Consider the following 144,179-nt stretch of genomic DNA (forward strand, 5'->3'; position numbering starts at 1 on the left):
GTCTCACTGTTGCATCTCTCATGGTACAACGCAACTCTTTTGTACAAAGAGACCAAACCCAAGCACACAGAGGGCTAAATGCCTATTACCTGAAACAGCCTGTGCTTCCAACAGATCCTATTTCAAGGTAAATAAAGTCCCATTTAGCAGGACTGGCTTTTAGTTAGCTGTACAATTTACCTTGCTGCAGGTCAAAGCTTACAAGTTGTCACAGAATGATAGCTTGCATGGGCTGTTTACTTCTTAATACAATATATTACACTGAACAAAGACAAAGCTACTTCTTCCTCAAGGTGTCTAGCAACTGCAAAAATATCATTAACACGCGATACCACATGGCTTTCAGAACAGTCTCATGGGTGCATCCCAGAGCTCTGCTGCTGCACAGGCTGACAAAAGGTCTGGCTACCAAAAAAACTTTATGTAACAGCTTGATAACAGAAGATATAGAGCACTGCAGGGGAAGTCTGCATGGAATAGCTATTGATTGAGGCTGCAACCAAAAATGGGAGAGTCTTGAATTTATTTCTTCCTTTTGCTACTGCTTGGTTTTGAAATGTCATGGAAATCTCTTTTGCATCTCCCTGGCTGGGAGGAGCGACTCCTCCAGTGCTTGTGCAGTACCTGACAGGAGGGCTGAGAACAATGAGTAATTTACTCCTTGAGTAGCAGCAGTTATATCCCGGTGGAGCAAACTCATGGGATGCACATATCTGCAAAGAGCTGGATTCCTTCCTCAGCCACTGTATGCCAGAACTTACAATTCTGCAATAATTTTTTGTCATTCAGCAGCTCAGCCATCAAGACTGTCACCAGCAGCACCCGGTGGGGCACAGTCACCTCTACTAAGCAGCACTGAGAAAAAAAGTGAGCTCTTGGCAGAAGGACAAAGCACAAGGGTGCTGCTCACCAGTTCAGCTGGTCCCAGGGAAAATGCCGGCACACAGCTGGGTGCTGAGCTAACAGCACATCACCAGCAGAGGAACATGCAGCTTGTGCTGTTCTTAGGGAGTTGGGGAAGCACTGCAGACTCAAAGTCTCCTAGGCACAGGAGACAGAAGATTCCCTGAATGTCTCCACATGACACGTTCATCTTTCATGGCTCGCTGGGCGCATGCAATTGGATTCCTTCTGAAGGGGCTAAACCAGCAGCTTTCCTCTAAAGCATCCCAGAGTAAGGCTGGCTAGCATTGTCAGCCACTGTGTGCCTTTTCTCTTCCAAAACTCTCAAGCAATATGTTCATGTGGTGACAGTGGGACAGGGGTGACAGCAATCAGAATAAACACTTGTATCACATAAAATAAAGACACACATAGTCCCAGCAATAACTGACTTGATGTATTTACAATACTGATATGAAGTGCCTAATGTAAACAAAACCACACTTCCACTAACTTCAAACTGTGCTACATGGCAAATTCTGGGGCTCTGTGGCTATTTCAAAATTTGGCATCATTGGAGTAACAACAAAAGATGTAGAAGTAATTAATGAGAGTACTTTTTTCCTAAATTGCTCTGATTATTTCAGAGGAGTACTAGGTAACAAATGCAAAAAAAAAAAAAAAAAAAGTATTATTCAGAAATGAGTGGAAAATTCCCATTTGAGTCAAGTACCGGGATCCTGCTTAGGTGGAACACATTTTGTTTAAGATAGTGACATTTTCTACTCAGGAGAACCAGTTTCAAACTGAAGTCCTTAACTACTAACTTCTGGGTTTAAATCAAGTTATGAGTGACAGCCATTCCTTATGTGCCTTTCTCTTCTGAATATTTTTTCAATGACTAATCTTTAAAGATTTCACAAAGACTGTTTTCTTCTTTTATAGTATTTTTTGATTATCATTATTCTTTGTAAAACTTCTTGTTGTTCAGAGGCATTGTTTGGTCTAAAAGTTCCAGATTGCTGTAATTTGCCTTGCTGGGACATTCTAATTTTCTATTCCTTCTGCAGACATCCAGGACCTGACTCCCATTTAATTCCCACCAATTGTTACTGTGGTTAACCAGTTCTAAAGAACTCTGTCATAGTTTATAGAGTGGAATTCTGCACTGCTGCATCCATGAACTCACTGTAATTGCTCCCAAGCTGTTGGCTGGAATTTTGGGACTGCAGTTAGAGGGATGTCCTTCTAAGGACAGCAGGGAGAGGCACTGCCCAGAACATGCTGAATCACTGCTCACCCAATGCGTGAGTAACACTGACAAAAACAAAGGCTTCAAATTGAAAGGCTAGGAAAAATTAAACAGCAATAGAGACCTTCAGATGGAGATCAGAGAGGTATTTCTATGACTGAATTTTATGAAAGATGTGAAATATTCCTAAAGTGAACACTTGAAACTAACAGGAAATTTCTACTCAGAAACATGAGTCCCTTTGCCATCAACCCCCTTCCTGACAATTTAGCATCACATTTCCTGTTATTTTAGGCAGACATTGATGTAATAATGCAAAGCAATTTTTACTTCATAAATTAGGGCCTTACCTATGGGTCTGTATTATAAATAAGGAATATGTGAGCTTGCATATTGCTTTCTTGATCCCTATCCACTGAATCACTTAGAAATAAATTTCCAGGGGAATTTATCTATACCCTAAGTCATTCCTTGGACAAGCAGTGAACAGTCTAAAGGTTAAAACCTGCTGACTGCATAAAAAATTCATTGAATAGCAAACACAGCCTCTAAAACAGCAGCATGCTCACAGGCTATTCTTAGCCAAGACAAAGGGTAGGTTTACAACTAGGACAAAGCCAACTGGGCACCACAGCTTGTTCAAGCAGTTGTGCAACAAAGGGCCAGTGCAGTGACTGTTTTCACTATTTCACCAGTAAATAAAACATTTCCTGTACAGACACAAGACACAAGAATCCCCGGGTCAATGTCTCAGGTACTTTTGCAGTGGTCTGTATTTGCTTTATAATGAAACAAAATGCAAATTGAAAATAAGAAGCCCAGAATGTAAGGAAATGAGAATTACCCTCTCTGCAGTTAGGACCGCATAAGTACCATGTCCAGTTTGGTTTTGCAAAGTCATTGTGAATTCCACTGCTTGAAGATGCACAATCCAGGTATGCTTCTAATACAATATTCCTGAATTAAGTTAATGTGTATTTACACATTTTAGATATCTTAGTCCCTAACACTAAAGTTAAATGGTCGAGGAGTTTGAGGTTGATAGAACACATATTTTCCTCTATCACTTTTGTGTTATCTACATTAATGCTAGTCCCCAGATGGCTGAACAAGACTACAGAAACACTTAATTCAAGAATAAAAATCTTTACGTAGAATCTCTAAGTTTAGTGTCAATAACAAGACAGAATGACTGGCTGTGTACTTGTGTTTATGTGTTTAGTGAATATTTGAAGGGTCTTAGCAAAGGATCACACATGTGTGTTCATTCAAGGAAGAAAAGACATTCCACCTTCTTTCTGGCACACTAATGGACCATGGAGGAATCCATCCATTTGTCATTCACAACAGAGTATGACAGAGAGGAACTTGCATCATCTTTCCAACAAGAGCCAGAGTGTTCCCAAAGTCCCAACTAAATACACCAACCAAAGAGTGTGAAAGGAAAATCCTAGCAATTCCCAATGTTGATGTAGTAGCACTGAAATGCTAATCTGGACATTAATTAATGCTAAATTAGTTACAGTGGAATGAAATTACATCAACATGAAAATCAAAGGAGCTAAGTGTAATTTGCCGCATAAGATAAATATTTCTACTTTACATGGGAATTGTAACAAATGATTTTTATGTCAAATTAGTTGATGCCAAATAACAGTGAAATTCCCTTGGAAGTGAATATTCATTCACATTACTTTCAATAAAAATCCTAATTGCATCGTACGCAGTTAACATAAGAATAAGATTCCCACAGCCTGTACATGGAAACTCAAAATATCATATCATACATTGAGGGTAAAGCCATATACCACCACTGTCCAGAAATAGGGTGAAATAGGAATTTTAAAAGCTCAGCCTATATTTTAGTTGTCAAACTACCTGCCATCCTAAGGGGAGGTTTTCATCTTGCTGAAAAATTTATATTAGCTTAAAGCACCTAGAAATATTCTTGGCAGTTCATGCTTGCTTTGATTTAAAGAATCTACTGAAATGGGTATTGGGGTAAAACAATCTCTCACTGCTACAATATTTTGACTTCAAGTGGTAATTATTAAAACCATATTCTAGCTAATATCAAAATGAAGAACTGTAATCAAGGGAGATAAGCATTTTAAAATAGTCTAAATCCTTAACAGCACGTATATAACCTGCTGTTATATACGTGCTGTTATTCAGTATTCTGAATAAGACATTGACCTACCATTCCAGCTAGGTTTTTCCCTTTAGTTTTATTCCACTTAGTAAGTTACTCCTTTCTAGAAATCTCCTCTTACCTGGAAATACGATAATAAGAGCTTGAAACCAGATGTGATTAGCATATTCTGTTGAAAATTCTATCATAATGATCAGAAAAACCATTCTTGAGTCAGATTTTTATCAACCTAGCATATAACTAAAATACATTTGAATGATACCATTTTTTAGAATAAACCTCACTGGAGGTCATTTTCAAGTCAGTACAGTCACTTATCCTACATCCCTTTCTTATAAATTAAATATGCTTTTGAAAAATGAAACCAATATTTTGGACATTAAAATATACACTTCTCTTTAGTCAGCAGGCTTCTTTTACTTAAACTTTTGGACTAGAAAGTATTACAGGAAGTACACAATAGGTACAGTTTTCAACAGTTTATGGCACAAAAATGGACCTTTGCACCCATCTGTCTATAAGAGATTGGATTGGGCACCTGCAGAATATTTTCAAAGGGAAGTACAAGCAGAGTTTGCTGTATAATTTTACTACACAAGCATGAAGATTGCCACATAAATCACAGATTATCTTTCAATCTCTACATAATTGTGCTTTGAAAATCTACAACCCTGCTTTTACAAACAAAACGGAGGGCCATATTTTTTTCCTTTATTCCCACTACTTCACGTCATTCTAGACCTGCAGAAGAGCTATAAACTGGGATTAACAGGTTGGTTGGACAGGTTTATAGCTGCTTTATATCCTTGCAATAGTAGATATCAAGCAAAACATAGTCAAATTTGAGCCTGAGGCTCTAAACATTATTCCAGATACAGAGCTAACCTTTTAAATGTGGCACGTGTAGCATGTCTGCCTAAGGCTGCAGAAAAAGCTTGAAACAGTCATGTGGCAAGGTATATATTATTTCTTTCATCTCAATGCAGTATTAATTCATACAACTCATCTGGCTGGATGTTAGCCGGTTAACTCTAAGTGCTGATGGTTTCCTTTTCTGTATTATTTATCTACCAAAAACATAAAAGTAATGAGGAAAATCTTTGTAGTTTCTAACTAATTGGAACAGTTAAGCACCTGAGTAGGTGCATAAAGTCCCAAAATTCAAGGTAAGGTGGCAATAAAACAAGTGTTTTCTGCTTGAAAGCACTCATGGCTCCTCTGTATTCACGGCATGATGTTCCAATTCCAAACCCTTAGTTCTCTCAGGTGGCGTAAATATGTGGATGACATAAATTTTTCCTACTGCCAAGTCAAAACCTGTTATCTGAAAAAATACATGCCTGAATTCTTGTTAGTGCCATTCAAGTCCCTTGCTTTCCTTCTGCATAGAAAAGCACCTGGGAGGGCCTTTCCTACCTCACAGCTGACCTAATAACTACAATATCCACTGCATTACCTTTCTTATCTGCCTTGTTCAATAGCAAAATAAATAATTTATGATCACTGATCCTACAAGTAAGACTGCTAATTATAGATGGATTATTTAAACCTACCTTATTTTAGGACCATCTTTCTCATTTATTTACAGGTCAAAGTTGAAGTCCTTGAAAATGGGTTTGGAAATCCTGTGGACTACCCCACATGGATTTAAAAATCCCATTCAGCATAAGGCTGAGACAGTATTGGTTTGAAAATCAGACTTGTTGGAAATATTTTATGACTCTATTCTTACTTTCTTCCAACTCAAAGATTTTTCCAACAAAGTACTTCAAATTTTAAGCTGTTTTTTCATCCATCAAATACAACAGAAGTGTAACCAAGTAAATAAAATTAAACAAATATTAAGAGAAGATCTTAGAAACTTGACCTTAAACTGTGCTAAGTTGATGGCTGTACACTTACCATAATGCACTGTGAGATCTTAAAAGGTGCAAGAGCTAGAAAGTTACAGAATAGGTGAATATGAAGGTGGTGTTTCTCTAAAACCAAACACAACTCCCCTGTGAGGGAAGAATCTGGGTGTTTTTCAGTGTGCCAAACCAACCCTGTTAAAAGCTCCACGCTTGCAGTGCCTTTGTCAGATCAAACGAGCAGATTCTCACACCACCCTGAGACTGATCTGTACTCTGCAGAAAAGGGCTCTAAATGGTATCTGATTCAGCACTCATCCCCACTGAGCAAGGGATTTGGGCACTGCAGAAAGCCAGCCGTGATTAAATCGGGGTTGTGCACCACTGATCACACTTAAACAAGGCTTTTACGCACACTTACACAATGCAGAGCTTCTGAGATCGCTCCAAAAGGAAAACCGCTAAAACTTTGCAGCTGTAGAATTCATGTAATAAACTATAGCTCCAAGAATGGTTGCCAAATTTCCAGCTAGACTTTCAGGGCAGGATTTGATTGGCTGTTTAAATAATAAAAATGGTCATGCGGTATCTATGAGAAAGCCTTAATTCCTCTGAAAATAATTATGCTTGTGCTTTAGCAAAGTACTGAGGATGGGACCCCAAGCATGGATCTTTAGATAGCCTAACATATGCTTTAAGAATATTTTAGATGTCCTAAATCTAAAACTAAGTCACAAAACCCAAGGACTAACTTCTGTACACACCTTTTTGGCAGAAATCCAACTCATGGATCCAAAGCCCTGTTCTTCCTTACACAAAATTTTCTTTGGTGATTTAAAATAAACTTCTATGCACACCTTAAAAATAGAGACAGTGAACCACCGCCATTTTGTCCCCGGTAAAACGTTGTCTACCCTTGTCGTACCTAAAATACATGCATCCTGATTTTTTTACAGTCTTTAAGCTTTTAATATCCCTCCAGATCTGAAAATTTAATTTTGGAAATGCACAGAGAAACTCAATTCTGGCAAACTTCATGCAGGATTTCAGTGCCCATTTTGTCCTTAAGCTGATAAATGTTCACCTACTACTCCTGTTCAGACTGTAAATAAATCACACCTACACAGTCACACAAATGCAACCTTCTTTAAAATGGATTAAAAACCCCAAACAACCAAAGACCAAACTTCTTGTGTAATAGTCTGGGGTTTGCAGTAAACTTTGGAAAGAGTAATCAAAGCGCCTACCTACATTTTGCCCAAGGCTGCTCAGATTCCTGCCTCTCTGGTGAGGACTTGGACCAAATATCTTGGGGCTAATTTAACATGGGAGGCAAAGAAAGGCTTTCTCTGGCCCTCATGCTCAAACTCTGCTAAAACAGGTATTACAGCAGGTACAGAAATATATAAAAACTAAGAACAAGAGTGAAAAAGGAGAGGGGATGAAAGCACTAGAGCAATATTTCTGTCAACTTATCCAGCTGCAGCCTAATTAAATTTTAAAAGTGATCTTACTTTAAATTCTCTGACTGAATAACACCAAAAGGATTGCTAAGCATTGCAACAGGCTGCCCATGGAAGGGGCTGAGCCATTGTCCCTGGTGGTATTTAAAAGTAGGTGTGGTACATAGCAACATGGTTTAGGGACACGCTTGGCAGTGGTACTGGACAGTTGGACTGTCTCAAAGGTCTTTTCCAACATAAACAATTCTATGATCCTCTATTCCAAGAGGATAATTCAAGCTTTACAGAATTGCTGTTTTTAGGTCTGTGTTACACTGAGACATGATCATAACATCTCTTCAAGGCCAGGCCAACAAGAGTTCAGCATTAGACTGATGAGGTAATTTTTAAATTCAGGGCATAAAATACATCACAGTAAATGGGAGGCTTCTGGAACTCACTGCAAATACCAAGTCATGTCTCATGGTGTATTCGGTACTTAATGCATGGGAGAAAAATGCTGAACACTCAGACAGTGCTCTGACGTAATTCATATTTAACAGGAAAACAAAATCCTAGCACAAAAAACTAATACTAACCACAGCAATAAAAGAAGTGAAAACCTCAGCAGCACTAATATCACTTACATGCAATGATCCCCAGCTACAGTTCCCAAAGCAATTACCTCCCAGGGCCATAATTAGGTGTGCTATGAGCACAGCATGCTTCTGTCTCTGGAGTGCCCAACATTGCCTCGTGACAAGAGAGAGGATACCAGTCATGACCATCTCTTATTCTTAGGAAATGGATATGGAATCTTCCCGACATTATGTGGGAGGTACCCAGAAATATATAGGCATGAAATAACCCATAATACAACTCAGTGATTATCATGTGCAATACATTTTACATGATGTAAACAAAACCAAAGTAAAAAACAACATAACAAGCAGCGAAAACTCATTTGGTAAACAAGATCCTTCAAAAGGCAGCATATGCTGTCCTCAGAAAGAGCACACCAATTTGAAGCAGATAAGTAAGGACCATTATCAAAGGGATAATAACCATCTCATACTTATGCATGCAGCATAATGAACAGAGAAGCACAATAATGCAGATATGTTAGATTAGCATAATTTTATTCCACTATTCAAATGTCTAAGTTGGAAATGGGTTTTGTTTCAATTACTGCTTTCCTCCATGGGTTTTAAACATTTTATTCAAAACCCAGACTGTTTTATTTTGGTTTTAGCCCATTATCTGCTATTACCATCAACCTTGCCTCTCTTTTACCAATGAATACAGCTTTTCAACTATCCCAAAAGTCTTAGGAGTATAATAGACCATTAGTTAAATTGTCTAGTAATATCTTCATGACATTTCAGATAGACTTGGTAAAATGTTTCTCCGATTTCTTTATTTGATTATATATTTAGCTTCTTCCTATGACTAAACATTCCCTCTGTCAGAAATACAGTATTTAAAATCTTTAACTTTTATTTCAGAATATTTTACTCCTGTTAGACCTGTGTTCTTTAACAATTTATATCCATTGAAGTAGGCAATTGCATTTAACTTAAAAGCAGGAATCAATAAGTAATTACTGCACATGAAAGTCTAACCTACTGTATACTAAAAACTACCTTATTTAATTAGTTTACTTATATTCAGATTATCAAATTGTTCCTAAAGGAAAGCAATCATCCAAAGATGAGTACTTCAAATTTTATCTAAAAGAGAAGATAGCAATGCCCTCAGGGAATTTTTGCAAAGGCTAATCACCAACACCATTACAGACAACAATAACACCGAAACCTTGTACGGCTTTTTGTTTGACTTCAAGTACTGACAATTGTGGCATTTTCTTGCAGACAGAGTTACAGGGTATTTTTACTACCTCTTACCCTGCTGCTGCAAGAAAAGAAAATATAGCATCTGAAAGGCAAGTCTCACATGAGGCGTTCTATCTATCTAGAAAATAATTCCAGAAGCAGCATTTTTGGACTGTTCAACTTTTTCTATACCTTTCTCAAGCACACCAGAACTGCACACATGGTACATGCACGCATGCACACAAAAGGCTAACTGCTGTCATCTAGAGAAATAAAATTACTTCTGTAGACTCTCACACTCATCTGCTTTCACAGTTAAAGTTGAGACAACCCTTTTTGGCCATGATACAACTCCGCATTTACTGGTTTAGAACATGAGTGTTTAACTCTGTTAAATCTTCTTGAGCCCCAACATCAGCACACAAAGCAGATTTTGACCGCAAATGTAAGCACAACCTTCACAACTTTTCTAGTCAGTGGTGTTGGGCTCCAGGGAAGACACAGAGGTACTGGAATGAATTAAGAGAAGGGCAATGGAGCTGGGGAGTGACTTGGAGCATGAGTCTGATGAGGAGCGGCTGAGGGACATGCGGGTGTTTGGCCTGGACAAAAGGAGGCTTAGTGGAGACCTTACAGATTTCCACTCCTGCACCCTGAAATCAGATTGTGGAAAGAGGGGAGGGTCATTCTCTTCTCCCAGGTAACAACAGGATGAGAGGAATTGTTCTCAAGATGCAGCAGTGGCAGTTTAGGTGGGATGTGAGGGCTAACTTCTTCCCTGAAAGGGCTGTCAGTACTGGAACGGGCTGTGCAGGGAAGTGGTTGAGTCACCATCCCTGGAGGTGTTTAAAAGATCTGTAGATGTGCTTGGGAACATGATTTACATTTAGTGGTGGAGTTTGCAGTGCTGGGTTATGAGTTGGACTCGTTGGTCTTGGAGGTCTTTTCCAACCTAAATTATTCTATGATTTTAATTACTGATCATTCAAGCAATTACAAAACTGAAAAAAACCCCTCTGCTTTTGCTTTAAGGAGAAAATGAAAGAGCAGCTATCTAGAAGCAATTTGACTGATTAAACATCTTCTCTATCAGGACAACAAAATTGTACTGACTGTATTTAACAGATAGGTGATACACTGTGACACATACTTTATTAGAGCTCAAACAAAACCTGTTTATTGCAGAGCTGCAATTAGGGGAGCAGGGAAACAGGAGTGCAGTATTGTAAACACGTGTCTGATAAGATAGGGCGCTCAAAACTAACAGGACATAAGAAGAGACAAGAGCCCTCACTGTACCCTTGGGATAGGAATTGGTGCACCTATGTGTGCGTGTATCCTTCCAGAGCAAACTGAAAGCTACCACAGTATATGGAAAATATGGATAACAGAGGCACAAAAAAAGTTCCTGAGACACATTAAATAATAGACTGTTTCCTTTCAGCAGAAGGGCTATCTGAATAAGATATTCAAAGTTGTTAATATAATACCTTATTAAAATCACTTCCAATAACACAAAAGAGCTCGTCAGCAAGGGAGTAATAAAACAATTAAACTAATAAACTGAAAGGAAAATACAACTACAGTTATTCTAGCTAGGATATTTCCCCATTTTATTATCTTGACTTCCTTCTATAGTAATGCACTCAAAACAGTTTCCTCATGGACAGCAAGAGATAATCATGTCTGCACTAGTTCTCAAGACATTTGAGAAAGTAATGGTAATAAGAACAGAAATACTAATTTAATTACCATGCTAAACCACAATTTCTGAGTTTCTGTTTTTGGTCTCACAATATGCAGCAGCATGGTTTTGTATCAGGGGACTGTTAGTGACTGGGGATGTTTGGTTTGGCACAGCTTGCAGTTGTTGAGACTTCTATGAAGGCAAAGTCCTCCTCCATTAGCTGTATTTGATTTTGCTCCATTTCACATCTTGATTTGCTGTTAGATGGCATTTTTTACCTAGCATAAATGAATTTATTTCCTTTAGCACAAAACCAGTCCTTTCCTAGAAGGTCTGACGCAGTAACACAAGAACATTGAAATACAGAAAGGATACACCACTGCTCTATGTGATATTGACCTGTTAATATATTATGACTTGTTTTATGAAGCTTTTATTTTATTACAACATGGAACTAAAATTGCTCAAGACTAATTAGTTGAAACTCAAAATATCAAACAGCCTCCTATTTGTATGTTTATATGAAGTTATTGGTTCAATACTCTGATTTCTAGGAATTACATGCAACTAAATAATCCACAACAATGTGGAATACAGTTTAATGCTACTGAATCAAAATACTTAAGGATCTTATCAAGGTTAAACAAATCCAAGGAATTGACTGTATTTTTACTTGCCATCATGTTATAGATTTTCTTCTATTTGAAGATGGTTTGCAATGCAGCTCTGCAGCAAAAAGCTAAAGCCACAAGGGAACACCTTATTTCTCCACTGCTTTTAATCAGTGCTTGGTTATATACAATGAATTCCTGGACTCTGTCATAACCTTTAGTAATTCTGCAATTAATTCAACAGCATAGAATTTCATTAATTGCACACACTCCTCCCAAGTATCAATACTTTTACTTTCTTGGCAAACCTCAAAGTGAAGAAATCGAGAAAATAAACCTATCACCTCCTTCTGACAGTAAGAATTATTAATATTAATACTCATTCTAAAGTCAGTTGACTTACACATGAATTCAAAAACATGGGCTTTCGTGTGGAAAAGATGTTGATAACAATCTGTTTTGGTTAAGAAAAATAAATGTCTAAATCAATAGTATGTTTCCCCAGGAGTATTTGATTTAGTTGGTTAGAGTCGGGTTCAATAATTCACCCTTCTGAAAGCAATGTTGAAAAACTTTTCCTACTCTGACAAGTCATCCTATGGGAATGCATGGCAGTACGCAGTCTCACCAAGTAGGAAAAGTCTGGATCTAAGGCCTGATATAACTGAAGACTTTGGAAAAAGCCTCTGGCCTGTCTTTCTACTCTGAAACAGCTCAAGTCAGTACCTCAACAGTGTCAAAATCATTTAGCAAAGATACCCCAGTGCTAGAAGTCAGAATCTAACCAGTTATGCTATGGCTACAGGTATTGAAATAGAGTGCAAGAGAGAAACAATCCTCTGTGTAATGCCATGTACTGATTCTATTATCCAGCACTCATTCAGACTTGTAAAAGCACTTCTAAATTACCTTTGACAGAAAATATATTCTTCCAAAACTCTGTTTACTTACATGGCTCTACATAAACAATCAGCAAGGAAAACAAGAGCAGGAGATTAAAATGCTTTTGAAGTTATTAAATATACACCACTATATTGGATACTGGTGTTCAGTATCCAATCTACTGAGATGAGAAAAGTGTGCACCTTTCACATGATGCGTGACAATAGATCACTCACAGCTTGAAAACACTTGTCATTTGGCATAGCATGGATATCTGGCTGTTTAACTGGAAGGGAATCCCAGAAATAGTTGTTATAAGTGTTACCATAGCTCCACTAACCTCAGTGGTTCCAAATTAATTGAGTTGCACTGAGATTATGACACAGGATATTTTATTATATTTATGAAGTTCAGAGAAGGAAAACAGAAGCTCAAAATCTTGCCTGAAAAGCGAGAAAAAGTATTCTTTAAGTGCTTTGGAAAATAACTTGCCCGATCTCTCTAATCTCAGGTCTAAATCTTTCCTTTTCTACACTCATATGGCCGTGTGACACGAAATTCTTTAAACCCAGTGACACATCACAAAGGTATATAACTCACTCAAATTTAAAAAGAAAAAATGTTTTAGTTGAGGAGCTTAGCAAAGAATTCTGTTTATTCACCAAATTAAAAACAAACAAATCCCAACAACAAAAAAATGTTTTTTGTTTCAAATCAAGATTACTCAGGTTAGTTCTATTTCAAGTGAAAATCAAGCCCTGAAAAATATACATAATAAAAACAACAGATTCAAGAAACGCTATGTAGACAACTCTTGAAACAAAGGCCAATATTAAGTGACCTGGATCACTAACTAGAAGTAACTTTTTCCTTTGAGCAGCAAAATTCTTTAGGCGCTATACTCCTAATTTAGTGCTTTATTTAGGTATTTAAGATAGATGACAATGGTCATAGGGAAAAAAATTGCAGTTTATCACTACCACGAAAGTACCTAATCATTATCACTATCACTATCTGCTGTGTTTATCACTACCATGAAAGTACCTAATCATTACGAGAGGGAGTTGCAGTGAAGTAAAAAATGGATCTTGCCACAGAAATTATTATTAGAGATTTTAAGGAGCTGGAGGAAATATACATGCCTGCACAAAGTCAGTGAAAAATCAGTATTTCTTTCTCTAATACAGAGATATTACAAATGCTTCCTAAAGAAGAAATATCCCATTTCTGTAGAATGGTGCTTTCCTTCTGAGACAGAAATTCTTTCAGCCCTAAAATGTTCTTTTCCTTATCTATTTCTGACTAATTACCATTGAGAGCTTTGGCTTTGTAGTGTATTTGCCTTGCATGCTGTTAAATTGGACTAGTAATAAGACATGACAATGCAAGTCAGGCAGTTATGAGGTAATCATTTTGCCTCTCCAAGAAAACGATGAGGAGATAAAGCCAAGTGTCCTTCATGCTAATGGATGTAATTACTTGCTGGTACTTATTCCCTGTGGAATTTCACATTCTTTTAAGGAAGCCTGTGTCCACGGGAGACCCACTGATGTGCATTTCCTAATTCATGTTGAAAGCACAAACTGATACGCAGATCTGCAGAACATGTGTGAACTGCTGACTTCTGTAAGTAACTAAATGCAAAAGAAAAAACCGTGAAAACATTGTGGAACTTAAGTGTCTTTAACTCTAGGAGTCAATTATTAAAATATTAAGGTTTCAGATTTAAATGAGAAAACTCTCATTGATGAAAAAAACAAACATTGCTAATGATTTATTTACAGATGGATATCAGAAACCACAGGGTTTAGAAATAAATTTTAAGAGTACTTTATGCAGGTTTGGTTCAGAGTATTCCTTGAAGCCTTCTGAGTAGCCCTTTGAAAAATGTTTTTAAACAAAATTGGTGGAAAGATCAAGTTAAAAGAAAAGGGGTTTAGGGCTAGGCACTAAAACTAACTTTGCAAAGAGTTACGAGCTCTGAGGTCTTAACTGCGGAAAAAAAAACACCCCCTTCTAAGTTTCACCCAGGGAGCTGTCCTAATAGCTCGAGTTTTCTATTTTGAAATGATCAGGCTGACTGGTTTTTTGGCCATCAGTAGTTTGACCAAAAATATGTTCTCAGACCATATTGTGATTTACTGCCTCCTGGGACTAAATAACTTGTCCTTCTATTCTTCTACTCATTGTTAGTTATTATGGAATACCTTTATTTTCAGAAATTAACATCAATTAACTTCTGATTTTCTGGGCAATGGCCTCTCCTTGAATCACCTCTTGCAAAACTGAACCCAAATTCTGCTCAGGATTTAGGTGGGGATTAGAAGAAGGAATTTATGACCGAATGCTTATCATAAATACCATACTCAACACTTGAACTGAAGTAACAATGCATAAACAATCCCCTGCTTCATGTTCAGCATAAGAATGTATTTCTTCCATCTTTTTCAAGTTCTGCTTTAAATTAATCATCCAGTAGGATCATGTACTCCTTCATGGACTACACCCATTTTTTGTGAATTGAGAGGAAGGAGTTTCCAAAGGAATGAACAGTTGCAGCTCCAAAGCTTTATTTGCTTTGCATTTGCAGAAAAGAATCATGGCTCATGTTGAACTCCTATTCTAAATTACAGTTCTGTAGGGCTTTAAAAGCCTTCGAGAGCTCTTTGCTCTCTCTTGGTCCACATGTCTAAAACAAAACAGTAAAAACAGAATGGAGCTATGATTTCAATATTTCCATTTTCTCCAGACTTGAAACAGTTTGTTTTGCAGTTGTTGGCTTTTTTTCTGTCAACTAGTTTGTATCCAGAGCAAGATTAATACTGAGAGCAAGAGAAATGAGGAAGACAATGCAAGTGAACAAAGTAAGTTGTTTTAAAACAATGTAGAGTGAGATTTGATTACAAAACATGCATATAATTTTTCATATCTATTTCAAATGTTTTTAGGATTTGGTTTACTTTTGACATTAAAAACATATAGTTTAGTAATAACTGAGTGCTTATTTTTATTAATGTAGGTTTGTAGGCACATGTATCACCAGTATGTTTAAATATTAATCTGCAACAAATAAATCTGTTTCTATTTCCTTAGTTATAATACTGTCCCAAAATAGTCTATGTAACTTGACTAAAGAAAATGAGGAAATGTTGCAGAATATATGTATTATACATAAAATATTTCTCAGCACTTATTTACATTTATTCACTGCAGATTTCTTTTAAAATGATAATTCAATGTAACTAAAACGGCAGTGATCATAACACGTTATGGCTCTGACAGTCTAACCTATCAATTAACAAAAGGCAATATAAGACTCCAGAATCAGACTTCCAACACCAGGAAGTTCCAAACTTTATCTCCCTCATCCTTTTTCTAAACATATTTTATTTTGTAGCAAGACAATTGTCTTGGGCAGTCAAGTAAAGAAATGCAGCAGATTTACTACTGGCTCTGCACTCGAACATTTCAACTCTATGCATTTTCCCCTAAGGTTGGTAACTACCATGCACAATCCTAAAGTACTAATTCCTCTACTGCTCTGTTCTGGGAGTCCTCTACTGCTCTGTTCTGGGAGTCCCATCTTTATGAATGGTACATCTACTGCAGATATACAAAGTACTCCACTCTGACTCACATATTCACGGTTCTCAGCCTGTTAATTCATTCCTTTAAGTGAACTTGTAAAGGGATTTTATATTTAGAGTTTTTCAGGGGTAAGGGTTTTTGTGTTATTGTTTTGTTCTTTTTTTAATATGGTAAAGGTTTCTACGCTTTGAACTTTACAACCACTTGTAGTTAGTACTCTAACTCTTATAATTAATAAACTTTAAATATCCAACATACTGCTAGATACACACATCTCTGTTGTGCCCAATAAGTCTACATCAGTGATTTACATCAAACCAGTATTTACATTATGGAACTGGGTACCACAAACCCTTTTTCCTTGTATCATATCCACTGTCAGGAAAAAAGCTGTACAGTTGCTCCTGTATAGTTTAAAAAAAAATTCACTGTAGAACAGTTCCCTGAATTTTGGCATAAGTTTAGTGTCTCACACACATAATCACAGAGTAGCAATAGGTTGAGAAAACAGCCTACATATTCTTTATCAGCTGCAGTTTTACCTAATCAAATATTCAGGGGAAAAATTAGCAGGAATAAAACTGCAGTAAGACAGAGAGAGTTTAGCACTAAGTTGCAAGCCCAGATTACCAGACTTAGACAAAAAAATGCAGTTGTGTAGGACAGAGGACAAGCAGGAAAGGACTTATTATCCCTACCACTTCCCATAGCCCACTCAGGATGCACTGTACCATCACATTCATTTTTTCCCCTCTCAGTCCAGGCATCTGAACCATCTCTGCTTTCCTTGCCTTTAGATTACTGTGCACAACCCGTGAGAATGAGCCAAGTCTCACTGTACTACCAGTACGAGTCCTTCACATACAGTGTCTCCCTACTTTGGGGTGCATGGGATGTTAAATTATTTCAGTGACATACAATTAACTGCAAATAATTGAGTCTCTTTGCCTTGCATAAGAAGAGTTATATAGAAAAAGCACAAGTTCAATGAGTTAGCAGGAGCCTCAATTTACTTTTGATTTATTTTCAGTGTTTACGCCGTGCTTAATAGATTGTTGTTGGGGAGAGAGACAGTAAAAATTCCTCCTGGTAAACAATTTAGTTTAAGAATTAAAATTAGAGATAAATAATGATCCAATTTTATTGAGACTGAATGCAACTGAGAAGAATGCAAATTGAAGCATCTTGATGGCAAATTAAGTTGTTTCATTATCTTTCATAAATTGCTTTGGGAGGATTCACTCTTGGCTAATGAGTATAAAACTGAAAACCAAATTACTTTTTTTTTCTTCCCTGGGAGTTTCTGTCTTTGAGGTCAAAGGGAGTCTCTCAAAGTAACTCTAACAGAGCCTGTGCCCTTGATAGTTACTAGAAGCAGCCATTGTTCTCATGGAGCTGTACGAAAAATATGTCAAAACCCAGCAAAAATCAATCCACTTCTAATCCATTTCATGGTCATTTCAATTAGTGTCCTTTCTCTCAGAGGTCTTCACAAAGCATGAGGTCTATTGCTTGCAAAACAATATACACTTACCATGCTATTGAAAGTTCAAATGAACATATACACAAAGAAAAACTGTAACCCAAAAAAAAAACTTTTCAAGGTCCTCTGGCCCATTATCCTGCTCTTCTCACCACTTTGCACAGGAAAAATGCAAACATCATATGATTATATTGAAAATGTATCTTAATAAATATATACAACAAGCAACTCCAGAGTCAAATCAAGTATTTGTGCAACAGTAAGTGCCATATTGATGCCATTACTGCATTATCACTGTCATTATTAACCATGGTCACGTGGGCACAGCCAGTGATTTCTGTTCCATCAAAAACACACAAAATATAGTCCTACCAATGAAAGTTCCTCCCCTCTGGCCCAGTTTAACCCAGCATACCCCTGACCCACAGTAACGGGGTCCAGCCACTCCTGACCCAGCTGAATCCCTGGGTCTTGGCTGGTGGCCCAGGGCTGCCCCTGGCATTTCTGTTACTGGCTCAGATGTGTCAGGAGCGTGGGCTTGGATGGTGTGGACATATGCCCATGGCCTCGTCAGTCACATCAGCTCCTGGACAGTTTCATATTTTATGCCTTTCTACATCATCAGCTCCCTGCCAGCCAGTGCATTTTCAATTCCTACCCCAGGTGTGTCACAAAGGACGAGAAGTTGTTACAAGTTCACCCATACCTTTTTGCCTCAATAACCTGAAATATTTCAGCAGGATTTCTGTAGGCCACAGCTTTCACACAGGCCTCCACTGTAACCACGACCTGTGCTTTTCTTGTCTTTCCAGCTCTGTAAAGAGCTGAAGAGGTGCAGACTCTCCTTGCCCAGAGCAGGGCAGGCAGCACCCCATGACTGTATTCTAAAAGATGGTCTTCCTCTCCTCCTACCTTTGTAAATATGATTTTTTCAAATGAAAGTCTACCTGTGGGTTTGTTCTGAATGTTATGGACCTGAAGATCCCCTTTGGTGTATGGATTTGGGGGAAGCAGTATTTTCTGTGAGTGCCTGCCACAGTTGTACACAAGTGTGTGGCCAATGAAGGTCACAGGAGCTGCAGCTGTTGGGAAGAATAGGGCTGCCCATACGCAGCCTGTACAGAACCCACCCGAACAAGGTGGGATGGACTGACAGCCACTATTTAATGCTCAGCTGGAAGAGCCAAAACTGGCACTTCCAGCACTACAGACAAAACTGGTTTTGACCCACACAAAATCCTGCATGAACTCCAGAATGCACCATGGAGATGAGATGCTCATTTCACTGCTTGCTTCCCTTGTCATGGAGCCCCTCTCCCCCTCAGATGCTAACCTGACAGTCACACTGTCAGAGGCTGATTTCACCAGAGTCACAGTGCACCATCACACTCCTGACACCTTACTTCTTTGGGACTGCTCAGAAGCTCATGAGAACTTTCCAACTACATGTGAAGTAGCAGAACAAAAACTTCAGGTGTAACATCTCCCCATGCTTTGGTCCAGTGCTTCCATATCTCAAATATTTTTTCCAATTCAAAGAGGCTGTTTTTAAATAAGACACAGAATATTGAAGTATTTACAGAGTATGTTTTTCTAAACCATTCCACGGATACTGGGGAGTCACAGTAGCTTGTTTCTGATCTCACAGTTTGCCAATTTCACTAATTGCAATCTCACAGGCTTTGGTTTTCATCTTAGCAGTTCCACTCAAGTGGCCCTCATTACAATTTGCATCCTAACCCCACGATGCTGCCAAGTGTGTTTGGAGCAGTGACATAACCTGTCCTGGAATCCATACTAGTTTCATTTTACAGTGCCAAATTCCATACTGGATTCCATTTTGCAGCTTTCTGCAAAGGTGTACTTTGAAAGAGTGTAACTCTGGGCTTACAAGGCTGTAGAAGATAACATATCATATAATCGCAGATCTGCAAATAGAAAAATCTCTCACATTTTCTATTTTTCTACTTCGGTTAAACAAGCAGTAATTCTTAAGAATCAACAAGTTGATACACTTTGAACAGCCACCAGTGGATAATAACCTCACAATGTATAAATTTGATGCGGAAAAAACAATTTGAACAACTTCTCTGTTTGCTTTGAAACACATTTGTTCATTTATTATTTGATTTAGCCCTCAAAAAAAAAACCAACCACACACAGGTTGTTGCTGGAAGTTGTGTCCTGCAAAGGAAACAAAACAAGACAACTATCCATACTGCTTATAAGAAGTTCTAATGACACAAGATTTCTCATTCTTGAAATCACCACATGGTAGAAAAGATAAATGGAACATGCCCTAGCCTTAACAACAGAAGAGTTAAAAATATCCAAATAAACACCCTTAACATTTCTGATATATTCTGTGATCTATCAAAACATGGAACACAAAGTGTACTTTGGCCACCACATTCCATACAGAAGCCTGGCTAAACAGACTGCTTTGCACAATGAGAACAACAGATTAAGAAAGGTAAAAAAACCCATTTTATAAGCACATATATGGGGTGCACTAAGTTTTATGCCTTATCTTCAAGTGCAGCCAGCACTGCCTTAGATCTCCCGATGATAAATGAATGGTTTACATGACTGGCCTGCACAATCCCCTCTGTGAATGCCAGGAACAGCTCCTTGTGCAATTCATGCAGGGCTCACTCTGCAGAGGCCACCGCAGCCAGCACCTCAGCCTGGGGCTGGGTTACAAACAGCCCGGGCTTGCTCACCTCCACACTCTCACTTGTTCCTGCCAGCCCACCCCACACTGTGCCAGGGGTAGGGCTGCTTCTTACTTGTACTAAAGCAGATTAGATGACCAAAAAAAGCTAGCCCAACACTGAGCATTTCCTTGACTAATGCTGCTTTCCTGTGACCTTTTTGGCTCGATAGGAAAAGCACATTTGCACCCAAAGGATGTCATAGTGCTAGAGCTCACGTGCATTTAAATCTCTAGAAGGAACAGGAAATTCACTATCATTAGAGCCAAGTTGAATTGCTACACCTTAAACTCCTAATTTTTTGATTCAAATCAAGCCTTACAAAATAATATGTTCCTATAATTTCTGACTCCTGAATCCTCACTGCAGACTGCTTTAAAATAGTCAAAGGAAATGCAAGTCACAAGCAAATAATTTATCTACCAGAGATAGACCATTCTGCATGGATTTTTGATTATTATATTATTTAATAATTAAATATAATTCAATACTATTTGACTGGCATTTTTCAAATGTGAAGAGCTCAAGGAACAAGACAGCCTATTTATACAAAGTACATAGCACAAATACACAGCAATTAATCAAAAGCTCTTTCAAATTATTCTCACTCATCCTTCACATCCAGAATAGAAATCAACAACAGGAAATACTTACATTAAAGTAGTTTTGAAATCAAGATAATTAAAAAAAATTCTAACATCTTCAGAAAATAAGCAAGAACAGAGTTTACCAGATTAAATCTCTGTAATGTGAGGTTCATTATCAATAAACTGAACAGTGTTGTCCCCCTAAACATTCAACAAAAATCCCAATTAATCACTGAGAATTAAAGTTAATAGGTGTCATAGGGCTTTATAAAATGTAGAGATTTCTTACATTATGCTGCATATAAAAACACCTTCCTTAATTTTTTTCCTGCATTCTTCATTTGTGACTTTGAATGGAACATCAGAAGTTTAAAATTGTTCCACTATAACTTGGAAGAGGATGTAGTTCTGCACTGCAATATTAAAATTCAGATCTGCATTACTTCTCATTCTCCTCAGTTAAGATTTTTCCCAAAATTCTGCCTCTCTGGAAATGCCAGAGGAAAATAATCAATCTTTAATACAGAAAGATACAAACTTTCTATTGATTTGTTGGAGTCTAATCTGATATCTAAATGCAAATTATTCACTTCGGTAGCTTTGTTTTTAAGCTATTAATTAAAAGTGTGACATACAATAAGTTACTAGCTTTGTTTCTTACTGTTTTCCACTGTTGCTATATCTGATGTGCTGTAAAGAACTACTCAAACCCTATAGTTTTAGGAGCCCATAGCTGCTAATTCTCTGTATTGATGAAAAAAAAAAACCCAAAAAGCTTCTGAGAGATGATGAAAAGATAAGGATATGGTTCTAAAAAGATGAACAAGAGCCCGCATTAACAAGATTCTACCATCAAGTAGTTGTGGGGGAGAGAGGTGAGGGAATGGGACTTTCAGTGGGAGGAAGTTCAGCCCAGTGAAAGGAAAACCAGCCTAGTGTCTGCTGAGGGGGTGTCCTTCATCTTCCAGGATCAACTGCCTGCTGGTGTTACTGGGCCCCAAGGGACACAAGGAACTGGGCAGCACTGCTGGCAACACTTAACAGTGTGCACGGGGAGGGGGTGATGCAAATAAAGCTCTTATAAAGACAAATCAATATAATAAAGACAAATACTATCCACAGGAACACTGTTTAAAAAGTCATTTATGTTAAATAGCTTAATTGTGATTATTGCATGCATGTATCACACTTATAAAGAGCACCTGAAGATGATTTTTTTAATACCTGTCCAGAAAACAAATGAAAGACGAAAATTTTCAATGTCGTTCATAGCACCATTTGGACTCATTTAGGGAAAATGTCAAAAAAAACCCCCAAAGTATGATTAAGTTTATTTCTCTAAATCCCATCTGAAAAATTAACCTTTCAGGTTAAACAAAAAAAAAATATATATATACAAAAGGGTAAATACTTTAAGTACCAATCACATTACAGTAATTTGAAAGTTGAGCTAAAAGAAAATAGGGCACATACCAACACCACTACAAACTCAGCATCAAGTCTTGCAGGAAGGATGATAGCTATGGCATAGATACATTCATAAAACATTAAATAAGAATTCTTGTTAAAAACCCAATTATTGCAATTTATATGTACATAACTTTGTAATCCTCTGCTCTCCTATGGAACTTTCATACAACAAAGAAGAAATCATTAAAGTAACCTTTAATAACAATTTTCTCCTACTGGGTTGCAGTCCCAGCTGCTGGGAATCATTGCATGGCAAGATCCATATTAGTTTATTATTCCATCCTCTGGGAGAAAATTTAGCTTTCTGCAGAGAAGCTGCACAAGGTCGGGGTGTGACTTCCATTTGTCCAAATGTTTTGGTTGAACTTTAACTCTGCAAGCACCACATTTACTCTACCAGTGGTGTGACACTGACAGTTTTAAAGACTGCACAGACTTGCATGCAAGAACAAAGGCAAGCCAGCAAAACGTCAAAGGATGTGAAAAGGAACAAGCGGGGCAGCTTGGAAAGCTCTCATTATGAATTTGAGCTGTGCTTGGCTCAAACACATTTGGCACCAGCATCAGCACTCTGTTAGTCTTTATGATTCTGAAATATTCACAAGTGCTACAAGGACCAAAGTAGTTTATTTCCAATTTGCCAGTTTTCCTAAGCTAATTAAATATCTATGAAAGCAATTTGTGCTTACTGAAATCCAGCTTTTCATTTTTATAAGGATAAAATGACTAGGATTCAAATGATAATTCATATTGCTTTGTTCCTCTATATACATCAAATAAGCACCTTTTTTCCTCCACCTAAATAATCTCTAAAAACAAACAATTCAATTAACTTGATTATGAAATCTGTGCAGTGACAGCCCAAGAGCTGAAATGCAAGGTCACTGATACATAGTAGTCTCATGACAATTTTTTTAAAAAGATAAATATTTACATCTGTAGTGTCCCACCACAGAATAGGATGTAACCCAGCCATCATGTCTGAGATAGGAATAGAGATGCAAACCAGAGGATTTCCATGAGACACACAGACCATGTTCTGTCTAAGCAGTGCACATTGTTTCAAACAGCAGCTGGCTTTCAGGTGGCTGCTCAAGGACTAGACTAAAGTGAGACCAAAACTCAGGTTGATCTTCATGTTTTTGTTGTTTAGCTGGAGTGTTCAAGTCTCACCTTCATTACAACGAGCAATATCTTACTCCCCGTGCAGAACCACTGAACTGGGAGCCAAGCCTTTGAAGTAAAGAAAGCATTCAAGTGCTGGTGAGGTGACAAATGTGTGATTCCAGAGCACAGCTGCACACAGCATCAGCTGTCTTCCTTCTTAGCACTGATGACATTATGGAAGGTACAAACCTTAGTCTCATGAATATGCAGGTGCAGCACTCAGATCAGCTGCTTGGTCAAAGAACAGCTTCAGCCTTTTTACCACCTAAAAAGTCACTGTGCTGGCCCCGAATTACAGCAGTGATGCAAAAGAGAATTTACAGCAGAGCTTTTGAAAATTAAAATAATTTCCATTTTTTTCTGGGACAAAAAGTATATTATAAATAAAGAAAAGAATAATCCATGCTAAAGGTCTCAGCTGAAATAAAGCTTTACTGAGGCTGTGCATCATGAGATCTTGGATTTCACCACTATAAGACTTCAAGGAAACCTGGCTGAATTTTGTCATGTCATTTCCATCCCATTCCACACCTTAACTGCCAAGTTTTGCAATAAATGTGACCGCAGAGAAACCTCACTCTTCTCTCTGTCATTCCTTATCAGATGTAGGTTATAACCAATGCACTTGAGGCTTTGAAAAAAATTAAATATGTCTCACCTTTAGTGGACTTCAGCCTTGGACTACTCTGGCAGGCTGCTATTCTGCTGTTTGTGTCCAGTATCTTCATAAGGTCCTTGCTGTTTAAATCTGTGCCCAGCACACAGCTCACGTGAGTTGCTGCTTCCTGGAGAGAGCATCCACCCAAGCCATATTCTCCACACCTGTTAAAATTAATGGTGCAGAAATAAAATAAAAAAATAAAAGCAGAAAACCAAGCAAACAGAAACACCACACCACAAAAAAACCACACACACAGCAGAACAACTGTTAATTTCATTCCCAAAAAATTCCAAACCAATAAAAGTGTTTTGGGGTTTTTTGTTAATCGAGGAGAAATCCATGTACCACCTATGTCCTTTAAGCTGGGTAAATGGATATTGCCTAAATGGGTGGCTTCACTGGATAAAACTTGGATCTGTAGCTGACACACATTGTTGTTTTTCCCAGGCTATAATTAAAATGCATAAGCAACATAACAAATCACAAGAAAAGAGCATTATATTGTACTCCCCCAGTTCTCAAAATATTTTGATCCTTCAATATTCTCAATCTCCTTTTGTGTCAGTTTCCTGTTACAAGCAGCAAGACCAGTATTAAATAATAAATTGGTATATTTTAACAAATGTGTTCTAGTATTTTTATAGCCTGCATGCAGATTTGCAATCTGATATTTGAGAAAGATTTTGAAGCACATGGCACATGAAAATTATTAACAATATTCCCAGTATAACTGTACTAGAAATCTACCTTCTGTGTAGGACTGTTAAAATGAAACCTCTGAATGTCCTGATTTTTATAATAACATGTCACAAATGCATACACACTCAGTTTTTACCCCCAAGAAGGCAGTACCATCACTTAAGCAGTCAAACGGAAAAATATGAAGAAAAAGCTTTGCAAAGTTTCTGTTACAAATGTAATTATTTTGTGTACAACACTTAAGCACAGATATAGCAGCAAAATGAAACTTGAATCCTGCCTGGATTGTGTGTGTTCATTACTCAAAACTTATAGCCTGCTAACAAAGATGTCTTTATATCAGATCATAAATTACAGGGGTTTTTATGTCTCTAAATACTTTGAACTGGACATTTTTAAAAATGCTGAGGTTAGAAAGACTAAAAATATACCTGGAAATTTTTCCTTTTTTTTACAGGAATGAGGATTTTCAAAGTAAACACTAATATTCCACTATTTGACAATTAATGAATATTAAGGATTAAAGACATTCATTGTTGCAGCACGTGTCACAGCTGAGATGGCCATGATACACAGAGTAACACCATACAATTTCAGAAAGCTTCAACCCACACAGAGTGACACCTTACCTCATCAGAAGGTTTCAAGTATCCACCCTACTCATTCTTTAGCCCAGCCTTTTATCCCCTCACGCTGATGCAGTGCCCCTGTGTGCCCTCTGCTCCCTTTGGTGGTTGCTCAGTGCCCCTGGGCACTCCATGGCTCATTGCTGTCAGTGCTGCTCACCTGCTGCTCACAGCTGTGCCACTGGGGATGGGGCTGGGCCAGCCCCACTCACAATCACCACCATGTGCCCACAGTTTATTACTTTGCAATCTTATAAAAAAGGAAAAACTTTGAATGCCAAATTCTAATGGTTTTGTAGAGATGTTTGGTCTATGTGAGAGTAGTACCACTATAAATGAATCAATTTTGTTCCAAGTCACTTAATTCTCCTCTAAAGAGCTCCTGCCTCCTTAGTGACTGCTGAGATTTCCATTTACTTTATGTTTACTCTAGGATTCAGAAAATTGCCAAGCCACCTCTGAGCCATCCCATTTCAACCTTGGGCTTTTCACTTCATGCTCTTATCTTTTTCTTCAGTAATTCTGGCTTGAGAATAAATGGGGATCACAGAAGAGAAACAAAAACTGCTTTTATCTCTTCATATTATTAACTAGATATAGGAAAGCATGCAAGACTTTAAATATTAGGTTTTAGTAGGAGGAAAAAGTCCTCAAAATAGGCCTGCTCTTCTGTCCCTTTTTTAATTAATCCGCAAATAACATAAACCCCTATATTTAATAAAGAAAAAAACTTTAGAATATTCCCAGCATTCACATTAAAACCATTGTGTTAAATTTCACACTACTTTATGAACACAGTACAAACATAAATAATAATTTCAAAATATCCTGTATTAGAAATGTACTAAAATGTCAAATCCATAGCTTGGATTTTAAGTTTTCCTAAGAGGCTCAAATCTCCCTTTGAAAATGCTCTCTATTTCAAATGTAAAAGTAGGCATTTAGAGACAGGTGCAAGGAAAATGTACTAAAACCACATAAATACACACTTTTCTGATCAGCCAGAAATCACACAGAGCACAGCAAGAACTAAGATGATATATGAATACACCAATAACTGGGGAAAAACAGAGCATGGGCAGAACTGTTTCCTGAGTGGATAAAACCACCAATGCTTGAAAATAAAGCAAGGAAACTGATTTATTTAAACCAGAGACACATTTGCATATTTACTTTCATAAGATTAAACTATCATTTAATTGCAAACGTTTCCTGTTATTACCAATAGAAATCAGCCAGATTTCTCTGAACTGCTGGAAAAAAAAGTTTGCAAGTTATTTTCCACTCAGATATACACATAGTTCCTCATTATAGATTTTATTTTGCAATTGGTGGATTTCAACTCTGACTTGTGTAAAATTCACCCATCACTTAAGGCTTATTTTAGTTTATTGGTTTTTTGAATTGCCAAGCCTCAAAACTTCTTAGAAAGCCAGCACATATAAATGCAGGGAGGCTGAGTGTATTCCCTCTCACTTTTTCAGCAGTTTCTCTCTGGATATTTACAAATGTGCATTAAAACACTCAGGCTGCACTTCTATCACAGAAAACATCAAATTCAGGCAGTTGTGGATTTTGTGGGTGACAAAAAATGTGCTTAGCTCGAGAAGGCATTTATGTTGCTCAGCTCTTTTCTCAGCTGGTGGAAAAGAGGAATAAGAGGCAAGAGGAGATGGAGAGATGGATAAAGCAGAGATAAGGTGTGTGGCTGCTAAGCTGCAGTTGCTGTCTGAGCACTTCTGCAGAGTTTAGGAAGTTTTCCACATTAGCTATGCTGTGGCAATAGGTAGTTTCAGCACACCCAGCTCCATTAGAAAGTCAAATAAGAAAGGATGAATGGCAGGAGATGAAAGACCCAGTTTAATTCAGAACATTTCTTTCCTCATTCTGAAGTATTTGTAGAAGTTTAATACATTCAGTTACAGAATCCAACAAATACTGACAATCAGCATAAGAAGTAGATGATTAATAGCTTAAATGCAGGAAAATGTAGTTTTCAATGGCACAAACATGCCCACCATGCAGTGAATAGCAGCAATGACTCCCAGTCCACTATCAGCTACCTCTGCAGCAGACACCCACCCCCCGCTTCCCCAGCAATTCATGCATTTTGAAAGGCTTAACAAATTTCTTAGAGCTACAAGGGTAGCTTTCATAACAGAAAGCTACACCTAAATAGGAAAGAGGATTACATTCACATCAGACCAAGAAAATTATTCTATTTTTCCTGTATCCTAGCTTTGTTTGATGTCAGTGCTCTCAAGCTTTTTCTTCCCAGAAGAAAACAGGCCAACACTGAGGACAAGAAAGTCCAGCCTCCTACAAGCTCTTCCTGCAAACACTGCTCCTGATAATGAGGCTGTTTCATGTGCCAACATCTGGAATGACAACACCACAATTTCAGTGTACACAGGCAACAGATATTTTCTTAGATGTATAGTAACTCAAGCACTGAAGTACTTCATTTTCTTTTGGATCTGATTTTATTGAAAAGCTTTATGAGCTTCAGGACATCTGCTAAGCAGTTTTCTCCTAATGTTTATTTTTCTGATTCATATAAAAACCAAGCAACACGTGTTGCTCACCATCCTGCAGCAAACAGGCACCTTGGATCAATTCTAAATGAGGTGATTTGTTTCACAATCGCTGGGCAAATTTCCTTCTTTCACGTGCTTCAAATAAGAACAAAATAAATATTAGATTTTATGGCTTGCATTTGCACCCTATCTAAAAGGTATGCAGATGAGTGATGGGTTGCTGAGAATGATATTCACCAAATTACTCCTTATTTTGCCAAATCACATTCATTCTCTTCATCGTAAAACCGTGGTCCCCTGCAAATTAATGCACCAAAGGAGCAGACTGAGAGAAGCCCAAGCATGAGACAAAGCAATTACTAGAAATTTAGCATAACACACAACCATCTCGCAGAGTTTTCTGGGCCAGGAACAAACGTTTGCTCTGCTGTTAACTCCCATGAACAACACTAGATCATGACCTGTCACTGACACACTCATGCATGTCTGCATCTGGAATGGGGTTCTTGAGCACTAACTTCAGAGCACTGAGACTTTACACAACAGTCATTTAAAATACAGTATTCATTGCCTAGAGATTACCACTTAAAGTGCATTGGCACTGGCGTACACAGCAAATTTGTTTTCTGGCTTAGTTCCCTAAGAATATTCACAACATTATTTGGTAATAAACTGCACCAAAAAGAGGATCTAAAAACAAAACTAATTCAGAGCTGTGCATCTGCTGCCACACTTTATTTCTCATGTGAAACAACTCTGAAGAGACTGAGCTGACAGCACTGACCACACCACCACATGCAATCATAGCATCAGCCTGTGAAATTATGCTGAATTTTTAGCTAGTAATTCCTCAATACCCAAACAAGAGGTGACTCTGTTCCTCCAAAACACAGAGCAATATGTTCACTTCTGGCTTCTCTTGCTCTGCAGCTCCTACTTTGCTTGGAACTTACTTATAATACCATGGATGCAAGAAGTTGCAACTTTCATAACTACTTTTCTGCAGAAAAAATTCTGCTACACTTTTCCTTTTGCACAGAGGAGAATTCACATGCCAGGTCTGACACTCACTGTTATTCATTCCTCTGTCAACCAAATAATGTGCAGGTATAATTGCAGTTAAAATATATGCAATTTAGAAAATATGTTTTTTCTCCTCTATCAAAAACTCCCATCTTCTTTAGAACTGCTTTCTAATAAGCCCATGAAGAGACTGTGGTTAGCTAAAAACAAATTTAAATTTATTTAGTGGGAAAACCCCATAAAATTAATGATCCTTAAGATCATTTTAAAATTACATATTATAATTTTTAAATATCATTACCTTCCAGAGGACAGAGTGTTCAGATTGTGTTAATAAAGCTCTGTGCAAGAAATACAGATATCTGAATTTCATTATCTTCTTAATATTTGCTTCAGAGTTATTAACTTTATTTTTTCTACTTCTTCTGACCTATATACCTTTAAACAATGCCTCCTAGAAACATTAGGCATTATTTCAAAACTAAACATGCCATATGTGAAAGCCATCAGAAAACACCCATCCACACAAACGGTTATTGCCCTTCCCAAATTCCTCCAAACCAGAAACCACTCCATCCACACACACTATTCCTGTCCTTCCCAGGCTGCCCTGGTGGCACAGCTGTGCTCACCTCAGCAGAGGCATCTCTTGGGTAGGCATCAGCGAGTCTGAGAGCAAACCCATCCCTGCTGAGTCCACCACTAAACCACGTCCCTGAGTGCCACATCTACACACATCCCACAAATCTCCAGGGATGGTGACTCAAACACTGCCACGGACAGCCTGTTCCAGTGCTTGGCAACTCACTCAGAGAAGAAGCTTTGCCTAAAATCCAGTCTAAATCTCCCCTTGAAGCAGCTTAAGGCCATTTCCTCTCAACCAGTCGCTTTTACCTGAGAGAAGAGACCAACCCCCACCTGCCTACACCCTCCTTTCAGATGGCTGTAGTGCTAAAGCCTCTTCTGAGCCTCCTTTTCTCCAGGCTCAGATCCCTCCAGCTCCCTCAGGCACTCCTCACAGGACTTGTGCTCCAGACCATTCCCCAGTTGTGTTGCCCTCCTCTGCACAGGCTCCAGCACCACGGTGTCCTTGCAAGTGGGGAGCGTGGAGCAATTCTGCACTACAGGTACATTTAACATCCTCTGATTCTTAACTTCCTGTTAAGAAACACAGCTCTATTAATCTGATTCTATTCTTGAGTGAAAGAATTTCCTTGAAAGACTAAATGTGGGAAAGCAGCAAGTTTTGTCTTTTTGCTCTGGGAATTTGCAGTTTTGTAGCCTGACCTTGTTTACAATTCGACTCCGTTCACATTGATTCATGCTTTGCATTTAAATCTCTTACTGCATCAGCTGTAACTCACATAACATATCTATAAGTTGTGTTTCTTTTCTCCCATTGGAAATATAAACTCCTTTGAGCAGGGGTTAAATCCTCAGAAGGTGTTTTTATGCAGCCTGGTGAATTCCACAGGAATACACAGGAATTCCAGTACCATGCCTTAGCAGAACAAATGAACACCTCCCTCAGTGAAAATGCATGTCCTAACCTCTCACAGCTATTTATAGCTGACCTCTTGCACCTGCTGCCTCTGCTCATAATAGCTCCCTTCTCTTGTTCTCTCCAAAATTTCCTACTCATCCAAAAGGCCTCATGGATGCAGGCTGCTGAGAGCTGCACGTTCCTGGGATAAGCTTTGGGAGTGGGAGCTGGAGCTGCTGTGCCTCCCGACAGCCGACGACCTCGCCTGCGAACTGCAGGTCCCTCAGAGCTAGCCAGCCATGGAATCCTTCCACAACGTTTATAGGAACTGAGCTATTAGACCTTGAGCTCTCTGAAATTAATTGGGTTTTTTTCGATCAATACAGATGGACAGAATTCATGTATTAAAAAAAAAGCTCAAAGGATTGTTCTACTTGCACTAATGATAAGAAAGTTACACTTTATGCAAAACGTGTGAATATTGTCCAAAACACATAAAAATACTGGTTAGTGGCTATATTCAAATATTCAGTAAATACATTAATATTCATTTTTGACTATGCTCTATGCTATTTAAAAAGTATCTTGAAGCTTTCAATTTAGTGAAAGTACTTAAGTAGCCAATTATATACTGCAAAATAATTAATAAAATGTGAGAAAATCAAAGAGCTCGTGATCAAATGAATAAAGATGATTTATTCAAAGCATTACCAAATATATGGGAGTATAAAAATATTTTCAAAAGCTGAAGTCACTTCACAGGTTCATGAGCAGAAAATTTCATGTGAATAATAATAATAATAAATTCTGGCTTAAGTTTTTTAATCTCAGAAATTAATTTCCATAGCCATAATATTCCAAACACAACATTCTGTGCGGGTGTCATTTAACAGTGTTGTTCTTTTCTTTTAGCAAAAACTCCCACTTTTAATTTTCAATGAGAGGCACAACACAATTTACACTTCATTGATGTTTCAAAACCCTAAGCCACCCTCCCTCTGACATTTCTCATTCCCCCATCCTCCCCGTGGTATATTCCCTCTTAACCTCAAAGGAACAGAACTTTACACTCCATCTTTTTGAATTCACTTTGCTTGATCTTGAGCAACCAGAGACAGACACAGTATCCCAAGACAAATTCTCACCAACTCTTTATGCAACTGTGCTTCTTTCCCAGAGAAATCCCCTGCTGAATAGGTAATAAATTTTTCTCAGTCATTCTATGATCCACTAATACACTTTCTTGTTCCACTCTCATTTTCTATGAAAACATTGCCACCACTGGTAGGAACCTTGTTTTTAATTTCAAGAACACAAACTTTTATCTGGAGATTAAATGTATTCAGTATTCACAGTATTTCGACTGTGATACAGCTCAAGGACATCCAATTTAAAGCAAGCAAACAGAGCACTGAGCCTCCTCCTCTCTGACAGTGCCACTCAATTCACAGCAATGCAGAGAAAAGCACTAAGCACCCAGCACATCAGACTGTTTTCTTATTATTCCAGTTAAACTGAAATATGGAATGGGAAAACAAAGCAAAAGGAAGAGTTGAAGCCCACTTAAACCAGGGAAAGGTCATGCTGTGTGTCCCAGTATCAACATCAATTACAAAAACGTATCACTTGTGAAACAGAAATGTTTTTAATACAATAACTAACAACACAAATCCCATACACCATCATAAATAATGTTTCTCAGCAGCTTCCTACATCTATTTCTGGGGAAGTCATTATTGCAGTATTGCTGTGCCAGGGCTGTCAGAGGCAATGTGGGCTGACACATCTGTCACAAGAGGCTGCAGCGCCCGGGCCGTGAGTGACAACGCACAGGCTCACCAGGACTGAAATAGCACGGTGCTGGGCACAAACTGCTTCAGATCATACCCCTTGTCTCCTTCCAAGAGTCTGCAGCTCTTCCCAGGGCACCTAAACCACTTTCTTATTCATTTTCCTGCCAAAATTATTCAGACAAAACTGTACTGTCCCAATAAAGGTCACATATTTAAAGAAGTTAAAAACTTAGACCATTTCTTTGTATATCTTGAACCATCTTTCAGAAAACCTTGAACCAAAAAGGTACAGTATAGATACCACCATGAATGTGGAACAGCAAAGATAAACATTAAGAAGTCATTTGAATAAGTAAAAATACTGTGGCAGATAAAAGCAAGCCCTAGCTTTTAATCTCTCAACAGAAAATCAGGATTTTGGTTCTGTGGCCAAATTCAAAATTCAGAAAATACAAATTTGAATTGAAATAGCAACATCTTTTTACTGTCCAAGTAACTGATGTGTTCCCTCCCTCAACTCTAAACAGTTACTCTGGTAAAAAGTCTTTTTATGCCTCTCATTCATTTGGATTAAACTTTTCCTACTTATCCAATAATAAATTATTCAAGCATTAAACCATCTTGCCGGTTTTTCATGGCAGTTGTTGAGCTGTATTTAACTTCAATTCGCCTGTCCTAAAGTCACTATGACACCAAATTCACCATTTTTAAAAATAACTGTTGTTGAAATGAGTTAAATAAGGAAACATATAAAAGACACATCATTTACATTTCTAAAACCAGTCTGCTTTCATCCCTTCCAGTTTATATTAGACTACAGGGGATGAACTCAATGCAAGATGAGTATATATGTTAAAGTTTTGTGACTTTTGTTGACTTTCCCTTGAGATAATGTTCTATGGAGGCAATTGTGTATTGCTTCTTTACTTTCAGATCAAATGCACCTAGAATACACTTATGAATTCTAAATATTAGTAGTTAAATATTAACATTAGGTAATAAAATGCTGTGTCGTTAGAGCAGACTAAAGAAAATGCTGGTAATTAGGTTTCAGGTAAGTATACTTCTTTTACAAATTCCAGAACACTGGAAGTAAAGAAGCCATTTTTTCATAACAGAACATTTCAGTCCCAAATTATTTACTTAAAGTGAATACAGTTACAAGTTCCAACTCAGCAATCACTCTGCCTTTTAAACACCAACAGCTCATTCCAGCTGAGATGTACATATTTATTTTTTGTTCTCAAATACATCTTTATTAATAAATATCCATACAGACTTTCTCCCTCAAACTCCTCTTCTGGAAGGACAGAGGAAAAATGTCCACATAAACATTGTTTTTATAACGTGATATTATTGGAGTTAAGAGTTCTTTGCTGGACCTGCATTCCCTCAGCATGATTTCAAAGAATCTTTCAGCCCTGGTAAATGCATTTTTGGCAAAAAATGAGTGCATTCTATCCGTTCAGAAAACACGCCAAAAGATTCTACCAATCCACTATGATTTTGTTTCCATATATTCATTCTTTTCCTTGGACTGGCTTTTTCCCAGGCCCATTTCATGAAACAATTTGAAGTATTATTCATACTGGTCAAAAGAAATCGGACTCCTTTTTTGGGTTTTTTTTGGGTGGAATGTCCTTGGCATTATCAAAAAATGTTTTTAAAAAGCCACTGGGGGACAGTTTGTCCTTGGATAGAGTGTGCAGAGTGTGCAGCTGCAGAGCAAGAGAAAGAGAAAACAATCAACGCTAACTGCTACCAGCAGAAATCCCCAGTAATAGCAGTTTCATGGCAAGATGGTGGTGACATGGTCATCATGCACTTCCTTGGAAAAGAGACTTCAGAATGATGAAGCTGGACAGGAATCCATCTGTCAAGGGGTCAGGAATCAAAGAGAACCACAACTCCACACAAACTTCCTTCCCAGCTCAAGCAATTATAATGCAACCTCGTGAGGCAGAGCCCTGGCTAGAGTGTGGCAGCTGAAACCAGATAAAAACCCTTCACTGTCTTTAAAAGGTGTCTAAGACCCTTGTTTAACATATTCACCTTGAACTGTTTATATTTAAGAGGCTGTTTCACATTCCCACAATTCTCAGATGGCATCTCCTATTGACTGCAAGCCTGTTCATATTTCTGGACCCACATTTTCCAGTGCTGCTGTTGAAAAATTTTTCATACCCCTATTAAAATTAGCAATTTAAAAATTACTTTCTACCTTTTCTAAAACAGCATTCCCATAGAATTCTGAAAGCCAAATGTTAACTTCCCCACAAGATTGCAAATTTCTGTCTTTGGTTAGCAGTGATTTCCCTTATCCCTGTTTTTTCCAGGAGCACGAGATAATTTGCCCATTTCAGTGCAGGCCAGTGCTGCTGCACCAGCACAATAAGTGCTGTGCCAGGGGACCTCTGGGGAAAGGGTTTGCAATTAACTGCAACTGCCACAGCTGAGAGGGCACAAAAAAAGCCTTTGTGGGATTGCAGGAACTCTCCAGCTATCTCATAGTAAAACCCACTTTTGCTTTCATTTTATGCTAAGTATGTACATTCAGAAAAGCATCCCACTTCATTTTCTGCACTAGAAAATTGTATTAGTGCAAATAATGGGACAGAATGTGAACTCAGGAGGCCATCACAGCTTCCACCATGGTTACAAAACAGTGTTAAGGTGGCTGTTATTGCTGAGATAGCCAGGCTCGTATTGAACGGTCTAACACTCAATGTCTATTCAAAAAAACACCACAAATCTGTCTGTAAACATTTTGTCTGTGGAAGACATTGTCTCTCTGTGGCCAAACTACTAATTTGATACTGAATTCTAGTGCATCCACAGCTGGTAGCAGAATTTATTCTCATCGTCTGATGATGATTTTTTTCCCCAATATACATGATTACATTTTTTTTTTTCATGAAAGGGAGGACAGTGAGTAAGTAGAACTGAATCAGGAATTCAAATCTTTGTCCCAGCTGTGTCTTCTTATAAATATTACACATGTACACACTATGTATATTTTCTGCTGATTAGTCAAGTACAATACCCAACAAGGAAACATAGTATGACCTTCACAAAAAAAAATGTTTTCAGGGCTTTTGCTGTTACCTTACGTCAGTCCTGTACTAGCAAGTTACACCTGTTTGAGCTGTGACCAGCTTTCTAAAAGTTAAGTAAAGCCAAGGAGCAAAATTGCATTGGAATGTTCAGGGTTAGTCCCATCATTAATTTGACCCAAACATTGTATAGACCAAACATCTGTCTGGATCAGAATGTGCATGGATTCATTCTTTTTGCTGCTGGGAGGTTCCAGGTCACTCAGGCATGTTTGCAAATGTAAATAGGCCCAATTCTCAAGGTTTCTCAAGGTTGGTTTGCAGAAATTGAAGTTTCCCTGCACCTCAGAGAACAATTAAACCATCAGTATTCATGCTTCTCATTATATTGTTAAGTGCAGAAGTTTACATTCAACTTTCCTGTATGGGAATCTACAGAACACCTGAACCAAAGAGCTTTCTGTTGCCTCTAAAATTAATAATGAGAGGCAAATTGAAGCATAGATCAAATGAATACTCATCTTTATGAGCAAATGACAGCGATGAATTTTGAAAAATACAATTTTAAAGCCAGAATTTAGTGCTGTATGTTTCATTTAAAAGGTGAACTGACACAGGAAGAAACCCAAAATCTAGGTGTTAGAAGACTTTCATCATTTTTATGTCCACTATTAAATTCAGGAAAATTCAAGAAATTATTTTTCCTGCAGATAACATTTTAAAGTATTAGAGGATTTTGTACTGTTTACCCAAATCATTTGGTAATGCACTTTTCAGTACCTGTAGGTACCCATATAAACCTTATGTACCCATGCTCTGTATTTTAATCCCAGCACTCAAGTTAAAGGTCAAGATTAAAGGCAGATTTTAAGCACAAAAGTAATCTCCTTGACAATGTGGGTATGGAGTTACTAATCTCAAATTTGTAATCAAACATATTCCTAAATCTTCTTAGAAATCAGGTTTAAATACTTCAACTCAAATCTTGAGCAAAGGCTGAAAACCTGAGTATGGGCTCATAACTGTTCATAGGCTCCAAGTTAACCAGAACCTGTGTGACCCTAAGAGCCCAGCATTAAATGTGAACTATCATCACTGGTTTGTTCTGAGGCCAACTCCTATTATTCAGCTTCTCACATGAAATTTAAAATAATGAAGGCTTCTGCAGCTTTTGCTGCATCCACAGTACTCAGAAACACATTCTGAAGAGGCCTGGGTGTTACTTTGATCACTGTAAGCCTCTGGAGTTCCTGTTTGGCTCCATAGAAAGACTCTCTTTGTCTAGTTCAAATAACTCTAAAAAATTGCCCTGAAAGGCAGAATTTATCTCCTTGTCACTTTACATGGAAAAAACCACAAACTTGTTATTAAATCCATTGTTACTAACTAGATCACTGCAAGCTGCAAAACATCCTCACAAAGAAGAGTCACTAAGGTTACAGCCAAGGTTGGAGTGAAATCAATTCAAAGTAATATGAAAAGGTGCTCTGATTCCTATGAAACATTAAAACTGGAGCAACACTCAAAAATAAAATATTCAAAATAAACATAAAATAAAGACAGAGCATGTTTTAAGTGTTTGAACAGGTAAATTTCTTCAAAGGTAAAAGTACTTCTCTTTATTTTCATAAAACTATGAAAAGCGGTCATTGAAAAAATTATAAATAAATTATTGCAGCAGAAGTCAATGTCCCTGGTCACGTTTGGAGGGAAAACATGCTTAAAGCAATTCAAATTAAAAACCTAACTTCTCAAAAATAGTACTGGAAAGATCCTCCTTGCATTACCAAATAAATCACAAGGGTTTTCATAGCTAACAAAAACAGCATTAGGATTTATTTCACTATATTACAAAACAAAAGTAAAGACCTAAACTCTTTTGCCATTTACTGACAATTTTCACTCTAAGGTAACTAAACTCCGAATTCTGGAATAAACAAGAGCAATGTCCCCAGGCCCAGGCAAGCCCCCGAGCAGGTTTTCAAAGAGAAGCACTTCAGTCTCACACAAAGGCACTGCTCTGCACTGGTAATAGAGCTGCAGCTAATGCAATTAACTTCTTGTGTCACAGGACTGCTCTCCACATCTTTTTCCACAGAAAAACTCTCTTGATGCTCGTCCAACGACCTGCCACCCTTCAGATCTGACACAAACAACATTGTTCTTTAGCAGGTTGCAAGTTTATCTAAAGAGGGGGTTTTCAGGTTTGTTTTTTTTTCAAGTCAGTTCATAAGTAATTTATTTATACATCTTAACACCCCAATTATCAAAGCAATGTGCTCCCCATAAACAACTCTCACTGCACTACAAGTAGAGCCCCTGCATTTACTACCAAATCTTTACATGGGGCTCCTGTCTATCCTTCATCAGCAAGACTTTAACTGTGCTGCCCAGAGCTTCTCTTGCAGCTGCCCTTGATGAACCCTTTCCTGCCCAGTCTCCCCTCCCAGCTCCACCTCTCCTGGCCAAGGTTGCTGCTGTGCTCTCTCCTCTGGCACTGATCTCTGCAACTCCCTCTTCCCTCTCCTGCAGTGCTAAGCCAAAAGGCAAAAATTAGTCTCTCTTTTGAGGTTACCACAATACATCTGATATCATATTTTGTGTAAAACATTATATTTTATTGTAGTTGCACAACAAACTCCTAAATTCTAACTGCAAATAATGTCACTGGGCATAAAATTCTGGCAATCTTATTTACTTTCTGCAGTAGGCAATAGGCATGATAAGCTCCTTGACTTACATTGGAGGGGGAGCACACACTTGACAGCAAGTGAACACAGTTGTTTTTCCTGACCTTCAATTCCAATAATAGTCCCTAACACCGAGGACTTCCTGAGAACAGCTGTTGCTGTTCCACTGCTTCGCCTCTTCAGGTTTAATGGGTTTTTCATAGAATCCTTGGAAGTAAGGCTTTACTCAAAAAAACCCCCACAACTTCTCTCATTAAACAAGGGAACGTCTCATCAAAGTCATAGCCTATGTTTAAAGCAACAGGACTTCCTCCCTCATGTAAAGAAAGGCTTTAACTACTAAAACCTGTTTTGTAGATGAATTCCTACAAAAGCAGGAGTGGTTAAAATAGAAAACCTTGTAGTAAGCAGCAGTACCACAGATCTTTGATAAGCAAATGTCTTGAGTACAGACAGTAAACACAGTTTTCCTGCATGACTTATTTCTTTAAACAAAAGGAGAATGTGACCCAAATGAATTCCAAAACACCAGGAGTCCAAAACACCTTAGTGTGCAACAAAGGCCTGAAAGTCTGTTTCTCTAGTGAGTGCTCCTTTTTAGGGTTTGGAGGCTGGGAGTATTCTCTCTGTCCTCTTGGAAGCTTTTATCTTAAGCTGTGAGGAAAATATTTCCTGTTTGCTTCACCAACTGCAGCTCAGGTGGTTATATTATCAACATAGTTTCCTTCCTTATAAGCTTTTAATAGGAAGTATCTGTTGAGTTCAGTGAAAATACTGTTTTATAAGCATGCATAATAATGCGTGATAAAAATTTAAACAGAAGATATGATAGACTGAATCATGCATGAAGTATGGAAACTAAGATAAAAGCATATTTCTCATTAGCACAAATATTTCTTGCTTTTGGTCAAGTCTAAAAATTCCAATTAAATGCCTTGAGTTACACCAAAAATTTGCAGGAAACTATTTTCTATATATTTCAAATGAAAACGGTTGCAGATTTCTGGCCTAAAACATCTCTGAATAGCTAAAACAAAATACAGAAGTCCTAAAATGCTTTGTATCCAACGTGAAAAGTCAAATCTAAATCAGTTGATTTCCCAACTTTGTTCAATACCTGGATTGCATTAAAATCTTTCCAGGAAATGCACAATAAAATCCCGCTGTTTTCTATTCACAAATTTAGTTCCAACTACACTCTGAAGGTAGATTATGCATATGAAAGTGTTATTTAGAGTTCTGTTATCTACCACAGCTAAACCTAAGCTGTAACAAATTTATAAGCACTATCCTTTAAAATCCCCATAGTTTTCCTATTCATATAGTTTTCCTATCCACTGCTCAGGCTTCACAGGACATTCTCTCTAGTTCCTCTAAATTAATATTGCACATGAATGTGTCTCAGTTCCAGCAATTTCTACAAAATTTCACTGGAATTTAGCCATTTTTTTTTGTTTCACTAAGGCAGACAGCATTCCCTCAACCCCCAGCATCTCATAATCAAGCAGAGAGCTGCTCAAGCTTGTCCCCTCACTGCTTTGTCTTTAGTGCTGCTTTCACATTTAACTTTTGTGCAAAACAAGCACTGCATTTGTTTTGGTGATGAAGGTAAGTGAGCATCCTCTGTTAAAAGCTCTGAGTAGCTCCGGGAGCCACCACAGAACAGGCAGAGCAGCCCTGTGAGATGTACCTACCCACGATATGAAATAAAATTTGTAAGTCATTAACAGAAATTATTAAGATTAATGTGCATATTTTGGCATATTTGTGAATATAATTACAGAAAGAAGCTATAAAAATCAAGCTAGAAATTAGAATGGATCACTGAACTAAAATGCAGGGTTTTAACAAGTTGCCTGAAATTGGGATTTTGTTAGAATGAACTCATACATAGTAAAAGCTAATCTGTGATTAACATAAAGCTTCCATGGTTACAACACCGCCCAACAGTACTCACAGCACAAGGAATACCTTTACATCACTCACATTTTTTGAGCCACAAAATACATCAAGAACAGTTCCTAAGGCTTTCCTCATTTTTAGTCTGGAACTACTGAGAATTTACAAAAATCAAACATAATGAAGCAAAGCTAGAAAGTGATTGTAGCTTGTAAAACATAGGTTGCAGTGGAATTTATCATTTCTGGGAGAGGTTTTTCATGCAGGTTAGAGAAAGAGTGAAATGGTTTCTTATTGTTTGCATGCTAAGGGAAACATAATATGCATAATATGCACGAGGGCAGAGTCTTGATAAAAAACAGGTTTGGTAACAGGACTGCAAAATAAAGTCTGAAGAATTATTACAAGTTTCTGCTGCTGCTGGAGGATCAGTATATAAAGAAAAGATGACTGTTGTCATCTTCAAACCCAAGATGAATCTTACATCAATGGCGCGATAAAAAATATTTACACTAAATACTTGCAATAGTTGATATTGGAATGACACGCCACAGTTCCAGAGCCAGCTCCTTTTTAGAGCAAAGGCTTCCCTGCCAGAACAGGGCTTTAGGGAAATGGCTCCTGCTGTAGATGGGTGCTTTGTCTGTAACAGCTATTTCCAGATGCACAGGGTTCACATCTGCATAGCCTCGGAAGGTGCTACTCATTTACTGCTTACAGGCATTTTGTGAAAAGTTACTGTGGTTTTCTTCTGAAAGAGATAGCATAAGAATTACGAGAAGCAATTGGCTTCTAGGCTGGGTAAGCAAGAGCCAACACTTTATGCAAAGAACGTGGCTATTGTGCAACGTGAAAGGAAATTACTCCGAGACAGGGCTGCTCCCCTTCTGCAGGTTCCAAGGTGTATGAAGAGAATTGAATCAGTGCATCTGGAGAGGACAAGAAATGAAGGATGGACAGAGCCAGAGTAGTTAGACACTGTCTGCCAAAAGCAGCGATTGCGAAGGGAGGAGTGGTGATTAGGGACAGCCATAACCTCTCTTCTATCTGGAGAAGCCATCAGGCACCCTGGTTACAGCGCAGGCACTAATTGCCGTAATGAGGCTGCAGCACATCCCCATCACCACTCCGCGGCAGGATGTGCCTGCTCTGCTGCCCTCGGTCCCTCCGGCTCAGCCTCACTCCGCCCGCTGTGCTCGAGCCGGGCCAGGCACAGCCCGGACTGCACCTCCAGGGGCTTTGGAGAAACTGCTCGAGGTGTTGCTGCAACAGAACGGACAAATGTTTCACTCACTTAGCTGCTGGGTCACCCTCATGTAAAATTTGAAGTGATCAGACCTGTCAAATATTCAAGCTGATCCGCCCAGCTTATAATGACTAGCAAGTTCTGCTCATTCATTTTGTGAGTCTAGATGGAAGCATAAGTGTCAAACGGATGTGTTGAGACATTAGGATAGGGGAATGACAGGATCTACTCTTAATCAGTGAACCTTGCTGGTTTCCCTGAAGCGGAATCCCCTTTTAAGAAACTAATAGCTGGTTCAGCCTCAACAACTACTATGCCACTCGTCTGCAAACATCCTTCATCTTCAAGAGTGGACAGCTTTATTAAGCTGTTCTAGCTGAACAGATGCTACTCATTAACTTTACCCAATTATTATACACATAACACTAGAATTATTTTCAGATACTCATATATCCCTCCTCAAAAGACCAAGTAATGACAGCTTTATTATTGACCAGCACAAGATTCAAAATCTTTTCTCACAAGTTTTCAAGAAAAACCCAATTGTTTTGACATGAGATGAAGATCATTATACACATCACCGCCTGACATTTTAGGGACTGTTTGTCACTTCAGGAGCTGCAGTGTAGACCTCCATTTCCTTCAGAACCCACTGGGAAAACTTCAGCTGATAGAAAATGCCTGCAGCCAAATTAACCACCAACAGAGAAAAGCTGCTGCCGTGCTGCCCCTTCTTTAGAATCCATGCGGACTTTTCAAATTTTCCTTGAAATTCCAGTTTCATAAAAATGTTTATACTTGTACAGAACATTCTCCAGAGCTATGACCTTATTTATCTGAGGAAACATGGGTCCCTTATACTCTCCAATCACATGATCCTGATAGCTTAGCCTATTAATTATGCAAAATAGAAATAGAAGTAAGCAGATATCACAATCTTGGTAAATTCTACCTTATGGGGGCTGCTGACTTAGATATTCTGCACCCTGTTCAGTACTTAAGAGAAAATAAAATGGTTTGGGGTTTTTTTTTCAAGTCTTCAAGTTCATCCAAAAATGTGCATCCAAGAAGAATTTCTGCTCTGTTACTCTTCCTTGCAGTGAACTTGTTACAGATCATTATATAGAGAAGAGAATGAAGAATATTGTACTTTGATATAGAGAAAAAAACTGAAGAATAATTTTAAGTAGACAATATCACTCCACTTCAAACTTTGAGAGGCAGGATTCAAAAGAAGGCTACCATCAGAAGGAAGAAAAGGTAAGAACAAATGCTCACAAACTCCTTGTAACAATGACAGAACATAGAACAATAAACTGTTTGCAACAATGGTTGTATTTGAAAGTTATAGTCTTCCTGACGCAGCACTGGATCTTTGGTCTTTAACACATAATAATTATCTTGAAATCAAAGGAAAACTTCCATTAGTTGTATCTTCTCAATTGAAAATATTAGAGGCAACATAATACACACACCAGCACATCTAATTGCACTCTAACACTGACCAATTTCCCACTCTGCTTTAAAAAAAAAATAAAAATTCTCTGTTACTTCCCCGCTTGTTCTTTGTTCTATGGTACATCCTTGCTTTGATTGCTCCTATCCTGCCTCCTCCTTTTCCCTGCTTTGTCTCTTCACAGCTCTTTTCCAAGACCCAGCAATCACATCTCCAGAGAAGACTGTTTTTAAACGTGCTGAAGTGAATCAACATACAGCAGTATAGTTCTTTTTTCTTCCATTGGTTAACTGTTCTTCTAAATACAAGGCTCTTTTGTAACTATAATGACTAAATACTGACCAAATCCAAGAGTCACCTCAAAGGAACAGTTTTACTAAGTTACCTCAGAACAGCCGGCATTAATCTCCCAGAAATTCACATTACAGCTCCTGCCACACATCTGCAGTTACAAGTAAGTAGAGCTGCAAATATTTGGAACAACTACTATTTAATCAATGTGGGAAATTTGGGATTTAAATGACCTCTATGAAATTGATACTATGCATATAAAAGGACTGCAAAACTTTCATGTGTAAAAAATTAATAGAGAGATGTTACAAAGATTTTAAAGCTTGCAGAATATATCAAAGACAGAAGGTCAGGTGAAGCACAAAATCAAAAAGGCTAAACTGCACTAGCTAAAAACCAGAGTCACCCAACCAGAGTGAAAATATGGATTCAGTGCAACTTTGAGGTCTCAGTACCTTTTCCTTCAAGTCTCAAACAGGGAAAACTCTACTCCATCCTCAAACCTGGGGCTGGCTACTCTGATCACGTATTCACAGTCTTCTGGCCTAAATACCTTTACTGAATCAAGCTGATCTGAAGACATCATCCAGTCAGTTCTGAATCATTAACTTTCAACCACTCAATACCAGAATTTGATTTTTTACCAGAACCAATCAGCAAGCACCTGTAATAGAACATCACACATTTGATGCCCGACTACATGCCAGTTATGGCTTTTAACATCTCTGTCTTGGAGCTCCCCTAAACTTTTAAAACATAGGCAATAATTAACATCCCACCAAGAATCTCTTCAATTTGAATAATGTCTTTAAAGAGTTACAGAATTTCATTCAAATAGAAAGGAAAATAAACTGCCTTACAAGCCAAGGCTGTTTCCAGAAAGTTCAAGGTAAGTTTAAAAAAATCAGGTAAAATATGACAAATATCCCACAGGATACCAGCTTTTCTGCAGTTTCTGAATACCAAATATTACACATGATCATATCTGTGAAAGTGAAAAGAATAGTTGTCTATCCATTTCCATACCCTTAATTTCATTTCTAAATAGTCTGTCTGAGAAACATGAAAACTTGCAGGTTTTCCAACATCTTGACTTAAATGCACTTCAGATAAGAGATCTGACTACTGACAGGAAAGAAGTCCTACATGAGGAAGCTCCACATGCTGCAGTACTGTCCCTCTTCCAAAGATCCAAACCCCAGTCTGAGATTTTCTCTGACACATCCACAGAAGCCTTTGTGCTGTCAGAAATCCATGGGGGAGCCTGAGGAGCAGAGCCACACAAAAAAGGGTAAAATCCACTTCACAGGCAGAACTGCTGGAATGGACATTGGTACCTTCTCTGGGCTTCAACAGGGAAAAAAACACAGCAACATGGGGGAGGTATACAACCCTAATGAATTAAGAGACAAGGGTAGAAGGTGGTAAGTCAACAACATCACAAATCTATTTCAGAAAGCAGGAGAGCCAACGCTTCCTCTCTGAGTGATTCCTGCCAGCAAAGCCTCTTTGGGCATCTTATCCAAAGCAGGGAGCTTACTAATGCTCAGCTTAGGAGATCATTAAATCCCAGCTATTTCTTGGCTAGCACGTCCAAAAGGCAAGTGTTTTATATCCAAATTATGCATTTTCTGCTCAGAGATTCTCTTTTTCCAGATGCATTCAGCTCTGCCAAAAATTACCCAAAAAGGGAGGGTAACAAGACCAAATTTCCTAAAGAATTAAGGAGATTAAAGCATGCAAAATTTTTTGTAATACATTTAAATCCTCATTGAACTAGCGGCTATTAGGAAATTACTTTTTTAGCATCCACAAGGTCCCCAGTATAATTCTTACACATCTAACATGGAAAATTTGTCCATGAAGACACTCTTTCTCAGAACCCAACAATAAGGCCACCACAGGATTGTGAAAGAAATACATGACCAGCTCTGGCCATGAATATTGCTGAATCCCACAGACACTGAGAATTTGCCTTTTATTCCTGGTTTCAGAGGGAGTAAAAGAAACACACAAATTAGATACAGGGACATGAAGAGGTACAGGGTCTAAAATCACTATGAATTTGTATTACAGTATTGCTTTGATAACTAAATAGTACAGTACAATAGAGGAAGAAATTTCATGCATTTCTTTCTCCTTCCTGAGGGAAGAGCTGAGTTGAGGGATCTGGCCCTACCTGGACAAGAACAATTTTACAAGAAGTAGAAAACTTTCTAGAAAGTTTTTACATTTTACAATTAAATTACAACCAACTGTTGCCATCTGGCAAAACTATGCACAGCACTCATACAAAAATTTTAGATGAGGGATAAGAACAATTTGGAAAACAATGAGGTGATTTTTTTTTTCCTTCTTTAGTCTAAAATAGTGCATTATGCTTTAATTTAGGACTGGACATTTATCAGTTCGCTAAGGGTTTTAGATCCGCAAGAGGTTGTAGACAGAATCATCTGTTATGGCCCAACATTTAGAAAAGACCCTGCCTTGAAGCCAAAATGGATTAAACATAATGGAACTTTGGCAGAAATTCCAACCCTTAAGTTCTCCTAAGGACCTGACTTATATTCACATTTATATTCACTAGGAGAGCCAGTGTTTTCTTAAGTCCAGATGTAAGGCCAGTTTTCCCCAGGTTCTTTTACACCTAGCCAGCTCACTACAGGTCAATGTGTTACCCTACTTTTGCAAAGTAAGAGTTTGCTCTGCACACTTTTTTACCCTGTACAATTATTTCTTCTTTATGCTTTTTTTTATCCCCAGTCAGTGATGTATAGGATTTCTTCACCGATAAGCTGAAACAAATCAACTGCTATAATACTGCTGCCATACAGCAAATCAATGTGCAGCAAGGCATTTCTGTGTATTATCTACTTTGTGGCTGACACAAGTGTGCAAGTGGTCACCAAGTGGTCTGAGGACAAGAACAGGGGTCAGGAGAGGTATATGAGGCAGGTTTTTTCCACACTAGGAGCAAGAAAGTAATAAAGATACAGAAATATCATGGTAAATAAAGGTACAGAAATATCACTGAAGTACCTTGCAGTGATGTTACAATGAGAACTGTGAGGTCACCAATCTGTCACTAAAACCAAATCTCACAACTGCACCAACTTTGGTAATACACAGAATTACTTATCCTGCTGAAATAGACAGAAATACTTATCCTGCACTGTGTAGCAATTATCCAATACCACCAGCCCCAGTTGTTCCCTTTGGCCAGAAGAAAGCAGCCCCTTACCAGGCATGGCAGAAACAGCAGGTCCCTGCAGGGGAGTTCAGCACTGTAGGATGTACATGGAGAAATGAGACAAGGTTCTCTGCCTCACCTGCACTCTACACCTCATCTTACTATTCTGTTCAGGCTGGATATCTTCTGGCTTTTACTGAAACAAGATTTAACATACCATCATTATACTTATGCTCTTCTTGAGGATCTTGAAGCACCAGTGTGAGTTTACTGGAAAAGGTTTAGAAGTACAGGAATTATGTGTTCAGTTCCTTAATATATTTAAAAGAACACCATTAGAGGAGTTGAATAGCAGAGATCCTGCTTTTAAGAAAAAAATTGTGCTTGCTTTTTGGAAGTTATTTCCATATTAAACTCCTTTTCCACTTTTTAATTTTAGTTTAGCTTTAGCTTTCATTATATATTGTCATTTCTTAAGAACACGTAATTATACTCTCGGCCATTTTTTAAACCTCATCTTGATTAATACTAAAAGAGCAAAATGCTATGTAGCACCCTCGGCAGGAAGGAAGAAGGAAGGTTGAACTTCAGAGAGTTCTATTCCTTATATATGAAGTACTCAGTCCTGCTCAATGTGCTAAGTCTGAAGGCTGAGTGATGCATATCCTTTTTCATTTTACAATTTATTTTCTCATTTACATTTAAAATATGAGAAGGCAAAAACCATTGTAATGGCAAAGGAAGATGAGTTAGGAGCCATTTGACTGCCAAGCCAGCAGCAACAACCATTGACACGCAAAGCATCTCAGGATATTGTGTGAAGGACAGAAATGTCTTCTAGAACCTTAAACCAATATATTCTTTTCCATTTAAAAAGAGAAAAAACACTTCAGTGCAAATCCAAACCACTTTTCTTTCCCTGCAGCAGCAACCCAGTTACAGTAGTACCTTTTTATGTGCCAAGAACAGATATTTTACTTCATTTTTTCAGTTTAGACATTACTCTGACAGAAAAGATGGTTCCCCAGCTTTGGGCCATGATGTGTGTTTGAGCAATTTTTCTTCTGATATTTTCACAGTTCAGGGTGGAGAATGGAGCTTAGCCAACAGATAAGTAGAAGAAATGCCTTCTACATTTGTATCAGTAAAAAACACTGGCAAAGTTTCTGTGGGTAGATGGTCCTTCCCGAACAGTTTATCAAGAAAAAGGGACTTCAAAATACAGTCTCGTCATATTTGGACAAACTTTCTTAAATACAGTGTGCGGTTTCAATTAGCATCTAGCACTGCTTCTAGTGAAGTGTTTCCCCAATATTTCCCTGTTTTATTTCTGCTAAGTGAGCTAAGATTCTCTAAATTATTTCCTCAGTTTAGCCTCTAAATTAGAGCTGTTGTTGCAGGCTGTCTTAATGTGACATGAATTTCAAATTTAATGTTGCATATTATTTCCCTGTCTCACACTGATAGAAAGTATTATGCAGCTGTAGATAGCATCAGCTTTGACTAACCAGGAAGGGAGGCAGCAAACTGGATTGCCAATATATTCATTCTTTCCTGCTTCACTGTGCACCAACAGTAAAAGTGCGTGGCTCTGAAGAGCCTGTAGATACCTCAGCTTCCAAGCAGAAACTGCTTTATTTCCTCAATCCACTATTAATTCATTTTTAGGAATCTTTTCTCCTGTCAAATACTGTGGAGCAGACACATTTTAACTGTTGAAAATGCTACTTTTTCTTTGTAGTCCCCGTCCCCCCCCCCCGTGAAACACAAATGGCTGTCCCACAAAGGCACTCAGAGAGCATCAACACACTTGTCATTTCTGTTGCCATTTCTGTTTCAAATAATAGAGTGGATATCCACTAAGGATTAAATATTAACACTAATATTTTCATCCTTGACTGGATAAATCTGTTTCAGTCAGAGGAAAGTTCAAGTGAGACAACAGCAGGCCCATCAGAATCAGAGCACTAATTCCTGAAGTCAAGCACTTTAGTATTTTTGAAGTTCCTCTGCATGTATCCAGGTGTGTCTTCCCCAAAAGTTTCACACATAACTTCATCTGCTTGAATTTTAACACAAAATCTACAAATCATTTTCATGCCATTGAAATTTATCAGTGATATAAATTTGAAAATGAAATTTGTCTGGTTTATAATGCTCTCTGCACGTTTATTGTCTCTATCTGACTGAATAAGCATTCATAGCACTCTTCAAATTATATCCTATGCAGGAACTTGTTCTATCAAAAATAAACATAGTTAAACAAACAGCAAGCTAAAACCAGATTAAATTGATTAATCATTTTCTAAATTGCAGCACTGGCTGAATTTGAGGGTAGGAAAAACCCCAAAACAATCTGCTGCAAAATACCCCAGCTGACCAGAAAATTGGACATATTTTTTGTGCATTAGAGAAAATTATCTGCGTGTTCTGTAGGTAACATAACTTTGCAGTGGGATAATCCACTCTGGCAGGGGTGTTGCAACAACACCCCAGCCCCTCACAGTTATGTAAAGCTAATTTTTACAGGAGGGAAAGCTGTACATCATCTTGGACATTATTTGCCTGATAAAAAGAGGAAGGTACAGCAGGGCTTGGCCCCTAAATCTGAATGCTATAAATTCTAGTCCCTCTGATTTCAATAACACTGGACAAGAAATCTAAAAGAAAGCTTTTCTAACTACTCCGCAGGAGATTGAGACTTATGCTTGGTACTGAATTCTGGTAAGACTTCCTGTGAAATTCTGAGCTTTTCACTTAAAAATGAGAATTTTGACTGAACATAAATACCAGAAATTCCTGAGTAGGTTACCTAAAAAGCTATGCATGCCCTCCACTCAGTATTATCTCATTTAACACAAACTGTCTCTTTAAATTCTTGTGCATAGTGTAGCACCTCATGAGATCCCGATAAGATAGGGAGAAAAAGTCTAAATTTATGTTTAAGATATTTAAAGATTAATTTTTTTTTTACTCATACTACTATTATTATACATACACTAGTTCTCATCTTTGATTTTTGAAGAAGAAAATTTAAACCAGTGTAAAATAATTATTTGTTTTTAATTATCAGTATAGAGCAACACTAAATATTCTTAAATTTACATTCCTCCTTCAACACCTAAAATATTGCCTGGAATAAAGCTTGCAGGTCTGTTGAGTTTAATAAACTGTGTCCCTACATTATGATGGTAATAGAAGTTATGCACGGGCTGGGAAGTTGCAAGGAGATGATGCTACAAGGTCCCTTCCCAACCAAATCGTTCTGTGATTCTGTGAAACTGATTGGAAAATGGAAAGACCATAAATCCATGAGAGTTTTGCTTGCAGTAATCAGAAGTATGCAGAAACTGAAAAGCAATGTAAAAGTCCATCAAAAGGATACCATAAATGATGGCAAACACGGTTTCCATGATCTCTAACAAAGCATAACACTGATGGCAAAGGATGATGTAAGCAAAATAACACCTTAAATATTTTCCATTTCAGCAAGTGGCTGACAGGGCAAAAGAAGTTCATCTAAGAAGTCAAGTAATTAAGAATACAGTAACTTATTTCAGAAATGAAAATACAACACTGATTCAGTCCACAAGAGGTGGTTGGTGTCTAGAATATCTGCCTAATACAAGTAGAGGCTAAAAAAGCTGCATAAAACTTCAGCTATCCCATTAAGAATCAAAAAACTTACACAAATGTTTTTAATAAGGAAGAATGGAAGAAAGCACAATAGTATTGCTGGGGAATTTCTCCAACTTCTTTCATTTATACATTTGACAAGTTATTAAAAGAGAATAATCTATGATGCAAGATTACTGTGTTACTGGAAGTTTCACAAAAAAGTAATTTCTTGTCCTTCTCTGCTCAAATAAAAATTTTGCATCCTGTATGCATTATTTAGTCTTTTAAGCCTTCAAGCTACTGCTTAGTGCAGCAAGCTCATAAATCATCTCTTCCCCATCACCTAGAAAAGCAGAAAAAATAGTCCTTTGTACACAATATCTCAATGTGACCATAATTATTTTACCATATAAATATATTTCATCTGCAGACTAATATAAGTAGAATTTTATACAGTGGTAGACTAGATCATCAGCAAATAAATTTTTGTGTCTGAGCACAATAGAGCTATTTCCTGATGAAAATTTATTCATGAGACAAGGCAAACAAAATCAGACTGTCCCAAAGCATGTGGTACCACTTTGGCAAAATCATGGGTTTTATTTTCTAGTTTCCTAAGAATAAATAGATTACAGAAGGGTCAGGACCAGCCTTGGGTTCAGCCTGTCCCAGACAATTACAACACACCTTGCATAGTCTCAAGAAAATTCTTCCTATCCTTCTTTATTTCACCTGTTGTTATCATTGATAAAAGATGACAACATTTGTTATGGTTAACTTTCCAGTCTGAAGCGATTACATTTTCTTTTGTCTGCAATGTATTCTAGGAAATAGTAATCACTTTCATTCACATCAGGCTTTCTGGAGGAGGGCTGATCCTTCTGATGGCAGAGCACCACCAAACATAGCAGTTTGTGACTAAAAGTGCAAATGGAAAAATAATTACACAGTGCTGAGGAGAAAAAGTTCAGTAAACAATCTACCTCCCAATAGCCCTCAGCTGTGTGTTTAAAAAGGACACTGAAGATTACACAGCAAATTGCACTTCATCACAGAAACATAGAATGGTTTGGGCTGATGGGCATCATCTAATCATTATTATTTATAGAGGTGTCCAAACCCAGCTATCAGAAGGGGTGGCACAAGTAGGATATTACTGATGAAAATTGCTTTCTTCACCTCAAAGGCCACAAAGACTTTACTCTCACTCAACCGTTCTTCAAAGAATATAAGACCTACTGCTATCTATATCACTAATTATAATGTACTGGGCATTTTTCATTTAGAACTGCATGCAGTGGTATAAAATCCATATGAGCACCAGCAAGTGTTAGTACTGAGGCATTAACTGCTCACTGTGACACCTATACGCACAAATGAAATGTGTGAGGAAAACCAGACATGGGGACAGAGACCAAAGAACACCTTGACTCTGTCAGTGCCACTAATGCTGAAGAGAAGGGGCAACTGGTGCAATAAACCTCTGCTCATAAAAATGTCAGATGCCAGAATGCACTTGCTGAATTCCAAGTCAGTGAAAAAGAACCTTGAGAAAGACTAAAGCTTGCTAAAGGAATGCAGAAATCAGCATACTTTGATCTGAGGCTGGGCACAAGTGTTAAGAAAAAGATTATTAAATCTACAGGATGCTTAGAGAAAGGTATTTGTCATTTTATGGTAGAAAAAGAAACAAGACTGTATTATTCAAAACTCTTACTGCAAACCTCAGCTCTTAAACACTGTTGCTACAAACATAAAATGAGAAGGGGAAAGTAGTAACATGAGGCTCACTTTTGCTTTTCAATAAAAAATTGAATAACCAGGAAAGGGAATTGCCATCAACTATTTAGAGAGTATTACAGAATCAGAGCAGTGCTATAAAGACTATAGGAAAATAAAGTTACTGCCTTTACCACTGCATTTATATTCATATTTTCTTTTAAAATTTCAAAATAAGGATTTTGACATGGAGATCAAATATTGTTATCTACTGTGGCATATGACAGAGCTTTTCATTTAGGCTGAGTTGTTTGAGTTTGATGTGTTTTTTAAAACTTCCCTTGCCTAATTTTATCTGAGTTGAATAAATATAGATGAACTTTAATACAAAGGCAAAGGACAAATCTCATCTGGCGTGACAAGCTGAACCCCCTCCAGGGTGTCCATCCACTGAGGAAGTCATATTCCATCTTTTCCAATCCAGTTCTGAGAAGTGACAACACTCCCCAGAAGACATTCATGCACTTGAGCAGACTGTTGGTCTTGCCATGGCAAAATCTGGTCAAATGACTTGTCCTTCTGGCTTACATGAGCCAAGACAACATAAGCAGGTGCTGAAACTCCACTTCCACAGGGTGAGAGTCTGCTTGCTGTGCTAAGAGATGACTTGACTGTTTACTATTTTTATATGTATCTTAATATCTCCAAGTAGAATTAAAGACACTCTTGCAGGAGCGTGATCATCCAACACAGTGAACCCAGCTACTATAGTCTAACAATTAATATTTATATGATTTATCTCATCCTTCAAGATCAGTCATCAGATGTTAAAGTCAGATTTCTTTTTTCTGAGTAGCAGCAGCTTGCAAAATAACCAGGTTCTCTGTCTTCATGACCTCCAGAGAAAGAGATGCCAAAATCAGGGCCATTGTGAAGCCATTTTGGCCCTACATAGAAGTAAAAAAACCCAACAAATAAAACCCAAACAAAGAAAGAACTAGAAATAACACCAACAGTGAAAAAAAAACAGCCAACAAATGGTTAGAATCACTTGTGTGTTTCATTTTGTGCTGTGTGTTTGTGGACACCGAGCGATGCAATGCATGGATCCATTCCCATGGACAGGAATAGGTTCACAGGCAGTGGTGGGACAAGCTCTCCTCCTGTGACTGCAGAGCCACTGCCCACCAGGCTGCAAAGCCAGACAAGGGGCTCCCCTAGTGATCAGGACAGGCCATGGTGTTTGGTGAACTGCTTTCTGTCTTTCCATGACCTGTAGAATCTCTTGGTTTTGATCCAGTTCCATTTTGTTCCCCTCTCAGAAAAGGTGGGCATCCTGCAGGGCATCTTCCTGCACAAACCTCTTCTGCTGCCTATATTGCTGCATGCATGTAACTGCACATATATTGAATGTGATGTTGCATTTTTTACAGTGATCCTCTTAATGGAGCCTGAGACAATACACAATGTTTCCTGTATGTTTTGGCTTCATCCTTAGTGTATTCTGTCACTCTCAGCTCCACGTTTCTCCAGCATGACTAGAGCTGTCAGATACTGCTGAAGAGCTCAGCACAGATGCATTGCCTCATGTGAGTCTGTAAAAGCTTCCTTCCTTTCAGAAAGGGGCTTCCTATAGATGATATAGCACAAACTTATTTTAATGCCACTACAACGTTAAACATATGTTTACAATTTTTTACATTTACAATATTACAGAAATACAAACTGATATTCAAGCATCACTTCTATTTAAAGATCGAGTATTTTTTCAGCAGGAAAAAACCCCAGAATTAGTTATACACTCTATAGTCTTTTTTAATCTTCTTACTTGATTAAATATTGTTTTATCTAGGCTTTAACTTTAAACAAAAGCAACATATCCTCCTTTGCTAGACTGGAGACTGTCTTGTTAAATAGCATAACTATATTACCAGAATGCCTGCTGACACATGATTCAGAGCATATATTTCAAAATCACCAGCCTTGCTTTTATTTATTATCCTGACAGCTTTGCTGCTAACAAAAAAAAACAAGTATGCAAGCTTAAAACCAGACTACTCCCCTGCATTAACATGGCCAAATAACAGTCCTTACTGGTAGACTGCCCATACTAACACTCACTGCACAGTCACACAGCACATAGAGTAGTTAAAGCAGTGAGTTTCTCTTTTTGCAAAGGTAGGGGGACAATAAGGCAAGTAGAATGAGCTTTATTCTAAAAATGACCTCACAGTGGTATTTCTCCTAACAGACCACTATTTGCATTATTGATTTTTCCAAAAGTTTCCAGCTGGTGGTCACCTTGACTAAATGTCAGAGTCTTTAAAATGTCATTTACAAAGGGGCCCTGCCTTTCAATTATGTGTGCAGATGAACAAAAGGCTCATGGAGTCATCTGAAGTAAATCATGACCCTAACTTATCTCTGACTGGTGTGATTATGTCAGTCCAGTGGGTTTCAGCATTAGGACAATAGACAGGAGTTCATATTTGCCTTACATGTCTAATGTAAAGATTCCTCATGGGTGAAGCTGAGATTTAGAGCTCAGAGAGAACCAGAACTCGGCAGAGAAGCAGCAAGGCTCAGGTTTCTGTCCCAGTTCTAGCACAACAAGGGTCCCTCAGTATCCAGGAGGATTCAGTCCCTGTCCTTCCCACCTGACCCAGCTGGACTCCCATCTTCCCTGCAGCCAAACACATTTCTGTCTCCTGCTGCTCCCTGAAACCTGTGCCTGAGAGCTCTTCTGCCCTTTGGAACTGCACAACACTGCTGGAGGATGGCCAATTAGCATTTATGCAATGTCTCCAAAACCTGAGAAACCCTAAAAAACAGTATTTGTCTTGCTTCATTACTTGATTAGTGTTAGTAAGGCCAGTCTCTCTCACAAGTTTGCATAACTGCTTAGAAAATTCAGCTGTCTGCAACCTAATTTTCTGGGAGAGTGAGAATCATATAAATACCTATTATTTTCAGCAAAACAAAGAACAAATCATTATTTATTCTAAAGCATTGAACAGTGACAATTTTCTCAGCTACTTTTGGCTTAGCACATCACAGACAACTTGCAAGAATCAAGTTTAAAAGATCTGGGGCCAGAGTATGATCACTTCAGAGGCGTAAAGGGGTCTGAAATTATCCTGCATGGCAGGTGGGAGTCCTGCAGTCAGACTCTGTGGGAGCAGCCAGCAGCCAGCACAGGGGTGATTCATTCGAAAGCCAGCTCTGAGAAAGCCTTGAGCTGAGGGCAGCACAGCCACCTCCACCCTGCACAGCTCGGCATTGTCCTAGGACTGCTCAAAATAGTGACAGAACACCAATATTTTGGGTGAAGGAAATTAGAGCTTAGAGCCTAGAACAGGCTTACAGTCTAAAATATTCATTTCCACTGTGCTTTTTAGTGACTGGACTCTTATCAGATTACTGGTATCGGACACCTTTTAATTCCTACATGTTGTGTCCAAATATTTGACTCTTATGAACTCTTGCCAAAGCTAGCAATTTACAACAATTCATCTGTAAACCAAAATTTACCTGCTATGCTTTTGCTACACACTCGCTGCTGCACAATCACCTTCTGATCTAAGCCCTTGCTGGCATGCCCTTCCTGGTGCAGGAAGAAGCGTATTCCTGATTTCCCCTTGGAAGGGTAACCTTGGTATCTTCTGGAATTTCCAATGCCATATTAAAAACAGCTTGGCTAATTCTCTATCTGGTCCTCATTAAATTTTTGCAGTATTCTTAGCTACCATGGAGCCTACAGTTCAGGCTAAAATGAACATCTTGTTTATTATCTAATTTATTACCATTTAAATTTAAAATAATTCAATGACCAAAAACTGACGTTTCCAAAGTTTGAGACTTGGATTCAGGATTTTGATTCACACCCACTATTAGTAAACAATAACGTCTCCCTTTAAACAAAAAGTTTGCTGGTTGCTTTTTGATGTAAGCACTAAGTTTTTGAACAAGACAAAACACTGTAACAGCAATGTGTAAGGCGAGGTTTTGCCATAGTAATAGCATGGTTTTTGTGACATTGCTGCGTTTTTTCTATTCTGAGTGCAAAAAATAATTTCTTTGCATTAACTATTCTTTACATTAATTACACCATCCAGAGTCTGTTACAGTAAAAACCTGAGACTTCATGTCACATAATCACGTTTTCCTTAATAATAAAAATGAAACTCTGTGCATGAAGACTGATGCTAATTTGCAATTATGAACCTTGAATGTCTAAAAGCTGTATCCCTTTCAAATAGTCTGTTCCAAGAGGAGAAGAATCATGAGGCACACTTATGGCTTATAAGTGGCACCCAGTATAAAAAAAGAGGGAAGGTACTTTTGTAACACACCTGCAAAAATTGTTGCCAGCCAAACACGTTTCCTCAGCTTTCTCTGAGCAACTCTCTACAATAAGTTACTAAAGATGAGCTTTCTGACACATCCTGACCCTAATTTGTTGTCATCTACTTTTACTATGTGACACAGGCAGTAAACACCTCTCTCCAGTGTCTGCTCACCTACCCTACTCTAATACTGAAGACTAATCACAGTTCCAAATTCCAAACAAAATCAAATTAATGCTTAGGATGATTAAGGCATGATGTGTGGAGTGGCACGCAGACAACAATCACAAGATGCAACGAACAGGCACCCCTTACTTTTTCTCACCTCAAGCCCCTCTCTTGCCAAGGCATTTCCAAGGGGAATAGTCCATTTAAAAAAAAAAAAAATTCCTCCAGAATTCCACATGCATCCAAGTGTTTGTACAAGCATTGCTGCTTGTTAGGTTCTAATAAAACTGTCTGCTGCTGAGAAGAGTCGAGCAGAGGTCAACTGCAGAAGGTCTGATCTTGCATTTCATCCCCCAGAATCTACTGCTGTACTAATTTCTCCCCCTAAGAGTGCAAGACAGACTGTAAAATTAAACTTCACAGTTGCCTTAAACTAACCTTTTGACTGAAATCTCCAACACTTCTTAGGGCATGCATCACAAGGCTCAGCTCTTTCTTAAACCACTCTGCTTTCTCATCTTTCCCAGCCCATTAGCGCAGGAAAAGGAGCTATATAAGCCAGATTTCCTATTCCTTACTGGGAAAACATGTCAGTGACAGTCCAAACTGTACCTTTGCTCTCAGGCTGTCAGGGTTGATATCGTGGGGAGGTGCTGGCACGTGGCTTCATCACCCTCAGGGGACAGCAGCACTCGCCGAGGGTGGCTTACACTCTTCTCCCATTGCAGGATTTTGGCCTTCCAGCATTAAAAGAGTTAATTCACAGTGCGTTACAGACACCTAAAACTTTTTTTAAAGTTTCACCAACCTTCTCCAAGTGCAATTCAACCTCACAAGAAGAATAAAGTAATCAAATGTCTTCCAGCACCCATAATTAAGTCAGTCATTCAAACTGTGATGAAAGGTACACCTTCTAATGAACACTAATTATTCCATTTATTGACAATATGTCTATTAACTCCCAGTACCATAAATCCTGATCACAAATAGACCCTATTGTACATATTACTTTTTATTTTATGGACAAGATTTTAATAAAATAAATTGGATCAGGAATTTAAGGAATTTAAATTTAAAAGGACACACATCTCCCATCACCATATCCATGTTCCGAAGCTGAAAACAGTAAAGCAAGGCTCTAATGAACTCAGTTATTACTATCCCACTAGTTTTCTAATTTTTTTACAAATACAAGTTTCAATTCACATATTCCACTATAGAGTACAGACACGTGCAGTTTTTATAGGTTCCTTTCACCTGGTCAAGCTGCAAGGAGGAAGAGCAAAGAATGTTTTCTCACTACATAGTTTTAGATTAACCTCCAATTTTCTAGGAAAATCCCAGCAAAAATACAGCAAAAAGCATAGGCTATGCTTTGTACTGGAACTTTTTTCATCCACTGGTCTATTATTATTTTATTTCATTGCTTGACCCTTGAGAAAACACTTCCCTTTTAGCTTTTTTTGATTATTATTCCTTGCTTTATGTAAATAAAATCTTATTTCCCTTTATTTGATAGATAACCATCCAATGTTACAAATGGAGCATTACAGGGCTTTTTGTCTGGGGCTTTTTTTTTTGTGGTCTGAGAGTTTCTGCAGCTGTGTCACATTCAAAACTCTGTTGTTTGTTCTGCCCCAATAAAAGACAGTTTAAAATAGATGACTCTCAAATTTGGATTCATTTAAATTCTATACAGAATGTAGTTCAACAAGACTGCAGTTCTTTTTTTGCACACTTTTCAAAGCTATTCTAATAACAGAGTTTACTCAATAAGAAGCAATAACTTTACACAATTATTAGGGAAAACAAATATCAGATAAAACTTGCTTTTGAAAATTGTCTCCATATAATCAGGAAATAAATTTCAAATTCTATGTATACAATAATTTTGATTTGTGATATCATGTAGTTAGAAGAACCACTGTCAAACAGGAAAAATACCCTAGTAGGAGACATTCCTGACAGAAAAAAAAAAAAGTTTTTACTTCTTAAAAGTTTTTAAAAATATATATTTCAGAAAAGACTGACAAAGATCCAAGTACAGAAAGGTCAACACTCAACAAGTACATTATTTTACCAGTTCTAAAGCTTTGTTAGTCCAACACAATCCTAACAGTGAAGTTTATTAGTTGATTACAGACATTCTCTGAAAATAGCTCAGGTCCAAACAGCTTTTATCCACCATCCAAACCAATACTAAATCTAATTCAAATAACCTCAAAGAAAGAGTTTATTACTTAATTTGTGCAGATATACTGGAAATTATTAGAGGCCACAGCTTCTGATATATAGAGATATGCTTGAAACAGTTCACTTTACTCAGGCCCTTGCCCTTAAAGCACTCCTCTCACAAAAAAAAAAAAAAAAAAAAAAAAAAAAAAAAAAAAAAACAAAAAAAAAAAAATAAAAAAAAAAAAAAAAAAAAAAAAACCATTATAATCTGAGAAAAAAAAAACAAAATCACACTTTTTGTTTTAAATAGACAGGAACCATTTTTCAGCTTGCTCTTGCTACAGGGCTCTTTGACGAAGACCTTTGGCCAGTGTATCAGAGCTCAAGACCTATGGTGCCACTCTGGAGAGCCTGTGGTTATTAACATCACACCTGTCATGGCTATGAGGATTTCATTTTCCATGCAATTGTGTTGCCCAAATGTTTTGGGGTTTGTGTTTTAGAAAGGATTTTGGACTTCTAAGAGAACACAGCAGGGACACAACTGACCTGCTTGCTATCTGGAGACTGCAGAGGGGTTAGCCGGCCAGGAAACCCTGGTGAGAAACATTTCTAGGAAGCTGCCCTGCTCTGTCTTACTAGTTAGAGGCTTACAGTGGAGAAAACCATATAAAGCTTCTTTTCTTCCCTAGCTCCTTATAAATACTTTTATGTTCAATCAGACTCAGAATTACACAATTCATGTTCCAGCACCACTTTGTCAATTGGAAAATTACCTCAAGCTACAAGGTGTTATGGTATGGCTGAAAAAGTCCTGGAAACTGATGGTAAATGAGCTCATGAGCTGTAAACATCCCAGGGGCTCCAAGACACTCTGAACCTGAAACTTTCTAAACAGATTTAAAAACTTAAAGGCATCTGCTCTCTTTTCCCCATCCACCATCCTTCACACAGACTTGAAAACCAAGTCATGTACTTGCCATTAGTGATAAAAAAATACCACAGAATATTTGATCAGATCCCAACTCAAAGCTCACTGCAGTCATTGGAAATTTTCCTGCTGCCTTCTGTAGGTACAAAATTAAGAGACAATGCCAAATGCTGAGTTTCAGCATGACAGGAACTTCCAGCCAGCAATACATACAGAAAAACCACACTTTGAAAGGCTAAACCCATCCAGGAAATTACTTCTTGGGTAATTATCTTTACTTTTATGCAGAAGGGGGCTGTCAGCATCTGATCACTGTAGTCAGTTCAAGCTCATTTACAGGTGCTAATCAGAGCAGATTCAATCTCACCTTTTATAGCTTATTAAATCTTTGAAGGCTTCTTTATAAAAAGTGCTTCCTTGCAAAGAGTTCAGTACATTCAATTCCAGTTCATTCAGTAGAAACTGAATGGGTTTAGCAACCTTCAGGAGTCAGTAGTTTCTTAGATTTTAAAGGCAGAATAGACCCTTGTGACCACTTAGTCAGGCCTTCTGCATGCAATTTCACTGCAGTCCTGAGAGAAGCACCTAGAATGCAGGCAATTACTGGCAGAATGAGAAGCAGCTGCCCAAGACAAGCAGCTGGGTGGGTTTTTGGTTATATTTTTCCCCAAAGTTTGCTACCTAGAAAATATTCTCAGTAATGCTGCAGGGGAGGAGGGTGAGTGGGTGTGTGTGAGGGGTTTTTTTGGGTTTTTATTAACACGAATTGCTCGTGACAGAAGTACAAATAAAATGCAATAACGCTTAGCTGATTTATGGACAACGACTGCTTAACTGAAGGGTTATGATGAAGATCTGAAATTTACCTTGCATTCCTTGGAGGTTACTAATGAATTTGGGGTTAGGGTGTTTTTTAGCTGTGATGTAAAACCAGTTAGGAGCAACCACGTGGAATAATGGTAGAGAAGGATCAGCAAAGTGGTTTAACTGCATTTAAACTGCTGCTGGATTACTCCTAAAATTTTTTAATGTGCTAATCAATATTAAGTACCTTGTCTGAAGGAAAGCTACTCAATTCAAAACCTACCAATCAATTCACTATCAAAGCAGTTTGATTTATTAGCAGCACAATCAGCAGCACAGGCAGGAAATGTCCAGAATCAATATCAGCAATCACACACATAAAGCTCAACTTTACAAGGTATTAACACACACCTACTAATTTTCTAAGCACGCTTCAACAACTAATTCCCAAAAGCTGCAATCCCCTCAAGTTATTAGTAGTTATGGGGCATTCCCCCACTCTTGCAGAGGTGCAGGTTCCTTATTCCCACACATTCCTGGGAGCTGTGGTTGCTGAAGCTTTCTCTAATCCCCAGGCTGGTGAGAAAGCCAAAAAAGCAAAGATTAAAGACTCCCACTAAGAATCTCTTAGCAAGTCTTTACACATACACCAAGGGCAGCAATCTCCCACTGATTCTGCATTCCAGCAAATACACCAAGACACTCATAGGAATAGTTTGAGATTATTATTATTACTGGAACATCACTGCAAATATAAAGCATACAGATAGTATAACAAGACAATATTTCATTCACCAGTGGCATTTTCAAATTAAAACAGGTATTTTTGAAAACAGAAGAGTTGCTGTAAGGTATCAGACTACATTAGATTCTGTCAGTGTAGAGAGCACCGAAGAAAAAGAAACTAAATAATAAATGCCATAATAACATGATCTCTGTATTTGTTGAAATGGCAGTGAATCAAACTAATCTGATTTTTCCAATGATCTTTCCTAACAGACGTGAAAATTCTAAGGCACAAAAGTTGGTATTGTTCATCACATCATCTTACAATATTACATATGGCAGTACTATAAGCTGGCAAGCACCAATAGTAACTAAGTTTTTGGGTCTTTGATCCTGTTCATATTCTCAATGGAATGACTACCTGTAATCAGATATAAGCACACGCTCTTAAATACCAGTACAAACAGAGGAAGAATTTTCTCAATTAGAGAATTTTCTCAATTAGTCTACAAATTTGGCAGAATTCCTTCATCATCATCCTCCCAAACTACTGAAGCTCTCTTTGTTACTGTGAGATAAATAATAATAATGAAAACTATTGTCATTTTTAGGTAGCAGAGAATAGTTTAAATATTTAAACTTAAAAGAGCTGTGTAATTACCAATGCCAGTGAGTCATGCTCTATAACAGCAAGATATTTTTATTCTCTTTATAGAAGAAAATTTGCAGAGGCACCACAACTGAATTTTATGCAATTTCTGACAATAAAATGTGTTTGGGTTATTGCTGTATGAATAAACCATTTCCTAGAAAAAGCAATATAGTTTCTAAAACATATTGCACAAACTCACCAGCTAACACCCCAGAGGAAAACCATCATTAAAAAAGCAATTGGGTAAGTCTGATTCCAAGAATTCTACCAGACATGCATCATCTAAACAGAATTACTGAAGTCACTTCTATGATGCAAAGATTGAAATAAAAGCAAAAATCAATACCAAAATAAACACGGGAAAAAAGAAAAGAGGTACTGAAGAAATAAATCTGGAAAGACTAATACTTCACAGAGAGCATGCTGTATTTCTTTGTATTTGTATTTTACATTGCATGCATTAAAACACAGATGTTTTATAAGTCTGAAATGCTTTCAGATCATCGTGCATGAGTAGAGAGAGCGGATCTGGATATGGCAGAGCCCTTGGCCCCAGGGGGCACTGACAGCCCACCCATTCCTGAAACAGGGACTCTGTGCTTCCTCTCATAGATGGACAGCTACCCCAAAGTTTGACTGCTTTTTCGCATGATGGGGAACCTATTCTTCCCAAAACAGTCAAGTGACCAGGAGAACCTTTCTTTGTGGTCGCAAATTTTATACCTTACAGTAAATCACAGCCGTTTCATTTCAAGATCTGTGGAATTTTCTGGATATTCTGTGGAGGTCTGGTTCCTATTCAGATGAGATTAGCTTTCTTACAAGATAAAATACCTAAAAAAGTCAGATTTAAAATCCTTTCTACCTTCTAATCATGAGTGCATATAATGTTAGTAATGTAATTTAAGAGAATGACTTGGGGAATGATAGAAAACTCATGATTAAGATCACAATTAGAGACTAGCATATCCAATAATTATCTTTTTATTAAGTACATAATAAATACAGTCTTTTAAGTTTTCGCAGGAGGAGCTCTGGTGTAGGCAACGCTTTTGGTTCCAGAATTTAATTAAAGATTTAAAACTCATTCTATTTTATAAGAAAGACTGATGTGAAGACTGCAGAAATACATCTGGAGGTGTTCTGAGTGTCTTTAAGGAGTTTTATGCTCAAGAATTCAAATGAAAATAAACCACAGGTTTAAAAAACAACTGTTACTTTCAGATTCTTATGGCACCACAAAAGAAATTTGAGTCAAACAAATATCCAGACAAGTCCCATAGTGGCTGAAAGAGCAGTTTAAGCAATTCCTGAACTCTTCTCAGATTTTTCACAAATACATGATGCCTGAAATTCACATTTTCAAACTAACTTTTATACTACTGCAAGGTTAAAATCCTGTTTAAAGTTACTGCTAATGTTTGTATCCTCCCTCGGTAGGCAATCCCCTGGCTCTAGAGTGCAAAGGCACAATTATCTTTTCATATTTCCCATCTTCAAAGCTATGCAACCAGACACCTGAGCACCATGTCTGAAATCTTTATTTGCTGATAATACTTGAAAGGAGAATTTCTGATTAATTCTGTAAGTATCACTCTTTCACTTCCTTGATATAATCACTTCAGAATTAATTATAGGAATAGAACTGAATTAGAAATTAAACCTAGACTGACTATTATTTCTCTTGACTGGCTCAACTACATCTTATTTTATTCCTCAACAGCCTGTGTTTGGTATAAGACACACAAGTGCTTCCTTTACCCTTCATTTTCCAGAAAAGCATGTTAGGTATCAAGGCACAAATCAAATATCTAACATACATAGATAACTTTTGGAGATTACAAGTCTACAGATTCCAAAGAAATTTGAATTTATTAAAGATTTTCATGCAGAAAAAGAAGAATTAGCCATCTGAGAGCTGGAGATCCTTTTGATCTTTTTAGTTCTGCTCCCCATGCCTGTGCTCAAGAGCCATTTTGTACTCATTTATACAGGAAACGAAAGGAACTTCAAAAGCACAGACACAATCTCCTTCAATTGAGAATACTTTACCTGCATTTTGTTTGAAAATCAAAAAAATATCAATTGTTTTATCTCTACAGTCTAATAAATTCAGGTTTCAGGGGTGCCTTATTCCTTAAGAACTGCTGAAAGCCTCAATTTCTCATAAAACAGTGTTTAAAACAGACTGGAAACCTGTGTGCATTTCAGGTCTTTTTGCCATGAAAAGGAATCAGCTCAGAAGTCCAAATGCATAACAAGAATTCAGAAAAAGACACTTTCAAAGAGAACTCTACATTTAAATTTGAAATCTACTCCCAACAGCAATGGGACTCCATGAATGGAGGATGGGGGGAAAAAAAATATCCCCGAGACAAACCTAACACAGGAGTTATTGCTGAGCCATGGGATACCCAAGGTTCCACCTCAAGGTTTCCTATGCTGCTCTGCCTAAAAAATACACCATACAAATCAAGACTGATTAGTCCTTAGATAAGATCGTAAACATGGGTCAAGTCTGTGGGTGACATCTTTTTTCCTCCCCTCATAAATGAGGTTTAAATGTAATTAGCTTCAATCATTAATTGCAAAGCTTGGATAAATCAGAAATGAGAAGTGGTGAAATTCAGATTTTCAGAGGACTGGTGACTGAAGCATGGGCATTGCATCACAGGAGTCTTACAGACAATATATTATGTAACTGTGTGAGCTCAGCAGGGATGTTGAACTGCTGTTTCTTCAGAAAGTATTAAACACATTTCATCTCCTGTATTAGGTAACATACGTGTGATTGAAGAGACAATTATTTTTCTAACAAAAAAGTTTATTACTGGTTATGAAGCATGTCAACTGTAGGAAATACAGAGAGGAAGAATATTTACATACCTGATACCCCCCAAAACACAGAAAAACAAACCAAAAATCAGTGAGATAATATGGATTTTCTGTACATTTTTAAACACTCAACTGGGCCATCTCTTGTTATGTACTGTATCAGGCTGTTTCCAGATAACACATATCAAATCAGCCTCTCAGAAGCTGTTGGTTCAAGTTGCAGGTTATCCATTAAATAGAGGGCACACTAGCACAAACATGTCTACTTTGATAGGCTTAGACACTAGATTTAAATAAAAGCACATTACAGTCAGAAGATAACTTAGAATCTTCTAGTGGCACTTCACAGGTTTGGGGTTTTTTTCACTTTTTCTTGAAATTACAGGGATACAAACAAAGGCAAGCCCAGTCCTTTACAAGAAGCAAGGTCACCATTTTATCTCACAGAATGCTGATGGGATCACTGCCTGTATCAGTCTAAAAGTAGTACTGAAGCTCAGGATTTTTGCTGGCAAAAATAAAGCTGAATATATAACATCAGAAGCATTTAAGTCCCTGATGTAGGGTTCTGCCCAACTTTCAGTCTTCCTCTATTCCATTTCTTTAAACAGAAATTATGCCTTAGAAATAGTTTAATGGTTCCATTCTCTCAAGTAAACTTAATAATAGGGAAGAGAAAAGATGAGGAAATGTACACTCCATTTACAGACTCTAAATGAGTGTGCTTGCTACAGAAAATACAAGAGGATGTAAAACCACCAAGTCATATAAGAATAGAAAAAGCAGTCAGCGGAAAATTACTTGAAAACTGAAGTTCATGAAACAAGTCAAAACCACATAAAACCTATAACACTTTGAATAAAGTTGGGTAATGAGTGCTTAATTACTTTTGTAGTTAAGTGTCTTAACAGCATTATCAACTTTCAGACCAGGTGTGGATGGAATCTTGGCATTATAGTTGTGCTGCTTGAATTAAACAAAAGTTCAGAATTGATTAGTTTAGCTGGTTTTACTTAAGCAAGCTTTTCTTGCGTGCAGTAAGGGCATCCAGCTTGTCTATTCAACGTTCTCACTTCTTTCAGTGGATGTTTTTATGCAGATTTTGGTAATCTTGCATCAATGGCGATTTGTTTCTATTTTAATAATGAAAATTATGTATGTACACGTATGCCAAAAATCTCTGTTACTACAGATCATAACAAGATCTAACAAACATTGAATCAAAGAAGAAAATCCATTTTCTTCCTGAAAGGATGTCAAAATTGCCCACATTTTTCCTAGCAGTTGCAAAACTCACCAAATTAGAGTTATCTTGTCCAAAAAAAAAGTAATTTCTGTTCTGCTTATTGTGCCCTGATTGCTGTGGATGTGCTACATACAGGGTACTTTCAAAGCTGTATTGGGCTTTTCTGCTGGGTAGATTTTCACCAAGTACTGAAATAAATACTTTTAAAAGCCAAGTAAGCTTAAAGGAGGTCTGCAAGTTCACTTACAGCAGAAGCAAAGAAAACTCGGTCCCTTAAGTTGCAGATAACAGGAATCTTGTGAGGAATTTTTCTGAATGTCTAGGCAGATGAGCATTCCCAAGGAGACAGGCAAGTCCCATATTACAGCACATATTTCAAAACTTGAATTTAGGAAAACTTCTCCTTAGAATGCTTCTTTTGTGGCAAGCAAATATACACATCAAGAGGAGAACACTGTATCCCTTGGAATGTAAAGATGTCTATACAGGACCTTCTCTGAGCCAAAGACAGTTTTGGCAACAATATTTGAATAAAGAAAATTTTAAAGACACTAATCAGCTCTAAATTGTTAAAATCTGCCAATTAGAAGTGTAATGAATATTGTATGAAACCAACATAAAAGGCATTTCTTGGAATTTTATCTGAAGGACCAATCAAGGTTAGTGGTGACAATATGGAAGTGCTCATTACCTTTTTCTCTCCTGCAAAGGACAATAATTAGTGCTTCCCAAAGAGCTCTAATTGGAACAGTGAACCTTTTTTCTTTTCTTTGAAAAAAGGATTCTGAAATTGTCCATGTTTCACCAAAAGCAAGCGATCAGAATAAAGACAATTTTCATTTACTTGACAAATTGGGCTTTTAACTCAACTCCCTCCTTTCTCACAATAATTAATGACTTTCCTGCTCAGTTCATCTGGAATACATCACATTAGGATAGACAGATAGTAGTGAAATACAGTGAAAAGGAAGTGAACTGGGAAATTCATACCAGTATCTCCTTCCTGTGTGTGCTGCCATTAGCAAGAGTAGCCAGGCAGTAGCCACCAGTTACTGTCCCAATAAACAAGAAGGTTGCAGATCAGTCAGGGCTTTTTTTTCTCATCTGTTTAGTTGGGGGATATTTTTCTTGCTGCCTGTGTAGCCTTTACCGTATGAAAGCATGTCAATCCCAGTTTATACTGATTGTGTTCACACTGAAGCTGGGTGATTGTGACCAGGGATTGCACATCTGCAGCCTCCCCAGCTTGTGGAAAAGGCAGGATTCCCTCAGGTCCAAAGGCACAAGAAAATCTGTTGGTGACAGCACGTGTACAAATGCCAAGTTCAGTCAGTCGTGCATACTCCTTGCCCCAGTGCCTGGAGGAAACAGGCAAGAGGAGTTCATGCCCTACCCTTTTCCTCATCACAAGGAGTTTATCCATCTCTTAGTCCTGATAGCTTCTTGCCAAGTAGCCTCACTTCCAGACAGCTTTAGCAGAGGTTTAAAGGAGATTTTTACTTGTTTGCTGTAGATTACTTTCAGTTCAGCTTTACTGAACACTAAGTACCTCCCAGTCACTACGTGGTGCAAATTCTCTTTCTAGAAAAGAGATTTTTCTCCACACCCCATGTTTCCTTTCTTGAAATATGCAATTTTTTTTTCCCTGAAAGGGATGAAAAAAACATCTCAAACAGTTATTCACTTATGAGTTAACTGAAGACCACATCAGTGTTATGTATCATTATGTATACCATATGGCTCTCTTACAGAAATGAGCTTTAGGAGCGTAATTATCAACAATGCTCAGTGGCAGTATGTTCCACATAGTTAACAAAAGAATATCATCAGTGATGTGAGAGAAGGATTAAGACTATTTTAGAATATTATGCAGTATAAGCAAGGCCAGAAAATCACATATATATATATATATATATATACACACACACACACACATACACACACAAAGACACTTGGGTGAAGCACTGAAGGCACTTCAAGCACAGTATTTCCTGTTAAATAAAACATAACTTCCAATGCAGGATATTAGCTGGAAGCTAGGAAGATACTATAGAAGCTAAAGAAACCAAAGGACTGATAAATGAGTAACACACACACCCCAGGCAGACATTTGGTAAAATCAGCCTCTCTCCTACCCCAGGACAAGCATTGAAGAGCATCTAGGGAAATACAGGGTATTGTTGGATGATTTTTTAGCAGCAAATGTGAAGGTGTGGAAAATTAATTAAAGCCACCTCATCCAGTATGTTCTGTTCAAGGACCTGAAGACCACACGTCCAGGGCCCTGTGTGCACAGCCAGCTGCAGCCCAGCATCTCGTCCCATGGTGTAATACAAGGAGGACAGAGCTCAGCCACAGGAAATAAAACACTCTCAGAGTTCTGGGGTGAAGAACAGCAAGTGTATTAAATACACTCACACAGAAGTAATGAAATGCTACACAGTACAATTGCTCCAGAAAAGCTCTCCAGAGGAAAGCAAGTCACACACACATGCCACAAGGGAGTTCATATGTTACCTTCATCTCAAGGTACCTGCATTCTCAGTGTTCCAGACCATTTTCTAAAAATATGTTTTGGATTCAGGTATTGAAGCTTATTTAGTGAAAAAGGCTTTCCAAGTGAACTACCTGAGCAAAATACCATGCTTATCGTGACTTTCTTATAAATGAAGGATTACAGATTTAAACCAAGCACCCTTAATACAAAACAAAAGTGAGTTTTGTTTCACTCTCTAATTCAGAACACTAACAGGGCAACTATCACAAAGCACAAATTCAATCCTCTCACTAACTGAATGTAAATATTCACTTCCGTTCTCAAATTACTTTTTACAAAAAATACTAGTAAAAAAAATTCACAGCATACATAGACATTAAGTGTTTTTGAGATACTCTTCTCTAATTTCACTTGCCAGATTGCAGCATAAAATACTCAGCTACTAAAAAAGGACAGCAAAGTTTTTGGCTTATTATTAACAGTAAACAGCAAGCAGCATTTTGCATAATAGAGCCTGAACTGCCCAGAACTGTTCTCTTCTGCGTAAAAAATGATGCAGAGCCACTGAAAATGCAAAAGGTTCCACCAATCAAATAGCAAATGAAAAAAATTAAATAGAGGGGCAAACTTTTAAAAGCTGTGTTTTAAACAAAGCTTGTCCTGTCATTTAAAACATCGAATGCAGTCCAAAGAGCTACATCAAAAGCGGCTTCACAGCAATTTCATTCAAGTTTCCACAAATGTCCATGTTGTGCTTCCCTCACCCTCTATCACCCCCCTAAAAGGCAGAGTACAAAGAAGTATTTCAGGAAGCTGGAAATTGCAGTGTGACAAGGATCCCTTATCACAGCTCAGCCCGTGGTACAGTGTGCTAAAGTGATGGATGAGAATTCACTCTCTGCATTTCCTCCTTTTGCATTCAGAGCATTTCCTATCAGAGCAGAAACAGGCACAGCTGTGCTCACTTTGATGGAAACAGGGCTGCATTAAAGACAATCCCATGGTAATGGCCCGCTTTGCTTTAAATACATACATATGCATTATTGCTCTCACACTCCTTAAGCTTCTTCAGAGTATTTAAGATAATAGATGAGTTAACTATGCAATACTCTGATATTTTTCCCCTACTGCACCTACTTTTAATCTCTTTTTAAAGTGCAATCTAGTTTTCCTTGCTGAAGGAAACCTGAGGAAACAGTAGACTAGCTACCACAGTGACCAGGTTTCCTCCCTCCTCACAGCAATAGCCAGATACTTGAAGACAGATAAGTCAGTTGATTTTACATTTACTCTAGACAACTTATGGATCTAGTTCAGACGTCTTATCACTGATTAATTAAGTAATTGCAAAATCAGTCTTTTTTTTTTTTTTTTTTTTTGCAAAACAAGTACTGAGTTAGCTGTTCCTTCTCATGCACAAGCCCTACTTTCAATTGAACAATTTCCAACCTCAGTTTTTTCCCCACTGTTATTCCCCATTTAACAAGGTATTTGTTTTGAATTTTGAATTCTCGGTATATCCCCCAATATTTTCTTACTCTCAAAGTTTCTTTCAGCTTGGCTTTGACTGAAGACTATATATACCATCACTGATGAAAAAGAACTGTGTATATACTGAAACAGGAGGGCATCTCCACACATTTCCCATTAAAATATTAAGAGCATCTCCTTACAGTGTTCTGAACAGTTCTGTACCATTTCATATTACCTCATGTAGATTTTTTTCCCACATAGATCAAGGTCAGGCTTCTCCATCGTTTATAGCAAGATGACCTTGTGTGCACTCCTGCAAACACTGGCACCCACAAGCCACACCTGGTATCCCACACTTGTCATCACAGAATCACACATGATTTCTGAACAGTGAGCTGCTGTTAAAGAGACCACAGAAACCCCAGGAGCTCTCACCAGGTTCAGTTGTCCAAGCCTGCCCGCTGTCTGCTGCAGAGCACCAGAAGCAGTTTGAGGCAAGGAGTCCAGTGTGGTAACAGAACCCTTCTTTGGCTGCAGGTTGCTTTTCAGCCACTCAGTACAAACATTCAACTTTACCAACTGACTTCACGTGGTTCCTACTTTTCCCTTCATAATGGGAAATGCATTTTTATCTCTGATGTATGTAATTAATTGGAGAGACTGCAATTTTCTTTAGTGCCTCTGAGAAGCCTCTCAAAGGATTTTACTGACCAATTCTAGGGGTTTAAGAGTCTGTCATACTGAAATGTATTGTTTTTATTTTGCTATTTTTCTCCTTCCTATCTCAGAGATCACCACTTGCACTGCTGACAGCTGCTCTCAGTATTCCCTCACCTTGACATTTTTAATACTTTTTTTCCTTGCCAGTCACAATTAAATCCTCAAAAGTCTATGCCTAAAATGCTTTTTTCTTTGTAGGAAATATCCCCTGAACACATTTAAGGAATTGTGTTCTGTTTCAACTGCTAATCAAGAAATTTCTGGGCAGTTAAGAATCTCTGACAGCGATTAAGTCCTGCAAATGGTGGCTCAAAAGAAACAAAAAAAAAAAAAATCAGTCTCTTATGCAGAGAAGATAAGTGTTACTTAATAATTGCTAAGCTTACTTGGAATTGACAGTGCTTTCCAGTGCATAAGAAAATTCATAAATACAAAAAAAATTCTTGCCACTCTATTGCCATCCCTCAAACCCAAAATATATAGATTTATTCACCTTGAATCTGACTTGTGGTGAACATGCTGGCCTCTAAACCTATTGTAGTTTCATAGACTGTGCCAATTGCTATGGAAAACTTGAAAGAAGGCAGCAATGTAAATTACCTGAATAAAGTCTCCAATGGAAATATCAGGAAAATAAAGTAGGCAATTGCTTAACATTGAAATCAGTTTGGGTTTGTGCTTTGGAATTAGTGAAACCATGGATATTTACAAATTCTGTCATTACTTGGAAACCTGTGGCATACAACTCCTAAAACATAACACATCCCCCCAACCGCCAACGACTTCTAAGGTTATTTTATACTTCCATACCTTCCTTATTATGTGAAGGAAATCATATAATAGCATCACTTCTGATGGAACTCCAGAAAAATTTAGGCATTAAAGAGTTGAATATTTCATTAGACTTCATTAGAGAAGGGCAGAAATCAGACCATTATCCTAATGGGCATTTACACAGGGCTGAATTAACATTTATATGTATGTATTCACTTTGTCCAAATTGATTGGACAAACACACTTTCTTATGCAAGGTTTTGCTTCACACAGTGCCAAAGACCTATGGGTAAACTTGTAAAAGGACTAAACTGGAACTGTATAAAAATAAACTATCAGTATTTCTTAATTTTCCAAGTGCTTAACAGCCCAACATTATCCCTTTTCTTGCAGAGACAGTGTCTTAGACAGAACAGTTGTCCCATTGTGGCCCAGCTTGGGTTGCGTTCCAGTTTTCCTGGCTGGTCTATCAGTACACTGAGGTCTATTCACACTCCCAGCAAGGAAGAGTTACTTATTTATGAATATTCTCACAAGATGGTGAGGCTCTTCAAGAAGAAACTGCATCTGCTCTAAGGATCTTTTTATAGAAAAGAGCCATAGAAATGCAGTCAAGGAATGGTAAGGACAAACAGGGCTGGTTGTTTTCCCTGTTGAATTTCCTTGTATGCTTTACCCACAAGCAAATAGGTAGAGGACAACAGTCACATCTTGCCTCTTGAATAGTACAAAGAGGCAGGAAAAACAACTCACTAGTAGTTGGATGGAATAAAAAACTACTCAGAAAATGAACCTCATGCCTCAAGAAATGGGGTAAGACTCTGCTCATATAAAAATATAGGATACAGCCCTCTGTGCAGTAAATAAACAGGATATTCCAGATTGGTTTTTTTAAATCACATTTATAATTGCAAAATTAATTTTACATTTCAGTACTTAATTTTTTTAAGATACTTCACGTGATGACATGAAAAAATTTAAAGGTGCTTGCAGCAGAAATTCTACGTAACCACAGGTTTAGTCAAGACAACTTTCCCTCTTGTTCTTTTTTGCTATCCTAAAGGATTTTTTCATACCTTACTTAGTAATGTTTGGTGTGAATTTGTATTTAAGCTGTGTAAACTGTATTTTAAGATGCTGGGCTTCCACAATAATCATAGCCCTTTATGGTTCTTAAGTTGAAGCACCACTGCAGCATCCTAAGGTTTATTAGTGTGACAGAAAATGCCCTGTCTGGTGTTAGGAGTGATATGAGTATGTGACTCATATGGATATGAGCACAGGATAATGTACCCATGATCTACCAAGAAAACTAGAAATATTGCTGATTTTTTTTATAGCAGGAGACTTAATTTCTGTAGGAGCAGAAAGCACAAAGGAAAAGCTGAGGGAGTAACAGCAAATAATGATCCATTCAGGTTTACAGGTGTCAGCACAGTTTTCAAATAGTTCCATAATGGGACTTTCCAGTTTGAGAAGTATAATCTGTCTGACTTGAAAGTGTGGCATCAAATGAAAATTTGTTAGTGCCAGGAGGGAAAGTGTGGGAATTGAAAGTCATTCATCATTGTAACATTTCACCACAAACTAAACACAGATAAAAGGTTCTGTACAGGCCACAGTTTCCAGTACACCAGCCTTTTTGTTAACTTGTCATACTGGAATGTACAAGGTGCTTACACAGAAGTGACAACTTCCAGAGAATAATCTACAACTTTTCCCAAGTTATTTTTACCATTAAGAGGTTCTCTACTCATGCCCCCAAGAACATCAGTACCTACAATCCTTCACCAGCCGTAAAATGCTTTTAGTACATACCTTGGTGGTTTTTAAAAAAGCTTTAGCATAATCACTGAAAAAATGCTATTGAATTAGTTTGCATAGAGAAAACGCTTTACCAAAAGAGGACGTCAAGAGGTCTGAACTTGCTGACCATTGCTAACAAAGTGCCCATCTTTCCATCAGTTTTACACTCTAGATGTTTTGCGTTGAAAGGAAATAGAATTTGAATGGAAAACTTGAGAAAGAGCTGATTCTGTGTTTAAAGTGTCACTTCAGACAGTCATGGTGCCTTTTACTGCTACATGTGGAAACATTTGTCACTGCTGGATAAGCATCAGGAATGGAGAATGGAGCAGCATCAATCATGTGTCTCTGGGTACTGTTATGAATAGGTAATGTGCCATGCAGAGAAATCTCCTGGGAGGTCCAGCACTACACTACATGAATTAACATCCACTTACTGATTAGGCTTTATAGCAGCTAACAACTCAGATGACTTTAAGATACAAGAATCATTTAATGAGCCTCATCAAAATATATTCTAAAAATTCAACAAGTCTTTCTCCTGATATTAGGACTCCTTACAAAAAGTTCTTATTCCAGTTTTTGGGCCGAGCAAATGTTTAAAGATAACACGGCTATAATATTTTTAGGTTATAACACTATGAATTTAAAACAGAAGCTTTCTGAATTTCGTCACATTTGAAGATAGAGCATTTAAGAAACAACTTTGCTAGACAAGTCAAGATATGACTGCTTATTCATTCTAGGCAAAGTCAGAAAACAGGATTAAATTACAGAGAAATATAATTATTTAGAATGAATATCACATATGTAGCCTGTTTATGTTCTTGGAAAGTTTATATAGCTACAGGTATTTCATACAACTTATATAGATGGGACAACTTGACATTCATTAACAGTGTTCCTTTTAGAAATTAATCATATAATGATCCTCTGCAATATTAACAGTTTCCTTATTATCCAAATTTGACCCCTTGTCAGGCTAGGGGCAAAGATCAATGATTAAGCTTAATACTTTAAAAACAGAGGCTCCATACCCTAAAATGTCTACCTGCAAGCTTTATTTTGCACACTGGCATGTCAGGAGCTTTAAGCATTTTGTTTCACCAAATAACATGAGAAATGTTGAATTTTGAACCTGTATTTGTCTGCTCATGTTAAATGCTGTGCACAACCATCTACAGCAAAACAGTTGTGCAATGAAGACACAGATGACTCAACTCTTTCCATAGAATGAGGCTTTCTTTGAAACACAAAAAGCATAACTTTCAGAATATAATTCAGCCTAATTTTTGTGCTGTCATTCACTAAATGCTTGTGTAAATTATAATGCCAGCAGGAGCAAATTCAATGTTCAAATCCATTGAAGACTTTTATTTTTTGACATTTCATATCAACAGTTCAAATACTCCTATCCCACACACAGCATAATAATTATAGCCCTTTACGGAAATTTAGGAATCTACAATTTGCTCTACTTGAAGTAAAGGTCATCATGCGGGGGACAACAGGTAATTAAAAGTTACAGTAATTAAATAAAAAGGGAAGGGAGGTTCCTGTACTGACCCAAGTTTTAGGTGGGAAAAAGTCAATGTTTTCAAAGATAATAAAATCTGATATATTTGATTTTCTTATTTATTGTTATAAAAATTACAGATGCTTTAGGAGCACTAAGTTTTGTCACAGCTGCTTATATTTCATTTGAAAACAGGATTTAAGGTCCTAATTCACATAAAAAACTAATTTGTTTACTGCCATGACTCAAGGTGGCTGCCACCAAATAACAGAAGCTGCACCATCTCTATTGTATTGATTTCCCCCAAAACAAATGGCCACAAACTTTAGACTCTGATTCACCAAAGTCTGCATTTAGCACAAACTTAAAATACGCAACTCAATGGAAATTCAGCAGGAATTCTGCTGCAGCTCCTCTTCTCCTCTGTAACTTTTCACTACGTTCCTTGCGCACATTTTGCTCCCAAAAAAAGGTGCCACCCACAGGTTGCAACACTGATTCATCATACCTGAAGTAACTAGCAACCGTCTTAGGGCCTTATCCTTTCTTCGCCTGTTTCCAGTGGTTGCAAATCATCATGTAGCAACAACCAATTTAAAAATTCCTTTTCTATTTAACAAATATTTAGAAAGAACTGTGCACTACATATTATTATTTATATATAATAAAAATGCTAATCCATCACACAATTAGAAATGTGTTTCCTGCCAAATAGATCTCAACTACTCAATTTAGAATAATGTTGACTATATAAAGATTATTTTTAGCCCTCCTGTTAAAGTATTAGGTTAAATTCCTTTACAACTACGAGCTGTACTCTACTTCTGGTTGCTTACTAAATCATACAGCTCTAAAACCTGAGGATCTTGCTTTTGCCCCAGTCAACTGCTAACACAGAAATGGATAATTCATTAGTGAATTTCTCACCTTGTACTGATGGATAAAGAATGACTGAAATAAAGAACAGCATCATGTCCCTACCAAGTTCTCAGTTTGTTAATGGATTTAGCTGGTGTGCAAATAATTTGTGTTTTAGATGCATTCTGAACTATAGAGTATTCAGATGGTGTTTTAAGCTCTACGATCTAGGAGACCTTCTTTCACAGAGAGAAAAGAGCCAATATTTCGATCTAGAAATAAAATTTTAAAAAACCAAACACCTGCTACTTGTAGAAATATAGCAATAAACATAAATATTAGAAAATAACAGTTACACATAAGAGCTACAAAAATGGCATAGGTTTGCTATCCGATATTTACCTAGCAGCTTTCATTCTAGACAATCATAATGGCTTTCTGAGCTGTCCACAGGGGTCAATTTTATCCTGTACTGAATGAAAGCAGTCCTGCTAAAAACATAGGGTGTAAAACTTGGATATCACCAGGAACAGGGCAACACAATCTTGCCCTGACTGACATGAGGCAGGCATGGATACCATAAACCAGACAATTGTACCATGGACTAGAAATGCCTTTCAAGGAGAAATGACAGTAATTATGTTCTGATGCATTTTACAGAGTTCTGAAAGAAAGTCTGAATTTCTAAAGCAATCATTGCAGAGCAATGTTCACACCATTTCTGCAATATAAGCAACTGAATCACCCTCATCAGGTCCCTTTTGTACCTGGTCATCTCCTGGAGATCCTTCAGCAGTCAATAAAAAATCCCAACCTTGTTCAGCAGATGAAAATTCTGCTGTTTCTCAATCTCTTTCCCCTTCCTCCCAACAACAACCCAAAACTTCTCACAAATATGGAATTTTTGTCGCAGAACTAGAGGTATTTTTAAACCTCACTGAGAAGTAGATCAAAGAGAGAGACAATATGAGCGAATAGGTACAAAAGTGAAAGCAGCTGCATCTTTCATGGCTTTTCCTGACAGCCAGGAAACATTCTCTCCCAGGAATGCTGCTTCCAGTAAGCAGGCAAAACTTTTCTTCTAATCAAAGTGGGAGTGTTTTATCTAGGGGTGGATACTAAACTGCATAGCTGGTTTCTAAAAAAAAAACTTTACCCATATCCAAAGGCGAAGTGCAGTATTTGGGTTCATTTCAAGCGCCAATGTGCTGCAATGACAAGGCTCCTCTTCCATTTTGCTACTTGCTAGCTGTTCTCCAGTTTTATATTCCCCTTCAGCTCTCCCAACATCTACATCCCAGTTTGGAATAGGCAAGCAGCAAGGTTCAGCCTAGAACACTTAGACCCTTAGGAAGGCAAAGCACACACAGTGGCTTACAAATGCAAAGTAAATTATTTCACATCTCCTTGCAGCAAAAAGTCATCAAATAGCACACTGGGGAGCATCATGAGAATGTTTTTCTTGGTCACAGTGCACACATACAGCTTCAGGAGTTAGTCTGGCACCAACACCTCCCAATACACTGGGTAAAAGAGAAATGTCCCAAAGCTCAACAAGAAAATTAAACAGATATCGCTGCTTAGAAATCATTCAACATTTATGGTCACTGGTATTGTGCACACTATGTATAGCTGGATTACTCAGTAGCTTCAAAGATGCTTTTGTCATGAAATTGTTTTGAAGCAAGCAAAACCCCAAATTTTGCTATCTATAACTACACATTCTTTAATCAGAGGAGCTCCCATCCCTTTTTGCAGAGATACACCAAGCCTCTGAAAAAAGGAAACTAAGAATCACCTGTATCACCTACTCACATTTGTACTCCTAATTAACGATTGTTTTTGTGTTTTGTTTTTTTTTTTAATAAGGACTCAGTGAGTAAAATAAATGTACCATGAGCTGGTTGGTTCTGTAAAAAAGAGCAGCCTGAAAGTTGTAGGCAATAGAATGTGTAAGCTACAAACAGGGGAGATGAGCAATGCTTGCAGAGCTAGAAACAAAGCAGAGCACAGCTAATAGGCAGTCAGAGCCTTCCCTGACCCTAAAAACAAACTGGTTCAACATCTTATGTACCAGGAGTCACGAGGAATGCTGAGGTCTGAAGGGGTACTGCGGGCCAGCCAAGATCGAAGGCACACCAGGCATCACTGCACCTTTAAGTTCAGGTCACTGCTGCTGTACCTCAAACATAACATTTTCAGAAGGCATTAAAACACCCACTTTTATTCCCCAATAGTCTTTAGAATGCATAATTCTGCTCCAAGAGCAGAGAACAAATTGCACTCAGCAATGTTTGCGCAGCACAGGACTGAAGGAGCGGGGCAGAACTGCTACCACCTTTAGCTCCTCTCAGGACTGTTTCACTCTCCCTCCCAGGGACAACTGGAACCACCTTTAGCTTCTCTCAGGACCGTTTCACTCTCCCTACCAGGGACAACTGGAACCACCTTTAGCTTCTCTCAGGACTGTTTCACTCTCCCTACCAGGGAGAACTGCTACCACCTTTAGCTTCTCTCAGGACCGTTTCACTCTCCCTACCAGGGACAACTGGAACCACCTTTAGCTTTTCTCAGGACTGTTTCACTCTCCCTACCAGAAACTGGGTGGAGCTCCCAGGCAGAACTGCACAGCGAACCAAAAAGTCAATTGAAGAGAACAGAGCTGCTCAAGGGAAATCTAAAAATCATCCAGCTTTGTCAGGGAGAACAAAGATAGGCACTGAATCATCAGACACTGCTAATAACTGTAATGATAGCCCCAGTTTTGAATAATTCATTATCTTTCCCTCTGACATGCCAATTTTTTTGATTTCCTGGCTATCTATCTGGACCTATTCAGTGAAGTAGCAGCAAATCTGTACCATTTATAAACACATAAATATACGTCTATTTTAACTTCCTCTGAAGTAATTTTTCATTGTAACTAGCTTTACAACAGCAATTCAATTTGTTTAATAGTGCCTGAGTTAATCAAAAGCTCAGTGATTACCTAATTAGTAATTAAAACAACCTTGAAACACTTTTTTGACAATAAGAAGTTAGAACACATCCATGAATTTACACTTCAGCTGTAAAATAGAGAAAAATTCACACTTTTTTCCCCTATGGTAGGTTGTATCCACGCTGCAGAAATATTGAGAAGATGATCAGCTGTAGTACATGGTAACACAACATATTCTATGCCATGGCTCATATTAGAACTTCTTGCTTCATCTCACCCACCACTGTCCCAGCAGTTAAGCCAGCAACTTCTAGAAGATTGTTTGAAATGTCTTTAAAGGTAACACAGCATGCCTAAGACAATTTGAGACAAGAACAACTACATGCAAGAAGAAGTGTCTCTACTGACTGGGGAACTGTGTCTAGAACCTCACCTTTATGCTTCTTTCCTCAGCACTTGAGCTGAGGCACAGGCCACAGAAATAAGCACAGCTGCTTCTTTCATGCATTTAAAAAAGATTATTGGTTGGAGATTTCCTGCATGCATTAAGGAATTAAATACATTCTGCACACAACTAATGAAATTACAGAGATATTTTTAAGTGACCTGCCATTTCAATATGAAAAAGGTATCAATACCTTTTAGTAATTCTTAATTCCCGCTAACATTACTGTATTTTTTCTCAACTAGCACCTAGAATTACATTAAAAGGAAAAATCATCTCAAGAAATAAACCACCATTACTGTAAACAAAATGCTTCCTTAGTATTTCCTTTTATTCAAACAATTATAACTCCAGAATGAGATTGTCTTGATTAAAAGTTTCAGCTGGATAGTACATTTTTTCAAGAGCAACTAATTTAATATCCAGGTACGGTGATTAATATTTAGGCCTATGTTAGGCATTTTTACAGGAGTCCTCACCACTGTTCTGGTCTGTTGTACTCTAGATGGTTGTGCTACAGCTAATAAATACCAACAGCTGGCAACAGTATCAACGGCAGTGATTAACTTGTCAGGAGGGTAGTATTTAGTTTCTATAACCCAGGAATTAATGAACTGAATAAAGTTTGGAAATTGCTCAGGTTTTCCAACTTTAGACTTCTGTTTTTAACTCTACACTGCTTTTGAGATACATTAAAACATAAACACACACATATTTTTAAAATCCCTCCAAGGCAAGAATCACTTAAAAATCTAAACTTGTGCCCTGAAGCTCATAGTTATTATTTTGCTTTGTGAAAGGATGAAAATGCTGACAGACTCACTTCTTTATCATCAGGGATTATGTACTTCCAAAAATTAGTAGCCTACCAGCCAAATAAAGCTGGCTCTCAAAACACGTTGAGTGATTCCAGTAGGATGGTCTGGACTTAATGAGACTACACAAGACCTCCACAAAGTTGTGGAGTTTGATGTTGGATTGGTTTTTGTCTTTTAGGCCTACAATCCAATTTCCTCAGTTGCCTGATGAAAAGATAACTAGAGGGAGAAGTTTCACAAAACAAGGGTTTTGGCAGCTTTGCCAGGGTAAGAAATTGTCTTTTCTTATCTGCAGTTACAGATTCTGCAGCACTCTGCCACCTCATCTTGTGCCAATAAAATTGTTTGTAAGGCTGAATTGAGAAACACATCAGAGTCTGGGAAAATTAAAAAGAAAAGAGCTTATTCTTTATCCACATAGGTACCCTGATTCAGTCCCTGCCAGATCTGCAGAAAACATTTGTTTCAGTACACCTGTAAAACATTGTACAACAGAGGCAGCAACAGACAGGCAAGAACAGGAACTCTGAGCCAGAACTGCTCTGTGACAAAACAGCTTCCCTTGACAGGGCCAACCAGTGAGGAGCTGTTCAAGAAACAATGAAAAGGTGTTTTGCTAAATTCTTCTTCTTTAATTAGAAGAGAATTAAGGGAAACAAATGATCAGTGTTTTGAGGCTTCACGAGCCTACAAAGAATTCCTCTTAATGGTTGGTCCCTACCAGGGTTAAAATTCATCTTTAAAACATAATGCTCAGTTCTCACAGAACTGTTTCCTTACCAACAGAAAACCATAAACTTGACTTCCTAAACAGGGACACACATTAACCACAGACAGACAGCAATTACTGCACCACAGCAAAGGTTTTGGGCTGACCTAGGACTGGAAAGCACAGTAAGACACTTTATCAATGAAAGGATAATCAAAGGACATCCAGCTGCTAATTTCAAGCTGCTGGGCAGCCAGGGACAGAACGACACATTTTTATTTTTTTTATCAGCTGTGGAAAAGAAAAAATAATTTGTTAAAGCCTAATATATACGTCCAGATTTTTCCCTGATGTCTTCACAATTCCTCATCATCAGTGATCAGACTTTTTTTAAACTGTGTCAGAAGACAATAGCAGAAGTAGTGAAGCAAGAGAGGGCACAGAAAGAGACAGCGGCTGATCCAGCCAAAAAAGCAAGCTGCATTTTTAAACAGAACTTTCTGCTGCCAGTTCCTTGCCTCAGCATCAAAACATATTTCTGAGAGAGCTTTGAAGTTTTGTCAGCTAGAGCATGTTGTTATTCAAAAGCAGAATTTTTCATTTTTACAAGTGGAGGGAGTTGAGCACAGATAATGAATCTACTGCATTGAACAACTCTGAGGAAGTCTAGTGCCTCTTAACAAGTCCCTGCCTCTGACTTAATACATGCAAGGCTGAGGGCAACCGAGCTGCATTAGCTGTGCTGTGTGAAGGGATATCTCAGCCCAAAGCAAATCCCTGCTATGCTGGGCTGGTTTTTGGTTGTGCACAAGAAAAGCGGTAATAACCTCCATCTGTTCATGCAAAGCATGAAGGCAGACAAGCCAAGTGAGCAGCGCTGGGGACTTGCTGAGCAGCCCGAGGAGGAGAGTCAGAGAAGGTTAACTGGGCTTAGGAGGAGCGGGAGCGCTCAACCCCAGTGGAGGAAAGGCAGCACGTCAAATCACAGGACACAGCAAAGCGAGGGAGAACACAAGATCATGCACTTTGTTTTGTCACGGAAGTGGTCATGACAGGAGGGGGAATGGAGGAAATGTGCTCATCTCCTCAGAAGCATCTAGGACAAAGAAACATAATCAACTACCTCCAAAACCAGACAGGCAGATTAGGGGCAGAATGGGAAAGACCAAAGGATTAGCTAAGAGCTGTCCCAAGATGTACTACATGGAAAGGGGTCCAGCTTCTCTCATCTCTCCCTTGAGCTCCCAGACTTGCAAAATCCAGTGAGTTTCATCTCTTTTTCTGGGGGATAAAAAGCTGCAGACCAAGTTAAACATTAATTCATATTTCTTGTTTCCTTTTTTTCATAGGTGTCCACATATCCTCTTGATAGCAGCCCACAGCAGCTATTCCATGACACTGAAATTATGTCCGTATTGGAAGAATGAATAAAGGTGGAGGGAAATTCACAGAAGCAGATTGAAAAGAGAGCCTTCAAGCACAAGATGCTACTAAAAAAAAAAGTTATACTAATGGCTGCATAGAGCATTTTTGCAATGGAACTGCACACATCTGTCTGGAAGCAATCATACAGAGCTCAGCTAGTAGGAGAAAATGAAATGCTGCTCCCTCATGCATTGATTATAGCATTTATATCTGCAGAGACAAAAATCTGACATGAAAGAGAATCCCCAGCCCTATCGTGGCTCTACAGATAGAATAACAACAGCCTTTCAGAAGGCTCAGTTTTCTTTGCAGATTTTGAAATAAACTCCCTCTGCCTTGGAACAAGCCTCTGTTGAATACATGTTCCGAATCTGTAGTTTACTGTCAGTTTTTAGGCCCCCTGTAGGACAATACTGAATCTCATAGCTATAGGACCACTCCTGGCATTAACACACTCAGTAAAAAACCGAAAACCCCAAACAAAACAAAAGTTTCCCTAGAACTTGAAAAGATGTTGGCACAAATGCATTACTTATACTAAAAACAAACTATAATGTTATTTATGTGCCACCAGTTATTCCTAATATATACATTGCCATCTTATTGCAAAGGTTTTGTACCTTCTTGGTGATTTCTCACAGGCAGCTCCTCACAGTACTGAATTCTTCTCAGCACAGCCAACAAACTCCATCTTCCCTTCTCGACCAGCCAACCTACTCTTTTACAATTCTCACCCTAATTGGATCCAGCTGTGGCTTATTAAGGGCAGGCCTGTTCCTAATTCTTGATAATTAGCACAGCTGTAGGCCCCTTGGGGTGAGATTACCTTCATCACTATCTCTATTCTCCTACATTCCACCCATCCACATATATATGTCTTTTTTTACACTTTTTGCTGGATAACATTGGTACACATACTACACATCACAAAATTAGGATATTCTCCATAAGAGCAGCACAAACACAGCTAGTGCAGCTCACAAAACAACCAGGAAATAAGCTGTGAAAACTACTAACATCTTGGAAGTCAAACCATCAATATTTTCCTGTAAATAACAAGCCTAAATTCAACCCAGAACTGGAGGAGAAATCTTGGAACCCCCAGAACTGTTCCACAATTTACTTCAGTACTTTCCCCTCCTCTCTTTCTTAAAACCAAAAGTAGGTCTCATTATGCCTCAGTCACCAGACATGGGCAGTGCCCTCCTACTGTAAAAGGAGCAGCTCTTTACATTATCTCCATTGGAAGACTGCTGGGAAGGAAAGGAGATGCCAGCAATGGACAATCAGCCTGGAATCTCAAAATTATTTCAAATAATCTCAAATTATGTTTGCCTGACTACTAATAATTTTTGTACTTGGGCATAGCCCAGAGCCAACTTTTCTGACAGGAAATCTTTTGGTTGCTACATATTACTCAAACTAGATGATCTAATGATAACCTCTGGCCTTAAAAACAAGTCTTTGCAAGATATTTGACTGTTTTTATTGATATTTTGGTAGAGTGTTGAAACAGGAAGCTTTAACTTAAAAGTTAATTTTCCAGTTGTAAGACTGGTAAAGAAAGGATTATCTTACTTTTTTCAGAGTCCCTGAATTAATGCAGAGGCAGAATATTAAAAGGGAAACTTTTAATAGGAAAAGAGAAAAGCAGCTGCAGATTTCACGGAAAAGCAGCTTTTTCAAGTAATATCTTAGACAAATGAAAATATTTTTCCTTCATAATTAAAGACACACAAAAGTACAAATGCAGGAGTGTAAAGGACAGATTGAAACTACTAGCAGTCAAATACCTAGTTACAATTGCTCAAATAATCCCTCAAGGAGGTGATAAAAAAAGTTTTTAATTAAAATTGAACAAACAAAATAGCTGCAAATATTCACAAATTTTGTTTTATTACGTAGGTTAAGGCATATTAATTGTTGAGAAAACATATTTTGGTTTTAATTGCCAGAAGAGGATGCGTGTTATTATTACATAATGCAAGGGTCACTAAAATCAAGATGCATCACCTTTTGCTGAATTTTTCACTGTTCCCCTCCTCCAAAATTCAACTTATCAAGCATTTAGCAATTAAAGGGGAGTACTTTGTAGATTTTAGCTAACAGTCAAATAAAAGTGGGCTTTTTTCCTCTGGACATGAGCTAGGAAGTGATTTCTCAAAACAGCTTTTCAGTTTTCCCTTCAAAATTTACAAACATTAGCACTTTTGTGATTGCATTCTGTTACTTAGAGCAGCATAAATTTACACGGTTCTACTCACATGCTGTGTTGTTTGCTAAAATTTATATTAGTTCTAAAAATTAAATTCTCTGTGCATCCATTCCCATACATTCACAAAATACCCAAACAGCACTTAGCAGCTTGGCCATGGCAGTGATTAAACACCGGAGATGGCACTGGAACTATAAATAGCCAACTGTGCTTGTTGTAGAAGCAGCCTCCTCCATCACCTTGGTTAATTACAGTTAATTACATTTGGGGGCATAGTCCTGGGTACCTTGGCAGCACCAATCTCCTACCCAAGCATGGACATCAGGAATAGTTATTAACTACAGCACTACATTAATCCTTTTTGATTCATAAGCACTGCGTGTTCCCTCACAGTTTCACATTAAAAAGACATATATACAAAATTACCATCAAAAAAGAGCTATTATTTGGTAGCACAACACCACCCTTTTACATTATTTGGCTGAAGTCTGTGGCTGCAACACCCAGGCATCAAACTCTCTGTAACACCCTAATTAAGTACATAGCAAAAAAATAATCTCTGCTACATATCAGATGAGTGACTAAGTGATAAACATTTGTCCTCATAAGGTTTTCCCTGTATCACTACAAGCTTTCATTGTCACAGCCTCCCAAAGGTCTCTTTTACAGAGACTAAATCCATCTGGTCCACTGTTTGGAGACTGCTATGAAACAGAGGGAGCAGCTGTCCTAACAGCCCATCCCAGAGTCTGAATGTCGTGATGGTTCTTGCAGCAACAAGACAGAGGCCTGCCCCCCGCCCCCAGCCTACACTTGAGAGGAGCTGTGAGAGGCTTATGCCAGTTTCTATCATAAACAAGCTAAATTCCTAAACCTGACAATTTCTTGTTTAAATGTTCATTAGGGAAAAACCCAAACAATGATGTGTGCACAAAATAATCACTGAGTGACAGGTGACACTTCAGGACACTGCCCTGTGCTGGGACTGCAGTCTCTGGGCTGTAAAAGAGATAAATATGCATTCCATCTCTGCAGACAGGGTTTAACAAAGCCAGGCTCTGCACCATGCATTGGCACTGGCTTTAGCAGGAGCAGATAAAGACTTTCCAGGCACCCTTTCAAGTTTCTTAGAGATGACATTCCCCTGGAGAGCATCCCTGAACCCTCTCTAACATGAGCCACATTCCAGCTGCAAGCACCAGTCCAGCCTGAGATTCATTCACAGCAGTGGCTGCTCATCCAAGCTGAGTACACTATGCTGCAGCTCAGTAGGCGCTGCAGTTTCTCAGCTCCTTAAAAATTTAAATTCAGACTCATTTAAGAAGTGGTTATAGGCCTTACTCTAAAAATGGCAGAAATATTAACAATCTGTTTAAAAGAGACAGGTAAGTTTTGCTTTATTTCTCAACATTTTATAGCTAAGATCATGAATGTTCAGCAGCAGGACTGTACTCTGTGCAGATTCTTCTACTGCACAGAAGTGACACTCACCTTTGACTTTTCCAGCATTGCCACATACTTTTGAAATTATGTTTCTGTAGTAAGAAAAAAAATAAAATTACAAAATTGCTTTGAAAGATTATAAACTTGAATCATAAGAGACTCAGAATCATTAGTAACTCTTAAATAAAGCAAGAGAAATGCAGACAACAGGAATAGAAATACTGTGTTCCTACTCACCTTGTTCCAATTCTGAAGGAAGAATCAATGTTTTCTTGTATAAACTAAAATTAACAGCAGTTTTAGCTAAGAACTCACTAGATCTGTTCAGGTGTCAGATTAAACAGAGATTTCAGGCAAACCTTTAGCTCCTTCTTTACTACAACATTGAAATAAAACTTTTAACCTAACTATAAAAATGGTTCTGCTTATTTGTTTTCCTGTGTCAGCATAACATTAAATTCATGGGCCCAATTCTTGTGAACCAAAAGGAGAAGCATGACTGGAAACTATCAAGTGCTAATATGTAACATGAAATGTTACTACAGAAACCTTGAATATTTTTAAGTGTACTTTGCCTCAATGCTCCAACCCACATAAGCAAGTAGACTCCAATTCATTTTCATCCAACAAACATACTTTTGACTTCCTAAATTCTACCAAAATGCCTCCATACTAAAAAAAAGCCTTGATACTAAAATAGGTTTTCAACATTTATAAGTGCTTTATTTCTTGCTTTTTTCTGGATGGTAGATTATGGAAAGGACACTGACACCAGCTGTGTACATCTATGTCCAAACCCAGTTAATGTGCATTTAAGAAGTTTAAATCCTGAAACCTGAACATCTGAAATTTCCCTATGAACATACTGATGGCACAACCACAGTAGCCAGATGAGGGTGGTCATGGCTTCTTTTTTTCTTTTTTTTTTTTTTTTTGGAAGGGATTTTTGGTTGGTTGGTGTATTTCCAATGAGTTGTTTTTGTGCATCCTTTACAATGCACATCTTTGTCCTGGACATTTTTTCCATAAATGCAGAGCAGACATATTTTTAGTAGCACATAAAGTTATTATTGCTTTATTTCAATTAAAGTGTGCATATGTTTGCTTTGGCAAACTGAAGTTGATAAAAATCCCATCTTTTGAAATTAAGCAGCAGAACATCAATGAAAAATCCATCAAATCTTAACTAGTGAGTACTCCCAGTTCTGCCAGGAACAGATACTAAGCACAATAAAAGTGCTGCAACTCACTATATCCATACTAGATTTACTTTACAAACATTATTTCCAACATGCAGAGCTACGACCCAATTAATTGCACATAATTAAACAGAATCACAAATATGGTGCAGCTGCTGACTACAAACACTAAGAGCCCTCAGGGGATGAAAAAGTTTCAAAAAAACCTAAATTTGTTCAGACAACACGAACTTTATGCCAATGAAAATATCATTAGAAGTAGCTGTTCTAATCTATGGGTTGGACAGTGATAACGCACACTGAAGGATTTCCCCTGGAACTCCCCATCTGTGGGACAGGATTGCACACAGGGCTGTTCCCATTTCTGCAGCACTTCCACACAGCCAAGGCCTGTCCTGCTCCTCACACCAGTGAGAGCTGGGGGTGCCCAGCAAACCGGGAGGGGACACAGCTGGGACAAGTGACCCAGAGAATATTCCACACTGCACAGTGTGGAAAGCTGGGAAAGAAGGCCCAGGGATGGTCAGAGTGATGGGTATTTGCCTTCCCAAGGCACTGTTGGGAGTGGTGGAGCCCTGCTTCCCTGGGGATGTGGAATGGATTCCTGATTTTGCTTTGCCTGTGGGCACAGCTTTTGTTTTACCTACTAAACTGTTTTTATCTACACCTGCATTGTCTCACCTCTCCAGTTGTGTCACCCACCCCACAGGGGTTTAGGGTGGGTGGGGATGGTGCAGGAGTGAGGGGCTGTGCGGGGCTCAGGTGCCAGCTGGGGTGGAGCCACAGCAGCCCTTAAACATTTCTCTGTAACCCATCAGGCAGACAGCGCCAGGCAGAAAGCAGTTTAACTCCTCTCTGGCAGACAGGGGTCTGAATTCCTACAAACTGTTCTTACAAACAGCACTCACAGATGTCGCAGCTGGCAACAAAACAACCAAGACACCTTGGAAAGGATCACCTACAGAATTATCCTGCAATTTTGACTAGGCCTGCATGCAGAAGCCATTTTAACAATCAGTTCAATGAGCATCAGGGAAAAAAACATAAGGCTTTAAAAAAGGCAACAAAGACAAATATCATTTCATGTCTGCCAGTATGAACCTAACACAAATATTAAGACTTCAGCTGAGCTAACTAGAAAAATTCCTGTGTATTTAAGAATTTTTAACTCTCCTACAGATCAGGAAAGAAAGCCCACACAGTGTATTTCTCAGTAGTGCACTTGTGCCATAAAAAGGAAATCACACATGGTACTAACTTTAATCAGGCATTCAAGTTCCTGAAGTCTTCAGAAAATAAACAACCATTTTTGCTTAGAAATTAAGCACTAGAAAACAGAACAAAACCAATGAAACCTGACACTACAGTGATTATTTATGCAGACATAAGCAGGAGCAGTCCAGAAAATGAATACTTTAATATAGACACAATACTGAAAATTATAATTTATTCCCACCTGACCAACAGGAGAGAAAAAAAAAAAAAAAAAAAAAAAAAGTAGTGACAAGCACTGGCAAAGCTGAATTATGATTTAGACTAATGTTGCAGCTAGGCATAAAAGTTAACAGATTCATTAATATCATTTTGTACACTAATGACTGGAATAAAATTATAATAATGCAAGTGAGAATAAAGCCCCTATTTTTCCTGAGACAGGAAAGGAAAATAACTTCTGCTTCTGACTGGTTTTGCTTCTTGGGGGAAAAAAAATAAATCAGAAGTTCTTGTATTAATCAGTGTTATTTGTTTTAGGTTAAGAAATTTTAAGGAACTGATCAGAATTCTGTACGAAAATACTGTACTGCCCCCAAATGAACACTGGAGCAGATGGACAAAAGAATTATTTGTTGCAAGCAACAAAAAAGGCCTAAAGGAAAATTTGAGGTGAAAGAGAGATACATGTGGGCAGCCATCCTATTTCCTCATGTGTCTTGTGATTCTCTGAATAAAATGAGATAAAAAAAATGTGACTACCAAATCCAAGCACAAATATTTTTACTAGTTTTTCAGCTACACAAACACAAAGCTTAGTAGAAGGCAAGTATAGATTGTGAAAACACTACTTTGTTTTAAGAAAATTTAAAATTTTAACAGTTTAAAGTACTTTAAATAATATACACCAAAAAAAAAAAAATCATTAAAATACAGAACAAAATCATCCAAGACATTTACTTTCTGATTTAATTGCATTAAGTGGTTAAGTGGAACCTTCACAGCAGCCAAATTCACTTCACAGTATCGATGATTCTTTTGCAATTGACTGTTCAAAATCAGTGTGTTTATGAAACAGTGGATATCAAATGCTTCTGATCAGAGGCACCCTTTAAGCTTCATTGTGGATCATTAGAAAAATGCTTTCTCATGACCTTGAATTTCCCCACTTCCCACAAGTTAAAGCAGCATTTTAATCAAGTAGAAAATACCTTTTCCCCCATCATATTTAAAATGTAGCTATACTTATATTTCCATATATCAATACTGCACGTACCTGGGTGAGGTGGGGGATTCCCCCAAAAAGGAAAACAATGACCTCTGGAAAATGGTTGGAATCATTAGTGTACCAAATATGACATATCAGTGGTACCACCCGGCCTTCCCCAGACCTGCCGACCTCGGACTGCAAACAAAGCCATGCACCCGGCCACAACAGAGACCTGCATCCTTCAAATATCATCTTAGATAAAGCTCTCACGATGACGCTCGGAAAAGTTCCTGTTAAGCACCTTGCTAGAACCTTCATGAAAATGAGAGTGCACGCATGGAAAGCCTTATCCGACTTCAACAGCTCTGGAACCAGACCATGGAAACAAACTTTGTTTGGTTTTTAGAGGTAGAAGAAAGCTGCAAAGATAATTTGAGATAGTGCCATACTAGGAAGCCTCATAATGACTTTAATCATCCCTGACAGATACTAGGAATTTTAATTATTATTTAGTAAGATCATAACATAGTTATTACTGTGCTGTGGCAACAGTTTGGAAAAGTGTAACATATTCTCTAAGCAGTTGGGAGTTTTGCTTTTTTTTTTCCAAAGTCTTTATTACATTTAAGTGGATCTCCTCAGCATGATTTTTTGGCACAAAGACAGCATGGATGATTATGAATTGCTGTCATAACATACCTGAAATCTACAAAAAGCATCTGTTGTACAAGTGCTGCTAATTTAACAGGACACATATTTAATCAGGAAAGATTGGTTGTAGTTAGTTTCCAATATTCCTAATTATGCAATGAAACCTTTTTTGAACCCACTGGAGTTTTGTCTTTCCGTGGAAAATGGATTTCACTGGTGTTGGAAATAACTGTGAACTGTGAGCAGTGGCACTGTGGTTGGGCACCTGGAAAAGCACCTACAACCTGTATCTCTTCTTCAGAGCTGTTGTTTCACTTTGGCACCAAAAAGGCAATTAAAAAAAATCCATTTGGTAACAAGAAGTGACAAAACAGTACATGCCTTTTAAATAACCTGCTGTACAATCTTAAGGAGTTTTTTTAATTACCAGTGTAATTTTGCCCAACCAAGGAATGTATCCAAAATGTTACATGAACTTTCAGGGCTTGGGCTGTTTCTGTGTGGCTTTACTGTCATGAGGCAAGAGGGGATTGCCACCCTGGTCCCAAGAATGCTTGTCAGCTTTTCACTGCCATCAAAGGAACTTTTTTCCAGAAGTTTACTGAGCCAGCAGTAGTTGAGCTGGAGGAGCTCGAATTATCCAATTTCCCATAAAGAGCAGGGAGCTTCACAGGTAAGCTGTTGAAACACCCAATATTTGCCCAGCACTAAATACTGTTAAACAGAGGCCTCATGTGCTGTCAATTCCACCTGCACTTCAGTCTTTTAAAATTTACCAGTGTCCCTATCCTCACCCCGTGTCTTCCTCTTCTATGTGAATAACATAAATGTTTCCCTTTCCAGTGTGTTTTAATAGCTTGCTAAAACTTTCTATAAAAAGAAATAATTGATGTACCATTCTTAAAATAAATTGTGATGGATGGAAATGAGATGAGCAATTATATCTGACATTAACAAATAAATCTGCATTATATTCACTTGGAGGTTATATAATTTTTACAATGTTACATCAAATTATTCAGCAAAATTTCTTAAGTGAGTATTAATGGAAATATAGCGATAAAACTCTTAAATCCAGCACTTAGGGAATGGATTACACTCCAACTTAAATTCTTATTCCTATATAAGACTATAATACATCAAAGAAATAGAAGTATTGGTGGTTGGGGTTGTTTTTTTTTTTTTCCTTTTACCCTCCCTTAAATAATATAATGCAGTATTTGTGAAAATCCTGGTTTAATAGTCCCCACAGCGTGATGCTCCCAAGAAATGGCAAAACTATCACAAGAAGAAAGCAGCAAAGTCACACCTCCAAAACAATGTGCTTTAGTAGAGGCTTCAGATGCATCTGCCACTTCCTGAGTGAAGCAGACAAAGGGAAGAGTTAACAAAACTGAGAGAAATTTGAAATTTTTGTTCTGTGGACAATTCCAAGTTTGGAATAATTTTCTTTCTTTGTCCTAAAACAGAAAAATAATAGGTGGTACCTAATAGAAATGGGGATTTATTTCCCCCAAAAGGCAAAGACTTTTAATACCGCTAAAGCCAACTTTTTCTCTTACAGGGGTTGATATCTTGGAAATTATTTGTAAAGAAAATAAAATCACATAAGCACATTGAAAGCACTTTGAGTATCAAAAGAAGGAACCTCCAGATTAATTATTAAATTCAGGCCTGGAGCCCAAAACCACACACTTTGAGATAATACTAAAACACCATATCTTGTTTATCCTGCCAACTGAAGAAATCTGTTTTATTTCACAAAATGTAGATGAGAATTTTCAAATCTTTGTTTAAGAATAAAACTGTGTATAAGATCTGATTTATCAGGAGGTCTTATAAACAAAAGGACAAACAATAGCAGATGGTATACAATACTTCAGAGGAAAAACAAAGAGGCTGCTAAGCCTCTAAAACTGGGGCAGAAATTTATTTCAGATAGTTCTACGGAAGCATTTTAATGCTTTTGTAGCTTCTGTGGGCTTTGTTCCATATATTCCTTGTGCAACTTTCCTCTTCAAAATGTACTTCAAAGTCAGCTGGTGTCAGTACACTGAGAGGCTTTTTTTTTAATAAGTCTTTTTTCCCCCTTGTGCTTTAGCTCATTTCCTGCTTCCTTGTCATCTTCTGTCACACTACTTGCTCTCCTAAACACTTAGCTGACAGTTTATCATTATCTTTGTTTATCTGTTCTAACTAACTGGCATTCCAGCAGCTGTGAATAAAGGGATCTCTGTTATCAGTATCTGCACAGCTAATTGCTGTGTTCTTTGTGCACATCGGGTTGCACACACAAACATAATCTCCATCATTCCATTTTTTAGCATGGACGTCTTTCCTTATTGAGATGAGTACAGAGGTGAGTATTGCATATGGTTCATATATGCTGTTAAACACTGTGGGAGGCTCTCAGCCCATTTCTGCTTTAATCACTTGTCACTCTGAAGTTATAATAAATTATAATAGTAGCAAGAGAGTAAAAAACTCTTTCATCTTTCTGGAATGCTAAAATAGCTTTTCAATGCTACTTTTGGATCACTCAGATGGAACTTTCCAGGTCTCTCCAGCCTTGCTGAGAGACAGATTTCTGTACAACATAAGAACACACTACATTCCATTGCTCAAAATGTATGCTGAGAAATTAACAATTAACATTCTCCTAAAATTCTGTCAGGAACTCTATGACCCTTTAATCATTAAAGGATGAAAAGGTAGATGGAAAGAAAGACATCTAAGATACCTTTTTTTACCATGTAAAGGTAAGACATTATATATAAAATTGTGACTCTGCAAAAGGTCTTTTTGATATGGTTTCAAAGTCAAGAATTTTTCATGGTCTTTTTACAACATTTGAATAGAATTCATACAAGTCAGAAGACTAAAAGAGGTATCATTATACCACAGTAGCAAAACCAAAGTATTTTTGTTAATCTATATTTACATTACACAAAATGTTCTTGAGAGTAAGTCCAGAAGTAAACTAAAAAATAGTACACTGAGCAAGTAGCAAAAGACCTTAGAGAGAAAATTAATGAGCAATTGCATAGTTACATTTCCAAAATACTGCTTTGTAAGTGGTTCAGGTACTCAAAAATTCCAGGTTCTATTTTATGTTTTGTGTTTGAATGATAGGATCTTGCTGAAATGGAGAAGTGAATCTCTCCAAAGTGAATGGAGAGAGCTGTTTGACATGGTGCATTTTCTGGTGCTTGATTATGAGGAACACTTCTTCAGTTAAAAGTACTAAGACCTTATTGAACTTTTCCTGCAAAAGCTTCCTAATCCACTGCTCACCACTGAAAGAAGCCAGGTAACAATTCATGTCCACAAAAAAAAGGGAAAAATGTAATTGATCAGAATTGCATTTACTTAGATTGCCAGATCTGGAATCAACAGACACAAAACGAAGGCTCCACAAAATAGAGAGGGAATAAAGACACCAGAAGAAAAAGAAATTAAAAATAGAAAAAAAGGATTAGGAAAACATTAAGCTCTCAGTCATGCACACCTCAATTTACTCTACAAATCTATGGCACTGTATTCAGAGGGTAGAAACATAATGATTATGACACAGAAAAATTCACAAATTCTAAGAAAGGCGACGAGGGGCAGGCACAGACAAGTGCTCAGATGATGCAGAGCCCAGAATAGCTCTGTTAAGCTGCAGTCAAAACAGATGTTATCTCTAGATAACTGAGTGAAATCTAGCAGGGAACAAAGGCAGAGGTGTTCAGGTTTCAAGCATTCCTTTGCCACTTCCCTCAGAAATATCACAAGACGATATTTTAGACTGAACCTCTGGTGTTTTACCATTGTATGTATTTCTACCTCACTGAAACGTCCTTCTTCCTACATTAATGTTTTTTCTGCTTATCATTCTCCCCAGTGACAACCTAAGTCACAATCATCCTGCAAATAATGTTTAATACTTGATGTCATTTAAAAATCCAAGTATAAACCACCTGCATAAATTAACTTCTGGCAATATCTTTCGGAGCAGTCTGGATTTGGCTGCAGATTTGTAGTTCTCTCTGCTGTTTCTTTATCCCAGTGTGCCATGATTATTAGTCAGTGTGACATTGTTACTAAATTCTTGCCTTTTTCCTGTAATGCACATTCTCCCACCTCAGTCATTTTTATTTCCTTTCAAGATCTCTCATTGACAACATCTCATTGTGCTCATTTTTTTACTTAATTGGCATTCACATAACTTTCAGTACCATGATCTATTCGTGTTATTAATTTTTGCTAGGCTGCATTGCTGTATCTGTTGTAATCATTGATTTGAATACCTGAAACAACCTTGAAAGTTTTCAGACTATCAACTCCTTCCTGCATTTTCTTCCCACTAATTGAAAAATTCACATTTTACTTTAATAAAAGGACAGCTATCACAAACCAGAGGCCTTTACTGTTTCAATCACACTTTAGCATTCCAATATCCATAAATAGGTGTCTTCTAATGCACATTCTGTAAAACTTCAATTTGTTACTTTCTTGCATGACTTTGTTTTATTTTTCTACCCCAATTCACATCAAGTAACACCTCACTCCTTGAAAAAAGCCAGTGAATGTACCAACTATCTGTCTTTCATGAGTCCACCATCATCAAAATAACAGGAAAACTAGAGAGTATGAGGAGTTTAGAGAGTTTTTTTCCCCTCCAGACCTGACTGAATAGATATCAATATTTTTCCATCAATTCCATCTCCACACAAAAATAATACATAGCTTCTACAGGTTTGTGACAGATCAGGACACCCACAGAAGGTTATCAGCTAATATCTAGGGGTAATTCTAACTCTGAAAACTGATACAAGCAGTAAGTTCACACTCTTATGCAACAGAACTATTTGTCTGCGTCTGACGAATTGCATAAGTATGGCTTTTTCCTTTTTATTTATTCATTAATAAACTTAAATCAGGTTAGAATAATAAAAAGATAGGATCATTGTTAAATGTGCAAACCAGGGAATTAGGGCTGCCAACAGTGATGTCATTTGACCAAGTTCACCAGATCAGAAGAACCTTCTGTATCCCCAGAGCCCACAATAAGGAAAAGTTTCATATTACACTAAACTCTCTGTAAAACAGTAAGTACAAAATCTCCCAGTGCCATTTTAGATGTGCCTCAGAAAAGAGAATGGCACTTGAAATGAAATGGCAAGGCTCTAAGGAAAAAAAAATTCCCTGTCTCTTATAAGCGCAGAAAACCACTATTGCTTGCCACACTGTGTCTGCTAAAACAACACAGCTTGTACTAAAGTGCACAGCACAACCTGCTGTAACACCAGGGCATTCCTTTCCCCACTCTGACAGAACACAAACACAGCAAGTAACACTTAGAGAAGCCCTGCAAGCTCACATAAATCTTTATTAGTGTATCCTTTGTATTCTGCCTATTGTGACCCCGCAACACAACGGTTCACAGTCTTCCATTCCTTCAGTCAGGAAATCCTTTAGGAATTGTTTTGGTTTTCTGCTTTTTCTTTTTTTCAAGAGGGACATAACCCCAGCAGGAATGTGGGTGCACTTTGTAAGGCTGAGAAAAAGACACACTTCCGTATGGCACACAGAAACCTGCTAAAATGAAATAACAAACCTAGGCAAAAAGAACAGGTGAGAATCTTGGGCTCTGTAAAGCAAACAGGAAGTTCAGCTTTGTCTCTGAATAGAAGTGTGTGTTTCCAGCAGGTTAACAAATCCACAGAAAAGGCTTGGATGGGCTATAATATCACTGTCTCATCAATCCTTGCAAACCTGAAAGGGCAATAGCACGGAGATGGATGAAAGAGCCTGTGCTGTTTTGCAGGTCCTGTGTCTGCTCCACACAGCACAGAGTAATAAGTATGGTTTTGAAACAAAACATTTTAAGAAAGCTATTTCATTTCTTTCTGCAGCCTGCTCTCAGTATTGCCTCCGGGACATGTTATCTGAAGATTATTTTCTAGTTGTCTTTGTTGTTGTTGCCAAAAGACCTCAAAGAATGAAAAGATGCTTTTCAATGATAGGAAAGATATTCTGTGAGGGCATCACAGGCTCACTGGCCATTCATTGTTATTCTTTCTTTGCTTTAGGTTTTACAGCCCTTCTCAGGAAGTTGCATTTGAAAGCATTTTTAGAGATACTAAATGTGCTTATGAGAGTTTTACTTTATACAAGTGAAGCCAAGAAGAAAGCAGAGTTTTGGGGATTGCATACAAGAGTATGATTGTGACCTTACCTAAATCTGGAAATTCTTACATCAATTGCATTGGATTTTGAATTAAGCCCTAAGAAAATACTGATTTCATTAGTGAACTAAAAATAGACATACACTTCAAAAGATGTACTGGTTCCTTTTATACAGTTCACACACTCAGATTCTGTTACCTGTTTCTGTTGCTCTGTGATAGCTTGACTTTGGCATGGATTCCAAGGAGAGTCTCATAAGGTTATTAACTCATTCTCACTCTCTAACTCAACTAATGTAGAAAGCAATTAATTATTAAAACAATCCATTAGCTCCCAATATATGAAGTGAAAGTTTTGCAATGATTGAGGAAGGGTTAAACTTTGTCTACCAAAATTTATCTATGAGAAGCCTCAAGTGCTAGTAAATACCAGTGAAGTCGCTTTGGTAAAAATCACTGCAGTCACACACACAAACAAACCATTCTATTTTAAAGGCCGTGCTATAAAATACATTAGCAGAACTCAGGTTGTGACTGAGAGACCTACAACACAAAATGGAAGAGAAAAACTCACCAATGCCTGCCCACAAGTGGCTGAGTTACCTGTGACCAAACCTGGTTAAACCCAGCTCTGTTTGCTGTGTCACTGCTCACTGATGGCCCCTCCTGCCCTGGGACAGTTTCTAGTGCAGCAATTCCTATCACACTGCTGGAGGAGTGGAGAATAAAAATGAAAGTGTGTATCACCAACTCCAACTCTGTTTTAACTATGCTGGCCTCATTAATTCCCACTTTATTAAATAAAAATAGAATCACATCACTGATCTTATACAGAACAAAGAAAATTTTCTATACATTTGTTTCACTGGGATTAATTTAGATCTTTAAAACATGATATTTTGGTGATTCATGGAAGACTTGGAAATAAAGTTGGGGGAGGGTGAATGAAACCTTGAGACGCCAATTAAGTTCTCTGAACTCCACTGAGGTCACTGGGAATGCAGTGGAGACTTAATCTTAACTCGGCCTGGCTCAACCATTATTTTTTATAGTTACCAATTCTCATCTTTTACATCTCTAGAAGAGGGTTGCCAGCTGCTACATATACAGCTATTGTACTACATAAGCTGGTATAGAACAGAGAACAATTATTCATTTAAATAGGTCCATTAATCCTTATAGTTTGTCATTTGGCACATAAAATGGGCTTGTATTCATTTTTTCCTGTGTGAAGTAGGCATTTTAAAATCTTTCACTGTCAAACAAGCCTGTAACACAGCCAGTGCAATCTTTAATGCTGTTTATTTATCAAACTTAATGTAATAGGATTCCTTGACACAGTACACTGATGAAGAAGTGAGGTTCATTTTCAGAATGCTGAAATAAAGCAAAGATTTGGTAGCTGATATTCTTCACACTTTCTGTAATGCACAAATACATGTGCTGCCTCCACCTGAAACAATTTCTACAGCAGCCCACAGATTTTGTAAAATGCAATGGAAAAGCTTGCTGTAAAACCTGTTAATCTCTGAAAAGTGATCTTGCAAGCTACAGCTGTGATCCAGTGATTCACAGATGTGGCTATAAACCACATGACAGATGAGCTATATAAGTAGTATTAGCAACTCCTGGATTTAGGTAAAATGGTGTATTATATATCATAGCTAAGAAACTGGTATGTGAAAACAATTCCCTCATGCAATGATATGCAACTGCTCTCAGTTTCCAGAGAAAACAAGATCTTTCTCAGCTCACACTGCAATAAAAAACAAACCAACTATAATTCGCAAGTTGGTGGTTTGGGGTATTTTTGGGAGAGAATAAAAAGTATTACAAATCACTGTTACCAGTGCAGCAAAACTTTAAATGTTCTGTGTGATAAATATTTACCGTAGGTTGTATGTCTATGAGACCTGAAACTGCACTTTTTCTATTTGCAGACACAATTACTCACTATGTATTAAAGCGCACAAACAAAGGCACAAAACCCATTTACCCAGTGTTAAGTACATTACCTTTGACAAACAAAAATAAGATACCTCTCCAACCTCTTTCTTTCTGTAGCCCAGCATCCTCTCTCTTATAACCTGAAGTGTTATTAAAGAGATACAAACCTTCAGGTGAAATTCCAGAGCACAGTTCAATCAACAGATATATTAAAATAAAAAAATAACATAATATGACCTCAGTGTATACACTCACACAAGGATTCAGGCTATTTCTCAAGAGCTGTTGTTAAACAAGCAGAATTGCAGTGTTTTTCATGGATATAGTGACTTTTGCAAAAACAGACACACTGTTTTATAGTGTTCCCATCAACAGAGCTTTCCACTTGTAATACAACTCATTAGGGAATGTGCAGGTTCATAAACCAGAATTTTACAGAAGGCAAGTGAAAAGCCACAAAGTACAGAAGTGGCTCTTACATTCATGCAGCATTTATATTGAATCCCAGTAATGCAAGTAAAAAAGGTCATGACAGAAGCAAATTCTTCAAATATTGGACAAAACATGAGCAGATCCATCCACCCTCCCCCTTTTTGCAAGGTATGAGCATGGATCAATGGTGATCTAACCAACAGCAAACAAAAAAAAGCTCCAGATTTTTTTTTCCAATAAACATTTTCATGGGAGAAAATGCAACTTTATCTTGTCTACCTGAAAAAGAGAGAAACCAGTTTTTCCCCAGAGCAGCCTGGTGATGCAGCATTAGGCTGGGTCTAAAACAGGCACAGGTGGAATCTGAATGTGCCCATCTCATCTGCCAGACAGAAACCAAACACTAACAACCAGGACAGACAGGCAAGCACTGGCTCTCTAAAATAACCCTGCAAGTTTAACTCCCTCCACATCACTCTTCTAGATGTGGCTGTTAAAACACAGAAGGGATTATTGGTGGAATTACTTTTTCTCTGAACCCCAGACTTTTTCCAGAAAGGGAGTTGTTTTCCCCCAGTTGGCCCTCTTCAAGAATATATGGACCACGTTAGATATAAGGGAGAGTGCAATATGTTTTGAGAAAATTCACAGTTTTCTAACCTAAATAATGTCAGCAGGAACTTCTTTATTTGCATTTGTATTTCCAAAGCCAAGAGAAAAAAGTTATTAAAAAAAACAAAAAGAAAAATTTTATTTTTATAGGCATTACAAGACTAAAAATTTGGGAAGACAACTAAAAATTTGAAGAACCAAATGCCATTTCTAGATGTTTAAATTTTAACTGATGTCAAGATGTCAATGTAAGCCTTAGGATACATGTCCCTAATGAATATCATTAAAAAGAAGTCAGGGAAGAGGTTTCTTTTTTGTCAGTCCTAGTTCTAAAACATACACACAGAAAATCACATGCATTCAGGACCCTTAGTAGAAAGTTAGGATAAATAAATAAAAGAAGACTGTTCAGAATGCCTACAGTATATTTAATTCATCAAATTTATCTTAATTGTGTTTCTGTGAGCCTGAAGGAGAAAAATATAAACAGAATCTCCTGTGGGTGTGAGCTATAACATCTGGTTCTTCTCTTACCTCCATCTTTTCTTCATTTCTCTTTCTGTAGCTGGGAAGAATGCACCACAGCATTGTCCTGCTCATTCTGAAATCAACAGAAAATTTGATGTTAGACCTGCCAAAACATCATGACTGGAATATATCACATGTCAGTGAATGGGGTTTCTTTTTTGGCATGCATGAGGAAAGAATCCAGAAGAAAAAGGAATTTTAAATGTGTGGCATTCCTCCCTTGAAAATGTCTTTTGGTGGCAGTGGTGACCACATAGCAACAGCGTGTCATTTATCATCTCTTCTGCAACAAATACAGCCAAAATGTCTAATAAAGAAATGGGGCTTCAAAGTCATAAGAAAAACATAAACAAAGAGATAATGAGACTATAATGTCCTTCAGGATTCTTTCTGAATAAACAGAAATACAAGCTTTTAAATCCTCTAGTTTAAAATAATTACATTGTCCCTTTATTCATCTCTGTGCTTTCACACAAAATGAAACAACTTGATGCTGGGAGATAGGTACATGGAGTCCTGTTTTCATAGCCAAGGTGTCCTGCTAAAAAAAGGCCCACCAAAACAAAGAAACAAAATGAACAAACAAAATAAAGAAACAAAAGTTTTTCCTATAAACTGGTATTTCATTTTGTTAATTATTACAATAAAAAAAAAACCTTTTAAAGTTCTGGACTCTTTAAAAAAACACTCATCTTAATATATATTACAAGTACTAATAGGGATTTAACATGTGCTCTTAACTGTGGACTAAAATGGAACTGTTCATTCATTGCCATTTATTTCATAGCAAAAATTATTTAGAATTATTTCTGTCATAAGAGATTCTTGGTCTGACACAATCCTAACCAAATACAGAATTAAATAATATTTTAAAGTATTTTTCAATTTCTCTCCCAATTTTGGATAAAACTATGAGGAAAAGATGGACTTTTTTTTTTTTTTTTTAATAACCAGGACTTTTTCAATTAAATAAAATGAGTATGATGTGAACCCTGTGAAAGTTCACATAGGTCCAAATTAAAAATATTAGTTAGCCTATACAAACAGAAAAATAAATCAGAACTTCACAGCAGATATAGAAACAAGGTGTTATCTTCTAGTTTCAATATCCATACAACTAAACCATCAATACCTCAGGTCCCAGAAGTGGCTCATAATTACGTTTGCTGAATTTGTTGTTTTGTCCTGCAGTAGTGCCATAGCAACCCAAGTGCACGAAAAGCAGAATTTATAAGGCAAGGCTGGTGAAGGAAGGCTGGTGGTGCACAGGCTGACAGTACTCATTTATTTGGCACACACACTCTGTAAAGACAATCAGATTTCCCTCGTTCAAATTGCCCAGAAGACATTTGGTGCCTTGGGTTAGAAATATGTTCTTCACCTGAAGCTGCTTTTAGCACAGCAGGTTCCTTTCCTGAAATTAGCAGAGCAGAGCTCAACTCCTATGCTTGCTTTGAGCACTGATTGCTGCAGCTCTGAAACCATTTCAGAAAAAGTGCACCTGCTTTACCGAAATGGAGCTGCTTTGATTTTGGGGCATACTTGGGTTTCCTTATTTCACCTGGTTTTGAAGTGTTTACTCACTTAAATCTGAGGCATCTAACATGTTTCCCCTCTAAGCTGGTTATTTATCTTGTAATTTATTTTCTTACCTGAATTAATAACAGCCTTTACATTATTTCCCTCAAAACTGGCCTACAACAGTGTCTCAGTTTTGGAGACAAGTTTCAGGAGAAAACACCCTGGAATGAGCAGGGGGGTTGGGAGTGCCCGCAAGCCACAGAAAAGGATTGAATAAATGCTAGGTATGAACTCCCAGAAACTTACCCTCCACTCACATACACACACCCACACTGCGGCACAAAAACAAACTCAAAAATGACAAACAAATATCAACATCCATTAACAGTACAGAGAATCTCCTCTGAAGCCTGGATTTGGAATCATAGAACATTCCAAACAATAAATGAACTGCACGTTACTGTCTGCGGCAGTCAGATACCATCTCCTATTTAAACACAGAATAAAATGAAATATAGTATCACAAGCTCAAGAAAATGCATATATATATATATAAGTAATTAAAAGCAGCAGTCACTATATAAGAGCACTAGCTAACCATTCTATAACTATATTATGTTATTGGATTGTAGTCAAGTTACAAAATAAAATGTATTTAATCCTAAAGCCCAATCAAGTTATCATACATAAGTCCAAGAACATTAAGGGTACCTCAATATTCTCTCCTTGACACTTTCTTAATTAGACTTCTTTTTCACTACAATTCTGCAGAAGCACTCAAAGAAAATAAGCGTGATATTATGAGATGCCACACAGGGGACAGGGAAATTCTGCAAATAATTCCTTGAGATGAAAAGCAAAATGTGTTTCTGTCAAAATTATGTGTGTTCTCCTGCAGTGTGGGCTTCCAAAGATGAGCTATACCCAGGGAGCATTAATGTGGAATCTGAAATGAAGTAACTGTGGACAACTCCCAGGTGGTCTGTTGCCAAAATTTCTTGATGAGTTTACGGAGTGCATCCAATTTGGATTTGTACTTTAGCCCTTGGAAAAGTAATTATGTATATAAGGGGAAAACAATTCTCAAGTTTAACAAGCGGGAACACACTTGCAAAAAAACCCTGCTAAATTTGACCATGTGTTTGTGTTCTAAGTGACTAATAGAGGGAAATGAGCTCATACAAGGAGAGAGATTGTGTCTGCCAGCCTTATCTCCAACATCAAGTGGGAACAATGTCTGCAGCTTCTCTCTTCTCCTTTCTTTTTCTTGAGAGAACTCTGATTCAGACCTTGATAAAGGCTGCTAAAACCAGTCCTTATGGATTACTTGTTTTCCTGAGCATCCCTGATTACATGTGTTTGCCTGCTCCTGAACATCTCTCTCTCTCAGCACTGCCATCCCAAATCCACTCCTGACACACTCTGTTCTCTGGACCAGTTACTTTGCACCAGCACCTTTCTGCCCCCAGTTTTGGCAAAACACCTCCTCAATCTTATGATGTCTGTCATCACCCAAGTGAAGAAAGACACCTCAGCCTTAACTTGTGCACTTACAAGTATAAGTTTTGCAGAAAAGGGTTTATGGATAATTTTAGTCCCCAATCCATTAGGAACTGTGTCTAATGTCATTGCACATATGCCTTTCCTGCCTGTCTATTCTGTTTCTTTATTATTTTACTGCAAAATCTTTAACTCAGAGGATGCATCGTGAAAAACTGCAAAGCATTTTTCTCTGTGAAAACATTGCTGTAGTTTCAACCTTAGCTGCCCTCCTAGGTCAGTGGTTAATTTCCCTCTTCAAGCAAGGTACTTTTAATAGTGCGTCTCTGGTAATTTTCTATTCCACCCTATTACATGATCTATCCACTTTTTGAGTCTTTCTCCATAATTTTTTTTGGCTGCTAATGGAATTATTCATTAGAAAAAACAACATTTTCCAAATAACTATCTAATAATGTGTGCCCAAATTCATATTTAAACATACACGTTGTTGACCTGATTTTTTTCCCCAAAACCTACACAATGAGGTAGGTTTTGGGGAAAAAAATGTTTTATCTAAAAAAAGAGAATCCAGCTCATTTTAAAACTTAGCAATTATTTTCACTGCATTCTCTTCAGTGTTCAAGAAAATTGATAAAAGCATAGTAGCCTCAATAAAAAGTAGGATTTTGATATATGATAAAAAGTATAATTTTGATAGATGACGCATTCTTTTCTACAATTTAATCAGTAAAATCATAACAGCACGTGAAATAAGTTAGCTCTGCTGAAATACAGGAGCAGATAATAAGATGCATGGAATATCTATGAACAATATCTCAGTTGTTTCTAACCTGTTCTTCACTAGCAATTTATGTGGAAACATATGTTGAATGAATAAAATTGCCTACAACCTCCTTTTTTGGTGGGGATAAATGAATTAAAATTATATGTCAGAAGTGTTTATCTTCTTATTTGCAGCAGAGGCTTGATCCTGTTGTAATGGGATTCTAAAGCCAAGCAGAGATGAGTGGAATGGATGGGCCTGCTCCAGGCACACACCTGCTGGAAACTGTTGGGAAAGACTGACAAAAATGCACACATTTAAAAAAAAAAAAAACCTGAAGGAACAAATAACTGGAAAATCAATTTGCCACTATATTTTCCCTCTTCTTATCACCCAAGAAAATATTTGCATCATTTTAGCCTACAGATACTTGTCTTGCTGTGGACATTCAGGGGGAACAGTGGAAGAATGGCAAGTAGCAAGTATTAACATGCTACTTTACATTAACAGCATGTAAAGAATTTAGGGGAAATTCTAAGATACTAAACCCCTTGATTTTCTGTTCTGTAGACTATCTCCTTTATTCCAGAAGAAAGTAAGCATGTTGCTGAAGCACAAAGCCAAATAAAGTCCCACCTTATTCAGGAATTTTACAAAGCAAACAGGGAAATCTGAGTGGATCATAAATATGCAAGATTTGCAGTGATTTGTTTGCTTTTGTGACATGCCCTGTATGAGAAACACATTTGATTGAACTGAGGACTTTGGGTATAGGGTTTAGTGGAAATGTGTGATGGTAAAGGAAACATTTGTCATTCCAGAGTGACAGACTGTAAGTCAAGATGCCAGTCATTAGAGGATAACAGATGTCTTCAATTTTCTGCTTTATTTGGAATTTACTATATTCCAGAGATGGCCAGGAATACCAAAAGATAACACTTCTTTATCGTGGTGAACACTGCAGGTTTGCCCCAGAGAGCAGTTAGGGAGCAAGAATGGCCCAAGAAATGAGATTAGCAGAAGCGAAAAGGACATACCACATTCTCAGCTCTACAAACCCAACAGGCACCACTCCACTTACAAACCTGTTATCTGCCTTGCCAGGGGCAGCAGCTGTCTGAGTGAACAAAATGCTCTAGTAAAGTTAAAAGCAAAAGTTAAAAGACTAAAACAAACCAAAAAACAGAAATCAGGAACTTAACTGTACCTGTCTTAAACCATCTAATTAATATGGACTAAAATCAGAATACTGAAAACTAGGCTTAGATGGAGAAAGCAATGATAGAATGTAATATTCTCCTTATCATATCACGTCTTCTCCTTAAAGCCAGTAATTTGTATAAGGAATTATAACATGAAATACATGAGAATACACTGAAACGAGAGCACTGGAGAACAACTTCCACTCTCTCTTTAGCTTCCAGATCACTGAAGACATTTTGGATATGTCAGTAGCCTAATCCTAGCCAGTGTCCGTCAGGATTTTATATGAAAATGGTTTGTGTGTTAATTTTGTATTGCAAAAGCTAACTTTTCATTATATAGAGAATTACCCAGCAGACTAGGAATATTACCTATAAAATTCTTCCAACTATACGTGGATGTGGTCAAGAAGAAAATCTTTACTAGGCAATTAGCACAAAATTCTGTCCAACACCTAGAATGTCACAGGAAAATTAGTGCTTCAAAAAGCATTTATCATTATGTTTGTAATTCATGGAGTAATGAACAAAAACCTGTTCTGTGCCTGGTTCCCAGCTGCCAGCATGCAAATGCCAGTCAATACCAGAGACAGAGATTTCCTCTGAGATACATCATTTCCATGATAAACTTGTGCTGACTTAATTGCAAGGTTGTCAATTAGTAATATTGATAACAGCAGTAGGCTTTCTCTACTAATTTCTGAAGCATAATACATTTTACATTTACACGCAACTTTAAAATCATTCCCAAAATGCTGTACAGGCCAAGAAAAAGGGTTGGAAGGCACAAAGTAAAATTAAATGTTAAAAAAAATGTTCCACACTTCAGATACTATTATAAGAAAGATTATCCAACTAAGAACAGATTTTTAAATTTAAAAAAAACCCCAACTTAAAAAACAATCAAAAGTACATCTTGATACTAATTTCATATAACACATAGGCAGCCAAGATTTGGCTTGTGAATCAAAATCTTTTGAATCTGAAAAAAATCTTCTGAGTCAACCTTTTCAGCTGAAGATTTACTAAGTGAGAGATCAAAATTAACAAACTTGATCCTATGGGCCCATTGATTCCACCAAACTTGTTAAAATAACCAAAAAATCTGGTTTTGCTACTCATCAGGCTTTTCCCTTATCTGTGGGTATAGCTCAGTCTAGCTTCTCAATACAAACACTGCAAAAGCACTGAGATGGTTCTGGAAGTTTCAAATGATCAAACACTCAAAAACTAAAGTGGCTTTGGCCACCTGAGGCTCTAGAGCAGTCAAGGATCTGAAACTCACATAGCAAATATTAAATCCCCAGCTATCACATTGTTCTTTAACTCAAAGTATCTTCCTTCTAGCTGGATTAAAATTGATGATGCCTTTTGTTTGATCCAGGAAAGAACACCACGTGGATCCAAAATCTACTTACCGATGAAAATGGGAATAAAAACTCAGTGCCACTGACAAACCAAACACTTCTCAGTTGATGTTTTATGTCAATAAAATTTTACAACACAAATTATGGCACAAATTTCAGTACTTTTGAGGCTGGAGTACTCACTGATATTAACTCTAAGTCATTACAATTCTTGTGGCTGAAGGACAGGAAACAGCATTCTCTGCCATGCTGAGTTTGCTCCATCAGCTGCATCCGATTTGAATAATTTCTTATATGTGATAAATCACACTAAATAACCTCCAGTGAGCTAGTCTGTCTTCTGTGGAGAGCAGCTATCCTGGTCCTTGTGTATTTATCATTTCTCATGGCAGATTTTGCACCTTTCATAGCGGCAGCTGTTAGAAAATTATATTGACGAGTTTTTGTTTACTGTTGTGATTATCCCTCAAGGAAAACAGTCACATTTTCAGCAGACTAAGCATTGTAGACAATAAAAGACACATATTTGTATAAATGTTTACATCATCTGCTAGATTACTAGAGCAGCTGATGATGAATTTTTTTTAATTTTCATGTCATTAGAAAACATTTCTTTTTCTATCCATATTCTCAGGAAACACTATCATTCACTGTTCCCAATGACTGTTTTATACAGATGTCAGGAAGAAATTACATCCAAGTAAAAGCAACAATACATAGCAAATATAAAAAATTCTTCAATCACAAAGTCCAAAATCTACTCCAGTCAAAGTACAGGAGGAGGAATTATGTTTCTCTGACTCTTTATTTCCATCCCTACAGCCACTTGCAGCAATTGCTACATGATCAAAATCAAAAGTCCTGCCATGCTGAAATCTTTGAGTCTTAAGTATATGTAATTATATTAGAGTATATTAAATATTTATTTGCTGTCAAGCTGCTGAACAAAATCATAATATTAAAGAACTTCTGCAGAGCACTAGAAAAACAGTACTTAATTCACTGAAGCTTAATTATTTTTTTGTCAAAATGGTTTAACTGAATCAGGGATGGCTAAAATCCCACAAGAATTGCTAGATACTCTCTGTATCTTCACTAAAGTCAGAGGCTGCAATATTAAAGCACACAACTATTTTCAACTGGATTTTCCTGCTGCTGTTCACTGCTTTATACCACTTAATGGAACTCCTGGGTTTCATGAAATCACTAAAAAATGCTGTTATCCTAAGTTTGTTTCTGCTCAGGTATTGACTCAGGTTCTGCAGAATAATTTAGAATTTAGATCTGAATATAGATTAGAATAGGCACAGCTGTGAGCCAGGGACATTTTTGTCAGGTTTACATTATTTCTATAAAGAGGAACATTTACTGGAAATAACTAGAAAAATGGTCAGTAAAGTTGACAAAAAAAAAAAAAAAAAAGGTGACTGAATCGTGAACAGGACCACAATTTATAAAATATGCATAGCAAATAAATTCAGGAAGCAGATGAATTTAAGAGAGAGAGATGTTCTGCTAGGACGCCTTCCAATAACAAAATTAATAACAGGGCAAATTTTGCTAAGAAGTGTGCTAGACTATATAAATACATTTTTTTCTTGCTCCCAAACCTATAAATACAATCTCCTGTAAAGAAAAGGATATCTATGCTTAAAATGGAGCTATAATGCAAAACAAAAATATGTTCCATAAAAGATTGCAAACTCTAAATTTTCTGACTCATAATATCTCTGATAACATATATCACCAGATTCTAATACTGTGGTTCATAGCAACACAGTTGATTTAAGCAAGCAGAAAAACTCACCATGGCATTAATTACAGAAAATCTCTCCACTGAAGAGTATACAAACCAATATATCTACTTATTTAAACAGATGGGTGTTTAAAGCACAAGTGTAATATTTTCAATAAATTTACAGAAAAATTTATCAGAATATTTTCCATCACATCATAACTAGAAGTGATAAAAAGCTGTGATTAATTTTTCTTTTCCTGAAGCCAAATTTGGCTGCTAGTTCAACCCGCTCCTTGTATCCCCTGGAGTTTCAGAGAATACAAACTCCTGTATTCTCCACAGAAAAACCCAAACCAAATAGCCATAGTAACTGTTCCTACATATGCCATCCAAGAAGAAATTCTGCCCCAATGTTCTTACAGTTAATTATTAAAACTCTAATTCCTTTTTTATCTACTATTAAGATATTATTTTAATTATATTTTTAAATACCCAGTTTTACAGCAGCAAAAGATGTTTGCCCTTGAATTCAAAGCATGTTTTTTTCAAAGAAAAGAGAATAAATGGAAAACTTTTATTTCACAAGAAAAGCTGGGGTTTTTGTTAAATTTGTTTGTTTAAAGTTGCTGTGATTAAAAGGGAAGAAGAATTTTAATTATATCCCAGCACCTATTGAGCAAATGAGAATACATTGTGCACTGTAGTTTTCTTAGTTATGTCTTTCCTTGCACTACTAATGGCTTTTGCTGCTAGCAAATCTGCTCTATCAAGACTTGTCAGTGAAATGCAGCCTGTGCATCCCTGTGCTGCAGCTGACAGACAACCACTCTTAGCCAGAGCTGTGCAGGATTTTCTCAGCAACATTATTAATATGCAAATGCAGAGAGTCCAGTTCACCACCATAATCTTTTTGCTTTGGTTGGCTCTTGCGTTCAAAATTTTCAAGATCTGTCCAGCAACAAAGACATATCTCAGCTTCCCCTTCCTTGTTAAATGAGCAATAAACTTCAAGGTCAAACCCAGAGTGGTGTAATTACCTCATTAACTGAAAGTACTCTCAAGTTATTATTTCAATAGTATTAAGGAGAAGAAAGGCTGTGACCCAAAAGAGTGAGTGGCTCTGGTTCACATTTTGGCTTTAGCTAAATAAATAACACAGTCTGAAAGCTCTAAATGCTTAATCTCAATCACAAACCAGCAGTTTATTCCTAACAATAAATCTGTTCTGTGGCTTGATCAGACTCCATTCAAGTTATCCATAAAAGCTGATTGACTTGAATGATTTGGGAAAAATTTCCTCAAATAATATTCACCGTAGAGACTTGGCACTCTCTTAGATGGTATTTAATCCTCACGATGCAGCATCACAGCTCACCATTGATATATACTAATGACTGTTTCATTCAGTGCAATTTTTTTTGAAGTCATGCTTTTTAAAGAAATTAATAACACATTCATTTTTCACCCCTCTATTATGATTCTGGTCCTGCAGGCAGCACAGCCGTTCGTGAGCTGATCCCTTCAGAGCACCTTGGCTCTCTGAGGGCCCAAAGCCAGCCTCACATGGCAAGCCTGAGGCTGTCCCAGCTCTCTGGTGCCCTGACACTCAGGAGAAAGCTGCAAACACTTCAGTTATTGTAGCAATGATAAAAACAATACAAATCAGCCCCTTCAGCATTCACAGAAGAAATCACAGCCCCCTGTGCCCCCTCCCCACAGTCCTCTAAGGGCCCTGCACTGCAGCATCCATTCTCTTTGTGGGCTGTGCTGGGCACCCCTGGCTGCCCAGAACCCCCTGGCCCTTCATAGGGTGCTGCAGTGTTTGTGCTCGAGGTGGAGCTTGGGATGAAGGGCTCACTACCCCAGCACAGGAACAGGGCTGTGATAAATACTCTTAGATTGCTCAGGTACTGCTGCATGCTAATTTAGCCAGACAAATACACTTTGATTCAACAGAGTTTAGTGCAGCAAAGGACTCCTGTTAATGCCTGAATGTAATATTTCAGATGAGATGACAGAGCATGTACTTTCCCCATTTAGTGTACTTATTCCCTCCTTGTTTCACAGATCCCTGGCAATTATTTTATTTCTGTATTCATGATAATCTCAGTTATCAAACCACCTGAAATAACCAGACCAGTTGAAAAACAGAAGAGTTGAAGTCTCTGCTTTTCTAACTATTTGCATATTGTAAAACATGAGGTATTTATTACTGTGCTTATCTCTTTTGATGACATATGGGAAGACCCAATAACAACACTGTAACATCTGAAATCATTTGAGCCCAGCACTTTAATTTGATTTTAACATCTACAAATCTTGAACAGTTAACATTAAAGACACATAAATCCCATAAAACCTCATATAGATGTGAAGCTACTGAGTTCACAAAACCCATTATGAACCTTAATAGTGATGTAGTGTTCAGTTACACCAGATTGACTAATCCAGGCTGGGGTGTGTTTTCATCACTGTGGCTTGCTGGGTTTAAATAAACCATGTTAGAGATGCTCTCATGTGCACAGCTCTGCTCATAAAACCCCAGCCTGCAATAGAAAATAGTTGATATAAAGATTGTAAGGAGCAATTTATCAACTCAGAGTACTGAACTATTAGTCTCTATTGCTGTCTGGGATTTATTTCATAATTAAGAAGAGTTTATACATCGGCTTTATTATGATCAGAGAGTAAAATACCGGAAGGTCTTCCAACCAGAAATGGAATCAACAATTACATCTAAGATCCAGAGAAAACCTCTGGGTTTTACACTAATAAGGAAATATATACCTAAGCAATTACCTATGGAAAATCATGGAAGCAAATGGTTTTTTATGACAGCAGATGTGCAAAAGGAAGAAATGCCTCTACTCCTCTGTATGCCCCATTTCAGACTGGGGTCAGGTTTTCCCCTGCAATATTTGTAGAGACAGATCTGTGCCGAGACAGGAGCACAAGCTGACCACTATCTTCCTCAGCCGTCTAACAGTCCATTTTATTCCACTGCATTAAATTAGTTAATGCCTTCTCCAAATACAAGCAAGAAAATGTGAAGCAATCAAAGAGAAGTCTCACAGGCAATGTTTTGCATACTTCTGATGCTCCTCACCTAAGTCCTTGTGAAAAAGGCACTGTGACACTGTCTGACCCTTTGCCCGTCCCAGGAAACCACGTTCTGCTCCCTGTACAGAGGAAAGGCATCACAGCTGCTGCAACAAGAGAGCCAGCCTAAGCCTTGTGACTGCAAATAAGCACGATTTGCTCCTTATTGACTGCTTCAGAAAATTCAGTGATTGCTCTGTATATGTCAATTACTGTAAATTAATGACGTTCTACAGCGAGTTGCTACTCTTCACTTCCCATGCCTTTCATCTGGGGATTCTTAACAATCCCAAATAATAATTAAACATTTATCTGTGGAGTAGCAGTTTCTATGGGAGTCAGCCACAGTCCAGCCTCTGAAGAGGGAGAGGCAATCATGAGACATTGCTCACTAGGCAATAGTCACGATGTGGCAAACTACAGCACACTGATACTTAGAATAGGACCATTTCCCCTACTTGAGACAGAGCTGTGATGTCTGTAACAGACATACACAAACTCCTCAATGGAACCATGGAACATGAAGAAATGAAGCCAATTCAGGCTTTTCAGACATATGGAATAAAGTAACCTACAATTAATTTCACATTCCTTCAGTTTTTCATCGCTCTTTCAATGATCTCTCTCTTCTCATTAACAGTCTGCCTTGTCAATACTTTTCAATACTTCAATGCTTCTCACTCTTAACTTTCTATTTCAACATATTATCTTCCTATCTTTCTAAAATTATACCCCAGGCTACATTTTTTTTTTGTCCAAACATTACAGATATTTCTTTTCAATCAAACCTGAACAGTCAAATGTAAAAGGAAGTTTTAATAATCAAATATTAAGCCTGAGATGGTAATTTCACAAAATAGGATTTCCTACATTCATTCTGAAATATAATTTTTTGCTTACATGGGCATTCTGGATATAAGATGTATAGAGCTATCCAGAATGACAGAGTGGTGACAGCCCACATCTAATAGTCGGGAATCTTTATGTTGGCTAGTATTAAAATACCTAATTGTTCAAGTTTGTAACCTTAGAGATGCTAGAAGACGTGTCCGTCATTATCATCCATTAATAACTCAATTTGATTTTTGTTCATAAATTGGACAAAGACAATATTACAGTGCTGAGCACTCATTCATCCTGAAGCTCTGTGAGGTCCTCATCTCCTTCACTGACATTACAAACAGGTAGTTACTAATAAAGGCTCTGATGTTCCCTAATGGAAGCTTTCCCTGAAGCCAAGAGTTACCTCAACACAGGCCATGCCCTCTCCAGTGGCTTGGGCAGCACAAGCAGAAGCCAATGAATCCACCACCAGGTCTGCTTCCCAGTCCTCAGCAGGCACTGGGGGGAGGCAGCATCCCAGACCAGTCCTTGGGCTAATGGCGGTGTCAGAGATCAAGGGTTCTCAAGATGATCAAAACGGGGAAGAATTCAGTACCAGCAAGATGATTTGGGCTGAGTAAGCAGGGTGATATTCTTATTTTCCTATAAAATTTCTGTGTTTCAAAATGTCACTCAGTAAAGTAGTGAAGTACCAACACTTTCCACATAATTTATATAAAGTTGTGTTTTAGCCTAGCACAGCTCCCAGTGATTCACTGCCAGATGAAAAATAAGCACTGACACCATAGCACAAAATAACAGAATGTTATTTTCAACACCAGAAGCAGCACAGTGATCTACAAATATGAATTGATTTACAAACATGAACTGATTTGGGGAAAAAACACCAAAACAAAACCCTACAAGTACAGTCAGTACCAAGTGGAAGTGAACTTCCTTTTTACAGGAGAACCAGAAGGTAATTTTTCCTTTCTCATGGTAGCCAATGATTCAAGAGAAAACTAAATTTATAACCATCACAGAACCTCTGAGATGACCTTCAGAACAACCTCCCATCCCAAAGTATATTAATGTGTAACATGGTAAAATTCCTTCCCTATACACCATTTGCTTGAACAAACTGTCAAGGACCTCAGAGGGTTTCTTCTGAAGATTATTTAATTTGCAAGAGGAAAAACTAAAATCTATTGGCATTATTGTTGGATATATATACCTTATGTTTTGAAAATGAAACTGTTCAGATAATAATTTTTGTTTACATTTATGTATCTAATGCTTAACAAAAATTTAATTAGAAGCATTTAATTAGAAGTCTTACACACTTAGGATTATGAAGCTTAAGTTTCTTCAATTTAGAAATGAAAATGTAGACAGGAAAAATGATAATTTAAAATTGTGATGTAATTCAAGTTGGGTTTTTTAATCAATTGCACTGGTAAAGAAAGGCATCAATTACTGGTATACCTCTTTACTTACCTATATTAACTCTTCTCCTCTCCTTTGGATTTAATTTAATCTAAGACAGACAACATAAAACCTTGGTGAATTCTTTCAGCAAAAATCCTGCTCACTGTCTGTTAGAAAGTACATGTCTGCAGTGGAAATAACCAGCACCTTGCTGCACATCTGTCTCTTCCTTCTCCCTTTCCTCTCTTGTTCTGATTGTGCACTACCAAGCCACCTACTTCACTTAAACTCTGAAGTGTTCCCATTAATTCCACTGCATTAAATCTTTATATGAAATTCATGCAACCAAATGTGTACACTTGGAAATATAATGAAGTGACTACCTGGGGATTGAGGATGTGTAGAGATCTGGGCCCATTTTTCAGCAGTTGTTACTCATTCCCCTTCAGGCAGAGATCCTTAACCCCTTCGTAGCATAAAACTCCCATTGTTCAGAAAATGATTCTCAGCTGCAGAGGGCGCAGCACTGATTTTGTGACTGCAATTCTGTTCAGATTGTTAAACCTATTCACAATGGTACCTCAGGAGTATCAGACATGCAGATAAGGAATTCCCAAATTGTGCCCATGGGGCCTCGTGCCTTTTCCCCTGAGGTCATGACAAAACCACCACCAGCTTCAGAGATTCAGAATGAAGCTTTTCATTTAGGGTTCAATTAACTTAAGCTCTCTAAAGGAAAGACATCAGAAAAATGTCAGCCTCTCAGTCACTGAAGGAAACCAGTGCAGCAATTACTCATTACTGGCTTAATGGATAGATATTAAGCAATCAGATGTGTTTAATCCTGGACTGCTGAGAACTGATGAGGAAAAGAGAGTCCCTGCAGAAACAGCCACAGCCCAGGCTCAGACAGTGATGAAAAGCTGGCTGCAAAGCAACAGGGCATGAACAGCTGAAGACACTTGCAACTCCTGTTTATAGCTATTTTGAAAACATTTTTCTTCCTGGTGCTGAAGAGTCTCAAGAGTCTTTTTCCCCTTGATTATGAAAAGAATTTGTTCACAGCTATGAATATTTGCTCACAGAGAAATAAATGGATGCCATGCTCACAAAATAAGAACTAAAGATGGGCTTTTAAAATGTCAATTTGTGCTGCTCAATGTAAAGCAGATATGACACAAACCCAGTCATATGAAAGAAACATTTCTGAGACCACCCACCTGGTGACCTGTTCTTGGAACCGTGAACCCCAAGCTGAAGCCTGGTGTGTCTTTGAAAAGACTTCAATCCTCTCTCTCCTGCTGCAGCTCTCTGTGGTTAGTAAGCATTTTTTCTGAATCTTAGTACTGTCAAACTTTCAACAGTGACTGTAAATAATCCTTGATCAGTCTCAAACCTTGTCTCTTCATTTTTCTTTCCCCACCAGAATGGTGTTTGCAGTTAATAGCTCACTCCAGTTTTAAGGATGTAAATACAAAGTGCACGGAGTGAGGTAGAGCTCCTGAAATCTGAAACGAGAAGGAGATTTCACCAGAGATTTCTCAGTTCTGAAGAACTGGCATTTTGACCTTAATAATCCAGCACAAGTCACCACCGTGCCTGTGGACTTCATTATTGAATAATCTGAGTCTTGAATGGGGATACATTTCTACATTTGAAAGAGAAAACAATCTGATGTGATTAAGAGTGATTCGGTTTTAAGATATAATGGTGCAGCATTTTTTAAAAGTTATTCCAATTCTATTAAATAATGAGTTTCTTAATTCTAGCAAGAATGAGAGGTGTAAAAATATCAACAGAAAAAGGTAGATTGCCAGAGCCTTCTTCAGGAAGCATATTTATTCACTGCTACAAAGGAAAATCTATCTTTGTTGTGGAAGTTAACAGCAATAAGCTATGACAAGATTAATGAAAATATTCAAGTCCCTATTCCCAAACATGCCTGGCAGAAACATGTTCTGTCTTTCCCAGTGATGCTGCATCTATCAACTCTCACAACAATTTGTCTTTGTGGATTTCATTTGCCATGCTCTTCAAGGACAGAGCCAGCCTGTTCCAAAAAAAGTCCAACATTTATTCCAGAAAACTTATATTTATTTTTATTCTCTTTCCTCTGTGCTGGTATGACTGATCTTTCTTCCAAAGATTTTCCATGAGACCAAGCTGCACAAATTACTATTCAAATCATAACAAATGTCAGAAATGGGCCTGAATTTTAATCATCATTTGGTCTTACAGGCATCATTTCAAAACTAGAAAGATTAAAGAAATGAACAGAAAATTTCTATGTATTTTCTGAGGACTGCTTCATTACTTATTTTCGCATTTTACATGCTTATTTTGCCCTTTTCTGATTTATCAGTGCAGTTCTCCTAAGAGAGAAATGCTACATGGCCTGTTGCAGTTTTGCTTTAATGACCAAACTTTACACGGCTCTATTCCAGTAACGAGAGTCTCTGAAAGAATCACCAAGGGTAAAGTAAACTCCAAGAATTCCACATACGAAAAATCAAAACAGCAGAAAGATACAGCACCTGAGGAAAGAAATATGCTTATTTTTGCCTACTTTCTTAGTTTTGTAGGGTCCTGGAGATCTTTAAATCAATTTTCCCATCTTTCTTTTCCTTTAGTCAATTTGTATTTGTCCTTCACACCATAGTTCCACTAGCCCAAAGTTTCCCAGCTGACACTGAAACATAGTAAAACACCTTTTGCCAGCACAACTCTCTGAATTCAAATACATACATTGTGCAGATGACAAAAGGGGAAACAATGGCTCGATCCTACCACAGAATTACTGAACGTTACAGGTTTCTCCTTGTTTAGGTATTACGTGCATAATGGGATTGACTGATGAAGATGGAAAGCAGAGACTTCATTTGCATACAATTTGTGTTTCTTTCCAGGCTGGTACGAATTTAATCACATGAATTCTCAGAAAGTTTCTTTCATGCTCAAATGTGCTGAGAAATTATGGGCTAGGAAAATCATACAGCACAAACTTTACAAGGCAAGTGGTTATCCTCCCAAATTAAACCCAGGGTGTTTGCTTAAGGGGCAGAAATAGCATTTCAGCCAAAGCCTTTATTTAAAACATAAATTAAACAAATAAATTCACAGAACATTTCCAGGTTAAAATCCTCAGGCACTTATAAAGCCACTATTTGTTCTTAACTTACAGGCTGCTAAGGCTACAGACAAAGTATAGAATTTTATAAACTAATATGAGAGATTGTTTCTGCTTTTAAAAACAAAAAAAAAGATTTTGGCTTCTAGTTTTAAATAAAATCCACATTTATAGAAATATGCTGAGTAATTTATGCTATTTTTTTCTAGCTGTCCGTCTTAAACCATACCTTTTTTCTATTCCAAAGGAAGTCATGCTCACACTATGTAGATGATCTGCCCAAGGTGTAGATAAAGATTAAACACGTCACCCATACTATCACCCTGAAATATAAAATTTATTGAGACTTTGTCTCTACTGCATAATATTCTTTAAAAAATCGAAAACATCTTCTTGCCAGCAAAGTGTTTCTCTTATATGGCATCAGTCTACAATGTAGATGATCATAAAAATCAAAATGGAGGGGGAAAAGTAAAAGGGTTTTATTTTTATGCATTCCTCATCCCCTGTTCAATTATTTCATATTGCAACATGGATTGTAATTTGAGAAATATATCTCTTCCTGCAAAAATTACTGAACTTGCATTTTAATGTATCTAACATTAAAACTAGTTGAAAACCTTCAGTGATTTTAGTTATGTTTGCATTACACCATTTACAGGATAAGACAATTTTATGAATTAGTTTGTAGGTAATGGAAAAATTGCTGTTCAAGCACCTGATAAAGGCCATTCTGATCAAAACTCTCCTTTCTGAAGTAAATAAAACTCAATGTCCCTGCCTTTTAATTCCCTAGCTCAATGAAGTATTTCTTTTTAGCCAGAGAAAAAATGGTTATTGAGATAACGAAGTGTAAAAATACATCAGCAATGAGATAGTATTACTGACAAGAAATTCTTCCATGGTGGCCGAGTTAAAAGTGCCTCAGAATTGTGTCCTTGAGACAATGAAGGTCACCTGCACACTGGGTTGCATTAATAAGGCTGCTGAACAAAGCAGTAGGCTGTAGGCTGAGCAAAAAAGTTCTTTTGGCTCTGCTGCACTCACAAAACCTCGTGTGTAGAAATAAGTCCACCCTAGGGCTCCCTGGAACAAGGCAGACATTGAAATGCTGCAGTAAATCCACGGCAAGGCCACAAGGCAGGGGGCTGACAGGAGTGGGGGCAGGCAGAACCTGGATTCCTGTCAGGCTGTGAAATGGCTCTGTTTGGAGATGCTTAAAGACTCACTTAAAGGTGAGGGGCTGAGAAAGCTGCCAGGTTTGAAGTGTGCCCTGTGTTGAGCAGGGTTAGAAGAGATGATGAATAAATCATTGTGCAGTGATTCATCCTCTTTTAAAATAGTTACTTAGGAAGTTACCTAAATCACACTGACTTAGAAGCCAGGTAGGGCTCCAAGTTTCTAATATTTTAGACCTTAAATAATATTTTAGACCAAAATCCTGAATGCCAGTTGTCTGTCAGTAACAGTGGCACCCTGAAACTGTAATTTTTATGGATCTTTCTAAAGCTTCTTATTTACTAACACTGAGCTTGTCAAAATGGTATTTGCCACTACAGGAGCCTAACAGGAATTAGTTTATTTATTGTGAATGCAATCCAGTTGAAAACCCAGCTATATCTGTTTATCAAGACCTAATACAACCCACTTGAAGAAATTCTCCTGGGGGTGCAGCATCATAACCAAACTGATCGCCTTGCTTTAATGAGCAAAGTTTAGCAGACTGCTGCACTCCCCAGTGAGGGATTGCCATAACAAGATTCCATCCTTCAGTACAAAAGACTGAAAAGAAATTCTTCACTTCTTCCTTTGTTCACCCTGGGGAAAATTACTATGAAAGACAGCCAGCTCTCAGAGATGTTCTTGGAAAAAATTGTCTAAGAACTTTAACAGAACTTGTGCTCAAGAACCACTGTGACAACTGATATATTTATCATGCACTGCTGCTTCCAAATTCAACCTCCAAGCCCCAGGAGCACATGGTGTCATAGCAAACAATCCATGTCATTTACATGAGCTAAAGGAACAGGCTTCTAAGCGAAGGCAGGAATCTGTTCGTAGTCTAATTAAAGTCTTATTAGTTGAACTGATGATGGTTATTAGTCACACAACTTGTTTCCAACAAAGTTACATTTGACATGTACAAACTTTCTAATACAGACCTCCTTTTCTCTGATATTTCTCTGCTCACTCTAGGTTTCCACAATCCTGTACTTGGCTTTCCTTTCTGTACTCTCCTAAGTTCACATCTTATGGGGTTGGCTTACTGCAAAGAGAAAGAGGGACAACCATTTATCAGCATCCCATGTCCTTTGACAGGAGAATGATATTCATCATCTATTCCACCTTGCTCCTGGGTCTGCATGGGGTCAGTTTTAGCATTATTTTTAACACAGCACCTACTGCCTCCCTTGCCATGGGTTCACAATTCCTTATTATGTGTGAATTTATTGCATAGAGTTCTGTATTTTAATGTTGTCTCTGCTATCCCTAAAACTGATTTTAACATCTCACAAGGTCACACTAATTTAATGACCGCTGATGAGTTCTTTATACCTCTGATACCTGTGGTATCATGCTGTGTCTGTACTTTCAAGACCTATGCTTTCATTCTGTATTTGTGCATTTCAGTAACCTCTGCTTCATCCTTCAAGCTGTGGGTTTGTGATAAGTAAGGCTTTATTAGCACAGGCTAATCATACATATATCTTTGCTCAAGGGCAGTAATAGTTCAGTCTTCAAAGTATGATATATTTGAATACAGACACACAGAAATGCAGCACTCTGGTAGCAACGTCCTGCACCTGCAATTGAAATTGTCTGGCAATAGCACACCCACTGCTGGCAAAGAGCACTAATGAAGTTCTCTGCAAGGTGAGGATCTTCTAATTGTAATGCACATTTTTGTGCTCCATTAATATGAATGCATTGAATCAAGGCACTGTCTTCATGAGCAAATGCCAAAAACACCAACCAGCACTACTCCAGAGGGTGCTTTCTAAAACTCAATATATTGAGGGATTTAGGTGTGAATAGTGCGCAGAAAAATGTTGAGATACAAGCCACTTTAACCAAATAAAACATTCATAGAATTATTTGAGTTTAGATTAAGTCTGCACCTCTTTCCAGATGCATCACCACAGCCCTACTACTATATACACACTACTATATACATAAAATAGTGACGGATGCAATTGAGGGTTGGCTATAAAACACCCCTTTGAGATTACTCATCTGGTTATGGCCAAGTGTCAGGACACATCTGAAGTCTGCCCCTCTTTCCAGATACATCACCACAGCCAAAAACACACTACTATATACATAAAATAGTCACAGATGCAGATGAGGGTTGGCTATAAAACACCCCTTTGAGATTACTCATCTGGTTATGGCCAAGTGTCAGGACACATCTGGCATTGGTTGGTGATGCTGCCAAAAAGGCCATGGGACTTTTGGGTTCAAGACCCTGAGAGGAAGGAAGGCTAATAGCTAAGATCATCACCCCAGGCTTGGAGATCTGCAGGTGCAGTTTCTTCTCAAAGCAGGGTTACCTTCAAAGCTGATAGGAGGCTAAGCTGCTGTTGGTGAAAATGCTCAGATTCATTACCACAGCCTTTTCCTGATGCTTTCAGAAAATGAAATTTATTTTATCTTGGCATTGAGCAGGTAGTATGTGTATGGGGTAGATTAACATGCCTCAGCTGACAACCTGTAACTTGTCTGAGAACATATGAGCATACCAGAAGTTTCATCTGTGCTCCAGAGAAGTTCCATCAATCTCTGGCAGAAGCAAAGCTGCAAATTGAACAAATATTTGCCAGAGTTCAATCACAATGGACAGAAGTGACATTTGGCAAATTGAAATTTATCTGCTAAGTAACTTCCAAAAAAAAAGGCTAGCAACAAATAATGTCAAGAAAATATTAAACATAAGGACAGGTTTACTCTACATTTTTCGCCTCAGATTCCAAACAAAACTCAGAAGGCCTTTTTGGATTCCAAGCACAATGGTGAGATCAGCAGCAACAACTCTGTGATTGAGGTCAGCAAGTGCATTACATGGGGGGGAGGCACAGAGAAGGAGCTGCAGGGCTGTGCTGAGGGATAGCAGTGGATGAAACACCTGGCATGAAGGAGCTAACCTCTAACCTACAAAGAGAGAAGATGACATGGTAGGATGACAAACCAGGAGGATGAATTTATATTTATCATTTGCAGACTATAAAACCTGATTATCAGAGATGTGGTTACAGGTTGAAGAGAAAGTAAACCATGACTTATACAGAAATATTTAGCAGTGCAGGTGAAAACAAATATTTCATTTTGAAAGGCTGTGTACAAAAGGGCAGGAGCTGAATCTGAATGCAGAAGGTATCTTTACAATGCAGATATGTGAATACAGGCAGATTGCAGGGAATAAAGTGAGAAATGAAGGAGTAGCAAAGTAACTTTGTGCATGATGGGAGATGGCAGGAGAATGCAACAAATAGTTCAAGTTTTATTGTATTCAAATTCTCCTGCCTTAGAAAATATATCAGTAAACCACAAAAGGTTTACTGTTAGAGTCAAAAATGAGAAAAACAAGACTAGAAAAGGTATTATGGCTTTTTAAAATAAATCTCATAAAAGCAATCCATAAAAGGATCGGAGGATAAGAATAAAAATAGTAACATGAAAGGAAGATCACGACCAAAGTTGACATAATTCTGTTCAGTATTACTATAAACTTTCATGAAGAATGGGAGCCTGGGAGAGAACTGAGGATTGCTGAGAAACAGTACAAGGTTCATTCACAGCAGATAAGCAGCCAACCATAAGGGAACAGGGCAGAAAATATGTAGGAAATGATAATGCAAAGGGAAATGAACCACTTTGGCAGTGAATTAAGAGGTGGTCTGACACAGAAATTACCTAATAAATGCTGGACAATTCAATCACAAAGAGCATATTTGTCAGAAGAAATGTGCAGATGTGAACAATGAACTTCACTCTGAATTTCAAGGCACTGGTGTAGAGCAGCAATAAGGCTGTAAACATTGAGACACGGACATTGTTCTTGTTTGAGGAAATGTAGTGCACAATGTAAGTTCTCTACAAGAGAATTCTCTAGGACTTCGGGAGAATTAAGTAGGCTCTGCCATTCCTGACTGTTAATTTGTAAATATTTTGTAAAGTAACAATTCTAGAGTAAACATGAGGTTTGCTGCAGGATTTTTTTTTTTTTTTTGTGATAATTCTCCTTTTTTCAAAGGCAAGAAGCCAGAGAAAGCAAAATGGAGGAAAACATTATTCCATGTGCTATCCCACAGCTCTACTGAGTGAAGTTTTCTACATGGAATTTGTGAGAAATTTGCCCCAAGTAAAATCCTTAAAGATCAGCAATGAAAAGAGTTGTCAGTAGTTTACGTTTTGCATATCACCCACCTAGTTTCTTCAAGGCTATTCCAAAATGAGCTATTTCCTTCAACTATGAATTCAGATACATAAACTAACCTAGTGCAGAATGCCATATTAGGAAGGTTGTATTCCCAGAACAATGAGCTTCTTGCACCAAATTATTTTGCTTTGGGCTTTTTCTAAGCAAATCTGTGTATTCCAAGCAGTGCCACACTCTTCCATTTGAGCTGTAGTTCAATCATACATCACTCATTTTAGGGAGAAGCACCTATAGGGAAGGCCAGTAGGGTGCATGTTCAGCACCTACATCCCTTCTGACCTTTAAAGAGAGGGAGGGGAATGGTTCAGCTGGAAGGGACATACAACAACCATGCAGCTCCAACTTCCTGACCCTTCATGGCTTCAGATTTAAGGAGCAAATAATGTTTTGTGTTCTTTTTATTGGTATGAACTTACTCAAGTGAATTAATTAAGGAATCTTGAGCAAGAAGTGAGGATTGACACCAGATAAAATCTAACTCCTTTCCAAGTGGACCAAATTGAAGAAGTGGAGAAAATGTAATTCATCCTAAACTAGCCCAAATTTCTAACTTCCAGTTCTATTATATTCTCTTTTGAAGCCCATTAATGTTTTGCTGAATTTAACCATTCTTATGACCACAAGGAAGAAATACCAATATCAAAACTGATGCATTCCTCTGTCTTCCCAAGGATTCCCTCTTGTGTTAATTACAGAGCTGTGGTGAGAACACACTATTATGATGGTAACATTTTGCAGTTCTGTGTGTGCATTTCCTGTTCCCTCTCTGACACAGCTTTTCTTCAGCATTTCCCCTATGTAAGTACTACCTTTGCCATCCCACTCCTGCAAGTGCTGTGTACAGGAAGCCAATATGCAAGGAAGATAAACTAGTTAGCTTTCAAATAGTTTTCTGTAGGCTCTAGGGACTCCTGTTAATTCTCCTGATAATATGGTTATTTCTGCTCTTTTAGAGCATAGTGAAAATTCTCCAAAAGGGGGGCAAAGTAAGATAAATCTCTTTCAAATTCCTCTGCAGTGAGTGCATGGCCAGTAAGCTGAGTGTGTGTGCACTCTGATTCTGTTCTGCTGCTGTTCACAAACCCCACCTGTTCACAATGCAAGGATGCCAATGAGCTGCTTCTTGGGTAAACCACACGTGTTTTATTTAAGCTGCCTTGGAATGATGGAAGGTTGAAACAACCCAGTCTGGATTTGACCCTCATGTTCTTTCTGAACTTTAATCGAAACAGCTGAATAGTAAATAAAAGCTTAGATTTTTCAGTTGATTTAAATTCATAATCCACTCATATTCACAGAACTCAGTCAACTAAATCAACAAAGGGCAGCTGAAAAATATTAGCATTAAACAAAGCTGAATATTATATATGCAGAAGAATATAAAACCAACTAACATTTATTTTTTCACTAATTTTTCATAAAGCTACACAGTCCTTCAGCTTCAGAGCTGCCATTAACATCTCCAGACTAATAACCAGTAGGGTCTGTGCTTTCAAAGGCTTTGTTTCAATATTGTCCAACAATTACAGTATGCAAATATCTTTCTTAACTACACTTGCTTTCTGCAGCCATAAGAGAGGTTTGCCATGCTTGACTTCATTAAGTGTCACAGGATGTCTCTAGGCATTTAGCAAGGTCAGTTAATGAAATAACTGGCATATGCTAATAACAGCAAAGCGAACCCAACTTACCACAGCAGGACTGAACTGAATAGCTCAAGGCAACATTCATCATTTTATCTGTCTGCCTGAGATTCTTCTTCTCACCCAAAACTGAGCATATACAGTCTCAGTAGCCTTTAGACTTCTCTGCTACTTGTTTACTACTTTATTTTACCAAATATCTACTTCCAACTTATGCAGAACCTGTGATTTTAAGACAGGTCTGTCACATTGAAAAGGTTTTGTGTTTAATTTCCTTTCTTGCTTATAAACTTTATCAGGAAACTGATTATTTCCATGGCATTCAGCACTGTACAAAAGGTGCCAGCTTTTTATCTCTAATATCTCTTGCTCTGCCAATGATACCTGCATTTATTTTGCATCTCCTTCCACAACATTTTGAAGGATAATACAGTCAGCTCAATTTATGCCTTGGTCCTCAAGACACAGGATAAGAATACAATAAACATAGCTTAAACAGACTCAAGTGAAAACAAAGCAGGATGGAACAGATCTATCTCCTACATTTCATAATTCCTTTTTCAATGTGGGTTCATAAGCAGAAATTATCTTACTGAAAAAAATGACATATCTTTGTAAATCATGAGTATTATTCACAAAAGGATCTCTCTAACCCCTTGAAAGTGCCTGCTACCATTCCTGCCTTGTTTGGATAATCAGTGTTACAGAGGTATCAAAACTCTGAAAATGATTACTGCAGAATTTTTTCCATAAAACCATCCCAATATCTAATGCACAGAAGCTGGGAAAGAATCTCTACAGTTTCTCATCATCTGTGCCTTCGAACCTTCCATTCTGCTTCACACCACCCAACAATGTCTTCCTTTTTTGTCTGATTCTAATTCTGTTTACTTTCACCTTCATGTTTGGAAATCAGCAAATCCCGATTTTCTGTGTTGAACTAATGCCAAATGAGAAAGTCATGATTTTACCAGGCATATTTTTTCCATAGACCAAACAATAATTTGGCTCTCATCTTCTGTTAGACACAAAGGATTATTCCAAGCTGTGAAAAGGAAAAGCCTGGAGACATTAAAGAAATTCTAAACAAATATCTAAAAATATAAGGAAACCAAAGCCAAAGTTCATACATTATATTAAAAGATGAAGTTTTACAATTTCTATTTGTCAGCAAGTCTATAACAATTTTTTGATTGGTCAGACTGGTTAAATACAATAATGTATTCAACAAGCCCAAGCCCTTTTTTCCATTAAACATAAACTATTATACAAATGACCTTAAATACACATAAACTTGATTTTTACTCAGGCTTCAAGCAACCCTTGTTCTTGTGCAGTTTGTACTGACAAATTGCTGCTTCTAGTGAGGCATAATTCACGGACAAAAATGGCAAACATGGAAGAAGTAAAGCAATACTGACAGAACAGGAAAGGCCCCAGTAACCTCACCTGTGAAGGGAGACAACGTGGCTTCGGAGTTTCTGATCAGCATTTTGAGCAAAGAGCACAGAAACAGATGGTGAAGCGACTCCAGAGCTGCCTTGCTGCTCTCTTCTCTGCTGTAGCAACAAGCATGTGAAAAGTAAGACAACGAACTTAGGGGGAAAAAAAAAACTGCAGAAAAACAGTTAAACCTATTTATTTTACCACTGCACTGGATTTACCCTCCTGCAATGCCTCTCTGCTTCTGAATCATACTTGTTAGAGCAGATCTTGTATTATTTTTCTCTTCTGACCATAAGCAAAGGTACTAAAATCATGCTCATTTAGGACTTACATACCTCTTAATTTGAAAACTACCTCTATTACAGACAGACAGACAAGGGCCCTGTGCATGTGCATTTTTGGATGTGCATTTGTTCACTCTTAAACTGCCAGTAAGTGCTGAGTCCAGAATTTTCCATGCTCTTCAGAGTTTGGCTTTTTTTTCTAGTTTTAATCACTGTCTATGAATATTTTTGTTTATAACCAAAATATTTTAAGATTTATGTAATAGTTTCTCTCACAGCTGACCAACACATGATTTCTCAAGGAAATAATTTTCCAATGCAATACAGTCATAAACACAAACATGGAAGCAGTTGTATTTTCACCTGTTACATACAGGTAGAGATATTATAAAAGAAAGGCCTTGCTCTGTTGTATTACCAGCTAAGCCTATAAGTTCTCATAAGAAAGAATCAAAGGAATGAGAAACAGTTAGTACAAATAGCTATTCTTGCAGAGAAAAACAGCCTGCACCTGTAAAAACCAGGAAATCTGTCACATGAGGATCAGTGGACAAAATATGTAAACAATCCAAGAATAGAGAGATTTGATAGACAGGTAAAATGCCATTCACTAACCAATGCATTGAGTGGCAAGAAAACTACCAGCCAATTGGAGTTAAACATGTGGTCTGTAAAAGCTGGATAAAAATGAGTCATGTGAATAAGGAATGGACTTTTCCTTCAGAAGAAACTGAGTCCTGTCTGGTTTACTGCAGCATTCATCAACTCCATCTGCTAAAGCAGCAGGTCATAACTTTTTTAAAAAACAAAGGAATGAGATAATGAACCATACTAATTCCAGAGAAGCAACACAATATTTTAGAAAGTGCTTTCCTTCTTTGCTTGCCTTTGGAGCTCGACTAGCTGATACTACAGGGTTTTTTTACAGTTTTTTTTTACAGCAGTTCTGCACAGAACACTGAACACAGATCTCAGTTTTCCATGCATGATGTATTTTTTCTCATATCTCAATATTGTCCCAGCAAAAGTCAGTGCTGTGACAATTTGACAGTATCAAGTTCCCTGGGAAGGTTTTGTGTTTATCTCCAACAAGCTAAATGCACCCAAATTCAGTTAAACTTCTTGCAGCTAATACCTGAAGCCTGAATAATGACCATAATTTTTACCTGGAGATCAGACCCTGTAAACTTTATTTATTGCATCACCAAGCAAATTAATCTCCTCCTTGAGGCTGAATACATTGCTGCAACAGGGACCAAGAGTGCCCCTTCCCACTAAATTTAATCCAGTTTAATTGCAGACAGTCCTTAATGGGCAGCTGTAACCCCCTCCAGATGCCAGGCAGATCAGGAGTGATTTAATGACCCTGTGCCCACACCAGCTCCCAAGGGGAAGGGGGATCTGGGAGATCAGGCTGTCACTGGCACAGCCATTATAGGCAGGAACCACGACAAAGCACGACACATTTTTTGGTTTTCAGTCAATTCAAGGCACTCAGTTTTTTCTGTTGCGTAGGCATTTAATGTTTAAATTATCTAAAGCACAAAGACATCTCACATCTTAATATTCTGACATGCAGAGACAAATTTACAGTGTTGTCTTTGGAAATAACCAGCGAGGTTACTGCACAAATTCAATTGAGAAATACTCTGGTGATATTGAGATTTTTTTTTTTTTCCTGAAGCAGTTTCCAGATCCAGAAGATATACTTCTGTCCACTGCTGAATGCCATTTTCACATAACAAAAGGTTTTTACTTTATACTGAAGAGTACATCTAGATCATTCTACAGTCAAGTCATCTTTCTAAATCACTTGGCTTTCTCTTTCAGACGATCAATTATGCCCACACTGTACAAACTGGTGCTTCCCTCTGACACTGGAATATCTGCCAACCTGCTCTCCAGGTGCCCTGTGCCCTGTGCTCCAAGAGAGTCAGGAAAGCAGAGCTGAGAGGGTACCCTGAGGTACTTTGTCCCATTGCTGTTAAGAACCTGTCACGTCCCGCGGGCAGGACAGCGGGCGCGGTGCGCGCCTGGCCAGGCAGCTGAAGCGTGAGCGCTCGCACAACGAGCAGAGGCCCGGAACCTCCTAGAGGAGCCTTCCCCAAAGCTCCTCTGGGCAGCAGGGCTGGGTGCAGTGCTGCTGCTAAAGAGCAGGAGCCACTCCAGACCAAGCAGGGCTGCTGCAATGCCAGCAGGTCACACGCAGCTTCAGCTTTCAGGAGCTCTCCTGCCCAGTAAAAGATGTGTTACAGCTTGGAGCTCCAAGACTTCTCTGGAAATTAATTCTTCCTGCAGAGCCAGCAAGCAGCCACTTGTTTAGCAGTCTCTCAACATGAAGACAGAGAAGACTAGACACTGCTTTTGTATTTAGGAAAGCAGAGTTAGTTTTCCTATGTTATCTTTTTTTTCCTTTTCTTTCCTTTAAATAAAACATTTATCAGTAACTTTCATTCACCGAGCATGTACACCTTAGAAATTATTTTATCAAGCAGGATACATATACCAGTGTTCATTAGTGACCTCTAGAAACTCAACCCACTCTTGGCTGAAGGGTTTCCAAATAAACCTGTACTTGATGTGCAAAGCAAGCCCAGGAAAATCTTTCTGAAGCAATTTAATTATTCTAACAAAGCCAGTTTGCATGAATAACACTATTTCACCTCAATTTAATTAAATATTTGGTATGACAAATCCCCGTGAAAAAGGTTTGCCATACAAATGCTAATTATGCTGCACTCTGAACGTTTACTTCTCCATATGAAAAAGCAATTTTTTTCCTCAGAATATCAAAAGTGAATGTGTATTATAACACACGATCAGAAGTCAAACATTTACTGAAATATAATGGAAGTCACACCTGTTTGAATCATGTTTCCACCAGGATCAAAGCATCAAATCTTTGCTCACTTAAACCCTGGGAGTTCACATGGCCTATAGAGATATTCTGATTTCAGTAGCCCCTGCTCATGAGAGAAATGTTCAACCTGGGTGCTAAACTGGCCTGAAAATCCAGCTGTAACAGAGCTGTGTAACGGGCTCTGGACTTCGCGGCAGTCAATACCCAGGAAATAATTTGGACAAACCAAAGTTACATCCTCTAGTTCAGGCATGAAACTAGCTCATGGTAAACTGCACTATTTTGTATTCTTTTCCTGCAATGAATCAGATGAGTGGTTTGAGTTTAGAAGAGATGGGGATTCCAGGATGATCTCTTGGTTCTGTGACCTCTTCTGATTCTGACTGATTGACATTGCATGAAATGCTCTGCTGGAACCCTCAGAGTGATCCCAGTTTGACATAAGTGTTAGAATACAAAGGGAAAAAGGAAAGAAAATAAACAGCAAACCCCAATATCCCAGAAGCAAAAAGCCTATTTGCTCAGCAAAGTCAGAAAATAATCAACACCTTTTTTCCTTTGCTTATTATTCTTCCAAAATAGAGCAGAAGCTTCAGCTAGGAAAGGAGAGGGTACAGTTGAAGTGTTTGTGTGCTTTGTTGAGAGCTGTTAAATCAGGATAGAGACAGAGATTAGCATTCTGACAACCCTGCAATGTCAGAGATAGCATCCTGATAACACACCCTCCCATGCAGTCCCACTGAAGTACTACCACGACTTCTCCAAGACCCCTGTGCTTGATGGAAGAGGCCAGCACACCTCCTCCAATTAAAGGCCCTGTTCTATGGATAAACAAGAGATCATTATGCAGAAGTGAGCCCTAGATGTTATCCATTTTCTTTAAAACCTCTCCTGCCTATTGGACATGGCACAGGCAACTTTTCAATGGATGTATCTCATTACCAGAAATGAGATACAAGTACACATCCTTGAAAGATCATAAATTAGAAGGGCATCTTAGGGTACATAGTTTGTTTATAAACAGTGCTAATCTATTTCCCAAAAATAATTCCAATACTTGAGCATTTACTCTCAGAGCACCCAAACTGGGGCAAGGCTGACACAAAATTAGCCACTACTGAAGCCCCAGAGTAGAGGCTTCAGGAACACCTGCAAGCTTATCCAATTAACAGCGATTGATGTGGCTGCTCCTTGAGTGACATCACAGCAGAGCACAGATTCCTACTGATTCTACATCTGTCCATGAATGATTTATCCTGAATTGTTATGCCTTCTGTATTATTCTATTTTGAATTTATTTTCCAAAGAGGCAAATACTTATTTCAGAGCTCATTAAGGAATAATACAAACCCGTAACAGCTTTGCAGTAAACAACTTTTAGCTTGTCTTACAGAGAGAGCTGTGTTACTAATTCTGTTTCCTAGACTCCATTCAAGTTTTATATAAAATTTCCTCTCTAAGCTATGTGCTTCCTTTCAATAAAAACATTCTTTGTACAGTCTTATAAAACTCAAATTTCAATAAAAATCACATTTCAATAACCGCTTTGCTCAGCAGAGATACAGGGAACAGACTCTTGTGCCACTGACTGGTTTAAGAGGTTAAATTTTAGCTCAGTGTCAGTATTGGTTTAGAGACTGATGGTGAAGATAGGGCTTTGTCAAATCACAAATTCAATTAACTTGTAGTGATGAATTGTCAGGGTAAAGAACCCAAAAGCTTAGTTTACAATACACTAATACACATTAGAAATAGTTATTGCAACATTTTCTCATACTTCTCAGTCTGAGAAATACTAGGTTGTCCTTAATATTGCTGTTCTGTTCATTTTAATGAGAGTATGCACCTGCTGATAAACAGAAAATGCCTTGTCATTACTCAGAACAAGTAAACTAAATGATGCTTTGTATGAGCCTTGGCTGTAACACTGCTTCTTAAACCATGAAGGGGCACTGATTGATATTTTCACTGCAATGGCAATTTTAATTTGAAATATGCATTTGAAGTTGATAACATAAGTATCAGTTATGAAATTATTTGAAACATCTCTTATCTAAAAAGTATGAGCTAAATTTCAATACCAAAAATGCAGTTCCATAATTGCATGCATCTGAGGGCAAGAGATTTGTATCTGTACAAAATAAAAGACACTTTTATTTCTCAAACACAAATTATTAATTTGAATCCCAGGATCTGAATATTTTTGAATCACCTCAGTGAGGGATTGTGTATATACGCATATCGTTACCTAGTAAACAGATAAGATGCACCAAGGATTTAAGAATTTGCTTTGAAAAAGTAATTTCTCTCATTTTCCTCCAGAAAAGGGTTTTAATATGAACATTTTTAGGGTGCTAAACAGCCATTTAAGATTTACTTCCTAATCAAAATAAGGGAGACTTGTCTGCCTGCAAAATTCAGTGTTCAGGGCTGCTCTTGAGTTTGGGATTACCCCAGCCCAGGAGCAGCACCTTGCACTTGGGCCTGTGGAACCTCATTTGGGTTCACCTGGGCCCATTTCTCCAGCTTTTGGCTCAAAGTACCTCATTTAAGGCAATTATCTCACCACAAAGCCTGCAAAAGCAGCAGTATCATGTATTTTAATCAATCTGATCAATCAAGATTTTGTGTGTGTGTCAGTGTAAAGTCTAAGAGAAGGAAAGCACAGCCCAAACCCTTTTTATGCTTCATGCTCAATTCCCTGTTTTTATAGGGTGCCACATGGGTAGGAATGAAAGTAAATGATTTTTCCCTCATTTGCTAGAGGTACAGGCACTATCTTTTCATAGGTAAAGTAGCAAGAGAAATATATGGTTGTCATAACAACCATATTAAATAATATTGAGGTAAAAAAGTCCTTCACAAATGTTTTCAAGTGATAAGCTAATTTAAAAATTTTCACAGAGAGCATTTGAAAAATAAGATATACTGGGATATGAGCATAGAACTACAGAAGGGTTTCTATAGTAACCCATGGTGTAAAGTACTGTTCATGAAGTGATTATCCTGAACAGATAAATCACCCTCATTAACAGTGAGGTGCATCTCTGCAATAAGTTGGGAGAGTAAATAATGTAACAGACTCTCTAGACATGCTTATGTCATTACTGTCTGGAACAATATTTTTAAAAGCAAAAAATAATAAGATTCTGAATATACAAGAAAAAAATAATCTCAGCACAAAGATTTGGATTAATTCTGTGATTAAGAAATAAAACCTCAGAAACTCAGAAAAGCTTCTCTCCATATTTCTAATAGGTTAAACTGAACCTAGCTAGGATATCATGCTTTTTATGAAATTCATTTTCTTCCCAAAAATTATTTAATGCAATCATTAATTTCAATGATTTATCAGCCCAAGATTTGTATTTTGTCTTTGATTTTTTAATGAAAACGTATTTCAAGAGTTTCTTGTGTGGAATGACAACAGCAGAACCCAGATGTTTTCATAGAGTGGGAGAATCCTGGGTTGGAAGGGAACTCAAAGCTGGTCTAGATCCAACCCCCCTGCCATGGGCAGAGGGGCCACTCATTGGGCCAGGCCCCATCCACCCTGACCTCCTTTGTTGTCTTCATTTTCCTTAGACATGAACAACTTCATTTCTAATTGAAACATTCCTCCTCAAGAAAAATCACAGAAAATGTCTTAACTCTATAGGATGATATAGATTTCTGAATTATCCTCATAAATTAAATATGAAACTGGTGGATGCTCTGGATATTCTTGGAATGTAGCAGCTGCTGGAGATCAGGCTCACACTCATTTTAGACAGACACAGCTTTTGAGAATAAGCAGCTTTTGAGAATGCTCCTCAGCAGTCCAATGTTAGCAATGGCTCCTGGGTGCACAGTACTTTTGTCATGTCACATAAAATAAAAGGCTGCATGAATCACAACCTCCCTCTGTCTAATTAGTGCTGTAAATTTTAGATAAGTTATACAGAGAAAAATAGAAAAATAGGCTTGCTTTAAACCTGACTTTGCATGCTGAGACATCATATGTATAAATAATACACGTATGATTAGAAGACCACACGTAAAACTGCCCTAAATTCCATCTGTTCCAAAGACATTTTGAGTTAATCCTTAGTAACCACGGACATAAGCAATATGTTAATAATATGTTAATATCATATGAATAATATGTTAATAAGCAAAGACTTTGGACAATAAATTGAATCTACCTTGAGAAGGTGAGGGCAGAGCTGTAGCAGTTTAAGACACAAGATCTGACTCCTGCTCATCTCTCTGGGACCATATATCATGGCTTAACCTGGTTATCCCAGGCTTCCCAAAGCACAGCCCAAGTGCAAGCCCTCAGGCTACAGCAAATTCAAGTCAGTTCAACTCAGATTATCTCCTTACTTTCCACAGTTAGATGTATTAACACCTAATGGGAGATACATCAAGGTGTTTTCCATTAAAATAAAATAATGTTCAGAATTACCAAATTCACAAAAAAGCATGGATATGCTGAGGGGGGTTGTGTCACGTTTCTCCATTCCCCAAAAATAAGACTGGGATGGATCTCAGAGACCTTAATACAAATTATGAAAGATTGGTTGATTTACCTCATGCAGTACTTAGCAATGCTATATTTTATAAGCTAAATTTTTGTTCAAGGCCTATTTAAAAGAGCAATTAAATACATTTGAAAACTGAAATATATAACATACATACTACTAATGGAAAAACAACCATTCCACACAGCTCTGTGACTTTTGGATTAGCCCACAGCAGTAGCACAATTCCAGAATAACACTGAAACTGTAATTCAGGCAGACAGCAGGAAGAGTGTGATCCAGAAGTAGCAGAAATGGAGAAATTCATATATTCAAATGTATAAAGTTATTACACAGCCAACTGACAGTTTTAAGTCTCAACAGCTATCACAGGTGTTTTTCTCTGATACTTCAAAGAATATTTTTGACTTGCCTTTAAGAACTTCATTATAGCCTAAAATATCAGTTATAATAAGAAAACACAGTGAGGCATCATCAATTTGCCAAACTTTAGCAGCATCTGGACACAGTAATTACTATCTACAAAGTCTGTTGTTTTCTGTTCACCAACTGGATTCTGTTCTTCTCTCCTATCTTCTTCCTGTACACACATTGTTCCACTTCTTTTGACCATTCTTTATCACCATTTCTCTCCCCCTCTGCCCAAACACTTCTTTTTCATAGCAGGCTAATATTTTCTGCTGTCTTTGTTTCTGCATAGTGGAGGAATTCCCAGAGTGCTGCCCTGACATGAGATATTCCATCAATGAGCCTCTGAACCTAAAATATTCAAGTGTTTACAGCACTGTCTTTCCAGGCATGACACTAAGTATTTCCAGGCAAAAACTGAATATACACAACCATGCTTCATCTCAGCTGGTACAAGACAGGCACTCCAAATCAACTTCCCAAGTGAAAAAAAAAAAAAAAGAAAGAAATAAAAGGTGCACAGTCCAGCTCTCCTCTGTGATGGTGTACAGTGCATTGACACATCACTCTGCCTTTAGTTTTTCACTACCCACACCAGATCCTTTCTTCTTCAAAGATTTTCAAGGGAAGAAAAATCTTTTAAAGAGAGAAGATATGTATTTCCTTTCCCTTCATATTCACTTCTCTAGTCACAGGGACTCTCCAGTTGTGTTGTGCAGCTCTGCCCCCGTGTCTACTTAATGCCAACAAACCTGCTTGTTTCAGAGCACCTTCAGAGCTGCTGTCCTTAAAAGTACCCTAATTAAAGATCATCCTGTTTTCTTCTGATATCCTGATTCTGCTGTGTACTGCTACCTCACTAGTTTTCATGTGCACTTACTACTGCTCACTACTCCTTTAAGTGGTGTTTTTGAATTTGAGCTTTTCCCTTCTCAGTGCCTCAGTGTGCTTTGTGCTGTTTTGTCTTTCATGCTGAAGTGCTGCAGGATGACATTGCTCTGTGAGTCAAGGTAAATGAAAAACATGTTCTTTGATGTAAGGGAAATATTCTGTCGCATGCACTTGACTGGAATTACAGGACATGTCACTTATGAGCCTGATAGATATTGGTGCTGGAACTGCCTGGACAGTTGTATATTCTCAATATGGAAACAAATATGGTTCTGTCTTAATAAGGTGGCTGAAATTTTCAGTACAGTCTTTCAGAACCCCCCTGAAGCTTCTCAAGTAATTTAGCAACGGGAGCTTGGGGCTGAAAAAGAGAAGGCAGTCTCTTTTTCTTGCTCTCCTGGGGATAGTATCAAGTAGATGGTGTTAAAACAACTATCTGGTAATAAAAGTAAACATTATTAAAAAAGAGAGGTCAATGAATGTACTTCCTGCACATTGAGGAAGTCTATGCTACTCATCTTAGAAATTCTGCTTGGTGAAGGCAAGGCTGTGTGGTGAATAGTAGTTACTCACTAGCTGCAATCTGTTTGTTTTTCAGATTTGAAATCTCTCTTTGTGGCTGAGGTTCTATCCAGAGTCTTTTTTTACACATATAAAGAAGTAAACCAGAAGCACTACTTCTGGTGCGTACATTATTTTTGTAGACATTCTCCTGAAAGTTAACTGAAGTAACTTTCTCCTGGTGTTAACTGAAGTAACCCACTGAGGTTATATAAATTATCTATCACACCCTAATTTAAGCTGGTTCTGACCTGTGGGCTTCACATATCTATCCACAACCTCCTGCTGTTTATTCTACTCCTCATAACCCCAGAAGATGTTCTGTCAGTTTAACACTGCCTTCAAAATATGATTGAGCTTGAAACCCAAACCAAATTCGAGCATTCAGTTTTGAAAGTCTTTCTTAAAGGAAGCAAAACCACTGCAAATTATTTCAGATTTATACTGGGAGTTAAACTATGTAATTTTTGTATCTGAAGAATGTTACTATTCTGTAAAGCCCCAAATGCTTCTAGAAATTGGAAATATTTTCACCTCGAAATCTTCCTCTTGCCTCAAAAACTTTTCTCCAGTTTTGTACATTCCTAATTCTGAGGATAGGACTTAAGGAAAATTGCAACAAAACCAGGAGTAATCTCTGTATTTTTTTCCAAACAGACATTGACTATGACTTCTGGTGGCTTCAGTGAATATTTTTATTTTTACTGCTGCTCCTAAAGAGCCCGTTTTGCAGGGTAAGACCTCAGAGCTAGTTTCCAAATTCTGCACTGGGATATGAATGAGACAGGCAGTGGGTAGGCAGCTAAGGAGGAATTTGTTTTTGGTTTTGAATAAGTTGTCAACAGAAAAATATAGTTATGTGGGCTACTGGATTGTGCTCAGTGCCACAGCTGCTGGATTTGTTTGGCAGTCTTACTCATCCACAGCAGAATAGGTGTCACCTTAATCAGATGAATACAGGATTCTGTCTGCCACAAAGGGGAAGCCTGCAGAGTTTCCTCCTTCATCAGGTTTAAAGCCCAGAGATAAAGAAAATCGTAGAGAGAAATCCAAGAAAGATTGTCAACTCTATGTTCTCCAGCAGAAAAACCTGCTGCTGTGCCAGAAGAGAAATGATGTTTACTTCAGCAATCTACAATATTCAAGAGTGGAGAAAGGGAAGGCATCAAAGTTGCATGTAGCTGGCTGTTTCACATGCTGCTTTCTCAGTATTTCTCACTGAAATTATTTGTGTGTGCTGCTGGTTTAGACAGATTGTTAAAGAAGGGAGTTTTGAGGGCTTCATATTGTCAAATGTGCTTTTCACATTACTGACTGGAGGAAAAAAAAATTGGCTAACCATGTATTAGTTTCTTATCCCTTTGGAATGCTGTTTTTAAAATACATACCGTGCAATCCCCCTCTGAGAACCCCATTTAACTTTGCAAAAGGCAAAATAAATATTGGTTAATCTCTTTATCTCTTAGTTGTTTTATACTAGCACAGAACCCATTATTTTATCTACTGGACGGGTGGGGGAAGGAGATGCCTTCTTCAACAGTTCAAGGCATTTGGGCAGAGCCTTGTGCTGCCCTGGCTGCAGTTTCCACCAGCAGGATCAGGACACCACCTCTGCAGCTGGAGGCTTGTCCAGGGCTGGTGAAAGCAGCATGGGTTACCCTCTGCCTTTCCTGCTTTCTCACAAGAAAACTGGGGTTTAGTCCCAGCTGTATCCAAGTTGTAGCTAGAGGCAGGGAGTGGAGCAAAGGCTGTGTGCTGAACGAGGGCTGGAGGTGGGAGCAGAAGGCAGCAGGGCTCACTTTCCTATTAAGGGAAAAAGATTTTTGGGTCTCACGTGAAGAAGAGACACAAGACTCTTCAGCTAAGGTGAAAAGAGGACTTGCAGCTTATGTGAGAGTGAGGGCAAGGTGCCTTGCAGGCAGATTTTAGCATGTAGGTCATGAACCATCTGTGTGTTAAATAACTAATTCAACAAGCTTAGTCACCATCTCTCCTTCCGTTCCTGACTTCTGCACTGCTTAGATTGCTTTTGTCATGCTTTATTTTTCTTGTCTATGAAAAATAGGGGGAAACAAAATACTCTTCTGACTCCAAAACTTGGGGATTCCTCTTACAGCTGACACTGTTGTAAAGATTTAATTGTCCCAGTAAAAAAATGCTGCTGGGCATTTTACTGGACTAATACCCAGAACAGAAGCATTCACATGTTCACAGTTCCTGTCTTGCACGAGTCACGCTTTTTAAAGTTTTTGCATTTTTGGGACTCCTTTTGTCCTTATATTCCTTTGACCATCAATGTGAGTACAGGAAAAATTCTAGTTAGCACCAGTTGTGTTGATTTAAGCTGGCAGCCTGGCCAGTAAGGCTGTTTGGTATCTCAATAATAAACATGACATTTTGTCCTACGTAGTGCTAAAGTTTTTCAGGTTGCTGTGAATTTTATAGAAAATAGGGACCTTCAGAGAGAATTTAAAAAAATTAAAATTTTTTACAGGATAGTCTTCATTTCTAGGTATTAATGGAATATATGCCCAATACATGGCATATCCTATTTTCACTTTAGTAAAAGAATTGTGGCACAAAATAAAAAATGTTTTATATTAGTCAGAGAATCTGAGGTAAGTGCAGGTAAAATGCAGAAAAAATATCATGTCTGTACGAGAAAGTTTTACACAGGAAAAGAAATTGACATCAAACTTGAGATTCTCTGATTGCAAATGGAGGTAGGTTATTAGTTACTATATAGCTAATAATTAGTTATGTTATATTAACATATTTCATGTAAGAAATGCTGTTGAAATTGAAGACTAACATCTAATAGTGATATTGCATAACCAATATTAAAGTTACAATTCTTAACATGAAACATAAAACCCTTTCTGAACTACTTTTATTTGAGCTTTTCACTTAAGCTACTATTAAAGAGGTATGGAAGTAACTTGGGCAGTTGCTGACCCACCATAGACAACTTTAGGAGAATTTTCATGCAGTACTAATAGAGACAAAATTTGTAATAGGACTCTGCTTTTTCATGTGCAGTATATTTTCCTCTGTAAAGTGACATAACTGCTCAAAATTCTAAGCTGTGGCTCTCAGGAGGAATGCTGCTGTCACTGGAGGACAAATGTATATGGAAAAGTGACAGATGTCAGCTGGTAATAATTATGGCAGCTTAGATAGTCATAAATTTGTGTGTTATTGTAAAAATGTATTCTTCATATGAAAGATTGTGATATTAGGAATTATATTCCAGACTTTTTTTTTTTTTTTTATTGCTTAAGTCTATGTGTTATAATTTATGCCTTTGGATTTAGAAAAGTTGTGGTTTTGCCATCTTGAGTAATTTCAAGGATTACAAAACTATAGGAAGATAAAATATTATTTGAGGTTCAGAAACATAAATGAAATATCTCCTCTACAAAGGTACATTTATTTTTTTTTAAGTCTTATAACTTTCTTTGCAATAACTTTGCTTTCCACTTCAATATTATAATTTGTAGTTTTGCAATGACCTACAGCTGCAGTTATTCTTCCATTATTTGGCTCTTTAACTTCTTTTTCACTTAGATTCAATGCTCTGAGTGCATGGGGAAGCAGCAGTCCTATAGAAAATATTGTGAAATGCAGCAAGAGAGGGCTGGGACTGAGGATGTGCCATTGTGGGACAACACAGGGAAGAGTTTGCCTTGAGTTCTTCAAAATTTTGTCCCATTTTCCCAGCACTGCCTTCGGAAAATGGGACAAAATCTGGTATGCAAAAGACACCCTAGCCTTGAGTCAGAGGCCAGAGGGCTGCTGCCTGCTCCTGCTTGTACTTGCTGAGGAACAATGGGTGCCAAATAATTCAGTGTTGCTCCCGCAGCACCCGGGGCACCAGCCCCTGCAAAGCGCTGCCTGGGAAGACCATTCCATCCGTGCTGGGGAGGCGCCCCGGGCTGCAGGGCTGCAGGATGAGTCCCCCACACTGCTAGAGAGCACCTTCCAGCTTCAGATGTGAAATTACAGAGGATGGCTTGTGTCAAATGCTGCTTGTTAAGCTAAAAGGCCCCTTAAAGAGAACTGGGATGTATCTGGTTAAATTTGGTAGAGGCTGGCACTAATAAATCATTTGCCACCAGAGATAGACAACTTAGGTCAAACCCAGCGTTGGTATGTCTTTCCACAAATAAATCTCAAAACCATGATTCAGAACATTAGAGTTTTTTTAGTGTCTCCTTCAATTCTGATGTTGGGTCATTAATTTTAGGCAGCTGAAATAACTCTATGATGCTGTGTACTCAAACAGAGCAATAAATTCAAGACAAATCTTAGTAATATTCTCAAAATAGAAGAATAAACTGATTTTATTATTTTCATTTAAAATTTTAAACTTTTTTTTTTTAATTTGAGAGGGGAGGTAACAGGAAATGAAGCTGTGTAAATAGTTTGTGGAGAGCATACAATTATGGCTTTCTGAATTTTGCACAGTGATGGACTGCTATTTTTATTTTTGTCACATGATGAATGAGTGAGCTTGGAAGTTTTTCCTCTCTAGAAACAGAGTTTTTCTCATAGTTATTTTCCTTGTTCTCATAATAAGACTCTGTGTGATCATTACAGAGATTTTATCAAAATAAGGGAGTTTACCAAAGTTATTTTTAAATATTCTAGTTGAGTTGTGGTTTTCTCCAGAGATCCATATGTCTCTTAAGTTAAACAATTGCCCCCTCAGAGATGCAGATTTTTGCTTCCTTCCCCAGACTGCCACCCAAATAAAATGAGTATAAAATAACCCACACCAATAAAAGTTACTGTACTGCTCTGTAGTACTGCAGCACCCTGACAGTCCCACATGAGATCAAGACTTGTTGAGCTTGCTCCTTTGTGAACAAACAATGTGAGGCTGCCCCAGAACAGGTTTAAAATAAAATCCTGCAAGATAGACTGGGGAAAACAGCTGCATCGATTTGCTGCAGGTAAAGGTCATGGCCAGAATTAGAAGACAGTGTTACAGGAATACCTGAAATGAGATTTCCTGCCTGCAAGCTCATTGTGCTTTAGTGGACCACGGTGCTCTTGAGCAGCTGTTTTATTTTTCCAGTTGTCCCTCAAGGGAAAAAACAACATGGGAAATTGTATTTATGAATAAGGCAGTTATTCCAAAGTACTACCATAAATTGTCATCTTAATGTTATTTCATGTTTAACATCATTACATTCTTTTCCAGCTGTTTCTTTTTTTGTTCACTTTCTGAAAAAACCAGATGTGGGGTAAAGACAAATGAGTATGGGTAAAATAATTAGTGATCCAAAGAATGAATCTAGTGAATGTAAGAGAAAAATGTAAATCTAAATCAGAATTTTACAGGAAAAGAGTTTTGTGATATATTTCATGTCACAGCCTTAGGCTTCAGCAGTAAACCCTGTTCTTTTAATTCTTTGTGATTTTTTTTCTTTCCCCTCTGGCTCCCAAACTAATTTTCCACAGAACAGAAGTTGTTCAGCCTTGCTCAAACGATAGAAATCACAACTAACACAGGGGAGAAATTCTCACAGGTTTCATAATTCTGGATTTTAAAGACTCAAAAATAATTAGCTTTCCAAAATGAAGTTGATATTTTTTCAAGCCTGATGTACCTTGTCCTTATCTGTGAGACAACACTGGTGAATACCTTTTGTTTTTTACTCCAAAGACTATCTTTGGATACTTTCCTTCCATAATTTTTTCTGTCCTTTGTGAACATTTGCCTGTGAAGCAGTTATCTTCTCTCCTAGGAGACTTTAAAAAAATAAATAAATGGAATCCACATATACCCCTACTTCCCACCACCACCCCTCTATTATGTTGAGCCATGGACAAATTTTGCTTGCAGTGGAGTCTTTAATGAAGTATATCTAACATATTCCTGCTAGTGAAGGGTAAAGTACTGAATTATGTCACACTTCTGGCTTGCCTTCATCTTCCAGGACAAAGCAGAAATTAAGCTGTGGGCAGTTAATAACAGCTGGACTGCTATGATGAGAGTAATTCAGAAGTTTTTAAATAAGAACTTTGTAGTTGCCAATTCATGCCTACAATTCCAAACAAGAAAATATTTTGGTCTACCAAAAAATTTTAAACACAGGTACTGCACTAATTGTATAACATTTAATTCTTGCACTGAAGAAAATTTTCCTGTTTTGTGTGGAATTCTTTATTTCTTGTAAATGAATATTTTAGATATATCTATTGAAAATACTCATACTAAATCCACCCTGAAGCACTTTGGGTTTTTTTAATTCTCACCCTTACTACATCTCCAAAATATGATGAATTAGGAAATGCTTCTTTTCCTCTATCAAAGCCTTTTTTGTAACACTAGAAAGAATTCTGTAATAAAATCTGAGCACCAGGAGAATCCTACTGTAGAACAAATTTAAACTCTATTTCAGGTCGAAATCGGAGCAGATTTTTTTGATGTACTCATTCTAGTTTTGATGTAAGATGTGATCCTGTATCTATTTATGCACTGCTGTCCGTTAGCTTCCCTCCTTCATTGTTGCTGATGATTTGACAGCAGAAAATCCCCGGCAGCGGCACACTAAAGGATACAAATGCCTGTTGTGTCAGCAGCATGGCAGTCCTTATGCCACACACAGTTCCCTCTGCCCTCAGCTGCTAAGACCTCATTTTCTGTCTGTTCATGGAGGTGTTAAATTTGTCCCTCCTTAAACATACAGAAAAATGAGACTGTGACACATTTATGTGGTGGGGAATGAACAGGTCAGACAAGCTCAAGAGTTGATGGAGTACGAATAGAGGCAGTCAGGGAAGCAGCTCTGAATTTGTTTTGGGAAGGTGAAGAAGAATATGTCACTAAAAAACCCCATTCTATAGCTGAAAATGTTTAGCATGAAAAATATGCTGTTCTAAAAGTGGAGAACTCAAAGAATGAGGATGAGCACCTCTTGAGCCGTTTTCTGAGATACTGATAATATTTTGAGGTGATGTGAAAGGATGTAACTGCAATTTTTGTTTGCTTTCAATTAAGGAAGCACATTTTGCTTACAGCAGCTTAAATGGACAGTTAATCATATATCTTTTTAGTAGAACGAAGAAAATTGCTTGCAAGGATCAGCAGTCTTTTTAACTAGAACATGTTTTAAAAGTTTATGTCAAAACCTCTTGGTTTTTGTTGGTATGGTTACAAACTACAGTGGAGTTCCAATTTTGTTGGGATGTTTTCTTTGGAATTACAGCTGTACTGGTGGAATCCCTCCAGTCCAGTGAAGTTGTGTAAAATCTAGGTCTTTAAACATATGGAAAATCCAATACACACTATGTTTTCTGTTTCGATACAAATTCATGGCTGTATTAAAAAATTATTTCTCTGTCTCATTTCTGTCCCTTCCACCCCAGGACAGAAGTAAGAAAATGGAGAAAAAAAAAAGAAATGGAGAAAAGAAAAATAAGCAGTCATGACACTGAGATTTAGCATCAGCCCTTCTGCTTCTGTAATAATAATCCAATGTCTTTAGCATTATTTCAGTGCAATACCAGTCTAAAGTTAATTGCCAAGTTTTATGGTAAAGCAAATTAGACCTAACCCCGAGAATTTTAATCCATCAACCTAAACAGGCACTCAGACAAATATCCCAATTCCCCAACATTCATGACACTTGTATTTATTACTTAAACCCAATTTTAGCTGAAGGGAAAATATAAGTGATGCTCACTGATAAATGTTACTGTACTACAGGGAGCTGCAGAATGATCAACTCTAGTATTTATATCTATAAAAGAACATGCAGCTCTAAATGCTTTAGCATATGCTGTGTGTACACATGAGTGTATACATACAGTTATCAGGAATTTGTTTAGGAAAAATATAACTGATCAAAGATTTGGTAATGCTCCATATCTGTCTTCCTCTTCAGTAAGTTTTTTCTTATTTTTAATACATGTTTTCCTTTTTTTGCATTTTTATTTTTTTCCTCTAAGTTTTTTGGTATGCACAGCCTTTTGTAATTTCTAGATCTTAGAGTAAAAGTTCTTCTGGCACCTCACAACATCTTATTCAGTAAAATTATTTTACAGTTGTGTGACAACAGCTTCCATAAATAAGTTGATAAATAGGAAAATAAAGCACAAGCCATCTGATCCAACACAGCAATTACAAGGAAAATGCTTGTCTTGATGTGAAGTAGCAGAATACTGAATCATTTAATGAACTGAAATTTGGAATTTATTAGTTAGTTATATCCAAGTTGCTATAAATATGTTAAACTGTTGTCATAACAGATTTTCTTCTGTGATATCTCAGTAAGGATTGCTGCTGCCTGTGTGTAAGCAGAATTCATTTCCTTTTGATCTGATCCTGATTTGCTTTTGATACATTTTACTGTTAAATACTGACCATGATTTTTATGTTAAAAAAGCTGATGTTTCTTGGGATGCAATGGGCACAACCTGCGGTGTTGTTCCCCAACACAGTCTCCTCCAAAGGAGTTGCAGTAAGTGGAACCACTCTGGACACTTTCTATAGAAAAAACCTGGAATTGTTTGCTCAGAAACAGTAATAGAAACTTTTATCCATTGTTGCCCAAATATCCTCAAAAGTATCTATAAAAAAAAAAAAAAAAAAAAAAAAAAAAAAAAAGAAAGACGATTGTTTTCTTGTTTGCTTTGCTTAGGTCAAACTAGGCACAGCAGTTCCAGCAGTACTGAATCAATGTCTGTCTGCACTGTCACTCACAGCCAGGTAAATACTGGTGTGTTTGTTTTCCCTCATCGTGAACTGCTTTGAGAACTCACTTTGTGTGGCACATTGAGCAGGACTTAAACCCCGTTAGTGCATTAGGCAGTTCCTTAAGTGAGGGCTGTGCACAACCTCTTGCAGTTGGTTAGCTGCTTGTTGCACTCTCCTGAGCTCTGTAGACCCTGCCATGTGATGTATGTGATTTGACATACAGCTCTGCCTCCAAGAAATGAGAAATCAGATCCTTGAGCGCATGACCTGGCAAGTCTGCCTCTGCATTTGACATACAGCTCTGCCTCCAAGAAATGAGAAATCAGATCCTTGCAGGCTGCCCCGTGTGCAGCTGTCCCAGGCAGAGACCACTGCACTCCTGTGTGCAAAGCAGGCAGCCTTTGGGCACTCTGTACACCTCCCAGTAATCCATCACAGCCCTCAACACTGCTCACACACCTGATGGGCACCTTGAGGGAGCAGGGACCACAGATCCAGGGCAGCTCCAAAGAAATGAGCTGTTCCTGTAGGCAGAATCCACCTCGCTGCTTATGGTTTAAATGAAGCCTGTTTGAAAACTGAAATGGGGAACTTGACTCCATCCACTGAAGGGCTCTAACATAATTGATTTGACTGGGAGTTAAGAAAAATCCAAACTGGCATCAGTTATTCGAAGTTTGTGTTGCCACTGTCATCTTCAACATTACACAAAGGGGAAAGATGAGATTCTATATGAATGGATTTGGTTCTTCTGCTTATATCTTACATTTTAAAAGGTGTGTATCCAACATAACCATAATAATATATACTATACAATATAACTGGATAATCCTATAATCCAATGCAAGTTTCTTATTTTGGATACACTTTTCTCTGGCAGCATCAATAGGATGGACCTCCTTCTGGGATGTATTTTTCTTATGATTCTGAATAGCACTCAATAAAAGGGGAGAATGAGGAAGAGTTCCCTATGTACGTACACATGTATTTTTAATTTTTTTTCATAAAGGATAATTTCCATAGAAACTTACCTAGCTTTAAGGAAAAGGCACCAGGAAAGAAATTATCATATTGCTATTCCATTCTATCAATAGTATTTTTCTCATCTCTATATGATCTCTCAGAACCTATGTTCTTTGAAGAGGAAACTTGGACCCCAGTTTTTAGTGACAGCAAATGATTTCAGCGAGCAGCTGTATGTAGGAAAGCGCACTTTGGAGGGTTTGGAGAATTACCAGCTCTGACAAAGCAGCACTTTGTTGTACTTTGCCTGTGAAATGGGCAGAATTCTGAGGTCCAGGCATGACAAGTAGAACTTTGGTGCAATCAGCTGGTTTGCTTCAGTGGCTGTGATTGCTGGCAGGGTGCAGGCAGCCCCGGGAGTGTGTTATCCTATGGCCAGAGATATATATCATATGGCCAGAGAGAATGAGACCTTCTGGCTCATCAGGCAAGAGTGCCACTGTTAAAAACATTGTGTGGAGCTTTGCACTGTCAGTTGTGAGCTTTTATCTTTGTGTGTGACCAAAGTATGAGGATGTAAAACCTCATCTGGTTTTCTATATATTGAGTAGGTGCCTAAAAGCTGTAAGCAGATAATGTATGGCATATATAGGGTTCAGAGGAACCTGATGTAGTGGGTATAAATTTTCTAATCCCTTGGATCAATCACTTTAGTCTGTCCAAATAAAGGCTTTTCTTCCACTGAATCTGTTGAATGTAATTTCCATTTCCATTGTGGGTTCTCAGTTATGAGATTTTTTTTCATACATTTACCCC

Source organism: Onychostruthus taczanowskii, unplaced genomic scaffold, assembly GCF_017590055.1.
Source record: "Onychostruthus taczanowskii isolate IOZ18803 unplaced genomic scaffold, ASM1759005v1 scaffold65, whole genome shotgun sequence".
In the NCBI taxonomy this organism is placed as follows: domain Eukaryota; kingdom Metazoa; phylum Chordata; class Aves; order Passeriformes; family Passeridae; genus Onychostruthus; species Onychostruthus taczanowskii.